This window comes from Lepisosteus platostomus, chromosome 3 (genome assembly GCF_059453375.1).
Source record: "Lepisosteus platostomus isolate fLepPlt1 chromosome 3, fLepPlt1.hap1, whole genome shotgun sequence".
In the NCBI taxonomy this organism is placed as follows: Eukaryota; Metazoa; Chordata; class Actinopteri; order Semionotiformes; family Lepisosteidae; genus Lepisosteus; species Lepisosteus platostomus.
Genome location: NC_142613.1, coordinates 40,322,535 through 40,429,575, shown reverse-complemented (window position 1 = coordinate 40,429,575; position 107,041 = coordinate 40,322,535). Strand labels below are relative to the sequence as shown.

The following is a 107,041-nucleotide window of genomic DNA, read 5'->3' as shown; positions in this document are numbered from 1 at the left end:
TTTTGAAGAAGGCTCCACAGCTGAAACGTGTTTTCTCTCTTCTCTTTCAGCATGGAATAAACCTCTATTTGTTCCTTTGTATTCTATTGTTTGTACATTTGCACTGTACTGTAAAATGTGAACTTGTGTATTATATATACTGTAATGTCTACTTGTTTCACACATCTGTACTGTACTGTGAGCACATATTGTGACTGTATTTTTGTGTCTCCCCATCTTTTGTATATAGTCTAATGTATTTATGTCAGTAATATTGATGCTCGTTTTGCACCTGTGTGGGTTTTGAGTTGAGCAGGTTCCAAATGTGCCAAGGCAAATTCCTGTACCTGACACATACTGGCGAATAAAAGTTATTCTGATTCAGATTCAGTTGGTGCTGAAAATGTATCTGGGTTCTTATGGCCTTTTCTATTTAATAATGTAGTAGGATTTAATAGAGCAGGAAAAGCTCTTTTTTTACTTTAGGGTTTCCCATTCATTCATTTATTACAAGATCTGATATACAATATTGTTATAGGGAGGAATGGAGCAAAATCTCACTCTGCTCCTTTCAGGGAAGAAGGCATACTTAATTAATTGCATGAATATAGTGCTTTTTCATCCAAAAGGATGTTCCAAAGTGTTTTACGTGCAGATGGGGACTTGCTTCATTCACCATTAATACATAACCAAATTGGGTGGTCACACATAAGCCATTATGACACCAATAGTCCCTCAATACAGCTATAACCCAGATAGCTGAGAAATTGCTTCACCAGTTTCATTAATGGAAAGATTTAGGTAAGAGACTATGCACATTGGAATAGCCACTAGTGCAAAGAACCTGGAGGTATTTGTGCAAAATAACTTGAATGCTAATCACTAATTAAGTATTAGAAATGGATTCTCTATTGGCCTAATATTGAATGTTTAAATTATTTGTTCTACACCCTTAAATTCAATGGATACTTACAGTTAAAACTACTGGAAAACTTAAAGTGTTTTATTTTTTATGCAGTAAGCCACAAGACCACAGTGTAATACAACTTAATGATCTTCACCATTCAGTGCTTTATATTTAGGTTGTTATCATGCAGGTTTGGTTTTAATCTAGACAGCCTTTTATCTTGTTAAAATTATTGTTTTTTTCCAGGTCTGTGTGGAAACTAAGTACATGAAACTTGCAGATTAGACACATACTATGTATGAGACACATATGTTTCTTATAGTGATAACAGTGAAGTAGCACTATCTAACACTATTCCACAAAAGAGGCCTTTGAGGAACAAGTAATAGGTTTATTCCATGCTGAAAAAAAGAAGAAAGAAAGCACAATATTTCGGCCGTGGAGCCTTCTTCAGGTGTCAAACATTATCTTGATTGTGAACACATTGAGCTAGCTTTTGTGGGGATGGGACATAGTCAGATTAGAAGTTCAGGTGGGTAGCTGGAGCATGCGTAGGCTGCAAAGGAACAAGTAAGGTTTATTCCATGCTGAAAAAAAGAAGAAAGAAAACACAACGTTTTTGGCCGTGGAGCCTTCTTCAGGTTTGAGAAAGACAAGGTAGTAAGCAAAGGTAATGTAGCGGAAGAACAAAGGCTGGGAGAGAGGAGGAGCAAGAGGCGGGAGCAGGGGACAGAAAGAGAGGCCAATCAAGAGGTGTGAAGTCAGAATAGGTGTCGAGAGGTGTGAAATGAAACCTCCAATGAATGGAGAAAATTTAGAAGAAAGTAGTCTGTCATTAAGGGAAGGGGGAAGGTGTGCCCTTACATGTTCTCTGAAGTGGTCTCCAAGTCTCCTTCCTGTTTCTCCAATGTAGATGGCTGGGCATTTACTGCAATAGATACAGTAAATAAAGTTGCTGGAGGTACAAAAAGCCATCTGGGTGATCTGGAATTGTCCTGAGGGGACAATAGTCAGATTAGGCCTTAAACCACGATAAGTAGAACACTGTAAACAGGGAAGAGGCAGAAAAGAATAGGAAGACTGGAGAAATGAACACTGGAGAGAGCTGCAAGTGGGACATGAGAGAGAAACATCCTCCTACAGACCAAGAGACCAGAACATGTCCAGTTCTGCCTTAAAAATGTTACTTGTTGTTTTATTTTTATTTTTTTGTGGAAATAGTTATTTGCTTTTTGTAGAATTCATAGGCTAAGAGACATTTCTCATTATGGAGTTATGCAAGATTCTGAATATGAAAATTTCCCTTTTTTACAGTATTTGTTCTAGAGCGATAATTAGTCCTGAATGGGATCCTTTTATTTCAAAGGATGAAGGTTCCCTTTTTGCCTTTTTAAGTTGTTTGCCTCTCTGTTTCAGAGAAAGCTCTGTGTTTTCAGTGTCTGATGAAGGCTAGACCTGTAAATATCTGTCTCTAGCTGTGGAACATTATGTGTGTGTTCTATAGGGAAGCATAGTAACACAGTAATATACAAAGAATATACAAAGTATTCCCTGACTGTAGGGGTGAAATTAATATTGATCGAATTTGCTTGCATAGTAAACAAATGTCCTTAAAAAATTAAGTGCTATTTAATTATAAATTATAATAACACCCCTATTTTTAAGTATTTTTATTTGTGATAGGTAAAGTGGAAAAAGCCTTCTGTGATACTGATATTTTCCACCAGGTGGCGACAGCAAGCTATCTTCTGACTTGTCCTTCGACGATAGCATTTCCTTAAAACCTTGTACACGGTTAAAACAAAACTCTATATAAAAAATAATAAAGGTTAAAACATTTCCAACTTCCAATGTACTAATAATTTTATTTTAAAAATGACACTAGGCATAAATGTGCCAGATCGTTAGGGAAATTTTGGAGGAAACATTTTAAGTATATTTTTCCATTGAAGTATGTGGATTGTTACTATACGCCAACAGTGACAACACGCATGATAGGTTTCTGAAATATTAAATGAGGTTGCGTGGATTATTGCATATGCCTTTAATTTAGAGATATGGTCATGTGTGACATCCATCCAACCATTTTCTATCTGCTTTACCTCTATACAGGGACGAATGTTGGGAATACACCTTGGATTAATTCAATTAACCTAAGTTTGTCTTTAGACACCTGGAGGAAACCGGAGCGCCTGGCGAAAATTCACACAAACACGAGGGGAACATACAAAGTCCACACAAACAGCACCCCAGGAAATGAACGTTGTGCCCAACGTAGCAATACTAAGCACTGTACCGCCGTGCGCTGGCACAGTTATACAGTATGTAGCGATTTTTCTAAATCAGGTAGAGAGCAGTCAGGAGAAGTCTTTACACAGACCACAAATCATTCCATATACTGTACTTGCAAATATTCTCCAAGTCTCATTGTTTCTGTGCAATGATGCATAGAAGTATTTTCCTATGTGTGTCCTGATGTTTGCAAATCTTCAATATTTTTTTTGTAGAACCCAATGCACATAAAATATTTTTGGCAAACATTGTGGAGATGCACAAAATTGGTTTAGTATATTAAATACCACTACTTCATAATAAAGAATACTAAATACTTTCCAAAGGCAGGGCAAGGTTAATTCTGATCAAAACTGGTAATTTGTCCTGCTTAGCACAGTTGCAAAATAGGTCTGCCAGGAGTTGAGGATTCCCGAAATCTCAGTCTTGTTATTGCATGTGTGCAAAAATATCCAGTAATATTGTGAACTATGGCATATCATGAGAATTGCCATGTGCTGCAGTAAGCTGAGCCCACCATGCAATATAACTGTGTTAATATGAAGTCATCATACTCAACACACCTTTTATGCAAATAGTTTTGGCACAGAACATATATGTCAGGTCTAGAGTTTTGGTATGGTGCTTGTAATGCAATCCCTGTACATTTGTTCTTTCTCTCACTTTTGGTAAATGTCTTTCCCATCTACCAATCCCTATCAGGGAATAATGTTTAAAGACAACTTACTGGAAGAAGACATACTGTGTACCTAGCTTAGTCTTAAATTAAAATGTTCTTCAGTGTCTTAAAAATAACTTTTTTTTACTATGGAATTTAACAGATTGTGGCCTGATTGAGTTAGATGTGTGTGGCCTTTATTTTAATTTATTACCTATACAGAAACTGTTCATGACAATGTGATGCATGTATGCCCATTATCTAGTTAATTTTTGTGTTTCGAGCATGTACTGCAACCATTGAACTTAAAAGTGGTGACAAAGGGCATTTTACAAATTCCTAGAATTGCACGTGCAAAGTGCAGACACAACTTGCTCATTGGATCTAGAAAAGACAGAGAAATGTTTTCTTGTACCAGGCCTAGAAACTGCTTTTAAATGTTAATATGACTTACTGTCTCATCTGAACGTTTTCTGAAAAATATAAGACAGCCCAACTTGTTTTTTACAGATTTCTTTTTTTAATTTCATTTTTTTTGTGAGGTGTAAGTCAGTCATGGCATCCTGAATACAGAGGTAAACCCAAAAACCTTCAGGCAGTTTTTGAACAAGTCACATCATTGTGTTTTTCATGTACAGCTAGTCAAAGAGAAAAAAATGCTGTTAACAGTGGGATCTCCTAAAAGTATATAAACACATTATTTATAAACAAATTCAACAAAAGTTTCTAATTTTATGTTTTCTATGATACATGGAAAAAAACTACATTTACATAATGACACTAATACCGTTTTCACACTAGGAAGTAGGATTTTGTGTGAGCTTTTGGGCCATACATTGTCAATTATCAAATTCTATTTATTGAAGTCATTTCAAGTTAATTTGTGAATAAAAGAAAAAGCAATAGTTACTTCAAAAACGGAGTGCAAGGACAAAGTTATGAAACTACTAAAGCAAAACAAGGCAAAATGTGGCATATGACAGCGTCTTCCTTTTTGTATAAACATCCAGACTCTCTTGCTTAGGAAATGACAAACACCTTCTACAAAAAAGATCACACGCATCGTAATGCATAGCTGATGTGTATGTACATTTTTCAAATGGCTCTTGGCTATGGATTTGTTACATGCTTGAAAAACATTTGACTGGTTAGGAAATAGCTTTTGAGGCACAAAAGAGTCCACTGCATGAAGATGGTACTAGTTAGAAATATCAGCTATGTACAGTAGGAGATAACCTACATGAAAAAAGTAGATACAACAAAAACATACAAAGATACATACATACTAGATACATACAAAAAAAACTTGCACTTTTCAGGAAAAAACAATACTGACACAACTCAGTAAGTTACTTATATGTTTTGTTAGAAAGATAAGAACAGTTATGGTAATTTAAAGTATAGACACCCAGAAAAAACAGCACAGAAATACAAGATAATTTGTAACTGCAATAGAATGTATAATATTAAACTGACCAAGACAATCTTCAGTCTCTAAGATCATATAATTAATTGTGGTTATAAACAGCAAATGCAAACACACTGATTTTAAGGTTTTTTAAAAAGTTAAAACAAAATAATCTGGATAAATAATATGCAGTATAGTTTTGTACTCTTCTCCATAATATTTGTTAAAAAAAAAGTTTTGAGAATTTTTTCCTGATGTTGTGGATCAAGTGCTGGTCAGAAATTTAAGTGATTTAATATACTGAAAGACATGAACAGATATACAGTATCAAGCTATATATATTCACTTGAACTTTCCCTTCAAGTCTTGGTAAAAGAATACTTAAAAAACATGTATTGAACTATATATACACACAAAAGGTTAGGAGTAGTACTGTTTAAGATGCAAATAGCCTTTATTGGATTATTTACAACTGTGTTAGTATTAGAAAGCAGCAAAATGTAGTAAATTGGATCTTAAATTCTAAGTTATTACAGGTTTTGTACATTCCAGCAAATACTTACATCTTCTGATATATGGCCTATTTCCTAACATACAGCAGCCAGAAACAATAGGTTTATTATCAACTTGATTTTGGCAAACATATTTATTTCTCGCCAGCTAATGAAAATGTCAAACACTACACTTTTACATCATTCAGGAGCAAAAAAGGAAGAAGCTGACTGGAATTGAGCGAAGTGACATTTTAAGAAGAGCTGAGACCGGAATCTGACTCAGTGCTGCCAGCTTCACCTGTTCCAGGGCAGGGCACAGACGAACAGGGAATACTGTATGTGGAACAGGCACAGCTTTTCAATGTCTCTTCTGGGATCACCTCCTTTAGAGACACCTGCTCCTCTACTTTGAAGATATTCGGCTGTTCGAGCTGGTCATCGCCGATCCTGGGCACAAAAAAAGGAGCAAAACCAAATCAGCAAACACAAAGAAGGACAACATGGTAAAAATATCAAGTACACAACAGGAAGGATTGTTTCACACATACAGATACATTTAAGTTACAGCAATCTGTAAGCATGTTAAAACGCCATCAGCCCCCCAAAGCCACACAAACACAGCTTAGTTAGTAAAACTTGCTATGCTTCCTTGCAAAGCAAACCACACAATACTATAAGGTGAACTGAAAGAACACTTCCAGAACATTTACTTGCAACACATACTGTTTGCCATCTCATTTCCATGCCTACAAAGTTTTTTTTTTTATGCCATATGCATTGCAATGGAAATGGGTAGCCAGATTTACCCTAGTACGGCAATCCTTGCTCAAAGTTGTTTTGAACACAGATGATACAATAAAAATACAATGCAGTTTCTTACAACAGACACCTGATAATACGCAGTGACAGAAAAACAAATAATGGTTGTAAACACTGATATCAAATTACTTCTAGGGCAGCAATGATGGCGCAGTGGTTAGCATAGCACTAGGGTCCTGTGCTCCATTGCAGACTAGAGATGCTAACTGCATATGCATATGGTTTAGAGGTATATGTTCTCCCATTTTTTGTGTGGGTTTCCTCGAGATGCTCAATTTTGCTCTTATAATCCAAAGACAAAATTCTCGATTTTAATTTCTGGGAAAACTGGCCATAGTGCAAGTGCATACGTGTCCGTGTTTGCAATGGACTGGCGTCCCATCAAGGGTGTTAAAGCCTTGCTTGCTGAGAAGTCTCTCGCTCCCCTGTAATAAATGCAAAAGGCACTTCCACAAAGTATTAGTTGGGGGGGGGTATGTGCACACTTATGCAAGTGTTGTAGGTTTTTTAATTTCAATTATTTTTCCTAATAATTATCTAATTGTTTTTCTCTTGAATTGTTGGTTGCAAGGTCACATTAAAGATGGAAAAATGTCTGACATGATTTATATTGATTTCTATCTTTACATCACAAAAACCTGCAATTTTAATAAGGGTGTGTAGACTTTTTATATCTACTGTAAATACAAAAATAGTTTGGACTAGAAATAGCAGCCTAGATTGAATTACTTAATGGAGGTTTCGTTCAAATGCCAGGAATTACAACTATATTGTTTCTTAATAAACAAGAAATGGATAACAAGCCCAACTCTGCTCACAGACTCTGAAGAGGGTATTTTTGAAATGGCCTCATCAGTGCCATTTTCTCATGTGCTGCAATTCCTGACGGGTATACAGTTCAATACTGGGCAGCTATAATTTCACTGTCATTAAATGGGGTAACAATGTTATGCACGCATCATGTGCAATTACTCTCTCTCTGTTCACATTCAAAGCAACCAACTACAGAACTGTTCGTAAAGAGCAAAATATTATGGGCAGCACTTTTATGTTGCATGTTCACAATTTACAGGCAGATTACAAAGCCTTCAAATTCACACATTTTCTGTATTTAAATGTACAGTACTTTGGATGTTAGTATAGTACATTGTTTTATTTATGGACAGCACGATACATGATTTTCTTATTTTACATTATTCCTGGAGCCTTAAATTTACTTTTAACCTTTAACCACTTAACTGCACTAATTAGCTCCAGTATGAGTACTGTATGTGCTGTATATAAAAAAAGTTAAGAACTATACAGTACATATCTACTCTAAAGGATCAAACAACATGACTGAAATATGACCACTAGCACCTCTACACCCCTTGACCCTCTTGACTCAGTATTATCAAACACTTAGTACAGTACACTAGAAGAACTGGAGATAAAGTAAATATTCACGCAGTTAACATTCCCTGGATTTTGAAAGCAATATTCTGGCCATCAAAATCAAGGCCATGCATTTAGCAATGTACGGTAACATGCAGATACCTAGCCAAGCAATTGCCTGTTTTAAGACACAACATCCATTGTTTAACTTTATTGAGGTTAAACATAACATTAAAAATGTAATATTCCATGCAATCCATGAACGTAAAAGGTGTAAAAATAAACATTACCCATAAGAATCTGTTTTAAAAGGTATGATTAGTTGCATCCTTTCACAATTGCAAAAAAAATTACAAGCAAGGTACTGTATAAGGAATAAACAACTAATTCCATTAAACTTAATAGTCACAGAAATGATGATGAAGGCAGTTGACTAGTCACTGATTTTCGTTAAGTTCCACAGCTATACAAGCTAAGGTTACCTCAGGTGTTCTAAAATATTATCAAAAACATCAACACTACATTCATTAAAATAATCTTGTATGATTAGTCAACCACCACACATCATTTTTCAGGTAACTTTATCAATTTCTTGTGCATTTACTAAATACAGAGCCATTCAGGAATTATGAAATAGGGCAAAACATCCAGTGAAAGATTTGGGAACCAGACAAACATTACTCGTATCTGTAGAGCTTGTTTCAATGAATTTTGGAACCAAATCCTCACAAATTCTGAAAAGAAAAGGTAAAATAGTAACACATACTGTAAATACCTACTGTAAGTACTGACAGTTTTCAACCAAACTATTAAAGCATTATCTGGCCATTTCGGTTAGAAAACTGTGAAAAAATAGAAAGGTAAAATAATTGAGAAATAGTGTAGTCTATTGATCATCAAAGTCCCTTCACCACTATTGAATATAATTTTTTTTTTAATTATTGAAAAAAGCAATTTTTATGGTGTTCCTGATAAACAGTGGAGTTTGTATTATTAATTCTATACATAGAAAAGTGTTTTATTGAACTTTCAGCTCCTGTGGCTAAGCCATCTGGCAGAGTGTTTTTGCTTTACAGCTCCCCTTTTTCCAAATACAGTTCATCTTAGGAAGCAGATAACCTACATCTAAGTTCAAATGGGAATAATAGAACAAAAAGCTATAATTCTGATTGACAGAACCATATTACAATTCAATTAATTGTAATTTTACATTGTGATTGTAATTGTGGAATCTACCAAGATTAAACTCCTTGCACCATATTTGGTATTACCTGGTAATAAGCTTAAATATGAACTGGAATCATGAATGCCAGAGTAGAGATCAGATCAGCCCTGGTGTAAAAAAAATGTACCACCATAATTTGATCTGTAACCTGTATTGCCTATCTTGCAAATCCTTAATGATGGAGAGTTAACCATACTTCTCCACTCTTAACACTTAACCATATCAGAAAGTGAACTTTACATCCACCTTTCTAAACAATGGAAAGTCTTGGTATAACCTTATGGGAAAGTGAACCATGCTTCTCTCATCTAACCTACAGTATTAGAAATGCCTTCTTCTATGGTCTAAGGTTAACTCTGTGGTTTTACTGTAACTACATGTAGTTAAGACGACCTTTCTTCCGGTCTTTATATATTTATAGAGAAGTCTTAAAAGAAATCAAATCTAATTTTGCAATTCAAATTTATTTTCAATTCACAAGTTTAAGATATTCCCTTGTTTTTCATTTCTGCTTTGTTCATCTACAAACAAGGGAAATCTACATAAGAAAAATAAAAGAAAATAAAAGGATATTTTCCCTTTGTATAAGCGGATGACATTTTTATTATTCACCCCAAGGTAATGTCAAATTACAAATACTGTAAGAATAGGCTAGTATAATCAAGGAACTGATACACTTAATTCTGGTTAAAGATATTTCTATCATTATTTATATAGGAGTGGCCATTTATGCCATGTGAAAATGTGAGAAATGTGAGATAACGTGAGAAAACTTTTCTTTTCTTAAAGCACTGCCAACCCTTTAGTTAGGGAAATGTAAATTTGAAGGGATTTGTATGCTTATTGGATTATGATTTGATTTTATTTCATTTCTGACACTTCACTCTCTGTAACACTTTGCCTCACTTAAAATAGTGTACAATATTTGGAATCAGACCAGAGAGGTGTACCTAGACATACATTTGCTGGATTCAAAGGTATATACTGACAGGCTAAATGAAACAAATCAGTTTAGTCTTGAACACAGATAACTACAAGGAGACCTGACTCCATGTTCAAAATTGAAGTTCAGCCCATTGGACTTCTTCGAACTAAAACTGCAACTCAGAGGGCACAAGTGAAAACTATTGGGTAGTGCAGTTACAACTAAAAAGAAGATGCATTTATTTTTAGAAAGAGTAGGAGTCAGGAATAAAGATATCTAGCAATGCTATCCAAGTTTATATTCAGGCTTCAAGAAATTACTGGATGAGAATCAATTAGCTACTAAAAACCAAAAAGCTAGATGGGCCAAAAGACCCCATCTGATTTGTAAATGTAATCACATGCGCTCAACAATGATGTGTGCTCTTCTTTATAAAAATTTATTTTTAAATATCTGGGTAATACAAGCAGCAGTGTAATATTTGACTGAATTAAATGGACGCGAACTCAGACAACATTAGGCACATTAGGGAATGAAGTACAAGATATGTAATTTCTCAAGACTAAATTTAGATTCTGTACATTAATAATGGAAATTTACCTCTTATTAAGTATCTACATCATGCCAGAACAAATGACCCAGACTGAACTTAAGAACATCTGGTTTTAGCCAAGTAGTGTCTTTTAAGCTAGCGAGACTGAGGCATAAGTGTTCAATGGCCTTTGCTCACACACAGGAAATGAGCTTACTATACCTGTGCTGAATTTATATAATTTGTTCACAATAAATCTGTTCACTGGTAGTCAAGGAAATGTGTTAAAACAATAAAAACACAACACAGACATATATGTATTAAACCTGTCACACTTAGAATGTATATGTATGCGCATTTTTTGTTGAGCTATCAGATCTAAATATACTGTAATCTAAAACTGGTCATACATGTAAATGTTGAAAATCTGTTATCACTTTAAATGCTTATCTTCACAACGGTCCTGTGCTTACACACGTATACCACTTAACTAAAAATATTAATGTACAAATTGTGACAAAAATGTTGAAATGTACTCACTTGTCATAAATTATCCCATCAATTCCATGCTCTCTGAGTTTTCTCCTGTTTTCATGATTGTTGGTGTCATCTCCCCAACAGAAAACCACCAATCCTTTCGACTGTGCTTCCTTAATGTAATCCATGTTTTTCAGCAAATCCTCAATGTTTGCGCTTATCCCCTAAAAGAAGATGCATAAATAACACAGATCCAGTATTCAAAATTATTTTAAGAGTGCTTACTGGTAAAATATGAGCTTTTCACCTTTCACAGAATGTGATGGAACACTAATCCACTGCACGTTTTTTAAAGTCAATGAAACTGGGATTAATAGGGATTAATACTGAAGAAACAAATTGATTGTTTGCATATTTACTGTGATTTTCTGGGCAGACATCATTTTAATAAACGTGAACAATAGACATGACTGGAATAAACTACATCATTTCTTCCTGGTACTTTCACTTGTTAATATTAGCACTTGCTATTACGTTATGTCACATTGTTATTTCTATTTTACAAACTTCTTTTTTTCTTTGTCATGTTTTCTGTGCTACAACTGTGTAAGCCTTTTGGCAAGGGTGTCACTGTTCTCTTTGACTTATCTGCAGTAAATACAGGATTTGTTATGATACTGTTATTTGGAAATGATCTTTCTGACAGGCTGATAATCCAAGCGCAAGAGCTCTGCTGACGGAGAGCCCCAAAGTGGTGGACTGGTCTGACAGCAAATGCTTTCTTCAGGGCAACTGCGCTGTTGTGTGGGACACTGGTAGAGGATTTGAAGCCACTGGTCTGGTGCTGGTTGGGAGACTGATATTATCAGGAGAATCAGGCCTGGAACTGACTTGGAAGTCTTTAGGCAGAAAACTTTTGGAGATGCAGGACGAATTTCAGAGTGGATTTGAAGAATAGGAATTATTTAAATTCTCTCACTGCACAGTTACAATTCTGAAGTATATTTTTATCTGCCAAAATAATCTATTCAAATTATTTATAATCTAAAACAAGAAAATTCAGATTCTTATCAAAGAAACAATTTCTGATATTAAAAAAACAGTGTGCTGAAGTGTTGTTTATCCTCTCCATTACTTATTTGTAACTGCATCCATAATATTTAATATTTTTTTAAATACATGTCTTGTTAATATTATGCAAAGAAACAGAGTTTGCCATATTACTCATTACCAAAAGATCTTCACTCTGTGCAAAACTGATTGCAATTGAGGTTGTCCGACACCTAAAATCCATTAGATCTGGGTAGATTTCAGAGACGCCTTGAGTCAGGAAGAGTATAGGGTATTTATTTTGCTTTTGCCGTACCCTGCAATCAAACAATATCATCATGTTAATATTTAGATAGGAAATTTACATTTTTGCACATTTCATTAAAACAAGGTCAAAAAACCCATTTCAAATGTTAAATAGGTTTGCTGGGAAAATTAACACTAGCCTGTGTTTGAAATGATAATATATCCTGCTAAAGAAGCCATGAATGATCCTCTAAAGTAATGTACTTGGCATTTTTTTCTAAACTTGGTAGTTGACAGAGGACTTCTTAATATAACATTTTTTAATTCTGAATATTACATCATTTCTGAATACCTTACATGCATGATGCATCACTTCAGACTATTAACAGTGATGGAACAAGTATAGGTTTATTCCATGCTGGAAAGAAGAGACACAAAGTTTCGGCTGTGAAGCCTCTTTTACTTGTTCCTTTGCAGCTAACGCATGCTAACACAGCTACCTACTTGAACTTATTAACAGTAATGGCAATTTCGATAAAGGATTTTCCACTAATACCAATTCATTTGGAATTTTCCATTGTTCATTTCCACCACAATAACATTTCTAAATCTACTAAAGGAAAAATTTGAAAATGTAAAAGATGCACAATATACAGAAAGAGACAATTACAACATACTGTATACACTTACATTGTGCAAATATCAGGATCAAAAGATGAAAAAACTACTCTTCTTTTCCCAGCATTCTGGAGGACACACTTCAGGATAATATCAAGAAAGATGTTCATATCAAAGTACGTTGAGAGATTTCCTTCCCAGGAACCATCCTTTGAAAAATAAATGGTAAAATACACAGTTAAGATAAACTAATCTTTATGGCAGTATTAGAAAAACTTTATTACAGTTATATAATATTTTCTGCGGCTTTGTTAAAAGTGAGTCATCTTACTAATAAAGAAACTTCATTGCATTTTTTCAAATTAATCTCACTTCCTCTTTCTTTACAACATTTACTTACTTTTAATTTTGACAAAAAACATTGCTTAGGTATTGTTCATAATGTGTAAATTAAGATAATAAATAATTAACTGAGATCTGTGGGTTACCAACTGTAAGTTCTAAAATAGAAGAGCACTTATACAGTTGCTCTCAGCAGTCATTTTTAAGTAAATATACCAAAGCCACCATAGCAAAACAAAATTGGTATTAAAGACATACGGCAACATGTTTGGCTGTTTAATCACTTAAATCTCCAACGGTACTACTTCATTCTTTCTAAAACAACAGAGAGCTGGCAGAGTGGATACTTGAATACTTGGGGTAAGGTTAAATTTAATGATGCTACCACATCCAACCAATTAAATCAACAAAACTCAGAGGACAATACTTACTTTTAGCTGTGTGAGCCACTTCAGTTCAATGTTGAACCCTACATGGTCTGGCACAGCTTGAAAGATCTGCAAAAAACAATAATAAATAAAGTTAACAATAACACAGTCAAGCTTCAAAATGATTAGTTAGAAAGCAGACATCCCCATGTTGTTTAAACATTAAACTTAGCTAAAATACATACATTTTCCCACAAGTAGAATTCACATAACTAATCATTTTTGGAAATTTGAAGATGCATTACCTTTCTTTAACACTGAAAACCCACCCACCTGGGAATTCATCAGAACGTTAAATCATCATACTACTTTTGATATTTTATAGTTTGTTTCATATTTTATGAAAATGCATTCCCTTGTCTTTATACGAGGACAATACTTCTCTTGTGGCTGTCTGCTTATTTTTTCATGTGTGGTGATAAATGTCCTGGCTGCCAGTGTGTAAATATAAAATATGCACAGGCTTCAGCACAGACATTGAAACAAGATCAGAGAAAATGTCCTGGTTGAATTTGAAACAAGTAATAAAAAATGTATTTAAACTACTCTTCAGCTTACCTATTAAATATATACTGTACATACATGACATAGGCATTAACTACTTTTTAGCTGTACTATAAGAAAGTGGCTTTTTCCATCAATCTAATTGTATTTCCATATATTTGAAGTTACATGATTAAAAAAACACTTCTGATGTTTTCTTAATGTTCATTAAAATTGTGACTCAGAAAGCTATGCAGTAAACACTCCATGACCTGACTTGTGGCCTTTATTTATTCTAGCGAGTTTCTATTGCCAATGGTGTGTACAATGAGAAATGCCTATTGCAAACAGACTGCTGTTGCCTACTTGCTGAAGTGAAGGAAAAGGCTGGTGCTCAGCAATGTACTCCTCCTCTTCAGAATCTGCAAAACAAGACAAGAGTGCCTCCTTACTGTTTATAGCACCTCAGCTGGACCTCAGAACTGCACCAGACAGAGACACACAGGTTCATGATAGACGTAGTTGAAGTACTGTGGTGAATTACTGCCTGCTGATGATTGACCCAAAACCAAAGTGCTTTAACAGGGACCTTAACAGTTTTCAACCCAGGCACCAGAGGTCATGAGAGAAAATTACAAAAAACACCACATGCACCAAAGCAGTAAGCCTCCTTGGCCGATCTATATTTTGTTTTTACATAGCTTCAATATTTTATTATATTCCCTATAACAAAAAGCTGCCTTGTGTGGGTTTTACCATCTTAAGAGACTAGCTAATAAGACCATTATAAAGTCAAAGCTATTCAAGATTTGAAAATCTAATAAGAAGAGTTCTTATTCTAAGCACTTCAAAGCAGCCTTTGAAAGGACTGGACATCCCTCATAACCATCCCCAGTGCATTTCCATATACTGGTCCAGCCCATTCTAATCCAATTAGGTAATTTTTAAAAAGCTACCAGGTAGAGGATTTACTTTTTATGAAGGATAAAACAGCAACCGCGCATCTTGGTACTGTGTCATTAGTAAAACCTAAAGCTAGAACAGTTTAGGTTGTATTATCTAAACCATTTTCTAAAGCCACTTCACTGTAAATGAATACGCATGTCCTGAAGAAAAAACCTAAAAAGTAGGCATTTATATGAACATCTGAAGATGGTATGACTGAACTAAAGTAAAATCAGGTCTTGTTGGGTGTGGCATAAATTTCCATTGAATCTAGCAAGTGACTATGAATTTATAAGGCTGCGTACTCAGGACAAAAATGTCTCTCCTACTTGAAAATAAAAAAACATAATAATAATGAAAATAGCTCATTTACAAAAGAACAAAGAAATCAGGACAGGTCAGTTATGTATTTACAAAGACTTAGGTTCTAGTGACCTTGTTTTTGTAAGTCAAATACCACTCTAGCCAAATGCATATATAGTATTTTATACTTTGATGGCTGTGGGTTTTGACCCTTTTTTATGAACTGAATAGTTCACATGAATATAATGAGCTAAGCAGTGTTAGAATGGTCATATTAATATTAATAGCAATTATGTAATATGATAATATTCTGCAAAAATAGACTCTGGTTTAAATAGTTCACATTATTTAAGAAAGCTCTATGCAGCTCTAAAAAGTAATCATTTATGTAGAGAATGCCTTGCAAAAGTACTTAGACTCTGGCACAATCTTCACTGTTTTATACACAAGTTAGTCCACACATTCAAAGCAGAAAAACAAAGAGAAAGAAGTAGATAGATAATGTGAAAGAAAAACGGAGATGTCAAAATTGCATAAGTTCTCATGCCATAAGACTGATACTCCATGAGAGATGGGGACATAGAACAAAATAGTAGCAAATCTTAGAGGAAAACCTGTTTTAAATAAAAGAGTCATTTTTCAACAGGCCAAATCTATACCGCAGTGGCTTAAGACTAAGAAAGAAAAAATCCTTAAGTGGTCCAGTCAAAGCCCTGACTTGAATCTTATTGAGAATCTGTGGAAAGACTGAAAACTGCTGTCAAGAAACAATCCCCAAGAAACACAAGAGAACTTGAGCAAATCTGCAAGAAGGGGCAAATACTGCAGCAAGCCAGCATGCAAAGGTGGTAGGGATTTATCCAAAATCCCCTGGGGTGGTGCAGTGGTTCTGTGGCTAAGGATCCGCGTCTGTGGCTGGAAGATTGCCGGTTCATATCCTGCAGCCAGCAGAGGAATCCTACTCCGTTGGGCCCCTGAGCAAAGCTTGGGGTGGTGTATAAATGTCTGACCCTGCGCTCTGACCCCAAGTTTATTTCCCTGTCTGTGTGTCTCATGGAGAGCAAGTTGGGGTATGCGTAAAGACAAATTCCTAATACAAAAAATTGTATATGGCCAATAAAGTGATCTGATCTTATCTCATCCTGTAATGGCTGCCAAAGTTAATAGGTATACTCATGTGATTAACACATTTCAGTTAGTTAGCTTTAGCTTTTCCCAGCATTTACTGTAACTTATCTTACCCTTAGAATTATTCAGTTTGAGCATTCAAACTTTTGAAAAAATATTAAGTTAAAAAATGTATATGTATCATTGTGCAATTAAAAAAGATGTGACAACATAGTGTTTGAATACTTTCGCAAGACACTGTATGTATTGACCAAAATTTAAGATTTTATGCAAATTAATCTTTATTAATTTATGAACAGGACCTGCCCAGGTTATGTAGTTAGAGTGTTACTATTTTAATCAAAGTATTTAGCTCAGACTATATACATCTATGGGTTAGAAGTATTTATAATTACTGTCATTAATGTCAAGCAATACAGGAGATTATCCAAAGAAGTCCAAAAACATATACAAAAACTTTTCAAATAAGAGAAGTGGAATCTCTTTGATACTTTCCCTTTCACAATAACTAAAAAGAAAATATAAATCATAATAATGAATAATAAACTGTTTTTTATTGTAAAAAAATGAAAAAAACAAGCAAAAAAAGAACACAGCAGTCCCTTGAATGTTGTGCTCCTTATGAACATCTGTTTTAGTTTTTAATATGCAGTACCATTAGAAAACTGTGCTGCAGAACAAGCGAACAATTAAAACAATGATTTAATTTAAATATTATTGAGTAATGCTCACCTATCCCTATGTTAATAGGAACTTAAATATCTGGGCAAAAACATTTTTTTAATTGTATGTGTTACTCAGAATAAATAATGATACACACTTTAGAGTGACAAAAGAGTTACAGAAAAGGGTTTCATTATTGTACACTATTGTAGAGGCCGGATTACATGATCAACAATAGTTTCGAATTAGAGAAACCCTCATACGAGCAAATAGAGTGCAACATCCTTACACCTGCTGTTGGAGAATGACTTTTTAAGGAAGATTAATCAAGTGACATTTCAAAATTTTGAATGAATAGTATTTAATGTTAGTACTCAAAAAAGATCTGGAAAACCACAATTCTTCCTCAAAAAAGATTTGTCCATCTCGCCCTGCATTTATACTTTTAAAAAGGTAGCCCCTGTTGAAACAGTAAGACCTACTCTTATACCAAAATATTAGAATAATTATGTTCTTAGGTGAGGCCTTTTTAATAACATGCAAAGTCTAATCGTATTTAGTCTAAATGTTAAAAAAAGACTAAACTTATTTATTCTAGCTGGAACACCATACTGACAAGTACCTTTATGGTCATTCACCTTCATTGCAGTCACATGAGCCAACTGTAAAATAAAAATGGCAAGTAGTTGTGCATTCATACATCTAATCAAACTATATTATGCTAACAAAAATATAGAATGACTAAGCTTAAAATATATATTGACATTTCATAATAAACACCTTAAGTACTTCTAAGCAATAACCATCTCCTCTTAAAAATCAGATTTTGACGTTAATGGTACCCTCAAATGCAGTGATTTCTCCACACAGGCAAGAATATAAAGAGCAGGTATTGTATTTCACACACTTGTACAATATACAAAGCATACACCAGTCTTTATAATTATAACCAATTGGAGAGACTACTTATAATTTACATGTTTTCACAGGAAAGATTTAGAGTATGTGGTAAGTCATACTCTATCATTCACTATATCAGTGAAACAATTCATCTCATATTTGCTTCCAATTGAAGGAGGAGATGGTTATCTGATGAGTGATAAAATAGCCAGTAAGAACTGATTGAACTCAGTCCCAACTCTTGTTATTTTAGAAATTGCCACTGCTGATTGGGATTTTATATCATACAAGATAACGGCTATTGTTAAAAAGCTAGCAACAATTATATTTAAAAAAGTATAATGTTACTACATCTATAGTCGTCTATTGACATGCAGCCAATAACTGGAACTAAAAGACTGAAATGGCCCTCAGATTCTCTAATATGAGCCTTTTAATATACTGTACATAGCAATAATGTTATGATACATTCTTAAGCTCACAATTCAATCAGGAATTTTCATAGGTCCCTTCACTTAATTAAACATTTTAAATCCCACTTCATGAATTTCTACCTAAACAAGAGCTCAGTGTTACCGTACATCTGGCAACTCAAGCTGTTGGATTTTGAAAATATTAGCAGACTGCAACAGGCACTTACAGAAACTATTTTCTATTAATAGTAAGACTGACAAAGGTTGCAAAGAAAACTAGCTGACAGCTGTTATGTGTCATTTTCTACAAAAACTACACCTGAAAGCAATTATTTGTATTAATGAGGATTTTTAGAAGTAAAACAAAGACTTGAGTTCTCAAATAACTCTCCATGTGCTAAGAAAAAACTAAAAACAGGGGAAATCATGAACTCATGAAATCATGAAATCCTAAAATCACTTGTGATGTAAAAGAATTCCATGTACGTCTTAATCAGGATTGCTGACCTTTAACAGACCTTCCAATAACAAAACCTCAGCCTCAGTAACATTTCACTCACAAAATTGATAAGAATCAACAGAAACCAACCCAAGACAAAAATAACCACACACACACACTCTTATATTATAAAGCTAAGTAAGATATAGTTATCACAAATAAATGTGAAAATATGTACTTAATCAGACGTTATAAAGGTGCTTACCTTTAATAACTGAAGCTGATCAAAGGTCAAATCCTTCACAGGAACTTCAAATAATTCTAATGATTGTTTGTCATTTTTCTGAAAAAAAAAAATACAATGGAAAAAAGGGTTAAAAATGAAAATTAGCATTGCTCCAGAAAGTAGTTCAGGTGGGTAGCTGCGTCAGCATGCGTAGGCTGCAAAGGAACAAGTAATAGGTTTATTCCATGCTGAAAAAAAGAAGAAAGAGAACACAACGTTTCGGCCGTGGAGCCTTCTTCAGGTGTGAGAGAGACAGGGCAGTAGGCAAAGGTAAAGTAGCGGGAGAACAAAGGTTGGGAGAGAGGAGGAGTGAGAGGCGGGAGCAGGGGACAGAAAGAGAGGCCAATCAAGAGGTGTGAAGTCAGAATGGGTGCAGAGAGGTGTGAAATGAAACTTCCAATGAATGGAGAAAATTTAAAAGAACAGTAATCTGTCGTTAAGGGAAGGGAGAATGTGTGATCCTAACTGCAGAATAATTTTAGTTTCGGTGGTCTTTCTGATGTATGAGTTCGGAAAACCGTCTTTGAGAACACAGACGGAGAGATTAGTGTGGTCGTGGCCGTCAGAGGTGAAATGAGAAACAATGGGCTTGGAGAGATCTTTAATCTTCACAGCCCTGACGTGTTCTCTGAAGCGGTCTCCGAGTCTCCTTCCTGTTTCTCCAATGTAGATGGCTGGGCATTTACTGCAAGAGATACAGTAAATAAGGTTGCTGGAGATACAAGATGCTGTCTGGGTGATCCGGAATTGTCCTGAGGGGCCTTGAATGAGTGTGGTGGTGGCTGTGTACTTGCAGGTGATACAGCGAGCTCTGTTGCAAGGGAAAGTGCCTGGTGTGGATGGTTGTTGAGGGCGGTCAAGGGAGCTGTGAACAAGGAGGTTACGCAGATTAGGTGGTCGGCGATATGAGATGATAGGGCGATCAGAAAAGAGGGCCCCAATGGAGGGATCATCCTGTAGGATGGAAAAATTCTGGTTAATGGTCCTGGGGATAGGAAGTGTGTTAGGGTGGTAAGGAAGCACCAAGGGAATGCGGTTGTTACAGCGGGAGTTCCTGATCGGGTTGATGGTCCGGGGGGTGTTTTTGGCTCGGGCAAGGGCCCTGTCAATCACACTGCTGGGATATCCTCTGTTGATAAAAAATGAGTACATTTCGAGGGCTTGGTTCTCGAAGTCGATGTCGTCGCTGCATAGTCTTCGTAACCTAAGGAACTGTGAAAAAGGAAGAGAGTTTTTAGTGTGGTTGGGGTGAAATGAGCTGTACAGGAGGTAGCTGTGTGAATCCGTGGGTTTGTAATAAACTGAAGTGGAAAGTCGGGGGTAGTTGATAGACAAGTGGATGTCTAGAAACGGAAGAGTGGTGGAAGATATGTGAACTGTATATTTGAGGGACGGGTGGAAGTTGGTGAAATGGTGCAGGAAGAACTCGAGCTGGTCGTTGGAGCATGTGGCGGCACCGACGCAATCATCAATATATCGTTTGTAGAGGTCAGGGACATAGCCAGTGTAGGAGGCGAAGAAGCGTTCTTCTACCCAGCCGACAAAAATCTTGGCATAGCTGGGTCCCATTCTGGTGCCCATGGCAACTCCACTGACCTGTTGGTAAAAAAGATTATTGAAAGAGAATGCGTTCAGTGTGAGGACCAATTCTGCAAGGCGTACCAGGGTGTGGGTGGGTGGATCAAGCACTGTGCGTTTGTCCAGCGTGTGCTTGAGTGCTGTAAGGCCGTCATTATGGGGAATGACGGTGTACAGAGATGTGATGTCCATGGTAAAAATGTGGCAATCGGTACCCTGAAATTGGAAATCATTGAAAAGTTGGAGCGAAAAATTGAAAAATTTTACCTCCTCCCCAAAATCCACAAACCGGACACCCCTGGACGCCCCATCGTATCAGCATGTAACTGTCCAACTACTTACATCTCAGCCTTTCTCGACAGCCTCATGAGACCGCTGGTTGAAGATCTTCCCTCATACATCAAAGACACCAACCACGCGCTCCAACTTTTCAATGATTTCCAATTTCAGGGTACCGATTGCCACATTTTTACCATGGACATCACATCTCTGTACACCGTCATTCCCCATAATGACGGCCTTACAGCACTCAAGCACACGCTGGACAAACGCACAGTGCTTGATCCACCCACCCACACCCTGGTACGCCTTGCAGAATTGGTCCTCACACTGAACGCATTCTCTTTCAATAATCTTTTTTACCAACAGGTCAGTGGAGTTGCCATGGGCACCAGAATGGGACCCAGCTATGCCAAGATTTTTGTCGGCTGGGTAGAAGAACGCTTCTTCGCCTCCTACACTGGCTATGTCCCTGACCTCTACAAACGATATATTGATGATTGCGTCGGTGCCGCCACATGCTCCAACGACCAGCTCGAGTTCTTCCTGCACCATTTCACCAACTTCCACCCGTCCCTCAAATATACAGTTCACATATCTTCCACCACTCTTCCGTTTCTAGACATCCACTTGTCTATCAACTACCCCCGACTTTCCACTTCAGTTTATTACAAACCCACGGATTCACACAGCTACCTCCTGTACAGCTCATTTCACCCCAACCACACTAAAAACTCTCTTCCTTTTTCACAGTTCCTTAGGTTACGAAGACTATGCAGCGACGACATCGACTTCGAGAACCAAGCCCTCGAAATGTACTCATTTTTTATCAACAGAGGATATCCCAGCAGTGTGATTGACAGGGCCCTTGCCCGAGCCAAAAACACCCCCCGGACCATCAACCCGATCAGGAACTCCCGCTGTAACAACCGCATTCCCTTGGTGCTTCCTTACCACCCTAACACACTTCCTATCCCCAGGACCATTAACTAGAATTTTTTCTATCCTACAGGATGATCCCTCCATTGGGGCCCTCTTTTCTGATCGCCCTATCATCTCATATCGCCGACCACCTAATCTGCGTAACCTCCTTGTTCACAGCTCCCTTGACCGCCCTCAACAACCATCCACACCAGGCACTTTCCCTTGCAACAGAGCTCGCTGTATCACCTGCAAGTACACAGCCACCACCACACTCATTCAAGGCCCCTCAGGACAATTCCGGATCACCCAGACAGCATCTTGTATCTCCAGCAACCTTATTTACTGTATCTCTTGCAGTAAATGCCCAGCCATCTACATTGGAGAAACAGGAAGGAGACTCGGAGACCGCTTCAGAGAACACGTCAGGGCTGTGAAGATTAAAGATCTCTCCAAGCCCATTGTTTCTCATTTCACCTCTGACGGCCACGACCACACTAATCTCTCCGTCTGTGTTCTCAAAGACGGTTTTCCGAACTCATACATCAGAAAGACCACCGAAACTAAAATTATTCTGCAGTTAGGATCACACATTCTCCCTTCCCTTAACGACAGATTACTGTTCTTTTAAATTTTCTCCATTCATTGGAAGTTTCATTTCACACCTCTCTGCACCCATTCTGACTTCACACCTCTTGATTGGCCTCTCTTTCTGTCCCCTGCTCCCGCCTCTCACTCCTCCTCTCTCCCAACCTTTGTTCTCCCGCTACTTTACCTTTGCCTACTGCCCTGTCTCTCTCACACCTGAAGAAGGCTCCACGGCCGAAACGTTGTGTTCTCTTTCTTCTTTTTTTCAGCATGGAATAAACCTATTACTTGTTCCATTGCTCCAGAAAGACAATTATGGGCAACCTGTTGGTATTGAATTGTATTCATTCCCCAGGAATACATATTTTGTGAACCTTTCTTTGGCTTTGTTAATGTCAAAGAAACACTTCCTGTTGCCATTTAATATGTTGATGAATATTTGATATTAGCACATATTGTATGATATGCAGAACTTGTACACCAATTCCAGGTTATATACTTTGTATTTGTGAACCACTTTTATTTCTTTTTATACCTTAGATATTCAACTTAAGACTGTGATGTCCAATCTTGAACACTGGTTTTTACCATTTAATCATTGAGTTTTAGGTATTATTTGTATTATTACCTAATTGTAAAGTCGATCTGTGACTAATCTTGATCTTCTTAACAGAAGAACTTTGGAATCTTTCTGTCCTTCATATTCTAACCAAGATTTTATAATCTGGTTGCAAATCCTAAATCCATTTCTGCTCTCCAAAGAAGAAATTATTTTCAACATAAGCTTCCCCTTCTTGTGCTAACTCCCGAAAAACATTTGTATATGATCCAACTCCATCATTTGACTTGGGTCCTGTTTGACTTGGTAGTTAATTAGTGGTGCCAGGTTTCTGAAGATTTCCAATGTTTGCCCTTAGATTTAAACTAAACCTCCCAAACATGTTTTCTGACACCAACATTAGGGCACCCTTTTCCTGGTGGGGTACCAATCATCACGTTGTACTTGATGATGGACCACAGTCAATTCTATGGATTTTATATAGTGGTCATTAGAATTGTAAATAATCAATTAAATAATCTTTTACATTTTTGGTCAAATTTCCCCATGATAAAGTAGTACTGGGTGTTTAAATTTAAGTGGTAACTGCTTCTGTGCTCAGTTTTCTTACATACCCACTAGAGTTCAAGGTGATCTTCAGAAGTTTCTATAAACATTTTGAGGCCTTCTAACTCCATCTTTAAAGCATTTTAGAAATACTGAAAAGCCCTGATGTAGAGATGTGCATGTTAGTGGGATGTTCATATCAATGACAAGGACTAAACTTTATCAATATTTCTATAAGCATCTTCAGGTTCGGGCTTCTTATAGTAGCATACTCTTCAATTAAATGCAGGAACGAATGATACAATGATACAAGACATGAACAAACACACGCTTCCACGCCTGTCAATAAACACAATGATGTACAGCATAATGAAAAACTGTAAAAAAACATAAAGCAAACACATTAAAGAGGGAAGTTGTATACTGCTTTTTTAAGGAATGAAGGTCAGATTTCCATTGCTATTTACAGTATGCTAATTGTACTAAGAGTAAAAATAACTTGCCTGTAAAAGTTTTATTTATCCTCAATGAGGAGATGAACACCTAAGATGCAAAATTAAACGAATTCAAATGCATTACTGTCAGGAACATGACAATAAACAATAAGTTAAAGCTCTTTGTGCCTTGATTTTCATTTGTAAAGATAAAAATTTCACCTTTTTCATTGAAATGCAACAGGTAAGATCATGGTACACAACTGGAATATAATCCTTTGAAAGGTGTACGTCAAATTCCACATAGGCAGCACCCTGAAAGGGAGACACATATTTAATTAATAACACATAATAATTCAGAAGTTAATAAGTATTTTTTTGAATACGTCAGCTTGGAAACTTCCAGAAAATCATCTTAAAGCAGAAATGAGACAAAGTGTTTTTAATCACAGAAAAAATTCAAAATAAATCACTGCACTTTCAACAATCAAAATGTATCTTAGGAGATAAGCCAGTATCAAAGTAGGGATATTAATAATAAATCGTAAACTTACATGACTGGCAGCACTTTTGAAGGAAGCAATTGTATTTTCCCTGATTTTTGTATGCCTAAGGGTAAAAAAAAGATAAGATATCGTTTTAGAAAATCTTGATGTTAAAAGCTTAATTTCAGACAAAATAAATAACACTTCAAAATACCATTATATATAAAGAGGTAAAAAATCCAGAGGACTCAAATAAAAAAAAAACGACTGATAAAGTCAAATTATCTTCAGTCCTTGTTTTTTTCCTGCACTAGTGACCTCGTCATTATTCCCCATCAAGCAGGTCTACTGTCTGCTGATTCTAAATCAAACCTGTCAAACTCAGATTCCTGAAGACCACAGTGGATAGACCCCCTTCCACCAAAGACCTCACTTTCTTAACTGCTCTGTTTGATGAGTGGGAAAAAGTTAACATTTCCACATGAGTCCTTATTCAGAACTCTCTTAGACAAACTCCCAGCTCCACAACACACAGTGTCTCCTCCAAACAGCTGTAAACTGCTTTAAGGCAAAAGCCCTTCATTGGATAATTCAACAGCATTGGGTGTCCTAGGGTGCTATCTTACTATAACATTCTTACATCAAATAAATCCTTTACAGACACGATCCCGAAAGATGTTTATGGCCAAATCAACATGAATCAACTGTATATTTTCAAAAAGCATAATAATGATCTGGGAAAAAATAGGTGAAACATATCCAAATATCTAAAAATCTGAACAATCGAGGTCAGCAAGAAATTCAATTGGGATGAACATTTTAAGATTCAACAGCTTCTAAGGAATGAGTCTTTCACATCATTGTTCTGGTCTTCCCAGCGGGTGTCCAAAACTCCTTTATCTCATTTAATGTACTAAAAACCGGGAGGCTTTCTAGGTGTGGATGTAAAATATTTGTGCATAAAGTTAAACAAATAATGCAACACTGTTTTAATACAATATAAATAAAATCACTGAAACACTTTTAACACCACAAACATATTTTTCTGAACACCAGCTATGAAACATTAACTCTAAACCACACCTTCTATAAAACATAAATTAAGCAAAGCAACTATACTGCAAATATTAAGATTATATAATTTAAGTAATTTCATGATGAATGTACACTCTAAAATATTAAGTAGCTTAGTCTGTCCAGCTCTTTATATTAGATTTGCTGTGCTATGAAATACAGGGTCACCATGACAGGACACACATTAAAACCATAAACTAAGTGTGCCCAAGGTCAAAATTTCACAATTCTCCCCTCTGCATGAGAAACTGCATTACAACAAGATTAGTACTAGTTTCCTGTTAATTTGTCCAAATAAATTTCCTTAAGACAAAATTAATCATTTACATATACCTTTGTGCTTGAATTAAGTTCAGTGCTTTTTTTTCCCTGGGATGCTACAAAGCAGGTGCGTTGACCTCACAGTAATCAATAGGCTGTATCATCATCATCTCAGATGAAAGATGATAGAAAAGCAGACTATGAAGGAATGAAACAGTTTAAGTGAAGGATACTGGGATAAAATAAAAAGACGTGGCTGAGAATATATGGTTACATTTCAAAAGTATATTGCTTGATAACAGCAAATTTATCCAAAAATAATCAAAGCAAGCTTTAAAAAGCAGTAACCTAATTGGTGAAATACTACGGCTATAAGCAATATGACAAAGGGGACAAAACCAAAAGAATAATAAAAAGCACACTTAAAGCACCAAAAACCAGATGTTCACAGAAGAGGTAACAAAGGATAAGAAACTGAGAGAAAATAATAATGCTACAGCAGCTGGAAATATTGGGCCACACACACCAGACATGAATAACGCAAGCCATTGGTATTGAAATGGAGTTATACATAACAAATCTGAGGTGAGCTGCAGGAATGAAGCAAACACAACAACAAAAGTTATTTTCTGTGATATTTTTTGTAGAAATTTAAATTGCTTTTATTTCATAGGTAACTACCAGTTTTTTCATGTTTAAGCTATTCTTTCTGCTGTACTAGCACAGTATGGTTCACAACCAAATAAAATGTTTTATCCATGTGTTTAGAATTAGGTTGCATCATTTGCAAACAATTGCGCACAGCCCTTCATATAATGCCCTTAATACTAGAACAATTTTCCGCATACAACACCAACTAAGCAGTGACAATTAATCCAATACTCAGGCAATTGTTCCTAAAGAAGAATTCCTATATACAAGAAATTAGAGGGGAATATAGTAAAGGGTTTCAATTTGGCAATTTCACAGAAGGGAAAATTGTCAGAAATACCAAACTAGTGCCACTAGCAATTACTTTATGAAACATAGGCAACATACATTTTTCGTCAGTGTCTAAGACCTCATCAAAGATTTCTTAAACTATCAAGTCACGTCATTAAAAAGGTTGTTGAATTGACAAGCTACTAGCAATGAAACAAGCAACACAGCACAAAAGGCTTGGTTTGGGTTGTACTCTTGTTTTCTCACTATTACATGCCTTCTTCAACAAACAATGGAAGATTCTCAATGTTTTCATAGCTTCTGCTTTCTTATATTCATTGATTAAACAGAGTCCAAACTTTAAAACACTATAATATAAAATGTCTTGGACAAAACTGAAACTAATGAAGGGAACTTTTTTTGGTAAGCCTTTTCTTTTTGGCTTCAGAAACACACTGATTCACAACTATAAGGCTGTTACAGTACACAATAATTCTAAATACACCAACAAATCCATGTCCCTAATCTTGCAATTTGCTCAACTATATTAAACAAATATAACAATGCTCTTGTAATCACAATGTATCGATTAGCACAATCCCAATAATGGCAGGAGTAGGAATACACAGTTCTGTCTAAAGTCTAAAGTTTAGTACACATAGACAGCTTTAAGAGAGATGTTAAGATTGATAAGTGTACTGCATTTTTAAACAACTTTGATTACTTCAAGGCAATGCTAAATAGTAACACAAATACATCTGTCAGAATTTCCCGATTTATTTTGCTGTACCTGTTCTAATCTAATTACAATGTTGGAAGTTAGATGTGTAGAATTACTTTAGAGGAGTTTCTGCATTAATGTATATGAAAAGAACCCATATAACCACCTTATTCATTTCTCCCTATAAAGGGAAACCAAACCCTTTAATTTTAGTACAATAAATGCACTTCTACCAGATATTAAATCACAAAACATAACTGCCCTGCAGCCTGATCTTGTCAGATTTCAGAGCTAGATCCAGTACAGTGACAGGGAACACTGCTGTAGGAGGTACCTTCTGTGATCCTTGAGATCTTGAACAAAGATCCTGACCATTCGAACATTCAAGATCTCATGGCACTGTGTATAAGAATTGCGGTATTAACCTTGGAGTCCTAGATAAAATACACTCTCAGGAAAGCCTATAGCAGGTTTTAGAATGAAATGAGTTCTCGTTTGTGTAACAGATCTGTTATGTAACAGGGCTGCCAGTGCAGAGCAGATACTGCACTTCAGTTTTGAATTTGTGCCACATCTGTATATGCTTTGGAAGCTTTCGAGATGAAAATAAATTATTAGTGTTGGATTTTATATTATTAGGTTTCTTAACATTCTCTGGTAGGATGCACTATATTTAATGTGGCAGCTTGTGCTTTTATTTTCTGATTGGTAGTGTAGGAAAACCGGCTCAGGGACGCCAAATATGTAATCATAGTGGCTCTCTGAAGGCACCAGTTCTGTAGGGTTTGGGCATTTACTGAGACAATTATTAATTGTAGCAGTAAATCACAAAGTTGATTCTTTTGATGGCTTTAGAATCCAACCATGCGACATAACTCAAACAACGCACACACACAGGTACTAATACACGAGGATACATTTATTAATACATAGAATATGCATGTAAACCTAACAGATCTTATCGAGAGGGTTATCAGAATACAAAAGATATATATTCAGTCCGTTACGAAGTGTTACACATATCAAGAGGACATACGTTCAGTATATCATTCATTTAGACCGTTTCGTAAATGCACTTGGTTATAACTTCTACATTAGATACTCAAACAAGTACATAACTCTTAGGAATTAAATTGATATCAACTGGTTGGGATAACAATTGAATTCTCGAGCTGTAATGCATTGAAGTTGAATACTCATCCAATCTTTGTGGATTCAGATCTCCTGCGGGCACAAAGAAACAGTTGCAGGCTGTTGGTGTCCAATCCGCGCTCTCTGGCTCGGTGCCAGGCTGTGCTGTGCGGCTTGCGACGGTGCGCTGCAGATGCTGCTGACCGGCTAGTTAGTGTTGGCTTTAACTAGCAAAGTTTGTGCACAGGAGAAAAGATGACTGTGGGTCCCAGCAAGTCGGGAAGAGGACCGGTTCGTTCCTGATGAAGAGCTAGTTCTGAATAGTGATTCAGCTGTCCACAGTTCCGACCTGTTCACGAGGCCTGCTGCTGGTTACTCTCTGGCAACCTCCACTCTAGACTCTTAGAACAAAGGAAAGTTCTGGCACTCGGACACACTGGCCGTTCCGTGGTTGTCCGGGCTGAGTCTCAGGATGGTCAGGAGGCGCGCTGCGAGAATGTCCTGCCCTTGGGAGCCTTCTGCTCCTGGGCCGTCCTGACCTGGAATTCTCCTTTGAATTCCCTTTAGAAAAGTCCACAGAATCCTCTCCAGAATCCCTTCTGAATCTTACTGAATCTCTTCTGAATCTCTTAGGCTCTCTGTGTTGCCTGTTTTTACCTGGAGGAACTTCAGCTCATTGATTGGCTGAAAGTTCCATGGGCATCAGAGTCCCACGTGGGTTACTCGGCCCTACCAGTCCCTGATTGGTTGATCAAGGTGAGATATGAGTCACTTACTCCTGACACTTAGGAATGCAATCCAGATGTCCAACTCGCACTCCCTAGACAGATAGGCGCCAATGGATGACCATTGATCATGATAGCCAGGCTTAGCTAAGTGCATCCCCCTCTGGGAGCTGTCCTAGGAAACCTTATCAAAGGACCTTAAATCAGCCTGCGTGAATAGTTTCTCTGTGGCTGCACCACAGAGATGAACAGAGAAATGGGGCCTCATTTGGGAAGCTCAGAAACACTTCTGCCTTATTAATAAGCCTCGCTGCTACAGTAGACACAATGGCCACCTGAAAAAAAAAGAATTGCATGCAGAGCACTGATTCCCAGCCATGCATTTGAAAGGTGCTGATATCAGGCTGATTACTGCCCTGCTAATCTCTTCGTAGGTGCAGCTCATGAAGCACTATGTACCACACTTTGACCTCAAAATCTCACAGACTGAAAAAGATGGCAAAGAAGCTGACGTTCCACCCTGTTAACACTGATAAAGCTAGCCATAACATATTTTTGCATTACTTAACAGTGTAGAGATTGTCAGGTCTTGGATGAAACCTAGCTGCCAAAAGTGTAAGAAAAAAATGAACAGATCAATGCCCTTCTTTTGTCACGATAGAACCTCTTCTCAACCAATAACACCCCCACAACCTTATGTCAAAAATAACTTTAGCACCAAAAACAACCAGAAAAACAAAGAAGACAAGTTGGACATACTTAGCAGTGTGTGAACTCCCTGATCCTCTGTGTCCTACATCCAAAGTGCTCCTCTTTTTCCAGTATTTTGTATATGAAGAAATCATATCACACATGAAATCCTTAATTGGTCTAATTACAATGTAGTCCACTAGAAAAAAACAAACAAACGAAAATCAAGGACACACCATTTTGCACAATCTATATTTCACTGAATTCCAGTGATATTTCATCTGTATTAGACTACCTTGTTCTTTTCAATGTATGTGATACTTCTCATACCTGATTTAGAATGTGATGCTGGATGACAAACTTCTTTATACTGTAGTAGAGTATGTTACAAAATAAATGCAATAATCTGTACCTTGAGACACTGCCATTGAAAGTTTTCAGGTAAACCCTAATATTACTATTTAAATTATAGAAGACTTTGTTAGTGTTAGTGTTATCCTTTTAATTTGCTATTTTCTTTTAAACATACAAACAGTGAACACATATGTACTGTATGTCTCTACCTAAAGGATTCCCATATTAATTAATAAGTGGCTACCCAGATTATTGCCTTTTTAAATAAAAAAGGACAGAATTCTCCAACACATAATGATCAGACCATTAAAAGTATAATAGAAAAAGGAAGGTTTAAGACAGCAATGAGTTTCTTCCATCTACTGTGTTAATTCTTAATCTTCAGATTTGTTACACACTAAAATTTAAAAACAAACTAGTATTTCAAGAAGTGATCTTGATAACAAAAAAAAAATAATCATCAGCCTGTTTTATTTTAACCCAGGGATCTCCAGTCTTGGTCCTGTAAGGCCAGTGTGTCTATGGTTTTTCAGTCCAGCTGGGCAGGTTCTTAAATCAGGTTGTTATTGGCTTAACTGGACCAGTGTACCAACTTCTTCCAACTCTTTACGTGCTGGTGCTTTAATTTTACTTGGAAAACCGGGAGACACACTGGCCCTCTAGGAGTTGGACTGGGGACCTTTGCTTAAGACTTACTCCTACCTTAAATTTAAACTGGCTTCCTAAAAGTGACACCAGGAACATTTTGAATTTTAACTTTTTTTTTTGTTTAAAGTTTTTGTCACGGCACATGCACATGAAAATTTAACCTCAAGGTGAACTCAAGCTTTGAAAGCTAGATATAGCAATGCTATTTAAATTTACCTCTGACTTTTCCGATGGTCTGCCTAGAGTTTCTGCCCATTATAGGAAGCGTGACGATTCCAGTGTCTTTGCCACTTTCCACAAAAGAGGAAGACAATAAACAGGCCGTGCCCACATGACCAGGATGCACATCTCCTTGAACTACTTTCTCACTTAGATCCTCCTACAATGTTAAAACAGAAGGATATCTTCAACTTCCATCAGATAACAAGATTAATTAAATATAGCGAGTGGCATTAAGGGCATAAATATATATTGGAACTATTATGTATACACGAAAGGCCTTAACTACCAATATTTCACCGATTTTGTGACACAGGCAGCTGGATATAGTGGATTGTGAAATGTAAACATTCCAAGATGAGATAACCTCTTACAACGGGACTTTCCAAGTAACCTTCCAAGCAATCATATCTTTAGACATGGAGATCTGTATGTGAATTGCGAGTACAGTACATGTTAGTCCATAAGGAGACGACTAGCAAAGTTACAGTCACTGCTCGCTTCTATTCTAGCTTACTTTTCTAGTCAGTTCTTAGATTTTGCCATTTTAAATTTTGGAAAGACATTCAAAAATTTGTCTTGCAAAAAGACAAGAACTAGATAAGTTATTTTGCTGAGCTGATATTCCTAGATAAAATATTTCATTCATAGTTATTTTCTTTCAAGTTATGGATCTTCTACAAAGGCACATCTGATGAGATGTATTTCAAGACCAGACAACTAAAACAGACATCTTAATTTTCTACAATGAAGAGTGTAAAGATTTTCATAATTTCTGTGAAGCAATTCTAGTCCAAGAACTAAATGATTTTGTCATTGACTTTCCAAATCAAATAGTGATGTTTTCCCTGCACAAACCATACTGAGTATATATTCAGATGACCTTAAAGGCAACCAACCACTAAGGATAATTATCTAAAAGGAGAGCTGCAAGAAAGGTTTTGAAAGGGGATCCGAGTGAAACAGTTTCACCAGGGTAAGGCAATGTATTCACTATAACTTGGCTGAGAATTAAAACCTCACTACTTCTGAATACAAAGTGTTCACTGATACCATCTAGTATCTTTGACAAATTATTCCATGTGCGAAGGGTGAATATTTGTACAACCCGATAGTATTTGCACAACCTGATATGGCTAAAATGATGAAGCCAGGCTGCGTGTGCATTCAACAAATATGCTGGTGATTCAAAACACAAAAAATGACTTACCTCGAAGAACTCAAAGGTTAGCTCCAAGTTGTCTGGGTCCATGGTATGAATACTGTACTCTGTCCATTGGCTTGGCTCTAGTGCATACCCACAATCTGGCTGAGAATGACGGGATTTATACCCATTACTGCTGATCACACTGATCTCCAGTGTGGTTGTCATTTTGTTCCAAGAGGTAGGACTCTGCTCGTCTTCATCATCTTCCTCAAAACCCTCCAATGTCAGTTTCAGCCTGGACCAAGTTTAGAAAGAAAATGCCACACATTCTAAAACTATACATCTTAAAACATTAAAGCCAGATATACTCAGTTTGAGAAAATTACCAAAGTACAACTAAGCCATGTTAAGTCATGTTATTGAAGGAGATACCCTCCTTTTTTCCTAGAAATGTGTGGATGAAATCCATGGATCAATTAGCAACAGAAGAACCAAACAAGCTAAATGGGTCAAATAGTCCCATTTCATTTGTAACTACTGTATATTTGTGCTCTAAAAAGAAAGATGAGCCTATTCTGTTAAACTGAAAAAAGTTTATGGAATGAAACAAAATTAATTTGTAAATTATAAAAAGTAATGGAAACATTAAAATTGATAACTTCTATCATTTAAAAATTATAATTTATGGAAAAATGACCATTTATAACTGTCTCTTTAGGCATGCATTTTTGGGTTTTTATGTGTGAACAAATATGAAGCACGCATAACTTTTAAAAACACATTAAAACTTGCATCACATTTGTCGCTCAGTATATTCTGTTAGGGTGTATAACCTAGTTTAACCTTTAACCAGTATAACCTGTTCTAGCACACAAAATACACAATTTTCATCCATTTGCAAAAGAATACCACAATTGTTCCTGGACAATGTCAATTTATACTAGGTACAACTGTTTGATCATTTAAAGCTGGCACAAACCATTTTACCTGAATCTTGATTTTTTAAACTTCTTTTTTGTAATAAATAGTGGAGATTTCTCAGAATAATGAAGGCGAAGGCGAATTTCCGTCTGACATGTCAGCCACCCAGAATCTACACACTCCATGTCATCTATAATAAAAATACATTTTAGGAAAATAAAAGCACTTCAAAGAATAGTTTATCTCACTTTGATTGCAGTTTATTGTTGTACATTAGAGTGCCTTTCAAAAGTATTCAGACCCTTGCAGTGTATAGATTTTGTAGTTTTAATTTATAGTCATGACACTCTGAAGTTCCAATTACTATCCATTATATACCGTACACAACCAACTCCACATATTAAAAGCAATAATAATAATAATCTATTTTTTAACCATTTCTTCCAATTCAGGGTGTGGTGGGACAGAGCCGATATCAGCAGGCAACGCAAGCAAGGCAGGATACACCCTTGTCACAGTCTCCTCCTTGCAGAGTTTAGAGGCGTAGATAGAATATAACAATAACGATGGCACAGCCACAAATGCAAAGATGTGCAATGGTGTTTATTACGAGGAACTGTGTTCCCAAAGTCCACACTCAAAAAAACTAAGTGAAAACCATAAACTAACCAGGAAAAAATAAAACACAAAGCTATAGTACAATAGTATATACATTAATTACTATAAAAAATTTGATTGTTGTAGGCAGCTCCTATTCTACCCCACAATCCACTTTCTCCTATCTCCCCCTCTTATCTTGAAGAGCTCCTTTTCTAGGTTAAACTCCTCCTCCTAGAATATTCCACTATAAAGCAAAAAATAATTTACTAAATAATAATCAGAATTCTGATATGCACAATTCTCCATGAAGTACACAATTAAACAATGAACATATTATTACCAAAAATAAAATATCATACTCCTTTTATGTACATAACTGTTAAGAAAATACTACCCCTTTTAAATGCTATCAATCAATCCACGCATGCGCAATCCTGAAACAGGCACTACTAAGCCAACCCCTGTTGCCATGCCAAAGTTTGGGTCCTACAGGTTTGCAGGAGAAACCATTTTGCCGGTGAGAAATCCAAACAGCTTATTTAATGGAAACACGTGAGTTGATCACCAATTTGGTTCATTTCACTTCTAAAACAAAGGAAAACTGGTGTTTGGCTTGTGTTAATGTTTAATTTTGATAATACGGAATCTCCAGTCACACCCTAGATAGGATGCCAGTCTATTACAGGGCACACACTCACACCAGGGCCAGTTTTCACAGAAGCCAATTAACCTATTCATATGTTTTTGTACTGTAGTAGACAACCAGAACACCCGAGAGAAACCACGCGAGAAAGGGGAGAATATACAAACTCCACACAGAAAGCACCCAAGGTCTGGTTTTGAATGCAGGACCCCAGCGCTGCAAGGTAGCAATGCTAACCATTAAGCTACCATGCCACCCTTAAGAAATAATTAAATAGATAATTAATATAAAAGAAAGTCACGATAAAGTCATGATGCTACAAAATATTCAAACACTTTGCTATAGCAAATCCTAATTAATTTATAGTAGGTGCAAAAAATTACCCTAACAAACCACACAATTAGTCTCAGTTTTTGTGCAATAACAGTGGTCCACATTGATTTTACAATCAATCTCTGTAAGGTCCCTCAGAATTTCAAGCAAGAATTCAACCATGACAGCCAGAGATCAAAACAATTAAGAGAAAGTAAGAAGTGGAATCTGTATCATACAAATCAGAAACTACCTAGATCAGGCTGTCCTTCTAAACTGAACAACCAGGCAAGGAGAAAACTGGTTTGACATGCCACTTTAAGGCTAACACCAACTTTGAAAGATTTTAGTGGCTGAGATGGAATAAAAGGTCAACAACTTGACAGTCATTCCACTAAGCACGCCCATATGGCAGAGTGGAAAACTTGTCTCAAGTTTACAACAAAACATTTAAGTGATACTGTAAACATGTGGCAAAATGTTTTGTGGTCAGACAAAATTAGAACTTACTGCTGAAAACAAAAGCGTTACATCTAATACAGTGCATCGCTCAGTCAACACCATCTTGTTGGTGTGAGCCTGGTTAGTACCTGGATGGGAGACCTCCTGGGAAAAACTAAGGTTGGTGCTGGAAGAGGTGTTAGTGTGGCCAGCAGGGGGTGCTCACCCTGCGGTCCATGTGGGTCCTAATGCCCCAGTATAGTGACGGGGACACTATACTGTAAACAGGCGCCGTCCTTCGGATGAGACGTAAAACCGAGGTCCTGACTCTCTGTAGTCATTAAAAATCCCAGGGCATTTCTCGAAAAGAGTAGGGGTGTAACCCCGGCGTCCTGGCCAAATTTCCCATTGGCCTTTACCAATCATGGCCTCCTAATAATCCCCATCTATGAATTGGATACATTACTCTGCTCTCCTCCCCACTGATAGCTGGTGTGTGGTGAGCGTTCTGGCGCACTATGGCTGCTGTCGCATCATCCAGGTGGATGCTGCACATTGGTGGTGCTGGAGGGGAGTCCCCATTACCTGTAAAGCACTTTGAGTGGAGTGTCCAGAAAAGCGTTATATAAGTGTAAGCAATTATTATTATAATTAATTATTATTATCTTTACTGACACATACAGTATGGTGGTGGCAGCATTATGTTTTATAATTGCAGAGCTGTCAAGACTGATAAGGACATAAGTACTGGTATTAAATACTAGAGGAAAACATGATTTAGACCTACAATTGGGATAGAAAATGCCCCTTTCTGTGTAAGCAAATAAGTTTTGAATAAAATATTAAGTTTAAACTTTTTATATGCATAATTTTGTAATATCATGAATTGGTGCACCATAGGGAAGTTTGCATCCTAATGTGAAGGTATTGGATATAAACAAAGAAATGGTTGCAGGATATTGTTGCTTTGGGTTGAATGTATGAAGTGCTCACAATGTACTCCTTATTAATTAAAACTTTAACAATATTAGTATTGTACATCAAGAGGACATATGTTTTTCTTAGCCTGAAACAAAGTATGTCTGAATTAAAAATAATCTTTTTTAATTCCTGTACAGTATATTTAAACAAATATATTGCAATATACCTCCAAAAGTTCAAGTAGGTAGCTACATCAGCATGGGTAGGTTTATTCCATGCTGAAAAAAAAGAAACAATATTTTGGCTGTGGAGCCTTCTCCAGGTTTATTTCAGCATGGATTAAACCTTTACCTCTTCCTTTGCTACCTCCAGAAGTTGATATAAATTATACCTAAATAAGCAATACTAGTCTGCCATTCATATAAAAGCACAAGGTTAAGATGACAGATAAGATACTTTTCCAATCACACTTATGCAATACTTACTGTAAAAACCAAAATGTCCATCATCGACTACTAGCTCCAGTTCTGAAATGTAAGAAATGTAAGATAATAACACTCAATTAATATTAGAATAATCTGAAGTAAAGGAAAGAAAGACAAACATAGCAGAGCATTTGCATTTATAAATGTTAGCTTTTGGGATAAAATATAAAATATTCAAAGTAACTAAGAGTACATTGTATTACAAAACATTTGCCTCAATTGAGTGTTGTCTATAACACAGGCTGCTTTGCCATATTAAAATGAGAAGCCTTGACAAACACAAAAACAGAGCAAACAGAAACATGCCAAAATCTGGTTGCTTGCCTTTATGAATTGCGCAGAACCCAAAGCCAATGACCACGCAAAAAAACATTACATATGTATTTCACTGGCATGACTGCTGCCATCACAAGTCTGCATATTAACAGCCCACTTACTTTTAAATTACATTTGGATTGAGGTTTTCTCGACTGTCTATAAAAAAAGAGGTTACCAGTGGCAATCATATTTTTTACACTGATAATCTCTTTTATTAATTAAAATAAATGTTTTCAAGGGCATACTATCACAATAAAAATAAGTTCCTTAAGTATTTTGTAAGTAATTTACTGACATTTAATTCAGATTTTGCCAGACAGCAACAATAAAAATATGAAATAACCATGAAACAGACTTCCTAGGAGGCACGTAATGAAGTGTACAACGTACTTGACTGACAGCCAGCATCAAAGGCAACAGTTAAGGTCAATAATCAGGACTTAAATAGTATTACGATGTTTGACTTTTATGTTTACAGTAAAGTAAAAGACCTTTAAAAATTGGTGATGCTTTTATTGTTATTTCCCATTTGTAGTGCGCAAAATAAAACTCACAGTGATCAAAACCCAAGCTTGCTTTAATAAACAAAAGAAGCCAAGGCCTGCATTAGACTTTAATTAAAACATTTTGAAGACATGATTGTCATAAAGAAAACCACAGCAAGCAGAAGTAAGAAACTGCAAGGTATTTAAGCCATTACTATTATTATTGTAACAAATCAAGACTTGCCTTTTTGCAGGATGCAAGATAAATGTTGACCTATTTGCTGTAAAAGATTGAGTATAAACACCTTCTGAATACAAGTCTATCACTTAATACTACTCAGAAACTGAATACAACTTAGAGGTACTTGTATCTAGAGTAATGGTGATCCATAGATCCCTTTTCTACATTAATTTAATTTTCAAAAATAAAGTATTTACCAAACGACTTCAGTATTAGTTTTCAGAAAAAAAATGTAAATTGAGACCACAGACAAACTTTTTTTTTTTAAACTGAACTGTTCCAGAAAAGACAATTTGCAAACAAGAGATGCACCAAAAACAAAGTTGAAGAGATGTCTGGATTTGCAGTTCTGCTAAATCTGTGGACTAAATCAAAACCCTAAATTCTGAATTGGGGACATTTAGTGTACGTACATAATTACTTTATTTTGGTTTCAAACACAGGTCACCTTCAACAGTTTGTTGAAGGTTAATGATATATCTAGAGGTTATAGTAAACATTTTAAATTTAGACGTGTATCTCAGTGCCTGCAGAAAAGGAAGTGCAAGTGGAAATAACACAAGCATCTGTTATTTAAGTAAACTTTGATTTTTTTAAAGTCAAATGCAAAAATAAAAAAGGTAAATATTTCGTTTTTTATATTCACTTCATTCATATTACTATATAGCGTTGTGTAAATATTAAAGATAAGAAAAGTAAAACCCTCTAATTAAGTAAGGTTTAAAGAACACGCTCCATTTATCACTGTTTGTGAAAGAGATTCTGGAATAAATTTATGCTAATTTATAGTATACTGAGCATCAAAAGAAACATCACTTACAACAGCAAAAGAAAAAGTTAGGCAGGGCTTTTTATTGAACAGGTATCATAGGCAAATTATCATTTATCAATTGTTAATTATCATCAGCAAAAGGTAGACTGTTTAAAAGACTTGCAGCATACTGTAAATAGAAGAGCAATAGAACAGAATAGAAGAAGCAACATAGGTTGTAGATACTACAGTATATGCAGGATTCCTCTTGCACAGCTTCCACAAGCATGTGGCTGTTTACTGTTTATCAATCCCTAGATAACACGTCATCCTACCTCATCCCACTAATGTTCACTGGGGCTCAGAACTGACAAATAGGGCATCCACAATGTAACTGACACATTCTCACCATGCAAGAAAAAAACATCTGTTACATAACCAAATATGTAACATCCTGCTGGAATGTTTTAATATCTGGTCTATCCATGAAGGTAGCAAGGGAGGCCACAGGACTTCCGTCAGTGTAGAGGCATGTAGTCATGCTGCCATCAGTCACCACAAGTGGAGTTCTTTATAGTCTGTAGTTATTACATTTGGACCTCCCTATTGATCTTGGACTGGTGTCGTGACTTTTAGTCTCCTGCTGACCCATGGCCTAATGTTGACAGACTGAGTTTGGGTTTATCATCCTTCCAGGTTAGAAATTACTGGCAGCAAACATCTTAGATGGCAAGCAACAGTGTGCTCACTTATTTCAGTTTTTGACATACTGAAAACACAAAAAGATTAATTTCTCCTTTGGTATATCGGTTCCTTTCTGTGATCTTATTTCTTGATTTTTTGCCAGCCTGACATTAAACAGGTTAAATCACCTGGGACCGATCAGATCTCTCACTAATGTTGTAACTGCTAATGCAACATTCTAATGCTAATGCTAATGCTCACTCTATTGTATCAATGTTAGTCATTAATGAATGATACATGAATCAAAATGCCATCAAAAACATGCAATGAACATCCATATCTTTATTATTTATTCTTCTAAAAACAAGCATTCATAGAATGATCAGGATTATTTTGATGCCCAGTATATGTATTGACACAGCTGATGTCTGTTACTGGGTAGTCGGAGCAAATCGAAACTATTTCAGCACTAAATATGATACTTTTACATATATGTATTAAGTATTTAAGTGTGTATTTAATGTATTCTTTAACAATTATAACTAACGTTTTAAAATATTTTTTCTGTTTTCTATAGTACTAAACAACTGCACTTATAGAGGCTTTTTTCAAGAAATCCCACATCCACTCCTTAGAAATTCCAGCAAAACCATAAACGTGTCATACACTTTATCAAAACCATGCAATTTGTATATACCTGAAGTGTTCAATGCTCGTGGATGTTGATGGGTCTCCCACTTATTGACTATCACTTGACATGGATCACCTGCATTCTGCAATTCCAATGTCAAACATGTTAATGATAAAAATCAATATTCATTCTTAAGCAAAATAAAATGTTCTAACAAAATCTGAGCTCTTACATTTACCAATCCATCAGCTGGTCAGCCACACAAAACTTAGATTGGAAAACTTGATTAATAATTAGGTAATATATTTCCATTTCAAGAAATGTAATGCAAACAGAGGCAAAAAAAAAATCACTTTAATCACACTTTAATTTAGGGTTGAAAAATTAAACCAATTGAAAAATTAGACTTTCTTAACGGTTACATCAGTTCTGTCACATTTCTAAAAACAAATACAACATTTTAAAATATATTTAAGCATATTTGCTACATTTAAAACATTCCATTTATAAATATATATGTACGGTTCATCGAAATAATAACTGCCCCCTTTACATCTGCATTTTTGTACTTTTTTGCCATTGAATTTGAACAGACTTTCAAGGGGGTCCTAGTACTATATAAAAGAAGTCCGGGTGAACAAATAACACCAACAACTTTGCTGCTAGTTTCATGTATTTCATAACCAAAATCATCTAACATGCAAAGTTCCGGTGTGCCAAAGTTAACACCCTCTTAGGTTCAGTATATAGTTGCACCACTTTTAGCTGCAATAACTGTAACTAAACCCTTCCCGTAATTGGTGATCAGCCTCTCACATCGCTGTGTAAGAATTTGGGCCATTCCTTCATGACAAGCTGCTTCAACTCAGTAACATGAGGGTTTTCTAGCATTTCGAAAATTTGAAAAGTGATGAACACTTTTTTACTGCATAAATGGTCACCTAATTGCAAGCAGCTATATCATCCTGCAACTCACAAGTGGTAACCCATTGAAGCTTAGCAGGCGTGAGCCTGGCCAGTACCTGGATGGCAGACCTCTAAGGTTGCCACAAGAAGAGGTGTTAGTGGGACCAATAGGGAGCACATAGTGTTGGTTCTAATGCCCAAGTGTAGTAACTGGGACACAATACTGTACAAAAGGTGCCATTCCTCGAATGAGATGTAAAATCAAGGTCCTGACTCTGCCCTTTATCAGTCATGGCCTCCTAATAATCCCCATCTTTGAAATGGCCTTACAACTGTGCTCTCCTCCCCATTGACAGCTGATGTGTAGTGAGCATACTGGCACAGTTTGGCTGCCATCGCATCATCCAAGTGGGGGCTACACATTTGTGGTGATTAGGCCAATTAATTGCTTTCAGTGGAGGTTTCAGGAAAATGGGATAATAATAACGCGTTACCAAAATCTTGCTCCCCAATTTGCTACAACTGGACTTAATTCATGCCACTATTTCTCAGGGCCAAGGCTACCTCTGTGATCAATAATGAAGATTTTGTGTATTTGTGGTACTCCATATTATGCCATAAGTTACAGTGTGAGAATCAAGGCAGCTTTCTTTGAGTCTGCCATACACTGCCATGGCAAAGCATATTAAGCAGCCAGATGGTGAGGCTGGGTAAAGATTTAAATTATTTCATTTTCTATATGAGCTCTACAAGTACTGAGAACAAAAGACAATTACCATTTTCAGTTCAAAGTTGACTGCGGACTGCAAAGTAAACTTGACATAAAAACTAAGAGTGCTAAATGTGATTTATTAAAAATGACAGCAATTGCAATGCACTAAAATGTATCATACCCTGTTAATTAAAAAAGAAATTGGGATTGCTTTCACGGGACAAATTTCATCACCTGCACACATTTTTACCCCGTTTGAAACTTACAAAGGTTAACCTTTCCATGCCTGGATCAGATGCTAAAATTATATGTGAATTCCAAGAATTTCTAGGGTGCAGAAATAGGAACAAATCCTCCACCCATTTTCCAACTGCTTTATCCAAAAGGGGAGCAAGAGCCGATCCTGGCAATCAACAGGTGCAAAGCAGAATACACATACATATTCACATGGGTTTGCTCTCACAGTCCAAACACATACTGGTAAGTTAATTGGCTTCTGGGAAAACTGGACCTGGAGTGAGTGTGTGGGTATTTCTGTCTGTGTGTCTGCCCTGCCATGGACTTGCATACTGTCCTGGGTTTATCCTGCCTTGTGCCTGTTGCTTGCTTGGGTAAGCTCTGGTTCTCCTGCAGCTTTGTATTGGACAGTGTGGTTAGAAGATGGATGGGTATGTGCACCTTTTAATAATTAAGACTAACTTTTATGTGCTTACCCCCTCTCACCTAAAACAAAATAAAACTACAATGAGAGTGTAAGTCAAAGTACAGTAATGTTCTATATAATCTAAATTGTGTTGACAGTGAATAAATAACTCACCTTGGATTCTAGAAAAAAGCCTTTAAAATAGCGATAATTAGAGAGGGTCCCTTCTGGAATACTGACTGTTCTTTTCCACAAAGTTCTGTTGGAAGCAAACAAATAACTTCCAATTAATATAAAGTAAAAAAGAAAACAAAACAAAAAAAGTATTCAAAAAATGAACTAAAAGAGTGACTTGGATCAAAGGCTTACATGCACACAGAGTATACCTGCTAGACTGAGACAGAGCTAGATCACTAACTGACTGTGACCAGAGTTCCTGTGGACACTGTGGGGGACTTGAGACAGCCAGGATATTCTGGACTGGCTGCACAACAGCAAGTGTGACCTGTGATTCGCCGGGCTGTCAACAGCAACCACACCCCTGCTCTAGTCCATGTCTGTTTTGCTGTAAGGTGTCTGATACAACTGAGGTACAAAAATGAATACCACATTTGGAGCAAAGCACACATGATCAGGTACAAGGGTCACAGCATTAAATATTGATAAGTTATGGTTTGTGAAATTCACATTTAGAGGCTACAAAAAATGTGACAAGAAAAATATAAAAAGAAAATAGAAGATTTGGAGATTCCAAAATAAAATGAGCTCTCAGCAATCAGAGATACATGTTCACTAGCTGGAAGTAGTTAAGACAGCTGCCTTAAGTATGATATGCAAGGTATCAATGTTCTATCTAGAGATACTCTTAGTAACAAACTGGAAATATATGAATTACCAAACATTTAAAAGGCAACAGTGTTAGATACATATTAACAGGAGATGATTTTTTAAAACTGTTCTTAGATGGACATTTACCCATCATCCTCATCAGGCAGCAGAGTCACCGCTTTCTGTGGACACCAATCCCCAAGAGTCCCACAGCTGCCAACCACTGCTATAAATTCACCTGGAGAAATAAAAAAATCAAAGTATTTAACTTTATTTGTGGTTAATGAGTAAAAATTAGTAAAGAAAAAGCAACTAAATGACATGCCTTTCTAAATCACTAAAATACTCAGATAAAAAAAAGCCTGTTAAAATCTAAATGAGACCATGTCTAGGAATATTGCAAGAAATAAAACACAACAGGGAAAACAAAATAGTTACAGTAACTTTTGACCTGAATTTATTAAGTGGCTGGTGCAGCTGTTCATCATACACTATTAACAGCGCACTTATCTTTTAAGATTATATTTTTGCTTTCAGTACCAGAAATGGGATGCATTCTGTTTTGACTAGTAATGATACATCTATTTTAAACATTGTTAGAATGCCTTTATTGTTGTTCGTCATGGTACAAAAAATATAATAGTCTAACAATGAATCTACAATCTATCAATCACAATTTAAAAACAGTCAAGTCAAGTCAGAACAACCTGGATCATAGTATTATTTACCTAAACCACGGTAGGGCTGTAAAGACAGAGGCTTGCAAACAAAACCAACACTGTACCTACAGTATAACATCTTTATAAGCATCCATTAACCTGTTCGGGCCCTGTTCGGGCACTTGATTTGTGGGCGGAGTGGTGGCTCTGTGGCTGGAAGGTTGCCGGGTCAAATCTTGCGGCCGGCAGAGGAATCCTACTCTGTTGGGTCCCTGAGCAAGGCCCTTAACCCCAGCTGCTCCAGGGGCGCCATATTAATGGCTGACCCTGCGCTCTGATCCCAAGCTTCTCTCCCCATCTGTGTGTATGTCTCATGGTATGAAAATTAAAATTCCTAATGCAAGAAATTGTATATGGCTAATAAAGTGATCTTATCTTATCTTGCCAGAAACCCACTTATTTCTGGTAAAGATCAAGCACCCTGAAGCCTGTCTAGGAATCATGGCACACAAACTGGGACATCAGTCCACTGTAGAGCAAACACGTATGGACAGATTGGAGACACTTATTAACCTATCTAGCATGTCGTGGGAGGAAGTAGGAGACAACTGAAGCAACTGAAGCACCGGGCTGAGAATATATAAACTTGTTGTAAAAGGCACTCAAGAGCTGAGAGACACTGGAAGTGATCACCATATGCTGCCACATAACTTTTAAGCATTTGTTTATTTGGTGAATTGCTTACTAATGTTCTAATAGGTGCAAAACAATATGACGAACAAAGCACAAATCTCTCTATAAATACTGTACTTCCAAAAACAATTATGCATTATCCTCATTCTGTGGCTCTACTCAGTCTAGCTAAATCTGGGTTTGAAAAATAGTTCGGATTCCACTCCCAGCAGTATGTGACATTTAATGTCTACACTTTCAGAAAAAATACCCTCAAGGACCAAAAACTAGTCCTCCTACCTGGAGATGTTGCTCCCCTTACTGTAAAGGTGACTTGACAGTAGTCCATGTCTACAGGTGAAATGCAAATCTGGAGAAAAGCTGAAGGCACCTGTAGAACCAATTAATTTGTGTTAACTTGGATTTGTTAAAAATATACCAATGAATCCAGCATGAAAAAGCATTTGTGTGATAAGAAAGCATGAGAGACAATTGTGTTAAGTTTTTTTTTCACTTGCTTAATTTAATGTTTTTATACTTAAAATCTTGAATTCCCGTAAGAGGCTAGTTGGGAGGTTTTAGAAGAATTATAGGATACAATTTGAATAAACAAGAATTTGGCTTTACGCGGTAATCTTTCACCCCCACATAAATTGTGTGTCAACCCTATAATAAAAATTACGGAGGGCTCAATTTTCCTCATCTATTTCATTAAAAAAACACATAACATACCAGAATGAGTAAGGGACTGAATAATGTGTCTCACTTAAAAAAAATCTTATAATGATATACTGTAATCATAATAGCACTGCACAGTGCAATATTGTACATCATAAATAATTGAATTCCAGCAAAAACAGAAGTGTGAAAAAATGTGTCTCTCTTAAGTATTCCTTTATTTAAAAAAAAAGTAACAAAGCATATATACAATAGCACTCTGGAAAATGGAAGTGGTTTGGAAGCCTTCAAAACATACAGTATGCATTGATTTCTGAAGATCCCCTGTTGCCTTGGATTACAAATGGAAGCAACACACATAAATCTTAAGCAGTAAAAGATCGTAAATCACAGTTAAAGTCAGAGAGCTGTCCGTACACTACAGGAAAATGACCACTGACCTCCACAAGTTGGTAGATGGCTATAAAAGAATCAAGAAAACAATGAATCTATCACTTTCTACTGGAGAGCCCATTATTAGTCATTTTAAACCTACTGCTATTGTGTTCTAGTAACGGGACACAAGACTACCTTGCCACACCAAGCAGTGACACAAGTGAACGAGTGACATCTGCATGTATTCATAGTTCAGCTGCAATGATAACACTTCTTCTGAGGCCATAACCACAGAAAGAAGTGAGACTCAACCATCTTTTGAATAACAACTGAAACAATCTTAAACTCAGATTTACTAAAAACTAAGCTTTATGGACATGCTCATCTGCATTATGTATGACATAAAAAAATAATCTTAAATAGGAAAAAACATATATGCCCACTGAGAAATATTTTGGGGAAAAAAAATTATGCTTTGGAGTTGTTTTGCATCTGCAGGTCAAGATCATGTTGAAATAATGAATTCCAAAACACTTTGACTAATCAATAATGCCATAGACTAGCCAGGAGATTTCCACCAATCACCTGATTCTGTCAAATACAGAGGTCACTCCTTTCTAAACCTTTGGCCAAAGGCAAACTTAGCACGAAGGTGTCTTTAGCATTAGCCATCCACTGGTAAAACAGAAGAAACCATTTACCATTGGAAAAGTAAAGAAGGCAATGACAGTGGTTGCTGACACTTTGTTCAATGACTTTAAAAATGTTAAAAATGATTAAATCACAATAGCCAACGAGAATGCGCTGTTTGGCATTTCAGCAGTCACTATAGGCGATAACAGATGTCATTTCAGGCTTTATTGCACTTACTGTAGGAAAACATCGTTCTGAATGATCATCTTATATCAATTACCACTGTATTATGCAGTATACCGTATCAACAACATTTAGATCTGATGCCTGAAATTGTCACCTTTGTAAATTCAAGAATAACCTTACAGTATATCTTTGGACTGTGGAAAGAGACCGGAGCACCCAGAGTGAACACAGGGAGAACATACAAACTCCACACAGGTAGCACTGAGGTCTGGAATAGAACCCAGGGCCAATGTTAACCACCGTGGCTCGCCTAATGGAAATCATCAAGTGCAAATGTAGCACTTGCCTTGCAGATCAGACGTTCATCTGATGGGCTCTCTGAGACTGGCCATGTCAAACTAAGACACCGACTTCAAAGCATTCTCTGTTAAATCACAGGTGAGTGTTACACATAAACAGCTTTGGGTTTGGAAGAAATCGCATTTTTAAAAGGTTGCATTTCGATTCTAAAAGTGATCTTCAAGTCTTAAAAAAGGCTTGAGACCGCCGCTGCAGGAAATGAGAGGCTGTAAAGTCATTGAAGGTCTACAGTTGTACTACGTAAAAACGCTACTGTATGTAAGCGGAACACATACGTGTCAGAAGCAGTAAAAATGAAATGTTAGCTGCATTTTATTAAACATTTTCTTAATTTGCACCTGACTGCTTTATGCCAACAGTTTTACACAGACGGAAAACAAAATTTGTACTCAAGATCTTTTCACGACAACAAAAGTGTTTTGTTACCGTCTAAAAGTAAAATAGTACTAAAAAAAGCAAAAACTATCGACTCTTGTCGCTTGAATAGATAATGGACACACCCATTAACTTCAGTCCCAATTCCTGATGCCAAAAATTTATTAAATTTCAACCATGGCATTCAATTTTATAACACTGGTATGTACAGAATTAAGCAGTATTTTCAGATCTGCAGGGACAGAAGACGATTTTATTCTCTTTCGCAGTCCCAACTGCAGCAGCTAATTCGGGACGGCCTCACTTCACCATTTGGTAATAAGGCAAATGCCTGAAACAAATTTAAAATAAATGTTCCTAGAAATCCACTAACGAGACGGATACTGTAACTGGCTATTCTGCTAGTGCAATGCAGTCAGCTCAGGCCACACAAATCATGTGCTTTGCGTTTTACTGAACCCAGTGACCCCATCTTTACTGGCAACTGCCCCGGGACATACAGCAGGGAATCCCATTAAAAGTTAAGTGTCATTTACAGCTGACCTTCCTTTAAAACAATCCAAAACATGAACAGATGGTTGGAGTGTGCACTAGGTTTTAACAACAGCAGCGTTTCTCTCGATCTTGAGATTGACTTGCTAATGCAATGTGTCCAAACCGCCTCGAGCCGGATTCAATGACAATGGAGTAGCGTGGTGGAAACCGGATTCAAAAATTAAAACACTGAAGCTGTCATCGACAGCCAACAAAAACACATGTATCGAGAGGGAATTCTCAAACGCTTACCTTCTGTCAAATCATGAACACTACCAGCCCGCACCCTGCGCCTAAGAACACGATTCTGTCATCCCAGCAGCATAGCTTTCGATTTAGCAGTCCTGTCAACAATGTTATCCCCGCCTCAGCAGCTGCTGATTCGTTCATGTTTTTTGTGCTGATTAGCGATTGGTCAATTATATTGTTTTTTTTGTTCTTTTGCTGCTATGACACAGGTGGGTTTGACGTAACTTCCCATTGTTAGATTCAGTTCTCAGACCGGCTGGAGTGAAGAGTAGAGTTGAGACTAATACCTGAAGGACAGAAACCCTGGACATTTAGCAACTCTCATCACCAAACACACTTTAGAGTTAGAACGCAAAACAAATTGTTAGGGCCCAAAAAGAACAGATGAAAGATCTGACCCTTCAAAGAACTATTTATGTTACCTTGTATGGTTCTATTAATCCACTGAATTCAGTTGTCCAATGTTATCTGTGCATCCCAATGAATAACTACATTTCTTTTTGCAGATCAGAGATCAATATTTTTCCTCACAACCAACAACTTAAATTTTTGCACGTCTTTAATTATTTCTCCTCAATTATTTACTCCTTTATAAATTGGTGTTTCAAATATTTTGTGCTAAGTTTTATAACTGCTGTATACATTTGCATGTAAGACATTTTCTCTTCACAGTCCTCATGCTTTCAGCAAAACATTGAAAATGTAATTTTTGAGTAGACAGGTTGGTACATACGTACCTGTATGTAACACAAGTTCAAATCAAGTTTGAAGTCTTGATTTTTTATTACTATAAAACTGCTTTCATAAATAATGCTGTAATATGGATTTGTGACAGCAGCAGCAGAGTTGGCGACTCGTTATAGTCACTAGAAGGCGAATTACAATGTAGAAAATGCAAATGAAAAATGTAGAAAGTCTGTTTATATTAAATAAATATAATGCTTTTACTTTAATCAACTGTGTATTTTAATCCGTGGTTTTTCATGCTGTCTGTGGTTACAGCTCGATGTTTTTTGCTGAGTCATCTGTAGTCCCCTGCTGTCGCTGCAAGATGTGGCCTCTTGCGAGACAATTGTCTTTTCAGTCACCGTTTTCCCCCATACTTTACATACAATGTGTTTTCATCTCTGTTCCTGGCTCTGTCTAGATGGTCGTCGTCTTTATGTACAGTATTTACTAGTAATGTTTCATCTTTGTAGATGTGCATATAATGTTTGTTTGTTTTTTTCAGGCAAAACTGCAAGGGTCTCTCAAACGCATTGCAACATTAAATGTAAAGTACATAAACTAAGATTAAACTGTACGTAAGCCTTGGACACCTTCTGCAGTATAATATTATACTATACTATATATATATTAAACATTATTATAATATTCTTGCAAGACTCATTACATTACCTTTTTGGAAACAACAAAAGGAAAAAAATTAGGTTACTTTTATAACAAGTTCTATAGTTTTATTTACATTGTTATTTATGTAAAATTGATACTATTCCTCCCACCAGCAATGCAGGTTATGCTTGATTGACAAGACTTTAAGTGCACCTTTCTGGATCGGGAAGATTTCATTTTAATAATTGAGGTGTTAGGGTAGCTCCCAGTACCAGCCATACTGGCAAGGGAATTATATTTAGAAACAAATGAGCATGGTGGACCAAATGGTCCCCTTTCATTTCTAGCCGTCCTGATGTGCTGATGTTGTCAGTTACACCTGGGATTCTCAACATCTAAACATAAAGGTATGTATCATTGCACAACTATGGTCAACATTTTTATCATTTTAAAATTTTATTAGCAAAAGTATACAGACTCCAGGCTTACTTTGTATGATCTGTGTAAAGAATATTCTGCCTCACTGTTCTGTTGGATCAGCGTATTCCCTAGATTGTCAGCAGCTGATATTAGGAAGCAGTATTCCATTACTGTGATATAGGCACAGATGTTTGATTTTGAAGAAAGAAGATTTTCCCCACACACCCTTGATGTCCAAAACATTAATATTATTTCATAACAGCTAAAAATGGGCAAAATCACCTTTTCTTATTTATAACCTTTCTTGTTGTTTGAACGCTAAGAGGATCCCTTCCTATAATTCTTGAAATGAACCAGGCTTTATACTACAGTGTGGGTAGGTAGCTTGTTCCTTACACCCCTCTGTATAAAAGAGAATCTCTTGTTCTCAGTCTTAAATGCGCTCCACCTTAATTTCCATATTATGTACTTTAAGTCCTCATGAAAAGCTTTTTGGAAATGTGAATGTAGTGTAGCAGTCACCATTTTCCCACTGGATATTTGGCAGAGATGCACTGGGAGTGGGGTGGCTGTCTGTTCCAGAGGAGAGCTGAGAGTGGCAGAACGTTGAGCAGCACTTTGCCCTGGTAATGGGGATGGAGACAATCTGGCAAAGAGTTTTGGCAGTAAAGTGTATGAGCTGAATTTCCTAACAACTAAGGAAATGTTCACTCCTGGGTCTTTTTTGTTCCTTAGAGTTCATGAGGTTTCTTTCAGGATTAGCCCACCTTACATTAGAAGAAAGCATTACAATTTTATTTTCTTCACTCCAGTGTTTCTTTTGAGTCTCAATAAACTTGTGCTACAGTACCATATGATAGGTATACTTGTATTATTTTCCTGATGTATCTTAACGAGAGCTACACTTTGTAAATTGACACTGACTATTCCTGATAAGGTTATTACTAGAAATATCTTCTATTTTAGTTCTTAATATTTCTTCATAACATCTGGCTCATCAAGGTAATCTAGTTTTAAGTCCTGTGGTTACACTTAGAACAAACCTTTTCTCAAGTTTAAATTAACTTGAAAATCTCTGGAAAGAGACAATTTAGATTACCCAATCAACCCTTAACCTGCATTTCTTTGGGAGTGGACACTTGTGTAGGGTGAAGGATATTATTGATCCATGATCTGTGACTCTCATCTCAGACACAGAGTTTTGCACATCTTTCAAAATCACTATTGGTTTCATAGTGTCATCCCTAAGTCCCGCTTGTCCAGTTGCTCAGTTTAGAAGGGTGGCCTGATATACTGTATGATACACATTCCACTTCTTAATGGTATATTTCACTGTACTCAAAGGGATAAGTAACCTTCTAATATAACGACAAGGCATATTGTTATGTTAAGTATTAAGTGTTATTACACATTTTTAATAATCTTTATTGTTGCCTAGACCAGACAATAACCATAGTAGCTTCGGCCTCTGTGGCGAAGAAACACCATCTGAACTGCAACCCTGAGTCAGAGGTCATGATCAATTATCCAGACGATAACCAACCAAGGAGAAGCCTGACAGGTAGAAAAAGAACTATTCCTGATGATGTCACAACCAATCAACAACCATAATTCCAAATTTAAAAATGACTGCACTGCACTGCTTATATTTCTTTATTTGCATCTCTCAGTTGAAAGTTGAATGAAATCGTCAAGTTTAATTCCATGGGACTGCAGCCTCTTTTGTCCAAGTCAGGACAAAAAAAGATGTTGTGTATATTTAATATTGTGATGCCCAGGGGCCTCTGAGTGCTTGTGCAAGTTGACAAGATCCCTTTGTTTAGGTTAGGTGGCACTAGACATATGACATCCATTCCAAAGCCTATTGGTTGGACATTGGTCTTCTACATTTGCCAGCATTGTAATCATTGTAATCACCTGCAACCAATGAGATTTTACTCCCTAATGTAGGCACATTGAGCAAGACTTCCATCTCCTGCTGAAGAATACACAACACTCAAAAGTGGTACACTGGTGTCAAAGATAGCAGAAGAGGACACACATTACAACAGATTAAACTGTCTAGAAGGACCTGGGAGGCAGCAAAGGTTGTTGAACTTTAGGGCAGGCTGTTGCTCTTTTTCCTGTGAACTTGGCACCACATCCAGCACAGTTTCATTGCAGAGTAACCCAACCTCACAAAGTCACACTACACACACCACTAGGGAATGTAGAAGTAGAGATGACCCTTTTCACGTTCGGCTGCCAGTGTTCTGCAGCAACCTGATGACAGCACTTGTCGAGATATTTACGGCAAGCTAGCAGCATACTGAGATTTTTTTGACCATGTTCCAACAACAATCTACGGGGTCTGCAGTCCCTGTCGGGTTTGGTAGTAGACCCTATGCGATGCAGTAAGAGCTGGAGAAAACAGGAGGCATGGTATGGGAAAACACACAGGGCTTTAATGGTGCACAAAATAACAGTGACAGTCCATGAGCCAGTGAGCGGGGGAGACAAAGAATGGCATCCAAATCCGAGCAGGTCCAAAGGCAAGTCAGGGCACAGTCCACGAGTCCATCAACAATAAATTTATGCTCTGACGCGACAAGGTTAAAATCCCCGGGAAGGGGGAAAACAGGAACACACGCAGAAGATGGATGTCCTGGGATGACAGGGTTCCTCCTGACCCCGGGCTCAGAACACAGGAGGTGTCGGGGATGAGGTCTATGCCCTCAGGAGACGGACGTAGGGTTTCCTGGTGCTAGGTGGGCCTCACGACATCCGTACCCCAATGTTGAGCCCCGAATACTGGAGGAGCTAAACTTTAAATAACGGTAGACATAACAGGCTACACCTGGGGAATACAGCAACAATAACGGAACTAATGACAGGAGTAGTGGAGGTCCCTCTAGGGGAGGAATGTCGACCGTGACATGAGGACAGAGGTGTTCATTTCATGATGAGGAAGAACTTCCATTGAGCATACAGCACAGCGATGAATCAACTGGCCACCACACTCTTTGTCCAAAATCGAATGCCTTCACCACTTATGTAGACTATTGAATTGGTGAAGATCAACAGTTTCTACCAAGCTTTGTCATTAGTTAAACAAGCTACCCTAGAGAAGGTGCTTCGTTAATCTTCAGAATTTCCGAAGCTACCCCTGCACCCACAGACAAAAAAGGCATAACATTTCATTGAATTCTTATCAAGGTAAATGTTTTACACTATCCTTATTAAGCATGGAACCCAAGTGTATGATAAATGTGAACATTACAGTACTTTAGGGCGTACGCAATACAGAGAAACTTGGTATGTTCCTACTGCTTATGTTCTGGATAGAGGGAAAGTTAGCATCACCTGATCCATGAGGATTGTCAATTCTATGTGGCCCAGCTCAGGAGCTGATCTGGCATTGCTGTGGAGTGCACGTAAATGGGTTGCTGGCAGGAGAGAGTGGGGCAGCGTATCAGACTTTGCTTTCCTGATCCAGTTGAGCTCTTTGATACTTATTCTCCTAGGTGTACTGGTTTCTCTGGGTCTTGAAGTTCCAGGTCCTGACTTCTGTATCTTGACTTCCTTGGGTACTATCTTCCCAGGCCTAACTTCCAAATCGTGGTTCTTGGCTTGCCCTATTTATTAGCCTCAGACAACGACATTCCAAAGTCTTGTCTGCCATGGTTCTTGTTGCACAATTGAAGATGTGATTTGCATATCTCTCCTTCAGGAATTTTTATGGATTCCATCATGAGAGACAGGATGAAATGTCCTGCATTTGTGAAAACTCATAACTGCTTCTGAGTAATACCTATAGATTTCATATTTAGATTTCTGAACAACCCATGTTTTGCCTCTTTTGATACCAAGCAAAAGTAGCTCACTTCTTCTTGAAGTAATTATGATTCCTTATATTACATTTTTATTGAATATTTTGAGTTTACTCTTTTGTAAGGGAATGAAGTACTGTATGAGATGCAGCACCAGATCCAGAACTACTGTACATGCAGTCTTTTACCGATAAGGAATGAAGGATGGTATTTTATTGGGTCAAAATTCTGATTAGCTATACAAGCAATGGGGGGGGGGGGGGGGTTGTACCTCATTTCCCCACTAGAGGGTTGACTCGGTTTTCCAAACTTGGACCCCAAATTGACGTTGATGGATCAGAATAATCTGTTTCTCTAATTTCTAAGTCCTTTTAGTAATGCATGTTACAAACAGAACTTTGACTGTTTCATCTGTTTTATTATAAATTACACTTTAATTTAAGACCAAACAGGGGATATCTAAGGGCATTTGCTCAATTGACGTTTAATGCTGTTGGTGAATTTCTTTTGAGTATAACCATGGGATTCCATCATTTAATATCAACGGAATCTTTAAATGTGGTGTTTATGGTACATAGGGTACATATGTGGATGATTTTAAGGTATTTTTTTGCCCAGTTTCTTAAAATGGAAACATAACAAAAGTTCTTTCTTGCATTCCTTTCTAAGTAATGACCCCAGATTTATGGTTTGGAGTAGGGGTCTCTTCTCTTCATACCTACTTTGTCCATGACCAAATGGTTTTATGGCCATGTCTGTGCAACTCTTATCTCCTTGAGGGAGAGGTTTGCAGTTCTTCTAGGCCATGGAGTCACAAGGTATAACAAATAGCCTGTTAGAGATACAGGCATGCAGACTTACTTGTGCAAGAAATTAACACACATACCCACATTTCAGATAGTATGATTTACATGTACATTACCAGGTCTCATGGACCTTTGTCATTCCTTCCTCTTTGCTTTGTTTCCTTTCTGTCTCTCAGTTTGAGATCCAATCTCCACTTCAAATCTCATGTCTAAGCTCTGTGTGGTAACTAGTAAAACAGTGTCACTCAATTATATGAAGATTGTTGTCTGCTATACTATTTGTACAAAGGTGGCAGGAAGAACTTAAAAGTAGAGGGAAGTGAGAGCAATAAACAACAAAGAAAAAGAGTCTAACCTTTACTGTATATGCATAACTCAAGTAATCATAACCCTCCAAACCATTGCCCTACTCCTACTTCTGTCACTCTGCGTGCATTACAATGATTTAACCTGTACTTGGTCATATTTTCAATATGGGAAACACTGAGTTTAACTGTGCACATCTTATGATTTTGAATAGTTCATTTCTGACTTTGTCTTTATGGCATCTTCTCCAAAAGCTAATTGGAGCCAGGTGTTCCAATCAATGAGATGTGATTGGAGGTGTGAGTTGGAGGTGCCCTGCCCTGTAAAAAAGGCACACAAAGGTTGGTTACTGACAGAGTCTGCTCTTCTCAAGAAAGAGTTGTTCATGTGAACTGTGCCCCGATCCAAAGAAATATCAGAGAACCTTAGAAGAAAAATTGTAGAGGTGCATAAAGCTGGAAAATGCAACAAAAGCATTTCTAAAGGCCTGGGTGCTCATCAATTCACAGTAAGACAAAATGTATACAAATGGAGGAAATTCAGTACGGTTGCTACTCTCCCTAGGCGTGGGAGTCCTGCAAAGATCATGGCAAGAGTGCAGCATGCAATGCTGAAGGAGATTAAAAAGAACTCTAGGGTAACAGCAAAGGACCTGCAGAAATCTCTTGAACTTGCCAAAGTCTCTGTTCATTTTCCCATTTTAAGAAAAACACTGAACAAGAATGGTGTTAATGGAAGGACACCACGGAGGAAACCACTGCTCTCCAAAAAAGACCTTACTGCACCTCTCAAGTTTGCAAAAGACCACCTGGATGTTCCACAACACTTCTGGAACAGTATTCTGTGGACGGATGATACAAAAGTTGAACTCTTTGGCAGAAACGTGCAACACTATGTTTGTTAGGAGTAAATCAACAACAGAATGGCTTAAACAGAAGAAAATGTGTGTTCTGGAATGGTAAGTCAGAGTCCAGGTCTCAACCCTATTGAGATGCTGTGGCATGACATTAAGAGAACTGTTCTTGTGAGGAATCCCAGAACTTTCAATGAACTGAAACAGTTTTGTAAGGAGGAATGGTTTAAAATTCCTCCTAACCGTGTCATGATTGCAAACTCCTCCTCACAAGGGCGCTCCAGCCCTTCCTTGTTTGCCTCATTCCCCGCACCTGTTCCTTGTTCCATACCCTTTTCAGTTCCCCCTTAAAAGCCAGACGCAGACGCCAATCTGGGCTCTGCATTGGTTCCCGTATCATGCGAGCCCGGGTCCTGGATGCATCTGGCTCCGTCGTGGTTTTAAGTTCCTGTTCCCCCTGCCGGTTCCGACCCGGTTCTGGTTTTTAATCTCCTGTCTAGGATGGATCACCTGGCCATGGACTTCCGCCTTGTTTTTGGACTCTTTGGATTCCTCCCCGGATTGTTTGCCTCGCTACACCTTCCCTGACCACCAGCACTCCTTGGACATGCCCCCCCTGTTTTTATTCCCGTATCCTGCATGACTTTTTCCCAGTGTTTCCTCACTCAACCCCGGATTGTGTCATCCGCATAGGGTCTGGAAAGAACGCTTACGTGACAAACTGTTGTGCAAGTCTCATCAGCAGTTACAGGAAATGTTTGGTTTATTGCTTATTGCTGCTAAATGAGGTTCTACCCATGACTAAAACCAAGGGTTCACATACTTTTTCCAGCCTGTACTGTGAATGTTCAATATTGATGTTCAATATTGACAAGAAGTACAATTGTTTGTGTGTTATTAGTTTAAGCAGATTGTGTTTGCCTACTGTTTTCTTTGAGTAAAATGGATATTTGTGAAAAGCACTGATCCCAAAATTCTATTTGGCTAAATATTCCTGAGTAAGTTAGGAGATAGACAGGTTTTCTTTTCCCATTGACCTTTATGGTGTCTACAAATAGTTAACTTCAGAATCATATTATCATCTCTACAAAAACATTTCACGTGATTATTAGGATGAAGCGTCCATCAGCATGTCTATGCCATGGTCCACGCTGGCTGATTTAAGACTGCCTTGTGATTCGGATTGTTTCTGTACTTATTTGAAATACAGCTTCCAGTGCAGCAACAAAACAGTAATTGTAGTTCAACTAGGTGAGTATAGAAGTCAAAGAATTAAAACCGGATCTAGTTAAGCTTTCCATTTTTGATCACCTCATGATCTTAGGAGACTCAGATTGTTATATCCAACAACATATAACTTAGTTTTGGGTCTTCATCTACTTATTTGGCAATTTATTAAGACAATAACATCTCACAATAACATGAACGAGCAGGCTAAATGTTATGTGGTAAGATTACTGTACGTAGAAATGCATTTCCATAGGTTTATGTACTTAAAAGAAGCAGCCTCAGAGGATTTTTAGTGCTTTTATCTGGAATATTTATATTTGTCTTCCTGGATGCTGGGGTGGTAAGAATGTTTTATTTGGTCGCTGAACAACTTTTTTTCTCATAGGATATAATGTCACGACTTTAAATATTTCAGTCTTACAAGGGATTGTTATTTCAGCTGCTAGTTCTTTTTTCAGTTGTTTCAAAGGGACAAGCATGTAGTCTGAAATACTAACTCTATTTGATAATTTACTGTACATTTAGATATTTAGAATCAAAGAGCATATATTACACATCAAAGAGCAAAAAAACAGCAAAGACCAATATATCAATTAACATAGTCTTGATGAGCTCAGCTGGAACAAAACCAGAAGATATAGGGATAATCCAGGACAGCTTGATGACCTTCTACTTGTGTAGATTGTAGCAAAGATGTCAAGAATGGCCTCCAAAGGTAGCTTTAGGAGAAATAATAAACTTACTGGATTTTGTCTTCTATTCGGTGTCACAATAAGGTGAACCCTCTGGGCAAGGAATGTTCCTGCCTCGTGCATGAATACTCCACCTAGCAAATCAGACAGGGTGCTAGGCCCCCCTTATTTCTCCACAGGTTCGGTTTATCTCCCAGAATCACCAATGCACTCACAGACCAGCAAATAGTTATTAGTATCAGTTAAGTTCCCTTTTTATTTTCTACATACATCAACACAATCTATTATTCTAAGAAGCATAAAAAAGGAACATCCACAACAAGAGAATAGTTCAAAGGGGCACAATGAAATCCAGAGGGACAGCAGTCCTTTCTTTTTGTAAAGTACTGAAAGGAGGCCACTACCACAGTTCTTCTTAATATTGGTGGAAGTCGTTGATGGCTTGGAGAAGGACAACCACTTTAAGGAGAGGGGTATCACCCAGTTCAATTTCCCAATCTCCGTTCAGGTTACACTCGAAATCCTCCCATGAGCTGTACTCTGTTTCCACTCAGTTTGTATCCGTTAGCTGGGCCAGGTTCTTTGTCCTTTGCCTTCAGGTATTAAAAAGTCTCTGTACAGTACCTTTGTTACAATGCCAATGTCTCCCGTAGTTGTCCATTCCTGGATTAATAGGTCCTTGCCTCCATGGTCTCGCACTCTGCAGCTTCCCTGCCGCTGCCTGTGTCATCTCCAGGGTCCAGTAGGAGTTCCAACACCTCTGTCCTGTCTCAGGTGTTTTTATCCCTCTGCTTAGCCAATCCCTTTCAGGGGATTTTCCACAGTCCCTGGCAGAATCGGGTTTGCCCAGTATTTTTCCAGGAGGAAGCTTGTGTTGTTTGAGGACTGTGGGGGTGCCGAGCTAGGTGTCATGGGACCTTATCAGTTCATTGTTCACTCTCCGGCTCTCTCTCCTCCTCCCTTTGTCTGGCTAAACTGGCTCAGCGACCCCTCACACCTTCAAGTCTCGGTATTCATTGGGACAACTGCAGTTGCCCCCACCCCGAGTGAGAGGCAACATTGACACCACCCTGAAAATCAACATAACCGAATCACTCCCAGCCTTTTACTGCCTCAATGGCCCACATCCTGCAACACTAATCAACATAACCCAATCAATCCCCGCCCGTGACTACCTCAATGGCCCACATCCTGCGACATCAGGAGAAGGCAGTGGCAATAGATTCACTAAAGTATTCAGAATTCTTGAACATTTTAATTCAAAAATGTTTTCTAATTGCCTTTGTCAGCTTGCAACTTGCAAACTTGCTTCTCATGGTGATTTCATTATTGCACTATTTTAAGGTTGCATTTGCTGTGTAAAATATGGGATAAGTTAAGCCTGACTGGATTTCACACAGTATCTTGCTGTGTTGAAAAGAAGTATAGTACAATTGCGGTCTTTTCGGTACAGTATCTTTAATTTATTAAATCATTTAAACAGAATTCTGTGGTAGCTTATCTTGGTAAGCTTTTGAGATGTCCTTTCATTAATATAATGACTGAATTTGTGTCAAGTACACTACTGTACATTCAGGTCAAGAAAGAAAATCGTTATAGAGTTGATGGTCCACTTACAGTATACTTACCTTTGTGCTTAGAATGTCAGGTAAAATTAGTTGAGGACGTAAGTAAAAAGATGCACAAATATAGTAATGATATTGCAGACAAAAAGGTGATCAGTCTAGGACTGAAACCTAACACGGAACTTGACCACTGAAGGGGATGGCAGTACATTTACAGTAAAATGGCTGTACTTTTAAATTTGAGGGAATATTATTTCCTTTTAATACCTGACAAGTAGAGCTTGTATGTCTGGAATGTATTATTTGGTTTAGAGAACTGGTTCTGCATGGTAAACATAAGTTGAAAAGAAACTGTCCTGTGACAGTTCTGTTGTGGTTTAAAAACAGCATAATACGCCTAAACACCTACTCTACAGCACGTCTTGTTTGCATTAAGGTTTTTCAATCCTCAACTAACTTGGACTAAGATATCCACAGTCTTCATAAATAATTATTATATAATTGCTGATCTTGTATTTTGTGTTTTGCATTTGTAAATAAATATTTGCCTTTTAAGTCTGTCTCCTAATTATTACTCTTCGGAAATAGTTATTAGATAATTGCTGATCTTGTATTTTGTGTTTTGCAATTGTAAATAAACATTTGCCTTTTAAGACTGTCACCTAATTATTAGTCTGCCATTAAACCATGCTTGTAACAAAGAAACCTAAAAAACTCTATTTTCTAATTTGTACTTTAATTCTAGTTAATTTCATTTACCATATTTTTTATTGATATTCTACATATCACAATCAATTAATTGACTTACTGTACATTATTGCTTGTAAAACGTTTCACCCATCTTAGCCAAGTTTTGTCTGATAGCAGAAATTTCATTTAATTATTCAGTAATTTTAAGGCATTTGTAAGTGTTTCAGACAACAGTATGTGCTTGCTATCACCTATATCTGAGAAGGATATGAATGACTAAATGTACTTAGTGATAATGCAACAGTTTCTTACTGCCATTACTGAAGTTTAATATTCACCAGTTCAACACACATTAAACAATACCTACCTACTGTATTAAGTCCAGTGTAATGGAATCAGTTAATTGAAAGGTTTGTGTAAATATTACTTTTTCGTTTTTCCTTTTATCTATTTTTTTTTCATTTGAATGTTTGGAGTATGTTTGTACTGTATATAACATCTTTACTGCTACTTCAGAGTGTTGTGACTGCAAGCTTTATAGCAAAAAAATAAATAAACTTGTGCTAGGGTCTGAGTAAGTTTACAAGGCACCGTTAATGTCTAGAAATAATGACACATCAAGCACATTTTTGCAGTTCAACAGTGATCTTGATCTGCCCTGTGTACCAAACATAAGAGATCACCTGTCAGTGTGTTGACGTTACTGGTTGCACCCTGAACTCTGTCACCTTGACTGTCTAAGAAATAAATGTGTTATGTTCACAGCAAGTGCTCTTGGACTTTCATTATACTTACAGTATTTGTTGGTGAAAGCAATTTGTTTTATATAAAATTATTCATTCTTTCACATTTTTAGAAAGATGAGTCTTTGTTTTGCAGCACTCCACACTATTTTTATTTATTTAAGCATTTTTGTTTCATTTTTATGGTTACCACAACGTACACAAACAGATTCAGAGTCATGTTTTGTATACATAATTCAAAGTAAGTGTCTTAAATAAAAAAATTAAATTAAGGAAAATAATAATACTACTTAGCAACATGGCACATAGAGTTATAGTGAAATAGTGGTTTTCCTGTATTAATTTCAGAATCTGGTTCCATATGTCTTGCTACACATTCTCCATCTTTGACATATAGTATTGGAGGTTGCCTTCTTCAGAAACAGTATTTCAATGTTCTGAAGAGTATGAGAATTGATAGTGCTTTTATTTTTCAGGGTGTACAGTATACTTCAGCTGCCACACACACTATTGGAATTCATTGTTTATAGCAAACAGGCCCTAGGCCCTTCTTTGTTATAATTAGATAAAGCACTACAGAAGATTTACTGTATAGGGAACACTACCTCACAAAAATTCTCTTAGTCAGTCCACAAACCAATCCTTTCTCCATAAGGTACTTAGTATTGAAGAAGACCAAATCATATATACAAATGTTAATATACTGTATGTTGGTTATAATGCCAGCATGTATCTGTCAATGTGTACTATAGCTCATTTTTTAAATTTTCATGAATATGAAGTAAAACCTCTGGAAAAAATAAGCAGTAACAGTTTATTATAAATACATTTCAAACTTTTATGTGTGTTTTTAAGTCCAAGTTTTCCTTCTATTTAAATGAAGTTTTTTAAAATAAGTCGTTCTCGTTTTGGTCAAAACGTCGAACCCTTACTATTATTAAGCATTGTGTATATTTGATGAGGCTATCATATTCTCCCCCCCCCGCCCCCCCCACACAATGTCCTTGAGCTCATGTCTGTATTAAACAGTTCCGAAGAACCCACCTTTCATCCCAACTGTAATGAGATCTGAATGTGAAACATTTCCAAACCGCGTTTAAGCTTTAACTACTCGACTAATACATTTTTTCCTTTATCAAAAGAACGTTTTAGTTGAGCATATTTGAAGAGCAGTCTTCAAATCAATTATTTTAAGTTCAACTGTTACTTTTATGAAAGTATTATCTACAGATACAATAATATACTGTATATCGGATGGTTCTACAGAACCATAAAAATTCCAGAGAAGGTTTTCCACTATTGTCATTAAGTGATTCCTGTTTAGTAACCTTCTACTGACACCTCATTATTTAATGCGAAAGTATGCTTGTATCACATATATATATATTTCATTTTGCAGTTTTCACACTCCAGTTATAGTATGATGATATGAAGCTTAATATTAGAAATAACATAAAAAACATGAGAGGCCACAACCTATAGGCCATTCAACCTATTTAGTTCTAATACTGTAGCTTGAACGATTAATCTTCAGGAATTGATCATGCTTTTTGGAAATGATCCAAAAATCTCATCCAGTACCACTGCAGTAGCTTTTACACAGGACAGCAATGGCGTCCAACACATCTAACACTACCAACACCGCTGAAAAAAGCAATATATTATTCTGGCTGTGTCCAAAAGAAGAACTATTGCTTCTTATCAGATTATGTATTTCACATGAGTCACAGAAAGCAGCCAATCCCTGTTTATCTCTTAACTGAATTGTTCTCTTGTCTCTCTGTGGAACCTCACCTCACTCACTTGATTTGAATGTAGATATCATACCAAATGACTCATAAATTATAAATATAATTAGGCTGTCTATGTTACAGACCAAAGAAACTAATAAGGCATTACAACTTTAATATGTCTTCCCAATCTAATGAATCAAGGAGGCACATAAGCAGTTTAGATGTAGAGTTTCATTTTAAGAATGGCAGTGGTGTTGAAGTATGCACAAAATTAGAATAATCTAGAAGGTGATAAGGCATTTGCTACACTTGTGGACTTTGAATGACATCTGCCCAGGTGTGATTAGAATATTGCTGCACATGTTGCACCTCATACTTTTCGCTGGAAAGGTGGCTTTCATTACAATTATCACAACCTGGTGTAAAAGCATATCACCTGGAGCAGATCATACTCCTTTCTGTCCTTTCTGTATATCTAAGTGGAATCATAGAAGACCAGTCTTTTCATATACTTTATTTCTCAAAAACAGTATGACATGAGCAAGAAAAATCTGTCAGGATTAGTCAATTAAAAGGTGCAGCATTATTTTATTTTAAACATTACAGATGTCCACAGTCTTCTTCTTCGTCTTCTGGACATACCAGTTGGAGTATATCTTTATTTAGGGATAAAATCTTCTATATTTTTTCTTTTGCAGTATAATAATACAAATCTTGGTCTATTTCTTTTCCCTTACTCTTAGGTATTTTTTTGGACTATACAAGCTTTAACTGGAAATATATCATGATATTAGTGTAGATTGTCGACCATACTCATTTCACTTACAACCAAAGCTGATTATTTTATACTTGGAATTTTGAAACGGAAAGCTTTAAAGCTAAGTATAATGAGATGAGATATTTCAGTGTTAATTGGTTTATGCAAAACACATCTACTTTGATACGCATAAATGACACAACTTTTAGACATACATTATGCATGAATGACCTTCATTCACAGGGTGGCCCTTTAAACCTCTCATTGCTGGATGGGGATATGGTACTGTAGGTGTGCACAATCTATACCTACAGTAGATTGTTTCTGTGCTCTCCATTCAACCCCCTTTAGTTTACACATACTTTCTTGTAATACCTTCTTACAGATTTATTATTGTCTAAAATATTGTAACGCTTACGGCCGACAGGTACTGTGTAAGAGCCGGCTTACCAGAGCAGGTGACGTCACCGCCCTTCCCAGTAATAGCAGGACCACAGCCCCTGGGCTGTGGAGAGATCTCTCTTTGGATCACCGGGCTGGGTCCCTATTGAGTGACGCGGGAGTCCCGGGTTTGAGCCCCCTATGGTGGGGAGCTGACCTAATGCGGCAAGGGCGCCTGCCTGAGCCCCTGTTGGGTTACAATATATTGGAGAACTCAAGGCATTGAATAACCGTATGCTCTTGATTTTTGCATTCCCTGACCTTTCTGCTCCCATGTCATGTCCAATCTTAACATTTTAAACTTTGGAAGATGCCCTGAGCCTTTCGTGGGTAATGATGGAGTTATTCCAGACCCTTTCATCTGCTTGATCACAAGTGCTTCACCTGCTGTACCCTGTCAGTCCACTGTCAGTCCCAGTGTACAGAAATGGAACTTCTTCAGGACATCTCACCACTTCTTCATACCTGTCTGGTGTCAAACCCCTGGTACAGAATTCTCTAAACACCACACAGTTCAAAGTATCCTCATGGTCTATGAGATTCCTGCTGGTGGCCAGAACATTCACTTACTGTACAATGTTGGGGTTACTGTAGCCCTCTACACTTCGCATTTTACCTCCATGTCCCTTTAAATACTTTTGGTTCTGTTTGCGCTGTTCTTTTTTTAAACCTGAAAAAGTTCATTTTTAGATACTGAGCGCCCTCTAGTGTATTTATGATGTATAACATCTTACTACTGTACATTTTCCGTAAAATTGATATTTAGCCATGCCCAGAGAGGAATTTAAGGTAATAATAAGTAAATGCAATACAGTAAAAGTGCAAATAAACAATAACATAAAAGTAACACATTTTCAATATAATTTCAATTGGGTCATATGAAATCATGGCAAAGTAACTGAAGATTCTAATTGTCTAATTTCAATATTAATGTTTAATGATATTATGGAAATATTTTGGAATATGGAATGAGCTATCCAGTGCTATTATTGAAACCAGTATCCTGGCTTCCTTCAAGAAACAGCTCAATAATATCCCCCAATCAATTAGCTACTTACTACAAAATGGACTAGATGGACCAGATTACCGTAAGCATACTTCCATCCATCCATTTTCTAGGTGCTTCTTCCAATTCAGGGTTGCGAGGGAGCTGGAGTGTATCCCAGCAAGCGAAGGCCGCAAGGAAGGATACACTCTGGAGTGGGCATCAGTCCATCTCAGGGCAATCAAACATAAACATAGACAGACACACACTCACACCTGGATTAATTTTCCTAGACACCCTTTAACATACTGGTGTGTTTTTGGACTGTGGGAGGAAACCAGAGCTGTAAACATTCCTGTGTTACACATGTGCAGTTAATTTGCATTGGAATGAGAAAAGAAAACCATTTTCAAAAATCATAAAATGAATGACAGGTTTTAGAAACTGGTATTGGTAGTCTAAAAACAAGAGATTAAAATGCTAATGTATGTATTAAACATATCAAAGTATTTTAGTCCACAATGTTAATCCGTCTGACAGGGACTCATATGGACAGAATTTCATATTAAAATGTTCTTGATCAGGTATAGTGTATGAAAACACAAAAACAGCCAGATGTGCTTCAGTTTTGAATTAGCTTTTTATGGCAAATTGCTAAGAAATTACATAACTCTTAAAAAAAGATAAAAGTATTTTATTGTTTTTAACATTTTTTTTTCAGTTGTCCAAAAAAGGATTCATTTTTCACATGAATTATTAGAGTCCCAAAAGCCCCTTTCACTCCACTATTCTCTGTCATTTTTTCAGATTGCTTCCAACTTCCAGGTAACACCTATTTATACAATAAACTATTAATTACACTAATACAATAACACACTTACACTAATACACTGGCATTAATTAAACCCATGTGAGAATGTGACCAATAACCCTTCAGAATTAATCTATGAATTAAGTAGTTTCATCCAGTAAATCAAGTTAAAGACCTCTCTGGCGACCTCTAGTGACAGATTAGCCATTGTTGCAAACCGTTCTTGGGCTGGCCAACTACAGTACATATTTAGTATAATTTGAGCCCACTAGTATCTTAAATATGTTACTACATGTTACTCATATTTAACAAAAATACCAGACACATTGTAAATTCACCATGTTTTCTCTGTCCTGCATTTGTTCCAAGATCTACAGAAACCTTGGAGGTACTGTACTGCACAGCCTCAGAGCTCTATATCTCATAGATAGGATGCTAAAAAGTTCCTTTTGGCTATGAAATACACATTTTGAGATCAATAAAAAAATGTACAAGGTTATTTGTCCAAGTTTTTCAGTGTCCAGGGATATATAAATATATCCTTCCAATACCATGAAATCTGAAGGCAGTTCTTTAGTAGGTAAAGTAGCCAGCAGATACTGTACATCACTGTGCAACTCACAACTGGTAACCCACTGAAGCTAAGCAGGTGTGAGCCTGGCCAGTACCTGGACAGGAGACCTCCTGGGAAAGCTAAGGTTGCAGCTGGAAGAGCTGTTAGTGGGGCCAGTAGAGGGTGCTCACCCTGTGGTCTATGTGGCTCCTAATCCCCCAGTATAGTGACGGGGACACTGTACTGTAAGAAGGTGCCATCCTGATGAGATGTAAAACCGAGGTCCTGACTCTCTGTGGTCATTCAAAATCCCAGGGTGTTTCTAAAAAAGAGTAGGAGTGTTACCCCAGTGTCCTGGCCAAATTTCCCATTGGCCTTTACCAATCATGGTCTCCTAAAAAATCCCCATCTATGAATTGGCATCTTCACTCTGTTCTCCTCCACACTGTTAGCTGATGTGTGCTGAGTCCACTGGCGCACTTTGTCTGACGTCGCATTATCCAGGGGGTGCTGCAAATTGGTAGTGATGGAGGGGAGTCTCCATTACTTGTAAAGTACTTTGAGTGGAGTGTCCAGAAACAAATTAACTTGTACAATGTTCATGTAAATAAATTTCACTCAGAATTGTTCAGAAATAAGAAACACAAATTATGATTCTCAGATGGGTGTATATCTTCCAAGTTGGCAGTGGTGGTGAAATATTATTCCCAGAATTCATCAAGCTCTCAGCACAATTGGCAGTAGGAGTAATGGCAAATAAACAATTTTGGACATTAATACTATGGATGGTGTGCACCCTCAGCTTTCAGGAGGCTCTGTGTGATTTAATTTATATAAAAAATAACTGCAGGCTGGATACTATTCTGAAAGAGGTTGATTGGGAGGGACAGGACTAAAGGCCCACAGTTTGGTTTATAGAGCCTACTTTGCAGCATAAAAAGTTTTATGACCTTAAGAATAAAAAAAAGTTTTGCTCTTTCATGTACATAAGTCTCAAAAAGTGGATATTTCTGTATAATGGGCTAACATAAGGACCTACAAAATGTCTTGGTACTACTGTTTTCCTGTGTATTTTAAGGTTCAGATCTTCATTACAAAGGCTTCTGTGGTGGGTTTAGAAGAATAAACAGCACCTCTCATAAGAAGCACTGTATTAAACCAGTATTTATTGATATTTGTATATGTTGAAGAAATAAGTGTCTCATTTTACTGGAAGAAAATAAATATTCCTTAATTGATGCATTTTCTTCTACTTTCTTTCAAACATTTTTCATTGGGCTCTGAGGTTACCATGGATCCACAATTGCAGAATTTGATTACATAAGAAAAATTTGGCAGATAAAGTATAATTCTGATGCAGGGTTCAGATAATGAAAGTATTTTATGATAAATCAAAATATTAAGTTGACAGTTTGTGGTTCTCCATAGGTGTTAATATGGCATAATATAATTGCCTGTTTTAAGGACAATTGTTTTTGTCTTTTTTTGGTAATTTATCAACAGTTTGAACTTGAGAAATAAAACCACTAGCTGAAGTAATGCAAATATAAAAAGAAAACTTAATTTCATGCACTCTAGTTACAGCTATTCTTTCTGCATTTTAATTGCATATTTAATGTAAATTTAGGCTTTCACTTTAAAAATAAAATAAAAAAGCACTCTACAGCAGTTTTGGTATCTGTTAGTTTGACTCAATGGCGTGCAATTGGTGGGTTTTCAGATGCATATCACAAACCACATTCTAAATCCAAGGTTAAGACAAAAATACTGTATAGCTTCTTTGGATTATTAACATACAAAGTGCATGTACTAATGTTTCTTGCATGCACCAAAATGCTCTAAATTATACAACATTATATGTGGTTTGTATTGTGCTCAAAATTACATAAATCTTATTTTCCATAAACAAACATTTTTGCATAAACTGTACCTAATTACAAAACCCTAATTCATAGACAAATAAATTGTTATAATTTCCTGTTTTTTTCTGTTGATATACAGTACCTATCTTATAGGTCCTGCTTAATTATATAAGTTTATCTAACAGGTTGTTGACCGAATTTTTGATAGAACAGACAGTGAAAGTACAAAACTTTACTTGGATCTGCAGTACATGTATAAGATAATTCTACATGTTGAAAAAAATAATGATTTTACCCAGACAGGCTCAGGTATTTACTGTATAACAGAGGCATTTGTTCACAACTGCTTTGGAAATTGCTTAAGGTACAGAAACAATGATTAGAATTGTCTCATTAAGGTTTTCTGGGAAATTGTTCTGATTAGTTGTATTAATGTGAAGGGTGTTGCTGACAGCATATTGCATTTAAGGAAATAATATCTTTGCAGAAACTGAGGAAGAATGTGCTTTCTGGAACCTTTGGAAAAGAGTTTTGCTCAGGTTATAGTCATTTTATTGGACTATTGACATTATTCATTTTGACCTTGTTTGCCTCTCAGTATACCCATTAATTCTATACTTCTGGACTTAGGTTCTCTCTTCGTAATAGTACACAGGCAGAGAGTTACTTTAATTGAATTCATACTGTATTTAGTAAATCTCTTCGGTGACTATTGCAATAAAACAAACCTTGACAGATGTGTTGGTTTGGGAGTTAAATCGATAGGAAAGCAACAGAGTTAATGATGTTTCCAGTTATCTTTATTGGATAATTTGTCTCTGTAAGTGTTGCATTATTGCTTTCCTAATTTCTTAAATTCACAGTTAGACTGAAAAAACTTTAGGTTATCTAGTTATATCAAGACAATATTACTGGTAGCTGTTAGCCAAAATATGAAAGAGATTTTATAGCACTAAAAACTACAGTATGTACTGATTGCCTTTTTCTATTCTAAACCCATTGTTTCTTTTATGTTATCATTCCAATTCCATGAAACATGCATTCAGGAAATAATACAGTACATTCCACTTTGTTGGTTGTACAAAAACATCATGAACATGACTCCAGCCATATTGCCTGTTTTTGTGCTTAAAAAATATCTGAAATATTGTTGATATCTTGTGACACTTGGTCTCCAGTGAAATTCCCATTATTAAAGCCCTAAATCTAAGCTTGTGCCTTTCATTAACAGTGTTAGGAGAGTTCATTGTTACATTATTATATGATAAACATATTTGTTATGAAACTGCTTGCCTTTGAAACTGTCTCATATGTGCAGTATATTAGACAATGCTTTCAGGTCATTTGCATTATTGAATATTCCTGGGCTTTGTACACAATTACCTTCACTTTAATTTCACTGCTGTTTCTTTCCTGAATGTTTGGTCTGGATTTATTTTATTAGCAGATATAGACTTTTATCAGTTAGTTCTACATGTTTTGTTACGAAAAAACTGAGTGAAAGAGCCTATTTATCTTTCCTGGCAAAACTGTCTTCTGGTTGGCTTGCATTCCCAAATATGATCCTAAGGACATAATTTCAGCATGCTAATAGAATTCAAAAGACAGAGTGGTACATTTCTGTGACTGAATCTTAAGTGTTCGCTTGGTTTACATGGTAATACCCTGAGACCAAATATTGTATTATATCAGTGCTAAAATGCTTCTGCTGCTTTCCATTCAGTTGAACCTTTGACTAAAATTACTTTCATCAAACGGTAAAAACACAGTGAATTGCAGTAGATATATTTATTGCTCACTGTATTGTATTGCATGTCCCAAGAATATATTTTTTCATATTAGATATAAATATATATTTTGCAGTATTTTTAATAAATGTTGGGGATAGTTTGTAGTCGTCATTGTGTTGGAGTTTGTGTGGCAGTGGTAGTGGCATGATATTTATATTTTTTTGCATAGACATTTAGCATTTATCGCTGCTAATTGGAGTTCTAATTCTTCAATATTTAGGCATACATATCTGAGGTCTTTCTATGTACTTATACATTCATCCATTTCATACTTGACAGCTCTTCCTTAAGAGGTTTTTTTATTCAGCCTCTAGGTTGCATTGAAATAATATCTAGGACTCCCTTTGGCTTTTCTAGCTTGTTGCTAGTACCTAATAAAAGCTAACTGACACTTCAGATAAGTCAAGGTATCAGCTTGAACAATATGTTAGGGAGGCTTGTTTCAGACTCACGTAATACTTTGTGTAAATAAGTGCTTCCTTTTCTCAGTTTTCAATACACTTCCCCAGTCCCAGTGGTCTTCTTTTGAAGACCATATAAAATAATTATTTTAGACAGTGAATTCAAGGGTACATAAATAAGTTTGATATTCTGTATTATTTTGTAATGTCTTGGTTTAGTTTTGTAAATTATGTGTGCTCCCATTTTTGTATTTTTACTTGACGTACTGTATGAGTCTAAAAGACTCTTTAATAATGGAAAAGCTGTCACCTAATTAACTCTGCATTGATGCTGGCTGCTCTGACTAAACAAACATAAAGGCTTTATAGTGACAGATTAGACTTTATCCCTAGGTAGCCCCTATCTATTTCATTTTCCTGATTTTGATCAGAGAGGATTAGAAAACAAGTTTGATAACAGAGCAAGAAAGGTGCCAGACGTATTATCATTCCAACATTAGTGCAGCTTCCAAGTCAGCTGCTGGGGTGAAAAATGAAAAATAAACAAGCACATTATGATTAATGTAAAGCATTATGAAATACAAAGATGTGATTTTACGCAAATGATCACCCAGTCTCATATCTGTAGAAAGGCATAATCTTTTTTTAAAATATTTAAATGTTTTTGTAAACAATCAAAACCCAGAACAAAAAACAGCCTCTCCAAACATCTGACCCCCTCCCTCTCATTCCTTCCTACAATGGCAACACCTCACTTAATAGTCTACATTCACACTGGATTTCAGCTTCGGGTTTATCCTAAAATTGCTTGCGAGGTACTGTATATTGTTTGGTAAACTACCATATGTTTCCTAAGAAAGGTTTCTAAGACGTTTCTTGCCTTGGTAAATCAATATTTAATTTGACCTTATACTATAGATGGATGAAACCTATTTAGTTGTTTACTGAGGGAATCATTTTAAAGATATAATCATTTGCTCTTTGAAGGGAATTAAAGTAAATGGCTTAAATCTTAAGGAGATCAGCAGTTGTTGTCCAAACCAAAGAGAATAAGAAAACAAGCTGAAATACTTTTGTAACATTTAGTGTGATTAAAAAAAAAGGAACTGCCACTATTCTTTTAAAAAGTTGGTTATGCATTTTGTGCATATGTCAAATGAAAACAGTGCTCCCTATTATGTGCTGACACACTGGGCAAACTGAAGGTGTATTTAACAAAAAGAAGCTAAAAACATTGGGAAGTCTGATACACATGTAACATACTTTTGTTTGATTTGTGATTACATAACACCATTTATTCTTCCACGTTACATAACATTGCTAGCTACAGTATTTGAATTCAATGAATGCAGTAATATTTGCTTTCACGGAGCATTTATTTAAAAGAAAAATAGGACAATATAAATGTAATAAATTTGTGAATGTAAATTTCATAGTCTTGGTAGTTTTCCTTCTTTCACATGGAAAGATATGTAGTTTGAGAAATAATAAGAGTCCTAGAAGAAATATGTAGACAATTTAGATGTGATGTTAAAAAGATCTGGTGCTGGTCACTGAGATGTTTCTTTGTGCTGTCATTTTTTCTCTTGCTGCCAGAGTACAGTGAGGTGGATGTGACATGCATTAGTGGCAGTATGGTTTAATGTGTTTTTTTTTTCTAACATATGAGAACTGGTATACAGTTATCAGATTAACATCTGCTGGCAGTTTTGCCAATCCAATTCCTTTGGGCAGTAAGTTTTTGAAGCTTGAAATTTCTGCAAACACTAACTAGAGGAAAGAATAATTCTGTCCATGTTTTAAAGTTCTGGTAATGTATATGTTATTGTGTCTACAGATGTGAATGCAAATATGCCTAAAGGTAGGTAAATAACAAATGTGATGGCATGCTTTTTTATTATGTTTATTTGTTTTCCACTATCATTACACTGTTAAAGATGTATCTGATAAAAATGATTTGATACATTCAAAAATAAGAATTTCAAAATTGCCATGTTGCTGTTTTATTATTTTCTATAGTTCTGATTAATATTTTTTTTTACTTACCTTTAGCTCATACTCAGATGAAATGAACACTGCCGCCATCTACCACTGTAACTTGATGTACAGACTTTTTGCAAGCTAGAGAACAAAATTAAAAACAGATCTTCAGATTACACTCAAATGTTAATAGACACTAAAGTAGTATTTCATTTCATAATTAGAATAGGTTTACCCAGAACCGAGGAATTTGTTAGCTTCAAAAGTATGTTTTTCTAGACTTGTGTGTTCCATACATTTCTAGTTTTATGACCACTAGATCTGTAGCAGTTTGCTGACACACTGAAGTGGCAGTTACTGCAGAGGAGTGAATAATGATTATGTGTGCAACTGCAGTGTTATAAATATTTTACGGACTCCATAAAACAGTATTCTCTATGGCCTTAGTCTACTTTTTGTTTCAGTAATGATTTATAATGTGAGAAACACCATGTGTAAATCAATCTTTTCGCTTCCTTTTTCAATTAATCAGTATTTCAGCTGTATTTTGATCTCTTGATACATCACTCACCTGTCTTCCAAAACAGTTCACTGCCGGGGTCTTTTTTCAGCTTTGATATACGTAACCTATTGAGACATGATGTCTTCAGTAGCATGCATTATTATTGGGCTCACACTTTTTGTGGTGTGCTCATATATATTTCATATATAAACACTCATTACCATAACCTTCTTTTCTTTAATAGCAAAGTGCAGTTCTTTTCCCTGTTTATTTTCTGCACATCACTCAATTTATTATCTTTCAATGCTATAGAACAGTAGTACATGATCTATGAAGACAAAGTATACTTTCCTGAAGGTCGTCAAACACCTGCAATGAATTGGACCCTTCAGATTGCAAGAAAGGAGGTCTGCACGAAAGGAAGTCTGAACCAAAAATGAAAAATCAAAATAAAAAATAATAGAAAAATTTGAACTGTGACAAAACAAAACCTAAAGAAAGATGTCTGAAAGAAGCCTTATTTTATAATTTGAAAAACTTTATAATTACAGTACAGGTCTTCTTGTTTTCATTTTCACTCATTCTTCATTTCATGTTTTCCTTCTATTTTTCTTTAAGAATATATATTTTTCCATTTGGTTAAGTTCTAGTTATATAGCAATTGGACTCTGACTACTAATGCTTTGGTCAAATAAACTGTTAGTCTCTAGTAACTAATTATACTGTGTCTACAGCATATCAAAAACCTATATTATCTATTTTCAAATAATGGTTATACATTTTTATAACCTTAATATTTCATTATGCTCAGTCGGTGTTGTTTCAGAACACATAGATATGTTTTATCAGTATTTTTTTGGCAAAGTGCAATTAATAATTTTATTTTATGTGTATAATGATGTTAATTAAATTATACAGTGAATATATTAACATCTTTTTGTGAATCTCCTCATGTGAATAAGAAGGAAACATTTTGCAAAGTGTGTTCACACTCTTTTGTTCATTATTCACTTATGGCCAAACACCTAAAATGTCATTTATGTTGTTTTTGGAATGACATGGGTTAATTCAAAATACTGTAGTACAATTTATGTTTTGCTTTTAGCATCATCAGCATGTGCATATAAGACACTACTGTACTGTATATGAAACATTATCAAATGAGCATCCTAATCTTGCAGGATTAGTGAAGTATTCATTGATTCATTCTTAATTCAATACTTGTTTGCCTGGTCCTATACAAAATATTATTTAAATGGATGCTTCAATTTTCAGTAAAAGTCTGAATAAACTAATTGAATAATTCATGTTCCTATCAAACCTTCCCTCTTAGCATGTTTTCCTCCTCCAATTAATCATATAAAATGTAGTGAGGTATTAGAATTATAATTATACCTGGCAATTAATAAAGAATTTGCTTAAATATCTAAATTATTAGTTTCATTTTCATAGGACTTATAATTTGGTGAGTAATATGAGTCTGTTGTGTTTTCTCATTTGATTTAATTTCATTTCTTTTTTACCCTTTACTTTAAAACTTCCTTTCAAAGCTGTGAGATAGAGAGGGATTATCTAAGGTTTTCCTGACCTAGAAATACTGCCAACATTAAAAGCAATCTTTGTAGTGGGACTGTGATTCTTCCTTTTTCTCTCATTCCTGGAGTGCTTAATTGGATTTAGATGTGCTAAGTCTCTACCCGGTTCCAACAACTACACTTTATTTTGGTCTTAGACCTAAAGCAAGTATAAATTATAATTGGGTCTATATATAGATTTAGATGGAGTATGCTGGGGAAGCATTTAAAATATATAAGTTAGTATTTTCAACCCTAGAGAATTCCTCTTTGATTAGGAGGCAGACAGCATAGCATTCGTGAATCAGACATTTAAGATGTGAAATACTGTGCACAAATACACTCATTTCTTTGTCAGCATCATAGTTTGGTTTCTGAAAGAGGGATCATAACCAGACCATTAAATAGTCGTTACTAGTCCATAACATTTTATGATGTTAACAGGCCATGCATCCCCTCTGTGTTTATCAATTTCCTACACAATAACAGAAGGAATTCAAAGCTCTATGTTTGATCTCTCAGCAGTTGGTTCTGGACACTTGCTTGCTGTCAATTGGTTATGGAAGCATCTGCTAGTCGACAATGGCTTGTTATGGTATTTATTTGCAGTAGTGATACTGTAGCTATAACACATTACATGTATTCCATTGAAAAGAACTATTACTTGTGTATTAATTATAAGAGCTAGTAAGAGCTATAAGTGGTTTTTGTTTTTAATAAAAAAGGGATATTTGTGAGCACCTTTTCTAACTCCAAATGCAATCGAGCTTTGAATTTAATGGTGAGGACAAAACAAATAAATATATATTTTTTCATTTACATATTATGTACTGTAGCTATTAATTCACCTGTAAAATTTGAAGGAACTTTAAGAGCAACCCTGTATGTTATTCTGTGTACAGTATTAATATCTGCCATTATAGCTCTCTGTTTGGGTTGGCAATTTATTCCCTGTTTTAATACTTATTTTAAATCAATGCAATGATTTCTGAGTGCTTTCTTTCACACTTTCTATCCCCAGGACCATTAACAATAACTTTTCCATCCTACAGGATGATCCCTCCACTGGGGCCCTCTTTTCTGACCACCCTATCATCTCATATTGCAACCACCTAATCTGCGTAACCTTCTTGTACACAGCTCCCTGACCGCCCTCAACAATTATCCACACAAGGTACTTTCCCCTGCAACAGAGCTCGCTGCATCACCTGCAAGTACATATCTAACACCACACTCATTCAAGGCCCCTCAGGACACCTTCCCCCTTCTCTCAGTGACAGACTTATTTTCGTGTCATCTTCTCTATTCACATGCAGGTTTCGACTTCACACCTCTCTTCACCTCTCTCCACTTCGCACCACCTGAGTGGCCTCTCTGCCTCTCCCCTGCTACCACCTCCTCCACTCTCCCAGCTTTTGTTCTCCTATGCTATTTAATCTTTGCTGTCTGCCGTGTCTTTCTCACAACCGAAGAAGGCTCCACAGCCGAACATTGTGTTTACTTTTTTCTCTTTTCACCATGGAAAAAAACAATTACTTGTTCCTTTGCTACCTCCATGAATGGATCATATATTGTATCTTTTACTTGTAAAGGAATTGATTTGTGTATAAGAGTAATGACTCCTCTTGCCTGAGAGTTACATAAGGCAAAAACACCTGTCCCAGCCATTTCTTGTGTACTCTATATATCCTCAGACATTAAATGGGTTTCCAGGAGAAAAACAATTTTAGATTTTAATTGTCTTATTCTATTTATAACTTGCTTTAACTTAATACATTTATTTAAGCTTCTAACATTCCGATGAGATTTTCGATGATCCGGATTACCAATCCTCCTTCATTTTCTTTTGGAACTCAGTAGATCTTGTGTTCTCCATCTTTTCAATTTATCAATGTGGCCTTTAACCACATCTGTGGCTGAAGAAGATGGACAAGCACGTCATCTGTTTATTTGCCCTATGCCTCAGTTTGCATAAGGCTACTATCTCATTTATTAAAACTCTGAGAGATTTGAGATACAGTATTAAAGAGGAACTGCAACACTTTTTTTGTATTTTGGGGTAAGAAAGAATCAGCATTGAGTGCATTTCAAACTCAAATAAATATAAAATGTACACAGTAACTTGTACATCCTCCAATTTACATCACAAAATAGACTACATTTCCAGGTATGCACAGCGCCATGTTCTGCAATTCAGAATGAGACAAAACATCCGGTAACATGTGCGGCCCCATGATATTGTAAGCAAGCAGGCTTGTGAATATGTCTCTTTTAATACAATAGAAGTATTGCTTTCTATTTTGAGGTGGTTTTGCCAACAAATACTTCTTGTTAACTCTGCACACAGATTGAATTGGAACATTTCTGCAGTGAAATGTCTGCTACATGACCTGTATTTATTCACTTGTACATCACATTACATTAGTCATTACGGAGATTAGTGAGCAGGAAGGGACACATCACGTTGCAATTCATGGGAATTGAATGTGAGTTTGCAACAACGTGGCTACTTACTGTACTTTCACAAGTTCATGATTTTGTGCTGAATTTGGAAGTTGTCATTTTTATCTTTAACATTAATGAATTTATTTTGTTACTGAGATTTAATAACTGGTCTGAGATATTGGGACAGCAGTATGATTCTCCGATGGTAGTATGTTCAATTTGCTCTCCATCTCATCTGTTCTTTTATGAGTTCTGTTCAGTTGTTCAACAGAGAATTGTTCTGTCTAGCAAGGCATCATCTTCCAGCTTCTCTGAACCTCTGAACAGTGGTGACCAGCTATTAAAACTCATTTACTTTGTCACAGCAGCTGGAACACATGTGGGTGTTTGGATCTATGAGCCCCTGGTCTTGATGTTCAACTTCACAATTGAAAGGGCTTGTGAAGTAGGCTTGTGCTCTGGACCTTTCCAATATTAATCTCTTTCTTTTGTTTCCTGATGGAGCAGTCACCATTAGCCAAGTTCAGGGTAAACAGAGGTTGTGCTCATCTTAAACCCAACACAGCTGCCACACCAATATGTACAGTGCCTTGCGAAAGTATTCGGCCCCCTTGAACTTTTCAACCTTTTGCCACATTTCAGGCTTCAAACATAAAGATATAAATTTTTTATTTTATGTGAAGAATCACCAACAAGTGGGACACAATTGTGAAGTGGAACGAAATCTATTGGATTTTTGAAACTTTTTTAACTAATAAAAAAATGAAAAGTGGGGCGTGCAAAATTATTCGGCCCCCTTGCGTTAATACTTTGTAGAGCCACCTTTTGCTGCGATTACAGCTGCAAGTCGCTTGGGGTATGTCTCTATCAGTTTTGCACATCGAGAGACTGAAATTCTTGCCCATTCTTCCTTGCAAAACAGCTCGAGCTCAGTGAGGTTGGATGGAGAGCGTTTGTGAACAGCAGTTTTCAGCTCTTTCCACAGATTCTCGATTGGATTCAGGTCTGGACTTTGACTTGGCCATTCAAACACCTGAATATGTTTATTTGTGAACCATTCCTTTGTAGATTTTGCTGTATGTTTGGGATCATTGTCTTGTTGGAAGATAAATCTCCGTCCCAGTTTCAGGTCTTTTGCAGACTCCAACAGGTTTTCATCCAGAATGGTCCTGTATTTGGCTGCATCCATCTTCCCCTCAATTTTAACCATCTTCCCTGTCCCTGCTGAAGAAAAGCAGGCCCAAACCATGATGCTGCCACCACCATGTTTGACAGTGGGGATGGTGTGTTGAGGGTGATGAGCTGTGTTGCTTTTACGCCAAACATATCGTTTTGCATTGTGGCCAAAAAGTTCGATTTTGGTTTCATCTGACCAGAGCACCTCCTTCCACATGTTTGGGGTGTCTCCCAGGTGGCTTGTGGCAAACTTTAGACGAGACTTTTTATGGATATCTTTGAGAAATGGCTTTCTTCTTGCCACTCTTCCATAAAGGCCAGATTTGTGCAGTGTAAGACTGATTGTTGTCCTATGGACAGACTCTCCCACCTCAGCTGTAGTTCTCTGCAGTTCATCCAGAGTGATCATGGGCCTCTTGGCTGCATCTCTGATCAGTCTTCTCCTTGTCTGAGCTGAAAGTTTAGAGGGACAGCCAGGTCTTGGTAGATTTGCAGTGGTCTGATACTCCTTCCATTTCAAGATGATCGCTTGCACAGTGCTCCTTGGGATGTTTGAAGCTTGGGAAATCTTTTTGTATCCAAATCCGGCTTTAAACTTCTCCACAACAGTATTACGGACCTGCCTGGTGTGTTCCTTGGTCTTCATGATGCTCTCTGCGCTTTCAACAGAACCTTGAGACTATCACAGAGCAGGTGCATTTATACAGAGACTTGATTCCACACAGGTGGATTCTATTTATCACCATCAGTCATTTAGGACAACATTGGATCATTCAGAGATCCTCGCTGAACTTCTGGAGTGAGTTTGCTGCACTGAAAGTAAAGGGGCCGAATAATTTTGCACGCCCCACTTTTCATTTTTTTATTAGTTAAAAAAGTTTCAAAAATCCAATAGATTTCGTTCCACTTCACAATTGTGTCCCACTTGTTGGTGATTCTTCACATAAAATAAAAAATTTATATCTTTATGTTTGAAGCCTGAAATGTGGCAAAAGGTTGAAAAGTTCAAGGGGGCCGAATACTTTCGCAAGGCACTGTATATCCCTTTCAGTGCCCAGTTGTAAGTCATGTCACCTACTGACCAAACTTTGATTTTGACTTTTGACACTTCATCTTATACTTCCTCTTCCCTAGACAGGAAACTTTGGACACTGCCTCTGCCATCCCTGAGAAGACCACTGGATACTCTGATCTTCACAACACAACTGGCAACAAGATCTTCCTTGAGCAGGAAGTCTGTCAATAGTGTTCATTTGACTAGGGCAGCAGTGTCAGTTAGCTGATCCCAGACCCCTCACAGTTGCTATACCAATCTACAGAAGGTACCTTTCAGGGTACCCCACCCAGTGGTGAGTGGGAAAAAAACATTCACACCATACTCAAGTGTACTAGTAGAGGAATACTGTGAAAACATTCCTCCCAAACATGAACTGTGAGGTCATTTGCCATTTTTAACATTGCAAGTCTCACAGTTACTTCAGAAGTATTGGTATCAATTAAAGGGGTGATATTGCTCTGTTTCACAACAGTGGATACTCGTATAATGTCCAGTGTTTTTGCTGGTTATGGTGTGTTTTTGTTTCTCTTTTGAGAGTGCTGCCCCTGCCCTTTAATCTCCCTCTCTAAGTTCTCCTACCACCCTGTTGCAAACAATACAGCAGACAGCTGTCTTCATGGAATTGGTTGACACGCTGTTTGACTAAACACTTGTAACATACTGTACCATACAATCAGAGGTGGCACATTAGATATGTGGGGGGCGCTGAGAAGATTGAGACTGGACCCGGAACAGAGGGACAGAAAAGAAAGACAATGGAGAAGGCAAGGAGGCACAGTGCACCATGATATCTGTATACAACTGGTTCCACAGATATTCCCTGCCTCCATTCATGTCTTACGTTTTTGCTCATCATAGAAGTATGTGGAGAAGGGGATCAGCTGGCCAACTAAAGGACAGGGAGATTAAAGGGCAGGGGTGGCACTCTCCTCCTCTGCTCATCTGTGTTGCACACAGCATGAGAAGGGTGTCGCTATCGTAAACCCCTCCTCTTAAGGAGGCTCCAGCCCTTCCTTGTCTGTTTTAAACCTGCACCTACCTCCGGTTCCTGCCCTCGTCCTATAAAAGCCAGACGTTCCTGCCTATCTGGGCTCAGCTTTGGAAGATGGACGCCTGGAAGCCCGCCTACCTGTGAGTCCAGGAGTGACTCAACGGCATAGGGTTCACAACAGCTTCCTGACCATCTGGGTCCGGGTCTGGGAGCGCCTGGCCCCGTAACCCCCTTTTATTCCCCTGACCTTTCGCTGGATCCCGCTCCAGCTTTTAACTTCGTTCATCTGTGTCAGGATGGATCACCCAGCTTTGGACATTGGCTTACTCAGGTTATTCTCACGGACTCCCTTTGGACTTGTTTGCCCTGGACTTCCAGCCCCTATCCTAGTCTTTTTTCCCCATTTTTTCTCACTCCCTTCCGGGTTGTGCTGTCTGCATAAGGTCCTGAAAGACGCTTCATGACACATGGGGAAGTAAAATTGAACATGCTGTTTGATACTGTTGGGACGGAAGAGGATTCTAGAAACAGTCAAAATTTAACAGAAGAAGCATACGTGGATAGCCAGAGTCGAGGACAGCTGCAAGAAAGAAGTTTTTTTGTGTTGCCAGTGACCAAGAGTGATAGATCTATACAGCACCTATACATTGTGTGTCCAGTGATACGTGCCTTGTAGTAATTGAGTACCAGTTCAAATAGAACTACTATTGTTGCATCGAGTCTTTTGCCAGTCTGTGGGTGCACTGGTGGCTCTGGGGAACCCAACAGCCTGTATGGGGTGAAAGGCCCTAGCACTTATAAGACTGCTGGGTGGCAACAGCCAAATTGTCACTAGTGTAACATACAGTAAACACAAACAGTTCATAACTGTGACCAAGATAGCAGAAAATAATAGTGCAGAACACACCTAGGATACACCAGTGTGAAATTAAATTCCAGGAAAATCCACATCTCTTAAACTTGTTACCTAAAATTTGCGGTGCATGCAGTGTTCAATTCCACATTCTGAGTAGCAGATAAAGTTAGTTCTTAGCAGAAATGTTAAAGGTGTCTTAAAAGTGGTACTACACTGGTGTCTAATTTCTGACAACATTGTTTTCACAGCTTTAAAACAGCTTAGTGTTATGGTGAGCAGTGAGAGATGTTTTTTTTCTTTCCATAGCCCTTCTGAAAGAACATACGGTAAGAAATGTTCTTGGCAAGGGTTTGCATATAGATTTTGTATATTGAAATATTATAAATTAACAGCCTGTATAACTAAATACACAATTCTACATGGAATAAAATACATATTTAATAATAATATGTATAGATTTGCTTATAATGATGAAGTCTCTAACCTAAGAATTATAATAGATGATTTTAGAGGGGTTTCTGCATTAAAAAAATGCAGTATGCTAATACAGCATATCTCCAAATATTGGTTGGAATAATAACAAAGATATTTTATTTTAAAAAAAATCTGCTTATACAAAAAACATACTTTCATGCTGCATCTATTATTATTTATATTTTTTCACCAATGCTTCCTTAGAAGGATGGTTATTTTGCTTTGTTTAAGAGGGGTTAAGTAATACAGTAGCTCTTATTTTACAATATTCGAGAAATCGACTTCATTGTGGTACAGAAATGCTGTTAAATATAGTGTTATAACAGGGGCTATTTATACAGTAGCAGTTCATTTACAACTGTGAAAATGTTAAGTACAGTATGTTTTATGAAAAATCTTAATCATAATAAATCTTAATAAAAATATAATCTTACATGTACATTAAAACATAAAAAGGCAGGTCAAGTGTTTCAGGATACAAGACTAAAATAAAGAAATTGGACATTTCTAAAAATAGTCTTATGTTACTCATTAATGGGTAGAGCACCTTGATTTTTTCATTCTTTAGCAGTAAAGTCCATTGTGGGAGCCTTCTTTTAGAACTAATTAGATAACAGCACGATGAGCTGCTGTACAGTGATACTCAGACAGAATTTTGCCTGTAACCCCTTGCTCATGCTGTTACAATGTAGTTTGGAATCACCCTGCATATAATATTTTTACTGGCAGTTCTAAATGAGCATTGCTGTGCTTGGATGATTTATCCCAAGGTTTCTAGTTATTCAGAGGATTTGTCAGAAGGGTTATGAATTTGTAATGCCAGACCTTCTTAAATATTAAATTGTACAAAATGAATAGCCCATATCAATGCTGCAGTCTAGCTCAAGTTAATGGACATTTTCTTTGTGTAGAAATTGCATAGAGTACAAAGCCTCTCACAAGTACTTGATTTGTTCCATTAAAACTACAGCATGAATACAAATAAATACAATACATAATAGGAGCTCACATGCTAGGGATAAGATGCCCATTTTATGTTTAATTTCAGGTATGAACTCAGTTTATATAAGTGCACGTACAAATAGTTTGCATGTATTCCAGTTTCCACTTCCATTAATATACATGACATTATTTTAGTTTAATTATTTATTCAACAATAATAAGATGCTTGAGGAAATTTTTGAATACTATATGTTGAACTCTTCAAGATTTTTTGTTTGTTGTTATGTCTGTGATATAGTATATCTTCTCCCCCCTGCTGCATTCCTTCTTTTAAATGTTCTCTTTAATGTAAAAATACATTAGTGTGTAATTGTTTAATAAATGACAAACTAATGTATTAGGTTGTTGTAGACCTCCTAGAAATTCCAGTTTCATAGTACACTATGAAACACCTATTTAGTACACATACTGTAGTACAGTTTCATAGTACATTTCACATTAAACCCCTAGGAAAGTTACACTGTAAATATAAAGTGTGTTTTCATTAGGAATTTGTGCATTAATATTGGTTTGTTTGTGCAGATTTTACTAGTAGTTTTGGTCATTAGGAATAATTATAGAATCAAAATATGTTGTGTTTAATGGGAGAACTGGAGGTACTGTACATGGAAATAGACCTTGTGAAATGTGACAGCTAGAGGATTGGAGGCACTCATCTGAGAAGCCAGTTTTCTACTGGGAAAAAGCCATATTCTTCATTTTTACTTTGGTCTCCTAAAGAGAAAGCAAACAGAACTTTTAATTGCTATCCTTTTGTGTCTCACAGAGGTCATTAGCCACAAGAGACAGGAGCATAATGGTCATTCATGAGTCTGGCATTCCCTTGAAAGTATGTTAGTACTCTGACAGCCATTTACAAAGGCTCTTTTGGGAGTTATAGACATATTCTACTATTCATGTTAAGAATTATAATGTATATTTTGCTGTATTCTCTATGAACAATTTTTGAGAGCCCTGCAAAGTAAAGTAACATTAGTTGATCAGTTCTGATAGATTTATTGACCTCACAGACTTTACACATGAGGAAAGGCGTATAGAGGGCAATTAGGAAGAACACTGCAACTGCATGCTAGACTACAATATTGGCTAATTATTTAATTTGTAGTGTAGCCAGCACCCATGTCACCCTGCAACTTACAATTGGCAGCCCACTGAAGCTAAGCAGGTGTGAGCCTGGTCAGTACCTGGATGGGAGACCTCCTGGGAAAAACTAAGCTTGCTGCTGGAAGAGGTGTTAGTGAGGGGGGAGCTCACCCTGCAGTCCATGTGGGTCCTAATGCCTCAGTATAGTAACGGGGACACTATACTGTAAACAAGCGCCGTCTTTCGGATGAGATGTAAAACCGAGGTCCCGACTCTCTGTGGTCATTTAAAATCCCAGGGTGTTTCTCGAAAAGAGTAAGGGTGTAAGCCAGGCGTCCTGGCAAAAATTCCTACGCCTCCTAATAATCCCCCGGTTGGAGTATTCTCGGTCTCATTTAATGGCAATGTCAGCTCAAAGATTTGGTTCAAACCACCAAATGGAGATGGGCTTGCCAACAAGTGGATCCTGCTGATGCGGGATTAATGCTAGGATGAGAGATTTATTTTGTAGTGTGCCTCTGTCTTAAGGGTCATGCCTAAGTGTAACAGACATCCATGAAGCTTTTAGGATTCTAGTCTGCTTTCTTAAAGCTTTAATAATATCTACACAATTAAAATAATGTTATTGTGTGGATTTATTAAACATTTTCTATATTTTTCATTTCATACCCAACTCCATTGCAATGTCAGTTGTTTCTTTAGCTTACAGCAACAACACCTTCTTCCATCAAGAACAGAGAAAGCCTTGGCAGAATGATTCTCACCTGACATCTGAAGGCACTCTTCCAGTTGTTCATTGATGCGTGAGGAATGCTGATCACACGGCCCAGATGTGAACCGACAAAGAACTCAAAGAACTCAGAACAAGCTTCCTTAGCTCCCTTAGTTAAACCACTTACTGTCTCATGTTTTTCTGCTTCTGCTTTGCCACATTGTATCTGTGCCTTTAATGATTTTCAAGATATTTTCTCTGATTTCAGACATTCATTTCATTTTAGAACTCAACAGAGAAGAATGTCATAAAATATGTGATGTACTGTAGATGGGATTTTCTATAATAATCTATTAGGAGTAATTAGTGTCTTCATTGTGGGAGAGGTTCTTGACCATCAGTGGATGTCAACATTTTAATTGAACAATTATGCTACCGTCTTGAGGCTTATAATTTTCATTTTTTAGTTTTTGTAACGCCAACAGTAAGTTTAAAATCTTAATAGTATGTATAGTACTATCTGAAATAGTATACTTTGAGGATTTTGAGGATAACCTGTGTTTCAACAAAATAAATAACGATACACATCAAGTAAAGAACAAAAGAATTCCCTTGTAGTATTTTTACATTGTTACTGAGATTAAACTAAAATAATATTTGTTGTCATGATTCCAGTTATATTTCTCTTGTAAGTTTGTGTTTGTAGGTGGTTTTCTATGAAACGCTTCTATAGTTGATATGCTCTATTAATGAATCTTTTGTCTCCAGAGGAGGCACATACATTGTGTATAAATAATAAAATAATGTCAAATTAAAACCAAATGTCTCGTTCTCAGTTATACACCTAGGAAACAAGAACAAACAAAATTATTTGGAATAAAGTATCTGCAAAGCAAGTTCTTAACTGTTACCACTTAACTGTTAGCATATCTATTTTGCCCAGGGTTCAATAAACAAAAGCCAAAAAGCCTTGAATTAATTACACAAAAGGTTAGGATCCATCAGGATCATAGATAAAACCTTTTAGCAGAAACAGGGAGATTTGGAAGTTAAAGTTATGAAAATGTAATAACTTTAAAAAGTGAAGGAAGAAAAATACTGTAGAGTGCTTGTGTTTTTGCAAATAACAACAACAAATAATTCACGAAAGCTTTTCAAGAAATACGCACTTCATTAAAAGTTTATGAATCTGCTATACATATTTTCTTGTCCTGTATGTATTTTGTAAGTGCTCCTTATATTAAATACAGAGAGACAAAGACATTGGCCCCATAGAGTACTGCAGGGGAATGATAAGATTTCCCGTGTTTTTTAGAGCATGTGTCTGCTGAAGGCTCTTTATGTTTCTGTGAATGCTTGTTGAAGAAATCTGATTATTGCATCCAAGTCACAGTCTCTTGGTTCGCATTCTGAGTGTTCAAATATTATTAAATACTCCTGTGTCCTTTCTGGGCTTTTATAAATTTTCCTTAAAATTCGATTGATTTTGCCGCTTCAAACTCTGGAGATGCAGAATTGTAAAAAATGCCTTCACAAAACTACATATTTTAAAAGATTAACTCATGGGCTAAAATGGGAAATATGATTTATTTTGTTAAAGAAATATAGTTCAGGAATTGAAATTGTATGTATATATGTATGTATATTGAAATATGTAAATTCTCTGTGGGAGCCATTACTCAGAAAACAAAGACTTTAGAGGCAAGCATCTTGATCTCTATTGGTTATGTAGTCCAAGAGGATTTGCTTTCTGAGATTTATTGTCAATATACAAACACTGCAAAGCTATTAGCACTGCAAAAAAGGCTCCTGTGCAGCATAAGAAGCAGGCTGTAGCTGGTTATGTTTTCCTTAACACAAAACACATACAGTAGGGCAGAAAAATGTGCAGGAGAGCAGCTGTTGACTAAACAGAATTGCCACGGCCACAGTAGGTTATTGTGATGTAAAGTTTCTAATTTTAATGGATACAAATAAAAATACTGTATATCCACAGCATTGTGAATTGAATTCAAGTCCAAAGCAAATCCTAAAGATTAATGAAAGAGGAGCAAAGCCAAAAGAACTGAAGGGAAAAACAAAACAAAGGACTAGGTAATTAAATAGATCAATGAAGCACTGTGCAGTTAGGCCATTGATCATTAGGAGTTCTATAGTGACCAGAGATTCCAGTTCAGCACACCACACTTAGACCTCCCCGTCAATCTCGACATTGTGCTAATTCCCAAACTAGATTCTGATGGTCTCCCAGACTTTGACAACCCAATGATAGACAATGTCTGGCTCTCATCAGCACACTGATTTAATGTGACCTCCAGCGTATAAATAGCATAAGCATTGTTCTGTAACGGAACAATTCTTTCCGGACCCTATGCGGATGACACAATCCATGGAAAAGTGAGGAAACCCTGGGGAAAAAGTCACGGGGGAGGTGTGGCCAAGGCAAACAATCCAAAAGTAATCCAGACCGGGAATCTAAAAAACGGGCAAAGTCCAAAGCCAGGCTGTCTATCAGGAACAGACGGGTTAAAACCAGGAACCGGGTCGGAACTGGCAGGGGGAACAGGAACAGAGACTTAAAAACATGACGGAGCCAGACGCATCAGGACCCTGGCTCGCATGATATGGGAATCAGATGCAGAGCCCGGAACTGACTGAGTGTCTGGCTTTAAAGGGGGACGGGAAGGAGGCTGGAACAAGGGGCAGGTGCACAAAATTAGGTCTGAAGTGAAAAGAGCTAGAGCGCCCTTAAGGAGGAGGGACTACAATCGTGACAGTTCTTTTGATATGTAGGATATATTGGTTCCTTTCTTTGCCTTCCTCTCTTGAAATTCACCAGGCTTGATATTCAGCAGGTTAAATCATTTCATTAGCTGTACCTAATCACCTGTCACTAATGATTTACTGATTTAGGTGATTTAATTAACAAGCTCATAGTCATACAGTATCATAGTTGTATCACAGTCAGTCATGAATGCTCAATCAATCAAAATGACCAAAAACATTTGAGAAATATCTAAAAGCTATATACTTTATTTTTCTAAAAGCATCCATCAACAAAATGCCATGTTTTTCATGCTCACTACTGTATATACAGATATTTTCTAAATACGTATATACATATACTGTACCGTACACATAATAAACTCAGTTCAGGGAATATATGCGAACATTGCTTTCGCTCTGCTTGTCATTATTGCTCTATAGTCAGGAAGAGAACAATATAAATAATGTAAAGTAGTCTTTGAAAGGTGCAGGACAAAGATTGCACATACTGTACCACAACAGAGATGTCAGCCAGAGTCTCCAATGTGACCCTGTATTGGATAATGCAGTTAGAAAATGATATCTAATCCCCATGATATGACATATTGTTTGCTGCACAACTTTTAAAGCATTTCACATAAATATGCTTTAAACCCTATTTTTGGAATATGGTCTCTTCTCCAAAAAAAATAAAATAATAAATTGGCCTCTTGTTACAAAGAGCCCAAAGGCTTATTTTTCAGTCAAAAAATGTTTTTTCAACATTTTAAATAAATTGATGTTTCTGAAATAAATGCAGTAATTAGCTGAAGGGCAAAACAACCCTGAACATTTGTCCCGAAAAACGCTTGACTTCACTTTTTAATTAAAGTCTTTCAATAGTGTCAGTGTTATTTTTAAAACCTTATAAAAACCAAAAGTTTGGTCCAACAGATTTACAGATTAAATACATAACTACTGAAATACAACACATTTAAGAACAAGAAAATTAACATTTTGATCTAATCCAGCTGCATTTATTTTTTTTATGATGTTATTCCCCCAGAGGATATGAAAAACCACTTATCAGATGACACTGTGATATTTCCAGCCTGTTTTGTGTAGCCGTGTGCTGAAGAATAGGGGGTTTAATTTTGTGCCTCCTTGGATGGCAGTATTACAAAGAGATAGCTAAAGTGATAAATGTCTTTGCTGGCTCACTTCATGAAAAATACAAGGGATATCATCATTGGCAATAATTTTATCTCAGCAGGTGCTCAAAATTAATGTTTTGTCTCTGTCTGGATTTCCTATTACAGCAAACCATCTAGGCCAACAGCAGTATTTTGTCTCATCAACTCACTCTTTTAAAAGGAGAGTTTACAATGGAGTGAAATTTCACAAATCTTTGTTAAGATTCTTTAAAACAAAAACATTTGTACAATAGAAACTACAGATGTCTCATGAATTCATTATACTTAATTTGTACATTCATTATTGATATAAGAAATACAGGAAACCTCTGGTTCTTAATTATTTTTGAGAACTGCATACATTGAACTACCATATGTACAGTATTCAAATTCATCCCTGAAAGTAACTAGTTGGCAAAACCACTACTGCTAACGAGAGAGGACTGACAAAGCCTATAATGGCACATACTATGGATTCTAGAAACACAAATCATGGTTATTAAGAGAAATTCGGACTTATCCATAGACCTTTAAATATGTAAAATATATCATGTCATCTCGATATGATGCTGTATCTTATGTTTCTAAGCAAATATTAAATATGAACTGAATCCTGAAAATGTGTGAACCATCAGGTGTAATCTTCTAAACTCTGTTGTATGTTCCAAATGGACTATGTGTAAGATTCTAATGATAATAACTCTTTATCTAGTGATCATGTAGAAAACATAATTCAAGGTCCATTCTTGCATGTACATTACCTAGGACATTTCTTGTGGAAAAATAATCTATCCATTTTCTAACCACATTATCCAGCTAGGATTGCTAGGGAGCCTGAGATTATTCTGGCAGATCAATATGCACAAGGCAGGACATCCTCCTGGGTTGGATGACAGTACAAAGACACACAAACACAGATACACTCACACCAGGGCCAGTTTTCCCAGAAGCCAATTAATCTACCAGTATGTGTTTGTACTGTGGAAGGAAACCAGAGCACCTGGAGGAAACCTGAGTGAACATAGGGAGAACAAACAAATGCAGATAGCACCCCAGGAATTGAACTCCAGTGCCACCATGCGACCTAACCAGTATATTTGTATCTTATATTTGATATAAGGTGAGATTGTTGTGGCAAAACTTAAAGGTTCAATATATCCTGGATGTATTAAAATTTAAACAAAGACTTATCTCATTTAGTAGCAGCCTCAATCAAAACTGTGCCAAGAATAAAGATGGATAGAGTGAACTGGCCTAAACAGGATTAACCAGGTTGGGTTTTCCAATGCTACTTATTTTCTGAAGAGGGTGTTGAACATGTACTTAAAAGAACAAGTATGGGGTTTGTAAGGAAGTTTAAAATCATGGTTGTTCCATAGGCCACCTAAACACCTATAGTATATGAACAGACGGTTTTATGTGCAGGCCTCCCCAGCTACGCTACCAACTAAGGAGGATCACTCACATCTGGTGGCAGTGGTGGGGTTTAAACTTAAAAATATTTTCTGGTTAAAATTCTGGTGGCAGCTATAACAGCACTGATTCAGGCTATTGTCATATGACAGGAAACAAATAGGCCCCAGCAAGAGGTTAGCAGGAAACAAGGAGAGTGGTGTAAAGCCAGCCTACAACAACAGCAGGAAATAAACTGAAGACAACAGGAGGCAATAGTTGCACATCAAGAATTCATTTGGGTCCTGCAAGACAAAATAGCGACTCAATTAGTTCTGAGTAGAGGGATGAAAGAGGATGAAAAAGACATGAGTAGCGCACATACTGCACCTATCTTACAAAAAATGAAAACAGGAAACAATGTAGAGACGTACCTCGTGGCGTTTAAACAGACTACAGAGAGGCAGGCCTGTTAAAATGATCAATGGGCCAATATTCTTGTCCCGTTTTTAATTGGGGAAGTTCAAAAGGCTGATTTTAATCTGAAGCCCCCTGTTGCAATATCTTAAAATATAAGAATGGGAGTTAACAGCCACATAAGTGAAAGTGGGGAGTTTCAGCTCGCTTTCAAGAAAGAGATCCTGAGTGAAAGGAAACTATGCAAAAAGGTTTTATCATCCTTCTTGAGGGTGTTCCCTACATTGGAAATTTTGTAGGACCGAAAACACTTTTGCCTACTCTATGATAATACTATCAAATAAAGACATTTCTGCTTCTGCTGTCTGAGGCATGTTGTTGATCTCTTAATTAATGAAAACAGTATGAAGTACTTATTTAATACTTCAGCCATTTCCCTTTCATTCTTTGCATGTTTTCCGTTCTTGTCCCGGACACATTTTATTTAATCCTTAGCGGTTCTTTTATTTTTGTTTCACTGAAAGTGCTTATTATTTATTTTGGCCTCTATTGCAATACTTCTTTCCATCTTTCCCTTGGACTATCCAATATAATTTTCACCTGTGTTTGTAAATTAATTTGACACATTTCCTTTAACTTGATCCTATTGGTTTTATTATTATTCTATTATATTTGTTGAGCCATTTAGTATACTGAATTTTATCTTTTTACACTTTTGGGATAAATCTGTTCTGTGCTCCAGACAGAATTTGTTTAAACTTGTTGTCATCCACTGATAACATATCATATCCTCTGAATATATGCTCTCTCCTCACTATCCCATGCTGAAACGTAGAAATAAAAACACAATGTTTTGGCTGTTGAGCCTTCTTCAAGAAGGTTCAACTTTTTCCTTTACAGCACAGAAAGTGATTTGAATTTTAAAGTATTGTTGTTCAAATCTATTTCGGGGCATATAAGACCTAGTCTGCACACTCTCCTTTAGAGATGTGACTGTCACTGTGCTTGTTAGGTACATTTCAGTTGTCGACCTACAAGCAGCTTTCAGCATTTTTCCAAGTGACAAAACTCACCTGAGTCAGGCAATACTTCAGACTATGCTCAATTATATGATGGATTCTATTGACAGGGAAGTCACTTTGAACCTTTTAGACAAGAGGATGAAGTAAATGTTCTGGTGTTGATGAACAGTGGTGATGTAATACCATTAAATATTTGTTATAAGGACATTCCAACTTTTTCATCATGTACAGCTGTGCTTAGCAAGCTATAATGTTGATAAATTGAATGTCAAGTGTATGAGTGAGTCTCTGAGTTTATTGGGTCTTCTACAGTAATTTATTTCCACACATGACTGAACAGTGATTGGCTGTGGCCACCAAGGTCCTCAGCCACAGCCTCTGAGGCAAACCTAGTAGAACAAGCACTTTATACTATATAAAAAGTATATTATACTTTTTAAGAGTATGTGTATTGCACAAAGTGAAAAAGGTTCTATTTTAAAATATATTTTTGGTATAGCTGTGGAGAAAAAAAAACTTAATAGGGATATTGACTTGGAAGAATCAAACATTGTGGTGATCTGTACAACAGGTATATAGCTTTTTAGTCCACACTGTCACTGAGAAAATTGAGATTTTCCAAGTTAATGTGATACTTCTGGTAATACAGCATACATAGTTTCAATCCTATTCTGTCAAATGTAACATCATAATTCGAAGAAAGGTAAAGCTTTGCTGTGCAAACAATAACACAGTATTAATTATTATTAATAATAACGAATAATAACATGATCTGATAATCTATTAATTTACAGTCTGTCACAGTTATGTTTTAATCATTGTGTTACACACAGTAAACGTACAGCATAGTGTAACACAATGATTAAAACATAACTGTGATAGACTGCCATTACAAAATGGTGTAATATCTCTAAGTGTGATAAGATAACTACATGCTCATTGTTCACACTTCACAGTCTGCTGCCTCTTCTAAATGTGGTATTTTATTTTCTGCCACAATGCCTTCTTAATGTCAGGAAATCAATCTTGCATAAAAAGTTAGTGTAAAATACCCTGGTCAAAGCAAAATATAATGAAGCACACTGATATTCTGGCATTGTAAAAATATAGGAACAAGTGAAGATTTATTCCATGCTGAAAAGAGAACAGGAACACAGCATTTCGGCTGTGGAGCCTTCTTCGGGTGTGAGAAAGAGTGTAAGATAATCTATTAATGTAAAATATAGTTATGATGCATTAAAGATAACCTGACATCCTTTTTTGTGTTACAAAGCAAAGCAGTGGTACAAATATTGCATTTACCAGACACAATATTTTCTCCTTTTGTGTTCAATAGACTGTGTTATTTCATACTAGTGGACATTCAAATTTTTTTTTTCAAGCTATAAACAGTAAGTTTGCAATTGATTTATTGAACATACTGTATCTATATCTATATCCCTTTTTTCAGTGAGTTTATCAAACTTCTGGAATCCAGAAGTGGTTTCTTCTACTAACAAGGATAATAACTGTAATGATAAGCCCAATAATCATAGCTAGGATAGACAGAACATTGTTACTGTCACGCCCTCTACAGCTAGAGGAGGCTCCTACTCTGTCCTGTTCCTAGTTTCCCTGTGCTTTGCTTGTCCTTCCGGTTTGTCTTTGTTTGGGGCTATATATTTCTGGGTCACCCTTTCCTTCTTGCTCAGCATTGAGGGTTCGGATGTCTTTTGACCCGCCTAGCTCCAGGTCGTCTCCTCCATAGCCTGAAGGCATAGGTTTCTACCCAACATCATCTGACCTCCTGAGCTCGGGCTAAGCCCCATTTTGCTGCTACGCATAGGGTCTTTCTTGCTCTCCTGGCCGTTCCACGGCATGCCACAATTACGATGACAAATATTAAAAGAGAATAGAGAAGCAATAAGACTGAAATAGCACTGGAGTTTGGTGTACTCTTGAACCTTTTTGGCACTTTCCTGCCATTTTTCACTTGTGGGATCATGTTTATTATTCCCTCTTTCTTTTCTTCTCATCTTGCAACAGTTTTTGCAAGTGTTGTAATTCAGCAGTTCAGATCTTCAGTGCCTTGCAATAGTATTTAGACCTTTCTTATGGTGCCCTATTGTGTGAAATTGCAAAATGATGTGTACACATTTTTTAAACTCAAAACCTAAATGCTCAAATAGGTTGTTAATAATGGCACGATACTATACGATTCAATAAATGTCAACAAAAACTAAAAAGAGATATGTTGAATGCATAAGTATTCAGACCCATGAACACTTGGTAGAAGTACCTTTGCTATCGGTTACAGCCACAAGTCTTTTAGGTAAGTCTCTGCCAGCTTTGCACATCAGCTTGGTGCAATTTTTGATCGATATTCTGGACAGATTTTCTCAAGCTCTCTAAAGCTGCTTGGGGATCAGCTGTGGATAGCACTTTTCATGCCTTTCCAGAGACTGTCAATATGTTTCAAGATCCTTGACTGGACCACTCAACCACTTTCACTTTTTTGTTGTGCTTAAATCACTGCAGTGTAGATTTGGCCTTGTGTTTTGAATCATTGTTCCACTGAACAGTGCACTTTTGCACCAGGTTTAAGTCTAAAGAAGGTTTTCATTCCTTCCAAGGAAACCTCCATGATTTGCCAATTCTTTACTATATCTATATCTTTACTATATTCCCATTAGTCTTGTGAAATCTTGAACTCTATGTGAAGTTTTTACCAGATGTAATGTTTTGCATTGTAGCAGCATGGCTTATTAATAATACAGGAATTGCTGCTCCCTTGCCAGTCTCTCTCTCCCTCATCTCAGTGGTGCTGGACACAGAGAGGCCATTCCATTTGGTTCAGATTTAAGGTGTTTTTCTAGCTGATAGAGTTTTCTGATAAGGAACAACTCCCAAGGCTGAGATTCTCTGCAACCCTAATAAATGGTCATCTCTGGCGCCTTACTGTCTGGGAGATTCCTTGGGAAAGTCTCATCCCAGGTTGTTTACAACCCTAATGTCAGAGAGCATTGTTACTCATCCTCCACCTCAATCAGCCAATCAGGAACTGGTAGGGCAGGACAACCCCACATGGGTCTCGAACGCCCGTGAAACTTTCAACCAATGAATGACCGTAGTTCCTCCAGATAAAAGATGCAGCACAGGGCCCAGAAGGGGCCCCTCCAGGACATTCTCCGACTCAGCTCGGAGAATCACGTGACAGCCAGTGTGTCCGAGTGCCAGGACTTTACTTTGTTCTAAGAGTCGAGACAGGAGGCCACCCGTGCGTAACCAAAGGATCCGCCCAAGGTTAGCCCAGCAGCAAGCCTCATGAACCGCCGGTACCCCACCGCGAACGCTCGCCTGATCAACAAGTGAACTACGGTCGGAACTGTCAACAGCTGAATCTCAGTATTCAGGACTAGCGCTTCATCGGGAACAAACCAGTCTTCTTCCCGTCTAATGAGTGTGACTTGCTTGGACCCACAGTCACTTTTCATGTGCCCAAACTCTCACTAGTTCAGCCAGGACTAACTAGCCGGTCCTTAGAGAGTAACTGCCAGCGCGCCGCAGCAGAAATCTCTCTTCCTTCTCCCCCACCTCACACCGAACCAGGATGGCCTGGCACCGGGCCAGAGGATGCCGATTGGATGCAGCAACAGCCTGTCGTTGTTCCTTTGTGTCTGCGGGAGATCTGAATCCACAAAGTTTGGATGAGTATTCAACATTCTGCATTACAGCTTGAGAATTCAATTGTTACCTCAACCCCAGTTGATATCAATTTAATTCCTATGAGTGATGTACTTGCCTTTGAGTATCTAGTGTAGAAGTTGTAATCAAAGTTCATTTACGAAACAGTATAAATGAATGGTATACTGAATGTATGTCCCTTTTGGTTTGTAACTCTTCGTTATTGAATATATACCTTTTGTATTCTGCTAACCCTCACTCTTAAGATCTGTTATGTTTATATGCAGATTTTATGTATTAATAAATGTATTGTCGTGTATTGGTATCCGTGTGTGTGCATTGCTGAGTTATGTTATGAGTTAAGGTTGGTTTTCTTATAGCCATCAAAGAATCATTTTGTGATTTACTGCTACAATTAATAATTGTCACAGTAAATGCACAAAACCCCTACAGCATGTACTCTAGACCAAAAAGATCTAATATTGTCTTGTTTGGCAACCTTTTTTGCCACATTTGCAGTATAAATTTAGTATTTGTTGCAAACCCCATATGGTTTGTAAGATGTTTTTTCAGTTCTATAAATCCCCTTTTTTGGAGTGGCTAGGATTCTACATTCTCACTTTCCTCCATTTTAGCCACTGACCTCTGTCAGTCTTTCAAAATTGCCATTGGCCTCATAGTAGCACCCCTAGCCAGTTTCTTCCTACCCCTGCTGCTGAGTTTAGTAATAGTATTATTCTATGCTGAAAAGAGAAGAAAGAAAACACAACGTTTCGGCCGTGGAGCCTTCAGGAGCCGTGGACACCTGAAGAAAGCTCCACTGCCGAAACGTTGTGTTTTCTTTCTTCTCTTTTCAGCATAGAATAATACTATTACTTGTTCATATATATAATATATATTAATTGTGAAATTAATATTTGTTTATAAAGAAACTTTTATCAAGAATGCACTTTGTAGTGATAGCTTAAAAAGATCAAAGGAGCTGAATCTGACACAGTCAGGCCTGGATTTGTAGGTGGTTTTTTTAATAGATGGGTTTTGGTAAAACAGACACACCAAGCTGTAAGGCTGAGAAAAAACAGTGTTATTTTACTTTGAAAAATTGTGCAAAAAAAGTGCAAAAAACCCTTATTCTTATTTAATGTCTAACTAATCCTTTTCTGGTGTCTCTCTCTATTAATAATAGTCAGCCAGTTTAGAGTTGTATTGGCCTTAAACAAGCCAAAAACTCTTTTTTCAAAAACCATCTTCTCCCTTTAGCTACTGCCCTCTTTTATTACATTATATACCATTTAACATCTGAGCAGTTTTCCAGCAAGGTCACCAGAATCTTTATACTGTATAACTAACTTAATAGAAGGAAGCAGCTTTTACAGTTGTAAAGTATTTAAATAAAGTAAAAGTCACTATACTGAAGTTAAAGATTCCTTATATTAAACAGCTGATGATTTTAAAATGTAAATAACCAAAAATATTTTCATAGAAAAACAAGAATAGGTTATGTGTTTTCTGTAAAATAAACATTTTTTTTTCCTTTGATAGCCGAATCTGTCCCCATGTAGCTGCAGCAAATGATTGAATTGGGTGCTTGTGGTGACTTTTTTTCTGGATAACATTTTTTGTTTTATTGGAAAATTATTACTCACCTTTCACCCTTTGGGAAGTTGAAGAGAACATAGTGTTTTTTATTTTGCTTTCTAATGGACATTTCCTTTAAGCAACTATGTTTTTCAGTAAAAACACATTGTTCATCCACACACACTGAACTCCACAGCAAATTTCAATGTTTTACCCCACTCCTAGTTCTGAGTGACAGTTTTGAAGTTGATGTATTCAACCAAAATCCAATACCTTGGATAAATACAAGAAACAAAACTGGACTAGTATGGTTGTTTTTTTACATGTTTTTTTCATTATATTTTCATTATATTTTATTTTCCATTCATTATGTTTTCCAAAAATCTTTTCTTGTAGGTCAAAAGGCTTAACACTTAAGTCACCTTGATATATCATAATTTCACTAGATATGTGGTTTTCTTCTTTAAATTGTTATATTCTTGTAACCCATAATTTTCACTTAATCACTATCATTTAAATTCAGTAGATATAGTTAAGCATTCAGTATAGACTTTCTTGTCTGTTAATATTTTGTTTAATTCCATTAAAAACAGTTACCAATGATGCCAGCATTTCGGCCATTTGTCATTCACTTTGGTCCATACTGTACCTATTTACTTATGGTAATGTCCAACAGAAAGTGCTTCAATTAATCATTTAATTTATTGATTTACATAGTCATTCTGAAATATCTGGATTACGTGAACACAAGACTAATGTTTGTTGTGAGCTTTTACTGCTGTTTATGGTTTCAGATATTTCAAGCAGCAAGTAGATCACAACTGCCAAAGGAGTCTCAGAACTAAACTTTAGAAAATGACATTGTTAAATGGAAACAGCATAGCCAGTGGAAAATGATTTGTTTGTGTTTTTCTGTAGTTATTAATAAAATGCATTGCAACCAGATATGGTTAAACCCAGAGCCACCTACTTTTCTAAAAACTAAATAAGTAGTAACAAGAAGCAGTCATCTTATCAATCTCTATTTATCTTGGTGCCTTAGGGATCTGTTCCAGTTTTCTTGAAAGAAATCAAATTATTTTTTCTCCAGTTGTGCCTTTTATGACCTCTTTGATAGCTTTAGGCTATGCAGATTTGCAGACTATCGTTAATTGTACTTGTTCCGTAGTGAAGAGTAATGATAGCAAGATGAACAATTGTGTTAGAAAACTATTATTCAGCTTGTATCTTATTTGAGCTTGTATATTTCTAGAAGGGAGGCTTAAGCAACAGATGTGAATTAATAAATGGATGACTGATCTGCAGGGCAGTATCCAAGAGCTTTGTTACATAGCATGCTTGGCACTGCTGTTTGTTGTGAAGTTGCAGAAAGATTAAGATATTTCTTTTTTTATTTTAGTACTTTGTCACCTAGTGAAATACCACTCTCACTTTTTTTATGATATTCAGTTGGAATAAAAGAACATGCACCTAAGTGTAGGTAATTAAAAAAGAAATTTACATCAGTACTCATCGTGAGTACTACGAACAAGTCATTAGGGTTTCAAATTTAGCATTTTAATGAAAGATCAGTTCTTAATATGTTGACAATATTCAGTTTGTAAGCAAGTTTGAAAATGCTCCTCCAGCTTCCAGACAAAAATATGCCTTAGGCACCAGTACAAGTTTGATGTTTGGAAAGAAAAAAGTGCCTTTTATTTTATTGCACTTTCAAAAGAACCTTAAATTCAGACTTCACAGCTTTCTGTCCAAGTGTTGCTTTCAAATGTGTCTGGAATGAAAACATAAGCAATTATATCTTATAGATATTAAAACTAATTTGTTTCAGAAAGTATTATTGTTTTTCTTCCTTTGCTTCCTAAGAAAGAGAGAAATCAACTACATTTGAAGAATAATACATTGTTTAGTATTATGCATTTAGTATTTAATGTTATGACATTATTTGTTTTTGAGAAAAATAGATTTTATAGTATTTTTTTTCTATCTATATATAGCCTGTGGCAGGTTTTTGTTTTACATTTAGACTTTTTCAAGCTGAAAGTATATAATGTTCTATGACTTGTATCATAAGAGAGCTATCATGACTACAAAACGTAGCACTTTATGATGATCTGCTTTCAGATTAAAACATGGTTAATGAATAGCTAACCAAGGATTATAGGTAATGAATGTTTAAGTAGGTGTGGAGTAACGCAAGGATCTGTATTAAGATTATTGCTCTAAACGTATATCAATGGTCTCAATTCTGGTACTGTATAGTTAGTAAACTAGACAAGTGTCAGATTATATCAAAATGAGATGGTTACTAATCACACCAGATGGAATTCAAAATGACAGCATGCATCACATAGCAATCACTTGGGAAAATAAATTTAATGCAGACAACATGCATGTAGCAGTAATTTATCATCTACAATCATACAGTAAGTGTTTCATGCATAAATATAAAAATATTTATTTTGCCATATACATTTTATCTTCTAGACAATGTGGACTAACAATAAAAAGTAAAAAGAAGGTTGAGATATAAAATTAAAATTGCAGAACTGTGACACATATATTATATTTTATTGTGTTTTGTCACAATTGTGTGTGTCAATTATGATCACTAGGTTATAAAACAATATTTTTTATAAAATCAACTTTTTACAACCTAGTGATCATAATCAGTAGATCACCAGGGTGGAGCAGTGGCACTGAGGTTAAATATCTGCAGCTGTGGCTGGAAGGTTGCTGGTTCAAATCTCACGGCTGGTAGAGGAATCCTACTTTGTTGGGCCCTGAGCAAAGCCCTTAACCCCAGCTGCTCCAGGGGTGCCATACAAATGGCTGACCCTGTGCTCTGACCCCATGTTCCTCTCCCTGTCTGTGTGTCTCATGAAGAGCAAGCTGGGATATGCAAAAAGATGAATTCCTAATGCAAGAAATTGTATATAGCTAATAAATTGATCTTATCTTCTCTTAATTTTACTTTGGAATCAGTCCAGAGAAAAGTAATCTGATACATTTTTTAGATTAAAGGACATTCTACACTGGCAGACTAAAAGAATTGAATCATTCTAATCTTGGAACTGTAAAGAATATGATCAGATTTGATTCCATTATTTAGTCCTCAAAGTCAACCCAATGGATTTCTTCAGATCAACGGTGAAACACAAAGCATAGAGCAAAAAAGGAAACTATGGGGAACAACATTTAAAACTAAGAACATGCAGGCATTGTTTTTTATACAAAGTGTTGTGGGAGTCTGGAGCATTATACTCAGCCATGGTTTTGACTATAAAATCAGGGTTTTTCCAGAAATGGATAGATGAAATGTTTAGATGAATTAAGTACCAGCAATCTACTGTATGAGCTGGATGTAGTGCATAGCCTTCTCTCATTTGTAACCTTTTGGATCTTCTAATGCTTTCACTTCATCAGTATATAAGTTATCATCTCACTGGGAATAATAATACAAAATGAAATGAAATTATGGAATATCCTACATTGCTCTGGTAACATTGACAATGAACTCTATGCTACAGATGCAGCGACTAAGAATGTGCGTTAATTCTGATTACCATATTGGCGGTACGTCAGCATGGATAGGTGTGTGATTCAATGGGCAAAAACGATGGATAGATGGCACTTGTGGTGCATGAGATGTTAGTCAAAGAATTGCTTTATTTAATATTTCTCTACTGTGCATCTTTAAATCCACTTAACATGGAATATTAATATGGAATTGTGTAACTAAAGGGAAATCTTGGTAGGTGAAAACAAAAACAACAAGTCTATTTTATTAGAATAAGTTAGAATTAGAATATTAGAATAAGTCTCTGAATATTATAAATTATATTAATGTATTAATATAAATACATTATACAGTACTTATTGTTATTTTGGAAAACCTTTGATGTGCTCATTCTAACTATATAAGGTTTATATACTTTATAAAAAGCATTTATAAAATTAACATTTCCTATGAATGCTTGCTGTCGCTATTGTTGTAAAAAAGTTGTAGTACTTTTTTTTAAATCCACATAAAAGGGAATATTAATATTTAAAATGTTCTGTAAATAAAAGGAAATTTTGGTAGCTAAAAAAAATGGCCAAGGTATAATAATGTCTCTGAATGCCATTAATATGATTAATTTAAGAATAATAATGAAAAATAATATACATGTAAAGCAGGTAGTGGTAACTAAAAATTAAAAAACAAAGTACACAACAGTATTTCACCTTCTTCATAAACATTTTCTAAATTAATGTATTCATTAACTCAGTCACTTGCTATGACCAAAGCTGCCTTCCTAACAGATTCCTTTGGGCATAATAAAGCCTTTTTCTAACAATAAAATAGAATGCAAACCATATTCACATTTCTGATAATTGTATATATCACAGTATGCCAAATATTAAAATAAGATTAATAATAGAGTAATAATTGCTAATTACTTGTTGCTTAACTTAGAAGTGAAACAACTATAGATTATTTTAGTGTGGATGTCAACCTGAAAAAAACACATCCCATTCACAACAAGCTATAATAATAAATAAGTAAGTAATAGACTTCTTCAGGTGTGAGCACCTGAAGAAGGTTTCACAGCTGAAATGTGTTTTCTCTTTTCTCTTTTCAGCATGGAATTAACCTATTACTTGTTCCTTTGCAGACTACGCATGCAGATGCAGCTACCCACCTGAACTACTATAATAATAAACTATTTTTATATATCCAGTTGAGTAAATTTATTTAATAAAACCCTATTTTATTTTTTTAATAATAATTTAATATTTAATATACTGTAATTTTCAGTACAAAATTAAGAAAGGTCAAAACAGTATTCAGATTAAATTCTATAATTGGAGAATTATAGGCCTTTACTGGGATTCAAAACCAGGCATTCTGTGTGACAGCGACGTTAAACATTTACTGCACCACCTGGTGGTCATGCATTCTTAATGGATGAATCTGTATATGCTGTTTTTTTACTATTTTAAAGTTTTATGTATTTCAACATTTGATACAGTGCTTAAGTATTTAATACACTGCTTACAGTTTAATGAAACAAGTTGTGTTACCTTAGATTGTATAGTAATACAGAAGAAACAAATAAATAAAACACATATAAATTTTTTTCTATAACTGTAACAAAATTAGATTATTATATATTGGTTAATTTTCTAGATACAAGGTGAGGAATTGAGGAACTAACGAACAGACATCCTGTTTTTGTCAAGTGATTAGACAATGTTTAGCATTGTGCTGTAAATATTTCAGTAGATGTGGTTTCAAGTACAATCAGCTTTTAAAAATGAATTTCAGTTTGTATTCATTTAATCTTTTATTTGTTGTCCCAGTTCTTCCCTTCTTAATGGAGTTTGATGGCTGTATGTTGTTCAATAATAATAATGTTTATATTCAGAAATTGATTAGTTTAGAAGCAGAATGAAAAATAAATAAGCTTTGAAATAAATTGAAAGGAGCTTGGGAACATTTGACAAAAGATGAAGTGCTTTATCATAGAGATGTTATCTAAAATGCAAGAAAAAGCTCTATAATAAAGCTTTTTAGTTTGAGTTTTATCTGAGGGAAATTGTATAGATTTTTGTCCAAGTTTATGTAAAAATGGTATGATAGGAAATTATGTAATTTTTTATTGGACTTTCTAGAAAACTCAGTAAATTTCTTCTTTATTGATGTTGCAAGTTAGTCTAGTTTGCCAGGGAGACAGCAGAATTGTATTTGGTAGCCCTAAAGGAATTTTTTAAATATATAGTTTTAAAAAATATTAAGCAAATTGTTATGTTAGAAGAAGCAATGTCAGTAAAACACACAACCCCCTCCCGTCAGACAATGAAAAAACAAGTTTTATCAACATTATTAGAAATAATTAATCTTTTAAATTTTTAATTAGAATACGTTTTTGTTCTGTTGGTTATTAACAACTAAGAATACCAGCGAGCTAGATTTACTGTTATAATTTTCCACATGTGTCCATGTAGGATTTTTTTCGAGATTGAGATTTTATGTAGTGTTCCCAAGTGGGTGCTCATTCCCAAAATGAAACTGCTTACAATTTTGTCCCATATTGTGTATCATATTGTATTTCAGGCCCTGCATTTCAGTTTGGAGTGGTAGAAATTAAAGATCTCCAATAAAAAGTAAATGCTTATCTGGGAGCATCTTCATAGCACTCCATTAATGACAATTTACCAGATTAGCAAACACTTGTTAAAAACAAAAATATAACCTCAGATCTGGATAAAAGATTGGACCTCCATTGGAACTGTTGCGTGAAAACAGTACCAGTTACATAGATTCAATAAACTATCAAAAAGGCAAAATGAATCAGCTTCAGGTAGACACTGTAATATGGGAAAAAATCTCAAGCTGAATGATTTATTTTTGTTCTTGTTTGATGTGAGAACATTTCTGCTGCTTAGATTCATTGGATTTCATTCTAGGATTGATTTCTGTTTTGAGCATTCCCCTCGAGTTCTGGTTGTTCAGAAACCCATGAGTTCTAGCTAATTCAAATTCCTTGTGCTCAGGGATGGCCCTGGGCATAGGCAAACTATAGTAGGTAACTGCCTAGGGCCCCGAGGCTGCCAGGGGGACCCCTCAGTGTACAATACAACATGTTTTTAATCGGTGCGTACAAATGTGAGAGAAAAACTCCCTTACTGTTGTTGCATTGGATTATCCTAATGGAAGTCCAGCCCAAAAAACTGACCAATCATAATGGAGTGCGTAATATGATTCTGAAGCACAGAAAAGAAGAGTGGGATAGGCGATCTCAAAACAGAGGTACGTCTAATCAAGTCATTGTAAAAATCAACAATATGTGTAATAATGTAATTATTTGTACTTCATTTGGTTTTGAGTCTGTCAGATCCTCACAACTAGCGAACGGTAGACATGTCACATTTTCAAGCTAAAGAAATAGACTGTTTGAGGTGTTTTTACCAGAAGTTAACAGATTCACGATTCCTGGATTTGTACACATGCTGTGTGGGCCACCTGGCAAAAAATTAGCACTGCCCGGCCTAACAAAAGCGTGAAAGCAAATGTACAGTACAAAAGATTGTTCAGCGATTATACGTAATTGGCATTAATATGCATTGTTTTGTTTGTACTCCCTCCTTTATTTCATTAAATGGGGATTTTGTGAACTCAACCTGAAACCCTTCTGATTGCAGTCTCTCTCCCAGTGACAGCGGCAAGAGCAGAAAGGAACTTTTCAGAGCTCAAGTTCATGAAAACATACCTGTGGTTGAAAATATATGCAAATTGACTTTAGAACATTTTTTTAAATAAAACTTTCCCATCTGCCCAGCCTTAATGTTCTCACCTCTCTTGTTATGGAGTGCACTTTTTTTATTTCTTACTAATTTAATATTTATTTCTGTGATTCCTTTCTACAGTGGTTTTTATGCAATTATTTGTAAGTCATTATTTGGTCAAATTTGGAAGTAACAGAGATCCTGTTTTTTATTATTATTATTACTACTACTATTACTATTATCATTAATAATAATATTAATAATATTTTTTTTACTTTAAAAGTTCAAATACAGTACACCTGTATCATCTTTTTTAAATGTCTAAGAAATAATCTTATGCCTCTCTTGACCGAACTAGGCAATATCTGCCCTTTCTATGCACTGTAATTTTGTCAGGATGCAGTTTAATAAATGTCCCAAAATCCCCTCACCCACAAACAGGTCTTATTACTTTCAGTCACAGAATGAAAAAGACCTCTGTAATTGAAATACGTCTGTAGTGGTATTTCAGAGCATTTCATGCTTTAAGAAGAAACTGGATGAAGTTGTTAAATTCTATTGTTAATTATAGTGGTGAAAAAAACCTGCTGTAATGTTTTTGATAGTGTGGGCTAAATCCACCTACGACACTGTGAAAGTACACAGTAGGCCATAATCCTACGCAGATACTAATATAAGGACTGTAGGAAGATAAACACAAATTTAGGTATACTAATAGGACATTCTAAAAGAGGTGATTATTTTTATAATAATAATGATAATAATAATAATAATAATAATAATAATAATAATAATAATAATTATTATTATTATTATTATTATTATTATTATTATTGTTGTTGTTGTTCTTGTTGTTCTTGTTGTTGTTATTGATTACCAACATGTTTTCAAGTTGGGTTTGTGATTAAATAATATGAGAGATGTTAATGTGTTAAGGTAGAATGATAGAAATTACTTTTCAAAATGCCAATTTCTAGATTCATGGAAAATATCCAAATATCCAGTGCCCACATAGTCCTGTAATAATTGAGAATGTGAGAAAAGGGTTCAACTTCTAGGCATCACTTACAAGCAAAGTGAAGGATATGAGAGGTGATATATTTAGTGCTAGTATCATTTATTGCTGATTTCTAAATGATTGGCTGTCCCATGTTGCAATATGCATCCTGAAACTAGTTTTTATGATTCAATCTATGTACAAAACAAAATGATATTCTTAGAAAATTCTAGATATTTGGCTGACTTGATCTCTCACAACTTAAAATGGAAAAACGGGATGGTTCAAGCCATTTCTTCCATTGCATTATCATCAGACTGCCAACATCTTCTTATGATTGTTCTGACACAAAGAATGTCAAAAATTGTTCTTACTCATATAGGAAATGAGGACTTAAACTAGACTTGTGTAACATTTCTGTGCTGATCAAGATTCAGACTATGTGGCTGATTAAACATCATATTGATATAGTTGTACCCTGATCACATGTAATTTGCTCATTTCAGTAACAACATAAGGCTGTTTTATACATGTACAGTAGCTATGTTTTATCATCAAAGTCTGTTACTTTCAATGTCTTATTTAATCAATTATACTGTATATGTAAAATTATATATACCCTTTTTTAATTTTAAGGCACTGTATATAATTAAGACTAGCAATGAGAGAACTATATACCCTCAAAATATATGGAACAGTTTGATCATTACATTTGTTAAGTTTACAGCAAAATCCCAGGGGAAGATAACAGCAGCTAAGTTCCGCAGGCCTCAGCTGTCCTATAATCATTCCTGTTGTCACTTCCTCTGGTTGTTTTAAAAAATATTAATATTTATATTATACATAAGCCCTTTCTCTCACTTGCATTCATCTTTTGCATCCCTCGTCCACCACATCTTCATCTTTGCCACATCTTTGGTCACTCTTCACTCTATATGAGGTCCCAGCCTCCACGTCCTGTGGCCAGGAGGTTGGCTCCTAGCCAAGCAAGTTAAGTCAAATTTACAATGGCTGAAACAATCAATTAACATTTTCAATACAATTATTGGGTGTTGTTATTCCTAGTGCTAACAGGGCTATTTGTACAACTGTTTGCTTGGAATCCTTGCAAAATGGATTTATTTCATCCAGATGAACAAGGTCCTATCAAGTTATTGGTCATGTACTATTTTATGCACTGAAGATGACATCTTAAAAGCTGCATTCAGAGAGGAAGAATATAATTGCATCATTAAATCAGACAGTAATAGGAAGATTATTTAATTTGTCATAGTTGAGTATAGTTTCATCTGTCTATGTTGAGGGATATGAAATTGGCAAGACGTAGCTGTTTCTTCACTTTCTAATGCATTACAACCACCATGTTGTCTTGGCTTAGTAACAGTTGTTGAAAGGCTAACTAGCTTTCTTTACTTATAGAGGTTCTAAGTATTAATCCTCTTGTAAACAGTACTGCAAGGTGTTTTCATACTTTTCTTTGTGGATAACATTGTATCTTAACTCCTGGTGGAATATACAGTTGGTAAATATCCATCCATCCATCTTCTAAATGCAGGATTACGGGGAGCCTATCACAGCAAGCAAGGGGTGCAAGGCAGGGCACACCCTGGATGGAGCCCAAGTCCATTGTAGGGCTAACACAGGCACAGACATGAATGCATGTACACCTAATGCATTTACACTGCATTTACAGGGCTAATTTTTGGTGGTAAATATAATTATTCACATTCACAAAACAATAAAGAGACTAAACAATGTCTTAATTGTAAAATATAAAAGGGCAGTACATTTTCTTTTAAATATGGAGAGCTGCATGTTTTGAAGAAAGTACCTAATTTGTGAAACAATAGGAGCTTGTATAAAATATGGATTCCACACACAGTTGTGTGTCCTAAAGCACATTTGTTATGGGCAGATGCAAGTTGCTTTGAATCGAACACCTACAGTTCTTTATTGATCTTTTAAAAACCCTCAAGAATACATGGAGCATTTGGTTATGAAACATAAAGAAATGCTGTTTTAAGTGTATGAGGTTTGTTGTCATGGCAGAGAAGCTTCAATACAAGCAAAACTATGTAAATGTTTGGTTACATGTAAACAGTGGTTAGTCATTACTGCAAAGTAATGGCTGTAGGAGATTTGTTTATCGAGCAAGAGGCTCCTTCACATTAGCAACATCAAAACATCACTTTTAAACAATACATATGAAGAACGCTAGCCATACCTTGCAACATTTTCTAATTATTTTCATACTCAACATTTACACAATGATTTAATATTTCAGTGATTATAAAGACAAAGAAAGCACTTTTTAAAATGATCCAGTGAAAGAAAAGTAGTTCAATATAATGAATAGAAAACATGGGCAAAAAGGATATTAGAAAGGCCCAGAGAGAGAGATAAAAAATATATAATGCAGCAGAGGATGAAAGGGTTTTGCAGTTTTATAACAGCAAAAAAAAAATAGTGAAGAAAAGTATTTCACAAATAATAATAGTAAATTTTTAGTAAACTTTTAGACAGTGAAATGGAGATGGCTTATATACTGTATCAAATGAATATTTCACTCTGGTGTTTACCAGAGAAAAAAATTGACAATTGATCTTAGATCGAGTGAAGACAAAGGTCTAACTTAACATAGAAGCTGCAGACTTGTTGCCAGAATTACAGGCACTTAACCTAAAAAATCTCTTGGACCTAATGGTATTTTTTTGTGATGCTTTGAACAAAACTCTTCAAAAACCAGTAACTCAAAACAGAAGAAATACCCATTGACTAGAAAATCTGTAATGTGGTCATAAAAATTATGACCAAAATAAATAAATAATCATAGGTTGTCTTTATTGAATTTGTATTATGTTTCAGGTTTAATATTCAGAGCTGAACCTTCTTTACATCTGTAAGATTCTGAGGCATTGTCTCTGGGGTATTTCTCACTCTACCAACAATGGAGGTCTAATGAAAGTTTAGGAGGGAGACTAATTAAGTTGGACTAATTAAACTCTGCTGCCATAACCCACCACTTATACTGACGTAATTATAATTTTGTGTGTATTTTCTGTATAATTTTGTGTCACACAAGGCTCAACAAGGCTCCACAGCTGAAACAATGTTTCTTCTCTTTTCAGAATGGAATAAACCTTTAGTTGTTTCTTTGCAGCCTACACATGCTGTTGCAGCTACTTACTTGAACTATCTGGAATAAATGTAAGTTTTCAGTAAAAGGGCTACAATAAGCTGTTTTGATTACAAAGTATTTTTATTGTAGCTATCTAC

General features: G+C 36.4%; 1 protein-coding gene across 3 annotated transcripts; it reads right to left on the bottom strand.

Annotated features, from left to right (window-relative positions):
• Nucleotides 1-5,679: 5,679 nt before the first annotated feature.
• Nucleotides 5,680-47,987, bottom strand: gpcpd1 (glycerophosphocholine phosphodiesterase 1). 3 transcript variants are annotated; one of them, XM_088625606.1, is made up of 21 exons: nt 47,862-47,987; nt 44,769-44,859; nt 43,285-43,375; nt 42,484-42,568; nt 40,115-40,190; nt 36,939-36,980; nt 33,603-33,726; nt 32,679-32,910; nt 31,466-31,628; nt 30,317-30,446; nt 24,794-24,848; nt 24,462-24,554; nt 19,314-19,391; nt 17,919-17,958; nt 14,624-14,679; nt 13,778-13,843; nt 13,077-13,213; nt 12,322-12,457; nt 11,154-11,314; nt 8,613-8,665; nt 5,993-6,185 (listed from the first exon to the last, which is right to left on the bottom strand). In XM_088625606.1, the coding sequence occupies exons 2-21, from the start codon at nt 44,815-44,817 to the stop codon at nt 6,142-6,144; spliced, it is 1,911 nt and encodes a 636-aa protein (XP_088481732.1). In that variant the 5' UTR covers nt 44,818-44,859; nt 47,862-47,987; the 3' UTR covers nt 5,993-6,141. The 3 variants fall into 3 exon arrangements, with proteins under 3 accessions (XP_088481730.1, XP_088481733.1, XP_088481732.1); XM_088625604.1 differs by lacking the exon at nt 8,613-8,665 and having other exon boundaries at nt 5,680-6,185; XM_088625607.1 differs by lacking the exons at nt 8,613-8,665; nt 40,115-40,190; nt 42,484-42,568; ... (1 more) ...; nt 44,769-44,859; nt 47,862-47,987 and adding an exon at nt 37,986-38,004 and having other exon boundaries at nt 5,680-6,185.
• Nucleotides 47,988-107,041: the final 59,054 nt, after the last annotated feature.

What these genes read in the sequence shown, in the direction of transcription:
- gpcpd1 (XM_088625604.1), bottom strand. Translation starts at nt 44,817, where the DNA reads ATGGACTACTGTCAAGTCACCTTTACAGTAAGGGGAGCAACATCTCCA. An exon ending in TCAAAAGTGCTGCCAGTCAT is followed by an intron (nt 24,555 to 24,793) that starts GTAAGTTTACGA and finishes TCTCCCTTTCAG; the next exon opens with GGTGCTGCCTATGTGGAATT. An exon ending in ATCAGCTTCAGTTATTAAAG is followed by an intron (nt 17,959 to 19,313) that starts GTAAGCACCTTT and finishes TTTATTTTACAG; the next exon opens with TTGGCTCATGTGACTGCAAT.